General features: G+C 40.8%; 1 protein-coding gene and 1 long non-coding RNA gene across 4 annotated transcripts; one reads left to right on the forward strand and one right to left on the reverse strand.

The window, feature by feature from the left end:
* Nucleotides 1-21,629: 21,629 nt before the first annotated feature.
* Casr (calcium sensing receptor) lies at nucleotides 21,630-96,300 on the reverse strand. 3 transcript variants are annotated; one of them, XM_078044129.1, is made up of 8 exons: nucleotides 95,540-96,300; nucleotides 92,693-92,728; nucleotides 46,883-47,309; nucleotides 44,060-44,366; nucleotides 39,219-40,103; nucleotides 30,658-30,888; nucleotides 25,850-25,973; nucleotides 21,630-24,243 (listed from the first exon to the last, which is right to left on the reverse strand). In XM_078044129.1, exons 3-8 carry the CDS (start codon nucleotides 47,065-47,067, stop codon nucleotides 22,712-22,714), a joined length of 3,264 nt encoding a protein of 1,087 aa, XP_077900255.1. In that variant the 5' UTR covers nucleotides 47,068-47,309; nucleotides 92,693-92,728; nucleotides 95,540-96,300; the 3' UTR covers nucleotides 21,630-22,711. The 3 variants fall into 3 exon arrangements, with proteins under 3 accessions (XP_077900255.1, XP_005327717.2, XP_077900256.1); XM_005327660.4 differs by lacking the exon at nucleotides 92,693-92,728; XM_078044130.1 differs by lacking the exons at nucleotides 92,693-92,728; nucleotides 95,540-96,300 and adding an exon at nucleotides 76,908-77,037.
* On the forward strand, nucleotides 35,790-51,625 carry LOC144376405 (uncharacterized). The gene is made up of 2 exons (XR_013436851.1): nucleotides 35,790-36,508; nucleotides 48,872-51,625. It is a non-coding gene; the product is annotated as an uncharacterized LOC144376405 (long non-coding RNA).
* Nucleotides 96,301-125,450: the final 29,150 nt, after the last annotated feature.

Raw genomic sequence — 125,450 nt, forward strand, 5'->3', positions numbered from 1 at the left:
TATTTCTATGCCTATATCTACAATATTATGTAATATGGTGCAAAATATTATCTATTAAAAACTGAATTCTATGAAGAAGAAATTTCCATCAGTATTTGATTATTCTGAAATGTAGTTCACATAAAGATAGACTGAATGCTAGCTTCTTTCTCTTAATTTGTCAATTTACAAGTAATGATAAATTATACCAAAGAGCTGTAGTAACAAATACAGCATGGTATTGGCATCAAAATAGACATGAAGGCCAATGGAACAGAATAGAAGACAGACAGACAAATCCACAAATCTATAGCCATCTGCTATTTGGCAAAGGTGCCAAAAACATATATTGAACAAAAGATAGCCTTTTAAACAAATCTTGCTGAGAAAACTGGATAGCTATATGCCATATGTAGCAAAATGAAATTAGACACCTCCCATACTATACAAAACTCAAATTGAAAGGGATCAAAAACTTAAGAATTACACCAGAAAACTTACAACTGCTAGAATAAAAGAGGGTCCACACTCCATCATATAGGTATTGGCATCAACTTATTAACAAGACGCCCAAAGCATAAGAAATAAACCAAGAATCAATAAGTGTTGGGTTGGGGATGTGGCTCAGTGGTAGCCCGCTCGCCTGGCATGCGTGCGGCCTGGACCACATACAAACAAAGATGTTGTGTCCGCTGAAAACTAAAAAATAAATATTAAAATTCTCTCTCTCTCTCTTTAAAAAAATCATATAAGCATTATAAAAAAAAAGAATCAATAAGTGGGATGCTATTAAACTAAAAAGCTTCTGTACAGGGCTGGGGTTGTGGCTCAGTGGCAGAGCGTTTGCCTTGCATGTGTGAGGCACTGGGTTCAGTTCTCAGCACCGTGTATAAATAAATGAATAAAATAAAGGTCCATTAAAAATATTAAAAAAGAGAAAGCTTCTGCACAGCAAAGGAAACAATACCAAGAAGAGAGAGCCTATAGAATGGAAGAAAATATTGGCCAGCACCCCTCTGATAGAGAATTAACATCCAGAATACACAAAGAACTCAAAAAACTTAACACCAAAAAAAAAAAAAAATCCAAGCAGTAAATAGATAAAAGAACTGAACAGAAACTTCTCAATAGGAGAGCCACAAAAGGCCAATAAATATATGAAAAAATGTTCAACATCCCTAGCAATCGGGAAACTGCAAGTCAAAACTACACCAAGATTTCATCTCACTCGAGTCAGAATGGCAATGATGAAGAATACAAACAACAATAAATGCTGGCAAGTTGGTGGGGACAAGGTACCCTTGTACATTGCTGATGGGATGTTACAGACTATACAACCACTCTGGAAAGCAGCATGGAGATTCCTCAGAAAAGTAGGGATGGAACCTCCATATGATCCAGCTATCCCACTCTTGGGTATTTCCCCCAAAGGTCTAAAATCAGCATACTACAGTGACACAGACACATGAATGTTTATAGAAGCATAATTCACAATAGCTAAGTTATGGAATCAACCAAGATGCCCATTAATAGATAAATGGATTAAGAAATTGTGGCATATCTATACAATGTAGGGCTACTCAGCCATTAAAAAGAATGAAATTGTGGTATTTGCTGGTAAATACTTGGAAATGGAGAATATCATGCTAAGTGAAATTAGCCAAACTTGGAAACTCATACGTGAAGCTAGCGTACAATAAAGGAAAGGGTGAGGGAAGGATAAGATTATATACAAAACCAGTCAATAGACAAGTGAAGGAAATCTAGTAGAGTAGGAGAAGGGGAAAGGGAGGGAGAATGAGAGGTAAAAGTGGAAGATCATGAACCAAAATTGATTTCTATGCATGTAAGAGTTTGTCAGGATGAACCCAACTACTCCCTTAATAATAAAGATAAATAGATAAATTATGACTCCCAAAGTTAATTAAAAAGAACAGATAATGAGTTGGTACCTTGAAATTTTGAATAATGTCAATTAAGACTTTCCAAATTCATTCTATAGCTAGACTGTGGAACCAACCCAGATGCCCTTCAATGGATGAATGGATTAAAAAATGTGGCATTTATACACCATGGAGTATTACGCAGCACTAAAAAATGACAAAATCATGGAATTCACAGGGAAATGGATGGCACTAGAACAGATTATGCTTAGTGAAGCTAGCCAATCCCTAAAAAACAAATTCCAAATGTCTTCTTTGATATAATGAGAGCAACTAAGAATAGAGCAGGGAGGAAGAGCAGGAAAAAAAGATTAACATTAAACAGAGACACGATGTGGGAGGGAAAGGGAGAGAAAAGGGGAATTGCATGGAAATGGAAAGAGACCCTCATTGTTATAAAAAACTACATATAAGAGGTTGTGAGGGGAATTGGAAAAAAAACAAGGAGAGAAATGAATTACAGTAGATGGGGTAGAAAGAGAAGATGGGGGGGAGGGGGGATAGTAGAGGATAGGAAAGGTAGCAGAATACAACAGTCACTAGTATGGCATTATGTAAAAATGTGGATGTGTAACCGATGTGATTCTGCAATCTGTATTTGGGGTAAAAATGGGAGTTCATAACTCACTTGAAACTAATGTTTGAAATATGATATGTCAAGAGCTTTGTAATGTTTTGAACAACCAATAAAAAAAAAAAAAGAAAGTGGAGATCAGGATTAAGATTCAGGAAGAAGCCTACCGAACAATAAGTTCTGATAAGAAGTAAAAAAAAAATTTTTTTTGGGGGGTGTGGGAGAGGTTTGGGAGGATAGCTACGAACTTGTTGATATTTATATATTTGAAATGCTTCATCTACACTTCCTGTTCTTTTATTGATGCTCATATTATCTCATCTTAGGCTTATGAGAGTCCATTCAAGGAGGGTTTATTTTATTTTATTTTAGTTGTAGATGGACATAATATCTTTATTTATTTATTTATTTTTATGTGGTGCTGAGGATTGAACCCAGGATCTCACACCTGCGAGGAAGTGCTCTACCACTGAGCTACAACCCCCAGCCCTCAAGGTGGTTTTTAGGTCTTTTTCTTTTTCTGTAGCAGGGCTTGAACCCAGGGCTTTGCACATACTAGACAAGTGCTCTGCCACTAAGCTATATTGCAGCCAGCTCTTATGCCTTTTCAATATAATTACAGTAGTCTTTGGCTCTTTGATAGTGTCTTTGCTCTTTGAAACCTGATGTCCTAGATTTAACTGTACCTATCTTACCACAGCCCTGTAATCAACCATTTCTCTAAGGAATATTGGTGACTTTTAGTGGAGAATGGCATATAAAACTATGGGCTATTTTAATGTTTTAAAAAAACTCTATAGTCCGTAGTAGTCTGGGGTTGTGGCTCAGCGGTAGTACACTTACTTGACTGATATGTGTGAAGCACTGGGTTTGATTCTCAACACCACATATAAATAAATAAATAAACAAATAAATAAATAAATAAATAAAAATAAAGGTCTATCAACAACTTAAAAAAATATTAAAATAGTCCATAGTTTGGTTTAGTTACTAATAATACATATAATATACTTGTATATATACTAGTATATACACATACTATATTAATAATAGTATATATAAATATACATATACTAATAATATATATCAATGACACACATTATTAGGGCAATGTTTTTTATATCAGTTATCCAAGACAATGTTTGACTTTTTTAATATTAGAGCTACACAATAATTTGTGGTTATTTAAAATAACATTATTCTAATTTGCCTATCATGTTTACTTGTGGGATCTATACTTACTTACCACAGGAACTATTAAGAAAAGGCCCTAGAGCCAACAAATCAAGACAAGTGGGGACTCGACTGAGTCCTGTAGGTGGTGTGAACTGGCATGGACCACCAGGGATTATGTTTCCACTTCTTGTCTATGGAGTCAGAGATAAAGGCAATGGCCTGATTTGTAGACAGGGACAGTTGTATATGCTACTCTGTAAATATCACCCACTCATTTGGAATCCACAGCCATTTTTTTTAGCCAGAGAAACAAAGAAAGGCAGCTCAGAGAGGATGCAAGAGGGGTGAGATAAATTAAAGATGTATTCATTTCCATCTTGCAGACCCAGAAGAAGGAGGGGAGTCTGAGTGAAAGAATAGATTATAGTTATTTCTCATTCTAGGTCTCTCAAGCCAAAGTTTGTAATGGGGGAAAAAGAGGGCATAAACATTAAGTTGGATTTTGAAATTTAAGTTTTAAACTAGACTGAATTTTTAATAAGTGAAAATGACTAGAAAGACATAGAGCCTCCTCAGAATGTTGTGAAGGGATGGGAAAGAGATAAACCAAACCTAATCAAAGGTAGTAGTGGGAGAAAAGCAAAACTACTTGGGTTTGTATCCTAGAATGTTCTGAATGTCTAATATATATATTTGGATACCATAATGGGAGGGTCAAAATTTTATACATCACTATAAGAAATAGAGCTTAAGGAAGGAAAAGTTAGAAGGAATTTCTCCACTTTCCTAGAGGTGGAGATAATCTTCCACACCATCTCACCCTAGGCTTTTCCTGCAATTAAGTTGTGTTCCACTGGGTGGTAGCAGATATCCTGGTATGCCATTCACCATAAGATTAAACCACAAAATATTTTGAACCCAGAGATGCTTAAGTACTGAGCCATATCCCAGCTCCCCCCTCCAACTTTTTTAAAAATTATTTTTTAATTTTTTTAGTTGTTGATAGAACTTTATTTTTATTTATTTATATGTGGTGCTGAGAATCTAACCCAGTGCCTCACAAATGCTAGGCAAGCGCTCCACCACTGAGCTACAACCCCAGCCCAAATTATTTTTTATTTTGAGACAGGGTCTCACTGTGTGGTTTAGGGTCTCACTAATCAAATCACAATTCTCACACATAAATTCAATTGTAGGTTTTTTTTTCTATTGTAGGTTTTAACTGTGTACTTTTTAAATGAAAATTAAAAACACTACTTGAGTAGTTTCATAACTTTAAATTATTAGGTACTGTTTTAATACAAATACAAATCAGTATTGGCTGATGATATATGTTTTTAAATATCTAAAAAACAGTTACATAAAAGTACCTTTTATTCCATCTCCATCTAACTCTATTCTTATCTCTGGACTAAGATGCCACCCCTTGATTCTCTCTTATATTCTCTTGTGTGATATGCAAATAGGAAATTATATAGTTCTGGGACTTCAGTCAAATTTGATAATGTGAATTTCTTAAGTTTCCTTCTACTACTGGCTATAGAGTATGGAGATTTAGGGAATAACTTCTGTGTTTGCTTCTTTTAGTTGTCCATAAGTTTCCATTTTTATTTTTGGAGTTTCACTTTTGTCTCTTCTATTGGCAAAATCAAGAAATGAAAATCTCTGACCTGCTGAGATAAAAAATTCCCCTTCCACCAAGTTAGGCTTTATTTGGAGGGCAACAATTTTCCACTGATTCATAGAATGATATCACTTTTTCCCTTGAGCTTTCTAACTGGAAACTTATTTCAACTACTTTACATGTGCTGGTACTTATATTAACACAAATTTAAGTTGCTTCAATTAGTTTTATTTATTTTATCTTACTTTTTTGCAGTGCTGGGTTAATAATTAATTTTAAAAAGAAAGTTCTATTCATGAGGCAAATTATTGAGTTTTCTGAGCAAGAGTTTAATAAGCATTTATAAATGGGTTTATTTTAAAACGAATTCCCTCAAGTTTTTAATGACAAAATTTCTAAACATTCACAAAAAATAATGTGGCAAACTTTCCGAGATCACCACTCAGATTAAACAATTATTAATGTTTTGCCACATATTTTAATATATCTATAGCTATACTTTTGTGAAACATTCAAAAGTAAGATGATGTGACCATTTACTCCTAAACTGTGTAGCATGGCATCTCCTGAAGCAGGAGGATTGCAAGGTTGAGGTCAGCCTGGGCAACTTTGCAAGATCCTGTCTCAAAAAATGAAAAGGGCTGGGGATGTAGCGAAGTGGATTTGATTCTCAGTACTGCAAATAATTATTATTAATAATAATAACAATAATAATAGTTACAAAATTATATAAACTTAGTGGCTTAAGACAAAACAAATATATTATTTTACAGTTCTGGGTCTCCCAGGGTTAAAATCAAGGTGTTCGCAGGGTTGTATTCCTTTGTGGAAACTGGGGAAAAATCGGTTCTTTGCTCTTTTTAGCTTCTAGAGGCCTCCTGTGATCCTTGATTTATGGTCACTTCCTTCATCTTCAAAACCAGAGAAACAGCAACCTCAGATCTCTGTCTGACTCTGACCTTGACTCTTCTACCTCTAGGGAGCCTTGTGATTCCATTGGACCCACTTGAATATTCCAGAATACTTTTCCTATCTCAAGGTCATCTGATTAGCAATCTTAATTCTATATGTAACCCAGTTTCCCCCTGGAACATATTTACAGGTCCTGCAGGTCAGGATGTGGGCATCTTTGGGGGCCATTATTCTGCCCACTGTAGTTAGTGACCTGACAATTTTAAGTTATTCACAAGAGTCCTTTAATACACTATAAGTGTATATATTTGCTTGTTTTGCTTTGGAATCCAGTAACAAAAGGCGATATGAACCGGGGAAGAAGTATTAAAAGGATTGAATGATAAAGTTACATTCTAATAGATGAGTGGTTGCACAATTTGGTACTGAAGGATAGGGCTAAATCCTTTCATATGACACATCTGAAGTCATGTGTTTGACTTGCTAGTTTTGTTTCAAACACTTTGTGAGGAAGTTGGCTGTTTCTTTGACCTTAGAGAATCCAAATGAGTTTAATCTTATAATCCGCTTCAACTTAACATTTTAAATTTTAGTCATCTTCTGTCATTTTGAGGAGAGTCACAAATACCTCCCTGTGGTTTATCTGCACAAACCAGATCTGAGGAGGTCCTTGCCATTGTTGTCCAGACTTGGGTGGTGTCAAGATGTAGCACTTTACTAAAAGACTGTACTAAAAGGTGAGTCTCTGCCCCATTCATCATCCACAGGCCTTTGAGTACTGACCTCTTTTCATGATATATATACATTGGTCTTCTTGAAGGAAGGTCTGGAAGGGGTTGGGGGGGATGGGGCTTGTGCTGTGGATCAAGGAAAGTGTGAAGGCATGGTCTTGAGTAATAACAGTTGTTAAAAAAAATCAGCCAAGCATCTGTGAAAGATGGAAAAGCAGACTCTGTATCCGAGTGATTAGAGAAACATTCTAGTCCTAAATTTATTTACAAAAGGCAGAGGATGTAAGGGAGGCACAATGGGGGAGGTTAATTAATTAAAAAGCTACAGGTGGAAAAGAATGAAAGACCATTTTACATTCTTTTGTTGTTGTTTGTTTTTCTTTTTAGATATACATGACAGTAGAGTGTATTTTGATATATCATACATACATGGAGTATCACTTTCCATTCTTGTGGTTGTGCACGACGCGGAGTTGCACTGGTGATACCACCATATCATTCATATATGAACCTAGGAAAGTTCTGTCAGATTCATTCCACTGTCTTTCCCATTCCCATCCTCCCTCCCTTCTCTTCATTTCCCTTTGTCTGATCCACTCACCTTCTATTCTTCCCTCCACCCCTTATTTTGTGTCAGCAGCCACAGGACATTCTTGAATGTATGTTCACACCTTAACTGAAACCTGCTCACAGTCCCCTCTGTGCCACAGTCTCTGATTTACAATCCTGACTGACCTTTGTGGACTGCCCTCCAATCCTAAAAATGTTTGTGCAAAAAGAAAGTCTGCACAAGTGCCTGGTGACTATGCAAGACACGATTTATCGGGGAAAGAGTACAAGATTAGCGACAGCTCCAAGAAGAGTTCAGTGGCCACCGGCTGAACAGACAGCACCTCAGGCCCTCATGGTGCTTTGCCAAGCGGTGCCTCCTCTTCTTGGCATGTGGTCCAGTGGTCGCTGGCTGGACGAATGGCATGTATCTTTCCACAGTGCCTCTGTTCCATGCCAGTTGCCACTGAGCAATGACATCATCAGCATTAGCTTGCTTAGTTTTCTTATATGACCTGCATCCCAAGGAGCAATTGTCCTGTTGAAGCCAGATCTTAAATGAAAGAAAATATCTCTCTACAGATAATCCTAACTGGCCCTACTGCCCAGTGTGTATGAGAGAGAGAGAGAGTCAGGATCCTTCAAGATAATATGCATCTGGACATTCTGACCCAGGCTTGCTGTTATTGATCCTTCCTAAGTTGGTGAGGTTTTGGGGAGCAGTAAGGGACATTCAGTGTTATACTGTACCTCTTTTCTTTAAGGATGATAGGATCCATATAAACAACTTACGCTTTCTTTCCCCAAAATTTCATTTTAAAATATTTTCCCAGCTGCTACCTAATCCTTTCTGGTTAGCATCTTTAATGGCTCAATAAAACCCTTTTACTTCTGAGATCTCTTCATCTTAAAAGTTTTGGTGATAGGTATGGGGGCCATTGCAAAGGGATCTTGCCATTCAGACTCAACCCCAACAAAAACAAGTGGATTTTTTTAAAATCAAGGATCCGGGTGGGCACCAGTGGGTGGAAAATGACAAGAGGACACTTCAGATGGGAAAACTGACCTGCTGGGACTAATGCTGCAGGCTACGGTGATAAGATATTAAAGGTGGCTAGATGGCAGGGTGGGGAATTTTCTCTAAACTGACCTGGTAAGATTCTTGCTCAAACTGGATGCAACAAGGCTGGAGGTTGAGACAGGGGTCAAGCAGAGAACTTAGAGGAACCCGACAAAATTGGATCAAAGGAGAGTCTTTGTTATAGTAATCACCCAAACCTGAGAACTCAGGAAGCTCTTGGGCATGACAGCTGGGTTGAATCCCCAGTTAAGCGGTTGTATCAGAGGAGGTAAACTGAGTGTATTTGTGAATCCACATTGTGTCATTTAGTCTACCTAGTGGCCATTGCTGTCTGGGAAAGACAGAGCCCTCCAACAATGGGAATTTATTCTTTTGGGTGCTCTTAGATCCTGTTCAAGAGACTTTCTAGAGGGCAAACAGAAACTTAGATATATAGCAGGATACTTAGGATGTTAAATAAACATTACAGAAGGCCATTATTTTGGACTAAGCAATAGGTTCAAACAGATCAGAGTAGAAATCAGAATGGATACATCCATGCTTGAGTTTGTTTTTTACCACCCAAACTAAGTTATCTGACTTCCAGAGAGAGAGAGAGAGAGAGAGAGAGAGAGAGAGAGAGAGAGAGAGAGAGAGAACAGCTAAATTTCCAAATAGGGCAGTTTGAACTAGTATGGTAATGAAGTTTCCCTGCCTTAATCTTTAAACAAAAAAGGTAACCTCGAGTAACCTGATGTTAACCAAGCAAGTTATTTTTCTATTGTTCATCTCCTCGTCCTTTATTTACTTTGTTTTTTTTTGGTACCAAAGATTAAACCCAGGTATGCTCTATCACTGTGCTACATCCCCCATCCCTTTTATGTATGTGTGTGTGTGTGTGTATACACACATACATATATATATATGTATATTTTTTTCTTTTTTTTAAATTTTGAGAACAAGGTCTCATGGTAACAGTGGTTCACTTGATGCTCTGACTATATCCCTTGTTGCTTTAAAACTTAACATTTTTTTCCCAACCTTCTTCTCCCTGACCTTCTCTTTCCTGATCTCTCCTCCCTAATCTCATTTTCTCTGAATCACCTCTTTAAAAAAAAAAACCTGCTCCCCATTATGGGCAGAATCACAGCCTTGGGGACAGAAATCCCCTGCGTTTCTCCTTTGCTAGCAAAGCAATAAACCTTCTTTTTCCTTTTTCTCAAAACTGTGTCCTCATTATTGGATTGGCATGGGGACAAGGACTGAGCTTTCAGCAGCAAATTGCTTTTGGTAACATCACTAATTTGCCCAGGCCGGTCTCAAATTTGTTATCCTCCTGCCTTAATCTCCTGAGTCGCTAGAATTTATAGGCCTGTGCCACCATGCTGGGCAAGGAAAGTAACTTTTAAAATTATTATTATTATTATTTTGGCAGTGCTGGGCCCTGGTCCATCCAGGGCCTCCTGTATACTAGGCAAGTGGTCTACCAAGGTAAGTAATTTTAAAAGGTTCAATCTGTTTTTCTTTGTGTTTTGCTTTTTTTTTTTTTTTTTTTTTTAATTTAAGCTGTTGGGTTGAACACTACCCAGTGCCTAGGAAAGCTTGCAGTGAGATAAGAAGGTCTCTAAAAGAATGTGGTAAGGAGGGAAAAGGAGAGGGGAGCTGGCCACCCTCCTTATCTTCAGTCCTTGGGAGAGGATCTGAAGAGAGTGACCCTGGTTGTAAAGTAAAGGAATGTTCTCATAAAACATCTGAGGAAACTGACCTATGGGGTGGGCATGCGCCCTGTCCTTTCTATTCCCCCTCCTTTTAGGCATGGGCAGCCCTCCATGGTATCCGCTTCCACCGCTGAGTCCAAAAACTCTCTGTGAAGTCCTTCTTTCTTTTGGGATGGGTGAACAGTATGCAGGGGCGTTTACAGCCCCCGGGTTGAACAAAGTCTTTCCCTCTCTACAAAATCCACCTCTTCGGCTGGGCCCATTGGATCACTTATTATTTCTTCTAAAATATTTTTAGAATTAGTTGTAGATGGACAAGATATCTTTATTCATTTTTTTTTTTAATGTGGTGCTGAGAATCAAACCCAGTGCCTCATTCATTCTCGGCAAGTGCTCTACCACTGAACCACAACCCCAGCCTCTTGACCACTTCTTCTATTCTGTGGGATGAAGCATTGCCTGAGTTTTGAGCTATGACATTAAGCCAATTAAGATCTTTGAATTAAGCTGCTGTAATTTTGTCCTTTGACCAGGGTATTGTGAGGAGGGCCTGTCACTTCTACACTGAACTCAATGGGTTCCCCCTTGGTGGGTGCAAAGCTGATAAGCACAGCCAGGAGATAAGAGAGTGAAGGAAGGTTTGCCACTTGCAGCAAATGAGGAGTGCATGGGAATAATTCTTGAAGTAGTGTCTCCCCAAACAGCAACAGCCAGGGGATTTTATTTCCTTTTTGCTGTGCTGAGCATTGAATCCAGGTCCTCCTGCATGCTAGGCAAGCGCTCCACCTCTGAGCTACATCTCCAGCTGCACGTATACAATATGGGAAAGACTTGTCACCACATGTAGAGATGAGCACTTTCCTGAACACGCTCAGGAAGAGGTCATACATTGCATGTTAAAAAAAAAAAAGGCAGCTAGAACACCTGAGGGCAGAGAATTATTACAATAAGCCAAGTTTACTCACCTAAAAGAGTGAGTCAGAGTGACTCAGTGACTTTGGCTGGTTCTGCCATAACTTTAACTTTCTCTGGAGGGCTTTATCTAAAAAAAAGAGACCCCCCCCTCCAAAAAAAAATCTTTGAAGGAATGTGAATAGTTATTTAAAGGTTGGGCAACAGCCCTCCTGACAAAGCAGAGTTGATTGTCCCTAAAGGTTCCTAGCAGCCAACAGTTCCATTAAGGCAGGAGAGAGGTCCCCAGTAATGGAGGAGTCTCCTCCACAAGAGAGTCCCACACTGCAAATTGGTGCCACCCATCTTAAAAACAGTATGGAGATTCCTTAGAAAACTTGGAACGGAACCACCATCTGACCCAGCTATCCCACTCCTCCATCTATACGCAAAGGACTTAAAATCAGCATACTATAGTAACACAGCCACATCAGTGTTCATAGCAGTTCAATTCACAGTAGCTAAATTGGAAGCAACCTAGATGCCCTACAATAGATGAATGGATAAAGAAACTGTGGTATATGTACACAATGGAATATTACTCAGCATTAAAAGAGAATAAAATTATGGCATTTGCAGGTAAATAAATGGATGGAGTTGGAGAATATCATGCTAAGTGAAGTAAGCCAGTCCCCCCAAACCAAAGGCAGAATGGATGCTGATCCATAATTGGGGGGGGAACATGGGAGAAATGGAAGAACTTTGATTGGGCAAAGGGGAGGGAGGGGTGAGGAGGAGGGTGCATGGGGCAGGAAAGATGATGGAATGAGATGGACTTCATTACCCTAGGTACATGTGTGACTGCACATATGGTGTGATGCTACATTATGTACAACAGAGAAGTGAAAAATTATGCTGTAATTGTATACAGTGAATCAAATGCATTCTGCTGTCTTATATATCTAATTAAAATAAATAAATAAATAAATTTTAAAAACATTCCCACAGCAAGAGCATTCACTATAATTCCTGGTAGGCACTAGTCAATATAAAATTTTTCTGCCCAACATAGTTTTCTTCCTCCCTGATCCTCAACCTTGGAAAGATGAACCATATGTGTAGGGAGGAAAGGGCATAGAGAAAATATCTTCAATAGGGAAATAGTTCCCTGACTACACAGACTTGTCCCTCTGCCTAAATTAAACCAAGTTAGAGTTCTGGTCATTAAACCCAAGTCCCCACACATGCTAAACACAAGCTCTACCACTGACTCCCACCTTCAGCCTGGACCTGATACCGGTCTGTTGGAGATCAGAAAGGTCCTTGTTCCCCAGTGTTGAAGATTCAACACCAGAGAAATGCTGAGGCAAATGTGGAAAGCAAGTTTTATTAAAGAAAAAGACAAAGACAGACTTCTCTGAAGAGGAGGGGCCCTAGAGTTGGGTGTTCATGGGAGGGGGGTGCATCTTGCTCTTTTATAGACCTCAGAACCACCTCTTTTTAATTATTTTCTCTCTTTGTTCCCTGCATACATGACCAAGAGCAGGGACAGGGAAGTTAATTGTTAGCAACTCTGAGTGCCCAGGAGCACAATCGTAAATGTTAACAATCCATTGTTCTCTCTTTGATAACCAGTCCTCATTTTCTCTTGACCCCCATCATTCAATACCTACAGGAATTGCCTGACCTTTGCCCCTGCCTCAGTTTGCTGAGGAATGTGACATAACCTGTCCACTTAGGCCAGGAAGGGCTGCAGGCAGATTGCTTTTTGGCAAAGAAAGCACGTGGAGGGTGGTCAGCCCAGTGGGCCCATTTTTTAGAATTATTCTCTTAACCTCATGTTCCCACCTTTCTCATCTATCTCTCCCTTCACAGACCTTTCAATTGTTGATTAGGAGCTTGTGTCACCTAAAAGTTATGAGAAAGGTCTGATACTCAAGGTTTTCCCTTAATGGCAGGAGACCCATCTTCACTAAAACTTAGACAGAGCGTAGAAGACAAATATGAAGCCACTTTAGGATTATATTCCATGGAACTTTTTGCTCAGTATGATGGTTACTGTTGTGACGGTCCAGGATGGAGATGTCTGGTGTCTTCATGGATGGTGGGAGAGGGAGGTGAATGAGATGGTTTTACTTCTGGTAGACTTGTTTTATTTTTATTTACAGCATCTGCATAACACAGTAATTTTTAAAGTTATTCTTTGAATATTTTACCTTAATCACAATCACAAATACCAAATACTTGGTATTTTGCCAGGTTGTGGGAAAATGGAGCAGTATTCTCCATTACCTATCTGATCCAGAATTTTTCTGGATTTAGCTCTAGAACCACCCACAAGTGACTTCTCATCTCCTGTTCACTGTAACTTGCTTTTATTAGTCCTTAAACAGCACTGAAAATATGTCAGCTAGGCTTGTTTTTTTTTTTTTTTAAATTCTCCCTCCCACCTTTGCTCTCTTGTTTCCTTCTTTTGTTTGATGAAGTTATATTTCTTGACCAAAGAAAGAAACCAATGCACGACCAGCTCTACTTCCTCCCTCATATTCCTCCTCTCTTGTTTTTTTAATACAGGTTCATTTTCTGTGGACATCATTTTCTGTGTCCTGTCTTCCTCTTTTACGTTATTTCTAAAACTTGATGACATGTTTTGACATAATCCATATGTTTGCGGGTCTTGTGTCTGTGGTTCTTCCACAGCGGGATTATAACTTAATTTCCTTAGCTGTTGCCTGGGTATTGACCTCTGGCTTGTTTCTGGTTTTCTTCCCAGGATCTCAGCGGTTGTCAGTGCTGCCCCAGGCAGGCCTCCCCATAGCAAGGACCAGACAGGTCCTCTTGTATGTGTGTATTGTAGGTATCAATCATCTACTTACAGGGGCTCTTTACCACTGAGCTATATCCCCAGCCCTTTTTTCTCACTAAGTAGCCCAAGCTTGCCTCAAACTTGTGATTCTCCTGCCTCAATCTCCTGGGTCACTGAGATTAGAGGCATGCTACCATGCTGGGTTTATGGCAGGTCCTCTTTTAGCCTTATGTTGGAACTAATTATTTTTCCCTCCCTGTTGTGTTATTTTCTTGGGAAAGTATATACAACGGAGAAATTACTGCTACCAAAGCTAGTAAGAATCTTTTAAGGACTGACTATTTTGCCAGAGGACAATCTAAACAAATCAAACCAGGCAACAGTTGGTTCATCTAAGGATAAGATCAAAATCAGATCAAACCTCATAACTGGATTTATCCAACTCCAGAAAGGCCATACAGATATGTTTTAAAGAATCACTTTTTAAATTTGGTAGTAAAGGTTTTAATTTAATCAATGTTTTTATTGATGCTGGAGATTGAACCCAGGGCCTTGGCACATACTAAGCATATAGTCGACCACTGAGTTATACACGCAGCCAATTTGATTTTAAGTGTTTTTTTTCCAACTAAAATTTTAGCTGCTTGACAGGCTTTCAGATTCTTTTTTCCTATGACCATTTGACTGACTGATTTCTCTCATAATAGAACCAAATTGAGGAAATTCTTTTTTTGTGACTTTTGGACTGGTGAATTTTTTTAAGCCTTTGACTGCTTTTAATATTAAATTTTTATTACACACACACACACACACACACACACACACACACACACACACACACAAAACCTCCAAAAAAGTAGAAGAAATAGAAAAGTGAAGTCTCAGCTGGGTGCAATGGCACATGCCTGTAATCCCAGTGACTAGGGAGGCTGAGGCAGGAGGATAGAAAGTTCAAGGCCCTAAGCAACTTGGGGAGACGTCTCAAAATAAAAAAATAAAAAGGGCAGGGGATGTGGCTTAGTGGTTATTATTGGGTCAAGTCCCCAATACCAAAAAAGAAAAAAAAAAAGTGAAGTGTGAAGCTTCCTGCACCCATTCCAGATTCCCCAGCTTCAACAGACGCATCTTCCCACTCTTCCTGTCTTCTTCTGCACACTTATTTCCCCCTCACTCTTGTATTTTAAAACAAATCACAGGCATCTGTGATCTCACCCATAAATACTTGAGTGAGCATCGTGTTGTGTTAGATCCCCGCAGCACAAATGTCAAGGCAAATGGGATAAAATGTCAACTAGTAAGCGAATCTGGGTGGAGTGGGACAGGTGCTCTATTTGTACTACTTTTACTTGGCAAAAATGTTTTTTATAAATTTGAAATTATTTCTAAATAAAAACTATAACACAAAGAATGAATGAAAAAAATGGCCATAATATCATCACAGAGAACAGATTTTTTTTCATTTTACTGTAAATCATGATTGTGGAAATTATTGTAGTTTTTTTTTGTTTTATTAATTAATTTTTTAAAATCTTTGTTTTTCTTTGGCAGAAAGAAATTAATGGGAAAAAAACAGAAAAATATTAAAGAGAAAATTAAAAAATCATGCAAAATTCTAACACCCAGATATAATCATTATTGAAGGATTATGTATTATTCCCCTAGTTATTAAATACACACACACACATACACACACACACACACACACACACACACCACTAGAAAGCCAAATAATATGAATGGGCTTATTACACAACACTGGTCTCAGCTCCCCTCCTGGCCTCCGCTGCGTGCTCTGTGTTATCTGCTGGCAGGTTCTTATGGTGAAATGCCAATGCAGCTATCTTTCTTTCAGAATCTTTTTGGTCTATCACTGCTGTTAAGATGAAAGGGAATCATATTTCAGTTGTTTTTTCCCTCTGGAGAGTGTGCTTTTCCTTTAGTGTATGATCTTGAAAATATTTGGTTCTGGGTAGTGGATGACAGATTGGCCCATTCATCACCGACTCTGACCTTCTACTGTGTCCTCCATGAGAGAGGCTGCAAAGCAAGAGCTACGTTTCCAGACTCGCTGGTGGCTGACGTCTGCATGTGACTAGTGTGGGACTCAGAAAGTGGGTGTGAGTGGGGCCCGAGCACATGGCAGATGGGTGTGGTTCCTCTGGCTGCAGTTCTAGGATGCCTCTCTGGTCTCAGATGTGGCATGGAAGGCAGGAGAGGCAGCAAGATCTTTGCCCAAACAGGGCCATGGTGATTGTAGGTATGAATTGTTCCCAGTTGTGTGGCATCCAAACTTGGATCACTGGGCCTAAAACTATAAAAGCTTCCTAATATCCTAGAACAAATCCTTTTATGCTCATGCTGATTAGAGTGGATTCTACTGTCACCAATGAAGAAACCTAATAGAAAAAAAAATCATTGAATCCATGGTATTTCCTGAGTATTCAAAAGCAAGCCCTCTAAACTTTGGTCATCTGTAGTTTCAATGATTACCCATATTTTGCCAATATTGTTGAAGGTGATAGTTTTACATCAATTCGTTTTTTTCCACAAGCCACCATAGCTGATATTTATAGTAGGAAATATTCTATCTATGTGACATAGGAAACTGAGACAAAGAATGATTAAGTGTCTCACTCATACATTGCTGGTGGGACTGCAAATTGGTACAATTTGGAATAGAACCACCCTTTGACCCAGCAATCCCACTCCTCAGTTTATACCCAAAGGACTTAAAATCAGCACACTACAGTGACGCAGCCACCTCAATGATTATAGCAGCTCAATTCACAAAAACTAAACTATAGAACCAACCTAGGTGTCCTTCAGTAGACGAATGGATAAAGAATATGTGGTATATATATTCAATGGAGTATTACTCAGCTTTAAAGAAGAATGAAATTATGGTATTTGCCAGTAAATGGGGATGGAGTTGGAGAATATCATGCTAAGCAAAATAAGTCAATCCCCAAAAAACAAAGGCCGAATGTTTTCTCTAATATGCAGATACTAATTCACAACAAGGCGTGGGGCACTAGAGAAGAATAGCATTATCTAAGATTAGGTAGAGGGAAGTGAAGGGAGGGGAGTGGAGGTGATGTGGGGATAGGAAAGATAGTAGAATGTAACAGGCACAATTATTGAGGATCAGACAAGATGACTTTCAGTCTTAGGGGAGAATCAGTGTTTTTGCTTTTTCCAGTTTCCAGAAGTCATCTGCATATCTTGGTTTCTGTTCCCTTTCACATACAAAATCAACAGTGGTCGATGGAGTCATTTCCACACCCTATCACCCGGACACACATTCTTCTGCAAGCCTCTTCCACACATAAGAATTCCTATGATTACATGGGGTCCACCTGGAAAATTCAGGCGAATGTTCCTATCTCAAAGCTGCTAGCACTCTTAATTCAATTAGCAACTTGAATTTATCCATTCCTTAGGATAATACTAGGTTCTGGAATTTAGAATGTGGGTATCTTCCCCCCTCCCTCAGTACTGGGGATTGAACCCAGGGAACTTACCACTGAGCTACAAACCCAGCCTTTGAAATTTTTTTTCTTTATTTCGAAACAAGGTCTCACTAAGTTTCCCAGACTATCTCCTGTCTCAGCTTCCTGGGTAGCTGACTGATATCCCAAGCCTGTGCCACCCTGCCTATCTGGAATGTAGTCATCTTTGAGTGATCATTATTCTGCCTGCCACAAAAATGTACATAGGTTTAGAGATACATAGCCTGCTTCTCATTTGGTGCCCTGGAGGCTTAGCACACAAGAATTCTTCACACCATCATGGGCGGTGAGAGCTCTCTGTGGTTCTCTAGCCCCAGGATGGACGTGGGTATAACTGAGAGAACTAGCAGGCCTGAGAAAGGCCCACCAGTTGAGAAACAATTTTTTTTTTTTTTTTAATGACTGAGAATCAACTCTGTGATTGGGGACTAGATGGGGATTTGTGTGTCCCTAAGGGGTTCAAGTGCTGGGAGCTTGGTTCCTAACGTGGCAGTGCTGAGTGTTGTTGTGGAAGTTTTAAGAGTTGGAGCTTAGTGGAGCTTTTAGAAGGGATTAGGGTAGCTCTCATGGAACTCTGAGCGTTCAAGAGAGTGAGTTGGTTAAAGAGTGAGCTCTTAGTGTTAAGTCATTTGCTTGTTGACTTGTTCTTCTTTTAAGGAATGAACTCTGTGCAATGAACCTTCCTAGACGAACTCTAGATAGGACAGAGGGGTTGGAGAGAAGGGGAGGGGTTATTAATGATGGTGGAATGTGATGATCATTGCTATCCAAAGTACATGTATGAAGACATGAATTGGTGTGAATACACTATGTATACAACCAGAGATATGAAAAATTGTGCTCTATATATGTAATAAGAATTGTGATGCATTCTGCTGTTATATATGAATTTAAAAAATTACATAAAAAAGAATAATCTCTTTGGCTTCCTGTTTTGAGATGTGATCTTCCTCCCACATATACTCCTGCTGTGACACCACCTGCCATTAGGTTCTTTCCAGACGCCAAGCCAATGGGACCTACCTGATCTTGGAACTTGGAACTAGGAGCTAAAAAAATCCGTTTTTTTTTCTATAAAGTGAAACTGCCTTGGGTATTCTATTATAGTAAGAGAAAATGGATGAATACAGACATCTCAGAGGAAGCCAGCATGGAGGCATAATTACTGAGGGCCAGACAAGATGGCTATCAGCCATGTCAACAGGAGATGCTGGTGATGGAAGAACATTAACCCTTCACATGACAAACTCCTGCCTCAAAGGCAGAAGAAAACCTTTGAATTTACTCCCCAATTTTTAAAGTGATTTAGAAAACTCTGAAGTTATTGAAACCCCCCCCCCCAATATGACTAAGATCAAATTTCTGTCACCAGGCTGAATGAGAATCTGAGATAGAAACTAGTTTGTTATAGAAAAATCATGAAAATTCATATATCATACTTCCGATTTGATGCTCCATATACACTGGGACAATGATGCTGTGTCGACCTTTCTGACAGAATACTGGACAGATTACTTTATTTGCAAGCACTTGGCAAACTGAAGGCTTAACGGAACTGTTATGTGTTCTCCTGGCTGAGCTTCAGTCACCTTTTTTTTTTCTTAATTTATTTTTTAGTTTTAGGTGGACACAATATCTTTTTATTTTATTTTTATGTGGTGCTGAGGACCAAACCCAGTGCCTTGAGCATGCCAGGTGAGCGCGCTATCACTTGAGCCCCAGCCCCAGCCCAGCTTCAGCCACCTTTGCACGAGGAAGAAGAAGAGGAGGAGGGGGAGGAGGAGGAGGAGTAGCAGCAGCAGTAGTAGTAGTGGTAGTTGTTGTTGTTTTTGTTTTTACCTAGGTGAGGAGAACAATGAAATCAAATCCAGGAAGTATGAGATGTGACATTCTGTTGAGATTGTTTCCACATAGTTGTTGTGATACATTTTTAAAAAGTCATTAAGCTTTTAGGTTAGTTTTTAAAAAAATTTTAATTTTTGTTTTTTTTTTTTAGATGTTGCCCATACTGCTCTCTAACTTCTGAACTCAAGTAATCCTCTCTTTTCTGCTGTCCAGGTGCTGAGATAATAGGCATATGCCACTGTACTTCTTTTATTTTCTATTTTTTTAAAGACCAGGTAAAATGTTAAAGATAAATCCTCAGTCAGTTCTGTTCCTTGCTCAGAGGCTCACCAGAAGTGAGGTAGCAGCTGGGCAGCAGAGACAGGGCTGATTCTCTTTCTGGGTGGAATCCGTTGGGAGGTGGCTACCTTCAGTGTCTCCGTTCGGCTCTCTATGGTGTCCTCTCTGGTTTTTCGTTATAAGCATAATGACCATGATGTCAAAAGTTACCTTAAAAATCACTGACAGGAATCCCTTTGGAAAAAAGCAGTCAGAGGAAGAAGTCATGAAGAACTGTAAAGTTAGAGGCTGCAGACAGATTTAATTGCTTTATGGTTTGGTCTTGTAATAATGAAGTATTCAGAAGGATCTGAGAGACTGACAATTGGTGAGAGCCTTTATTTGATGCTGGAGGTGTGGGCTCTGGCACCACGGAGCATTGGGCCTTCTGACTGGCTATCTGGCTTCCTCAACGTGAGCCAAATTAGTAGGCCTGTCCCATTGGCCTGGGCCCCAGAATTTATTATGGACTTTTTTTTTCTTTTTTTTTTATATTATGGACTTTATTATGGAGAAAATTATTGTGGTCAGTGGGTTAGTCATTAAAATATGAATGGTTACTAAAAATTTTGCTTTGTATTTTGTGTCAGTCAACTTTCTGTCCCTGTACCAAAATGCCTGAGATAATGAACTTGTAAAGAAAAAAGATTTCTTTTATTCCAGGCCATGTTCAGACAGACCCATCATTTTTAGGCCTCTGGCAATGGTGGGGAGTGTGTGGCAGAACAAACTGCAGGTCTGATCGCCAGGAAGCAAGAGCCAAAGAGGAAGGGGACAATCCCCTTCAAGGGATTGTCACCCCTGATGACCTAAGTACGTCTCACTAGTCCCCACCTCCTAAAGGTTCCATAACCTTCCATAGTGCCACCTTGGGGATCAAGTCTTTAACATGTGGACCTCTGGAAGACATCCATGATCTACAGCAGAGTTTAGGTAAATGAAAGAATAGTAATCGTGACATTAGTATTTGTATTAATAACATTTATCGTGTACTTACGATGTGTCAGGTACCATGCTTAACTTACATAGTAAGGAAAGAGTTCTGAGAGAAAAGGATGATTATTACCTGCATTTTGGAGTCAAAGAAGCTAGGGCTCAGAGAGGTTGTGGTTCCCTGCCTAAGGTCACCCAGCTTATCAGTGACCAAGCCTGGGCTTACACCTCATCTCTGACACTGTAGTCTGAGTGCTCAGGGCTGTGGGGAGCCTCAAATGAATTATGGATTTCTCTGAACCATCCCTAGGCAGAACTCCTGGTGGAAATACACCAATGGAGACTGCTCAGTTGCTGGCGGCACTCTGTTTAAAGAGGCTTCTGTGCCTCACAACATTTATTGGTTCAATAGCCTTGGGTTCAAACGTCAGCTGCCCAGAGGTAGAAGAGATATGGGCGCAAGCTGATAAGCTTTTAATAGGGTGGTTCCTGTTCGAAAGCTTGTTTTTGTTTATCTTGAAGAAGCTTTCTCACAATACATCCTTTTGATGTTTACACCTGTGACAAACACGTGGAGCCTGCTCTGGTGTCAGTCCGGCCTCATGAGGGCTGGCTTGTCTACTGGGTCCTGCTTTCTCTATATTTGTGTGTTCCTTTGTCTTTATTTCCAATCCCCTCATCACCCCAAGTTTAGGGGAAACTGAATAAATACTTTGATAGGGCCATCTATTTCCTTTCATTCCGTTGCTGGAGGGAACTCTGTCTTGGCCTTGGGGTGATGCGTCTATTGTCCTCAAGGGAAAGGAGTGTGGGGTGGGACTCACCTGGAACCACCCTCTGGCCCCAGCAACTGGCAGGGAGGCGACGAACCACCTGGAGCTCATCCTCCACCAGGTCAGGCATGGATCTGGCTTCAGAAAGCCATTAGGGCAGAGTTAGAGGGAGTTTCTGGACTCCTGAGGCCCTGAAGGGTCTCACATAGGGCTCTGCTCATGGGGGTGAGGGTGGTGGGATGGGAAAGGAAAATGGAGCTCAATAACACTGCCGTGTAGAAACCAGACTGCAACAATTTTTTCAGTTTATATTGTCCACGGACCATTACAACAGAAGCATTTTTGTAAGGATAAAGCTAGATACAACAATATTAATAACAGATACATACAGCTCATTGACTTTACACAGTCCCTTCCCAACAATCGGAGGTGATTCTTGTGATCCTGGAATATAAATGTGACATCACTATCATGTTCTGGAAAAAAAAACCCAGACATATTGCTACAGAAGGGATGCAGATTTTCTAGATGTCACCCAAGAGCAGCAGCAGGTAGGAGACCAAGGCCAAGGAACTCACATCTTATGGTTTTCATAAATAAGAGGGGGCACATCCCTCTGAGGTTTTTGAACATTTTAAATTCTTTCCATTGTCAAGGTGTCGGGCAGTTCTGGCGACATGATGTCTTTCAGACTCTTAACTCCAGTTGGCAAACTGGACGTCCTGTCAGTCTGCATACTTTTCTTCCTCTGGACCATGATTCAGGTCATGGCTGTCCATGATTTACAGGGCAGGCATTTCTACACACACACACACACACACACACACACACACACCACTTTTCTTTTCTTTTAATATTTATTTTTTAGTTGTATTTGGACACAATATCTTTAGTTAATTAATTAATTTTTATGTGGTGCTGAGGATGGAACCTGGGGCCTCGCCTGTTCTAGGCCAGCGCTCCACCGCTGAGCCACCACCCCATCCCCCCACTTTTCTTTTCTTTTAAAGAAGGTGTAGGTGGGCAGCTTAAAGCCTTGGTTTCATCTCTGAGCTGTTGGGTGAGATATAGCAGTGAAAGAGACTTCAGATGGGAATGACAGCAAATCTGACCATGACATAACATTCTGACAAACACCATCACAGAATACATGGCCCTTCCTTCCTTCCTTTCTTTCTTTTTAAATTGTTTTTTAATTGTAAAGGGATCAATAGCCCATTGACTGCCATTTAAAGCAGGGCGACTAAGTTGGGGCGTTTGATGCGTCTATTGTCCCATTTTCCTCAAAGGAAAGGAGTGTGCGGTGATTCCTCATCCCTGCGATTCCAAGAAACCTCTCTCTATTCTTCCTGGCCAGTTCTTCTTCCTTTCTAGGAATGCAGTATGTTTTCCGTGACCGTGCTGCCTCCCCCGCTGATGACGAAGCTCCGTGAACTGGACACAACAAGTGCTGGGGACATCTCTTCCGGATCCTCCATCTCTGGCTGGTGGGCCCCGGCCATGGGCCCCTGCAGGCCTGTTTCCTGGGTGGTCAGCTCTGAGTCTGTCTCCCCACACTGCAGCGGGAGCAGTGCCTGGTGTCTGGTCAGGGCATCGCTGCTTCTCTGGGCCTCCAGGGAGTTTTGATGCGTGGAATTCCTGTGAGCCATGGCGTTCTTCTGAGGTTCGTCAAAGCTCAGGGAGAAGGTGACGGTGCCACTGCCGAAGATGACCTTCTGCTTGCATCTGGGCTGCTGCTGCGATTGCTGCTGCTGTGGCTGGAGGGTCAAGGGCTGCTGCTGCTGCTGCTGCTGCTGCTGCTGCTGCTCTTGCTGGGTCAGGGCCAGCGGCTGCTGCTGCTGCTTCTGCCTCTCGGGCTGCGGGAAGGGGTCTTCGCTGTTGCTCTTGCTGCTGATGGAGGAGGAGGGGAGGGATCCCGTAGAGCCCCCGAGGCTGTTGGACCGCTTTCGGGAGACATTGCTGCGGCGCAACGTGGCCCGGGCTGCCACCTTGAAAGCGTGCGCAGCGGTGCTGCAGCGCACCTCCTCGATGGTGTTCCGCGAGGGCTTGAAGAGGATGATGTAGACCTTGTTGAAGAAGATGCAGGCCAGCAAGCCGAAGCTGGCCGCCAGGATGGCGATCACCTCCACGGCAGAGACAAACTTGCCGTAGGTGCTGGCATAGGCTGGAATGAAGGAGATCCAGACGATGAAGAAGATGAGCATGCTGAAGGTAATGAACTTGGCCTCGTTGAAGTTCTCCGGCAGCTTCCGGGACTTGAATGCGAAGAAGAAGCAGATGGCAGCCAGGAGACAGGTGTAGCCAATCAGGAAGCCCAGCGCCATGAGCGAGCCCTCGTGGCACGTGATGAAGATGATCTCATCCTCCAGCTCGTGGTTGCGGTAGCTGGAGGGGGGCGCCGTGTAGAGCCAGATCGCACAGATGACGATCTGCATGAAGGTGCAGAGGAAAACCAGCAGGAACTGCAGGTTGAGCCCCCACCACTTGCGGTGGAAGCTGGTGGGGATCTTGGCTTCAAACACCAGGAGGACGCGGTTGGTTTTCACCAGGATGCACGAGATGCAGAGCACGAAGCTGATGCCAAAAGCCGGCTGGCGCAGGCGGCACGTCCAGTCCTGGGGCTCTCCGATGAAGAACAGGGAGCTGGAGAAGCAGCAGAGCAGGGAGAAGAGGAGGAGGTAGGAGAGCTCTCGGTTGGTGGCCTTCACGATGGGCGTGTTGCGGAACTTGATGAAGACACCCAGCACGAAGGCTGTCAGGAAAATGCCCAGCACCGCAAAGAGGGTGAGCGCGATCCCAAAGGGCTCGGTCCAAGACAGAAACTCAATCTCCTTGGCGATGCAGGAAGTGTGGTTCTCGTTGGACCAGAAGTCATCCGGGCACTTGATACAGGCACTGGCATCTGTAAAATGTCCCAGTGGGCGGTTAGCTACCGTGTGGCATAGACCAACATCTGTGAGTGTGTATATGTGGCGGTGAGAGCACACAGGTTGTTTGATTTGGTCACTGTATACTTTCTTTATTGATAAAATCATTGTGATTTTTACACTATCAAAAACTATGTACTAGCCAGGCACAGTGGCCCATGGCTGTAATCCCAGAGACTGGGGAGGCAGAGGCAGGAGGATTGCAAGTTTTAGGTTAGCCTCAGAAACTTAGCAAGACCCTGTTTCAAAATAAAAAAATAAAAATAAAAAGGACTGAGGATGTAACTCAGTGGTAAATTTTAATCGCCAGTACTAACCAATCAGCCACAAAAATCCTAAAGCAGAACAAAAAACTATGAACCTTTGACTGCTCTGTTAGTTGTTTTGCTTTTCCTTTGTGTGTGTGTGTGCGTGGGGGGGGGGGCACTTGTTTCTTTTCATGCTATCTGCTGATGGTTTGGAGTAGAGATGGCCCTGCATGCCAAAGGTCTAGCATGGTCCATCAGCTGTGCACAATACAACTCAATTTAGCATGATTTGTTTATTTTTAAAATAAATTTTATTGTGCACACTTGAGGTATGAAACACAATGTTGTGGGATATGTACAGACTGTAAAATGGTGACTATGATAAAGTAGATTAACACATCTATGAACTCACATTCATCTTGGTTTATTTTGCATATGTGTATGGACTCTTCAGACATGCCAGAGAAAAAATTCTTTTAGATCAGGGCAGAGCATTCTATGAATATGGCCTGTGTTTCCCTCTCTCTATCCACATCCATGGATTTCCAATGAGGGAGGCTGCAGATTTACTCAAGCAACAGAGATTTGCTAAATCTTGATATGTGTCAGGTAGTGTGCAGTTTGGGGCAGTGAAAGGGAGCACGGATTTTTTAGTTAGAGATCTGGATGGGATCCTGGCCAGGCCATTTACCAGCTCATCAACCTCTCTGAGCCTCAGTTTCTTCATCTGTACTATGAAACCAATGATAAGCACATTTTTTTGTGTGTGTTGAGAATTGAATAATAACAGTAATAACAGTGTAGTTAATATTTATAAAGTGCTTTTAATATACTAATCAAAGATGTATTTAGCAAACATTTATCTAGAACTTGCATGTGCCTGACCAATATTAATCTGTTTAATTCTCAAGACTCTATAAGACAGGCTTAATTGTTACCCCCACTTTAAGAGAACTTGAGGCACAGGAAAAACATAAAGAAGACAAATACAGCACCAGGCACCAGTGGCAACTTGTCATGGCCAATTAACTCTGGAGCCTGGAGCAGATGGTGCTTTCTATTTCAAGGTACTGAATTCCAAGAAAAGGGAAGAATGTTGGAGTGCAGTTTCAAAGTGAGTGAAAGACATGTCACAGAAGTATTTGACAGTTCCTATGGAATTAAAAGGACATCTGAGGTTCCTTTTCTCCTCTCCCCTCTGCCAAGCACAGTGCAACACTGAAAAACTGTACTAAGCACCATCTCTACCCTGCCCTTCCATGGGCTTTGCTGACTCCAGGCCCCTGAAGTGGATGGAGCCCTTCACAGTCTCCACGAGGGGCTGTGCCTTTACCTGTCTCATCGCTGTACTCTCCGTCCGCACACTCCACACACTCAAAGCAGCAGGTGGGCTCCCCCTCAATGATCCCTTTCCTGGTCCCTGCCAGGCAGTCTCTGCTGCAGTTGGAGAAGGGCACCTGGAGGGTAGAGAGCACAAACTGAGTGGCTATAGCAGTGGGGTCAGGGGGTCAGTCCCACAGCTTCTTGGACACATGCAAGGGGGGAGGAGTTTGGGCACAAGGACCAGTGTAGCAGACTTCTGGCCCTTTCCAGGCAGAGGTAGGTCCAGTGGTCCTTGGTCTTGTTAGCTGTGAAAGGGAGTGATTCCTTTTTCTTCTCCAGGGTTGTAAAAGCTTGAGACAAACTAAAAGATACAGGGATAGTGACTTACACACAGAGGCTTAGTCACAAGGTTGAGGGATACAGAGACAAGGGGAAATTTGTTTGAAAGTGAGACTCTGAACTTTGCAGAGTCTTACAATTCTGCTTCTTTCCAGGGTGATTTCTGAGATCTTTGCTATAGTTCAGTGCAGCAATCAGGACAGGTAAGGAAGAATCCAAAGTAAGTGGACCAGAGAGCTGTCTCAGGCAACTAACTAATCAACAGAAAGCTGCAGGGCTCCATTACTTTCAGATAATGGTGATGGATTTTGTTTTATTATTATATTTTCTTAATGGACTTAAGGTACACAGTATCTGATTAGTGAATCATGATCCTTGCTTTCTTCCATCATGACTGGTTTATGTTTGGCTTACTTTTAGTTAGGCATTTTTAATGTCTACTGTCCAAAGCAAAATCCAGAAAGGGGACAATAACCTACATCCAACTCTGCTTCTCTCTGCCCTTTGCTCCTGCGTCTGCTGTACATTAATTCCCCAGAGGACATCAGCATCCTGTGTCCATTACAGGCAAACAAAAAATCAAACTTGTAAGGAAGAGATCAATCTAATTTTATACAAACTATCAGAGAATGAAAAAAAATAAAGGAACGTTTTCTAATTTATTCTTGTAAAGCAAATATAATAATCCTGGAAACAAAACCAGATAAGAACAGTAGGAAAAAAAATTGTAGGTGCCTCTCACACATTGATTATTTTAGATTGTCTTTGGAAGCAGACTGTGAGTTGAGGATTTGTGTACAAGTGATTTATAAACAGAAGTCCTTCCACTGGAAACAGGCAAGAATGCAGGATGTAGGATGTAGAAGGGGTGGAGGATGAGCCAAGTCCCTCAGAAGGTAGCTTGTGCTCTAAGAGGGGTCCCTGGATAGTGGGCTCTGCCTCAGATGGTCCTGACCTGAAGAGGGGCTAGGGGGCTTCATACTTCCACACTATGGACTGGCTTAGGTTCATTGTAGGGAACTGTAAATTCTCAAGACTTTTCTGCTGCTCTGAGTCTGTGGGCAAAGTTGCTCCATTAACCTGCAGCAGAGTCTGCTGAAAAAGAGTCGTGCATTCAGGTTATGGGAATTAAAAGCCTTCAGGATTTTTGGTGCACACAAATGTAAGCAATCCTTTATTTTGTTAATGTAATAAGCTACAGTTATGAAATTTGTAGTATTTGGCTAACATTATATTCCTGTACATTCCATTGCCAACTCTACTGGATCATTATGTATTATATATTTCGTGCACTGCTGCTCTAAGTTTGCTGAGATTTTATTTACGATATGAGCATTTATAGTTAATAAGATTGCATCTTATTTAACAAGATTGGCCTATCATTGTCCTTGCTTATACTGTTCTTGTCGGTTTGGGGCCTTGAGATAATATCAGCCTCATGAAATGAGTTTAGTAGCTTTCTGTTTTGATTTATGTTAGACTGTGAGTTCCAAAATTTCCAAATAATAAAATGACTCCATAAAGTTGAAGTGCATTTCTCTCTTACATAAGTGTCTAGGGTTGTGGTCCAGAGTAACAGGGCACTCACAGTGTTGGAGACCCAGACTCTTTCTGCCTTGTTTTTCTGTTACCCTAGGCATTTGCCTCGTGTTCCTTGATGGTGGCAGGGTGTAAGATGGTTCTAGGAGGCAAGATAGAGGAAAGGATGCAGAAGACAGCAAAGGACACTTGCAAGCAGTTTCTCAAAGAAGATTCCCAGAAGCCAAGGCACAACACTGCCACTTAGATCTTATTCCACAGCCACACTTAGAAAAAAAGGAAGCTGGAAAATACCATCTTTATTCTGGGCAGTCATGAGTCCCAGAGTTCTATGATTAAAGAAAGAGGGAAGTGCAGAAATCAGGGGCCCCTAGCAGCCTTTTTAGCCATGCCTCTTTTCCCTTCTTCATGTGGTTAATGAACAGTCTGAAGGTCACATTGTGACCCTATTGGAAAGCTGAATTCATACCCAGGTCAGTTGTCAAAGTCTACACCTTTCGCCATAATAAACCCTGTTTTATACTAGTTAAGGATTAGAAGAATGTGGCCTCTGAGTCCTCTTATTTCATCCTACAACATCTGTCAGTCAAAGAGAAATCTTATCACCATCAGAGTAGGCGGAAGTGGCCACTGGAAAGATCCATTGTTCAAAAAGCCATCCAGGATCTCTAGGTCTCCCCAAAGACTTATTAAAGATACCTGTCCAATTCTGGCCAAGAAAGCTCATCTGACCTCCAAGTCCCGAATGAAGATGTCTATTTTAATTCTTATTTGTTGCAGCAAAGCAAGGGAAGAATAATTGACAGAAGAGTGTAGAGGACAGAGCACCTAGGCCCTAGGGTCTAGTTCTGGTCCTTATACCCTCCAGTGGGCCTGGGAAGTCACCTTTGCATAACTGAACCTCAGTGTCATCAACTTCAAATTGAAGGATTGGAGATAGGGGTCTTTAAAGACTTAACTCTACAGTTCTACATTTGTAAATAAATTGAGAGCATTTTTTTAAAGATATGATACTAGAGGGCTGGAGCACTGGAGGAGTAGCTCAGTGGTAGCAATGATTAGCATGGCTGAGGCCCTGGATTTGACCCCTAGCACTACAAACAGACAAAACAAAACAAAACAAAACAAAAACCAAAGGAAGAAATGATAATGCTAAATAAATATGACTTTGTATGTATATAGCATAATTCAGTTTAAACTCTGCTTCTACATCATTGGTCCCTTGATCTCATTTGATCTCAATAACAAATTTGTAAGCTATATAAGGAAGTTATTAATATGTAATTTATAGTTAAATATACATAGCATTTTTTGGTCATTCCCACCAAAATTTTCAGAAAAGAGAGAGTAGATTAGACTCTAAGATTTGATGGGTGCATGTTATATGTTAGCTTTGAGGTATTGTTTCTATTAGAGTTACTTTATAATTCTAGCAATTATTCAGGAACATAAATGACTGAATGTGTGAGGATTCCCTGTGTTATTCATTCACTAATGTTTAAGCCCATGACACACATAGTTTGGTCAGGAACATTAAGATTATAGAGAACTATATAGGAAATAGCTTTCATGCAAGAAGGGAAATGAGACAGGCACCAATTAGAGATAATCAATTACATGCATTAATGGGGATGAAAGAATAACCCAACAGGGTGAACAGGTAATGGTACAATAAGTTTAGACTTCAGTCAGTTGAAATGTGTGACAATGTAGACAAGGGTATAATTAGCGGGCAGAAGATTATAACCTCTGGAACCCTAAATCCCCATCTGGAAAAGGTCAAGACGTGTTTGTAATTGATATCCACCCTCTCGAGTAGAAACTAATGAAGACCTTCACACTGTGGGTGGGATTCACTGTCTATAGGACACTGTCACACGTGAACCCCTCCTATGCATTGGGAAATAGTGAAATTGCAGCATCTCATCAGACACCTGTCAACCTAAGAAGCATCTGGCAACGAGATGAAGTTGAGTCTTTGGTCATATTGTAAGAAGTGATCCAAGGATGGCAGCAAAAAGGTAAATGCAAAAAGAAACACAGTGGCTCTCAGCCAGGTGTCCTAGGAGAGTTAAAGAGGGTGCCCGCCCAGGGTCTGGTTCCTGCAGAGAAGCTGGTTCTTAGCATCCTGCTACATTCTAGGGCTACAGCCAGCAAACAAGGGTCACCACTTCAGCACATCACACTTACGGTTATTGATCAGGCTTCTAGATGCAGAGACAGGCAGGACAGGGAGGCCTGACTATAGTCACAGGCATCCTTCTCTTTGTCACAGGTCTCTTATAGTAGGATAATAAATGGTTATTTTGACTTATGGGTCAGTACCAAGCTATATGGAGGACAGAAAACCACCACCTCTGTGTGAACTGTCAATAGTGATAACAGCAAAGGCCTCATCCTGAAGCATCCAGCTCTGTCCTGGGCTTGACTGTCTCAGTGGCAGATGCTGGTAGTTAGGGTAGGAGGTAAATCTTTGCTACATGCAAGATTGTCCCACTCATGCTGAAGAGCATCCAAGTGCTGAAGGCCTTTCATACTTCCTGGTCATTGTGACAGTCTAAAAAGCAACCCTTTCCACTCTCAGACTTATCTCCCCTACCCAGGGTAAGTAGGATTTCCCCTTTGATCCCAGTTGAGAGCCACTGACTTGAAAGATGTTTACGTTTGCTTACATATTTTGCTTAAGTTGGGGAAAGTTTTAGGCAGGGAGACTTTATTACTATCCAGGGAGTCATATCTCTACAAAGTAAAATTATTTGAATATAGTAAGAAGACACAGGACTCAGGTTCTAAGGCTTCTCCTGGAGTTCACAGGAGCCCTAGACACGTGGAGTTAGTGAGTTACAGAAAGGGCTCAATTCTGGAAGTCCAGGGGTGAAGCCCAAGGACAGTTTCCTGCCCACAGTGGTGGCCCCTGGTGTTCTGATGGACAGCACGCACCTCCCTGGAGAACCCACTCCACAGAATCTTCTCTTCGTTGATGAAGAGTCTTTCTCCCTTCTTGGCGTAGACATTATAATACCCAACTTCCTTAAACACGATGGAGCCATCCTCTGGGGAGAGGTGCCAGTTGATGATGGAATAGTTCCCTACCAGGTCACCACACTCGTCGAAAGTCACCTGCTCCCCCATGTTGTTGGTAAAGTTCAGATGCCGTAGGTGCTTCAGGACCTAAGGAATAACAGAGCTGAATGAATATGAGCCTCAAGGGTGCCACATCTGTTTATGTAAGTTGTGTACTCAAGAAGGACAGTAAACTATGTCATTCCAACAAAATGGAATGGACATGACTTAAGGAAGAGTCCTTAATTTTTCTAATGTTCCTTGAGGTACCTGTACATGCCAGCAGCAGTCATGGGCAGAAAACTCTCCCCCTCCCTCCCTTCCTCCATTCCTACCAACCTACCTTCCTACCTACCTACCTACCAGGACTTGAATTCAGAGGTACTTAACCACTGAGTCACATCCCCAGCCTTTTATTTTATTTTTAAATTTTGAGACAGGGTCTTGCTTAGTTGCTTAGGATTGCACTAAGTTGCTGAGGCTGGCTTTGAACTTGTGATCTTTCTGCCTTAGCTGCCCTAACCACTTGGATTATAGGTGAGCACCACTGCACCCAGCAAGAAACACCTTCTTGAAGATCAGAAGGAGAAAAGGATACATCTCACCTGGCCTATCTCAAAGGACTTATCTCAAAGCTTCTGAAGGTGCACCGTCACCCTGAGGTACCCTGGGAGGGGCAGGATTTGTAGCCAGAGGCCCTTCCTTGCGTCACCTGAGATGAGCACTGGGAAAGGAGAGGAGGGATGCCTAAGGGCTCCAACTCTGTGCACCCTCTTTTGCTATGGTCTTGTTTCTGTGGAAGAGTCTTGCTGCTCAAAGTCACAGAGTGGGTGGAAGAAAGCAAGAAATGAGGCTGTAGGGGGGGAGCCCTGGCCATCACTATTGACCATCATGGCAGATACCAGAATTTATATACTTTTAAAAAATGGGTTACAAAGCCTTTGCAGAAAAAGTCATCATAATGATTATTAACATATGCTAATCATTTTAAATACTTGACATTTTACTCTATTTGAGGCATGATTCTAAGTAATTTGTATTTTTTATTTAATATACTTTTCACAACAAATACTAAGATTATCCTCCCTTTATCCACTGGAAAACTGAGGCACAGAAAATTTAAGTAGTTGTCCAAGATCACAAGCCTGTGTTCTCAATTGCTCTACTGTATAGTAGCGTTAATGGGCTCCTGGCCCTGTCCTGCTGTGGCTGTGATATAGGTCAGGAGGAGGCAGTGGGCACCAAGTTGCCTATCTTTCCTGCAAATCCTGACCTGTGTCACTGTGGTATGAAGTCAGTGGAAGACAAGGTCTAGGCCATGATGTAGGGGTGCTCACTTCTGCTGCACCTCAGGAGTCTATCATTCTCCCACTCTAAGCCCATTTCCTCAGCTGTGTAATGAGACCCAGCCCAGCACCTGTTATTCACAGTTACCGGATGGGTGTGACAAACCATGACAAACCTAGCTACCCAGCCAGAGCCTCAGGAACACCCTGCATGTGCCACTCCACTCCAGAGACGACACTGCTTCTTCTTCTTCTTCTTCTTTTTTTTTAAAGATTTTTTTTATTTGTAGATGGGCACAATATTTATTTATTTTTATGCGGTGCTGAGGATCGAACCCAGGGCCTCGCACGTGCTAGATGAGTGCTCTACCTCTGAGCCACAACCCCAGCCCGACGCTGCTTCTTAACAGTTTATTTCTATGTTGACTTTATTTTTAACTAAACGTTTCTTTGTATACGGAAGGTTAGAGAAAAGGAGTCATCTGAATTTGTACATCAGCAGCTCAAAGAAGTGTTTGGGGGCAGAGTCGGTGGGAGGAGCCTGTGTGCTCCAGGCACAGCCCTGGCCACCTCACTGCACTGCGGTTTCTGGTTTCTTCAGTGTCCACACTGCCCCCCTGGCTGTCCTGACTTTTGTTCCAGGTCTGTTGGGAGGGGACTTTCTCACTCCTTGTCCCCTTGTTTCTGCATCTAGAGCTACAGAGCCATTCTCAGAAAAGATGGAAGATGAATCCCACAAAGGTCTTATTATTCATGTTCTCCCTCTGGTCATCAGTCACACTCTGCCTTCATTTTTACTGAGTCCTTAAAGCACTCTGCAGAGAGCAGGAGTCCCACACATGCCCCTCCATCTCCCCCTTCCTTTTCCTCCTTGCACTTTGATTGAGCTGACCTCCTCCCGAACTTGTGTGTATATCCCTTTCTCTCCTCCTACATGTCTATGTCTGGCCACATCCTTCCTCCCTTCAGGGGAACATGTGGCTCTCTGCTCTTTAACGCTGTTCCCTCCTGCAACTCTCAGAACCTCACTCCTTCCACCTACTCTGGGTCCTTTCTGATAGGGCCCATCCATTCTTCTCCAAGCCATAATAACGCTCTCTCATTTCCTGATGGGGACCTTCCACGACTCAGATGAAATATGCTTTAAAGTTTTCCAGGTGGTCCCCCAGCCCTCCACACTTGGGTCTCATATACCTTTGATGTCTTTATGCTCATCGTGCATTTCCACTGTCCCTTCCACATGCCATGCTAACTCTGTCTTCACTCTGATGTGTGTGATGGGAGGGAGAAGAGTGGAGAGGCAGGGAACTACCTCTTGTTTACACATCCCATGTGCCAGCACTGGACTAATGCTTTATATACACTCTCTCCCTTATTCTTCACAATTCAATAGGCACCAGCTTCAGAGATGATGAGACTGAGGCAAAGAAAGCTCAAGAAACTTGCTGAAGTCATGCAGCTAGTAAGGCTAGAGCTGGGATTTAGATTTAGCTGGGATTTCTACCTTCACTAGAAATTGCTCAGTGTCCATGACAAAGATTTGTCAGAGGTCAGTAATATTTTCCCATTAACATTTTAAAAAGCATCACTCCTACTTGACGGAACAGACATATATGTAAGGGTTTATTTTAGGTTTTAACTTCATAGGATTAAGGAATACCTATAAATCTGGTAAAGTGTTCTTAAGGAGTGTGAATGTGTTTCTAGAGGAGGTTTGTGGGTGAGTCTGAATAGACAAGGTGGGAGAATCCACCCTCTTAAGAGTGAGTGGGCACCATACAATCTGTGGGGTCACAGGGGAACAAACACGGAAGGTAAGTTGGTGTTTCTCCCCAAGAGATCACATACACTCACCTCCTGCCTTGGAGTTCCAGGCTCTCTGACCTCTGGACCCCAGGATTTACACCCCAGCAGCGACTTTTCCATATTCTCAGGCTTTCTGCTTCAAGCTGAGAGGGACACCCTCAGCTTCCCTGGTTCTGAGGCTTGAAGTACTGGACTGAACCATGCTCCCAGCATCCCAGGGTCCTCAGCCTACAAACTACCTGCCATAGGATTCCTCAGCTGCCATGATTACATGAGCTTGTTCCTAAAAAGTTCCCTCTCATATATTTATACATATATCCTGTTGGTTCTGTTTCTCTGGAGAACTCCCTCTAATACAATATATACTAGTAAAAGCTTGAGTAGTTAGCATAGATTTCTTTCTTCCTGTTCAGGTTTCTTGGTTCTTAACATGCCAGGCAACAGGTTGCCTCTCTCGTTTTTACTGTCTACTAGTCTCTCTGATGGAACTCTCCAGACATTGGGGTAGGTGAGGGGAGGGGAGCTGGAACCATATTATTTCATAATTAGACAATTATCTATTACATTGGTCATATTAGACAGATGACTCAAAAAAACCTCTGGTTATAAGCTTTCTGTATTTCTTTTGGCTGAGAATGGATTGCCACTATATTTCTAACTTGAAAGAAGAAACCAATTAAAATCATTTTCTTAAAGATTCCAAGTTTGCACGAAGAAACCCATTGTACATACAAGACTGGACTTGTATACCACAGGGTTTCAACTTGACTGACTGCAGCCATCTTGTGTCATAACTGCCATGATTGTTCCTAAGAAACCCTGATCTGTTTTCCCCACATAGTTTCCCAGCCTATTATAAGCAGACAAACCATTAGAGTGGTATGAAGAGCTTTAAAACCTGGACCTTGGCACTGTCAATGCCAGGAATGTGTTTAATGTCTTTGACATTAGCTCGAGATAAACCAGGTACATTCCAGCTTGAATGAGGTCACTTTTGTCCTGACCATTGTATAAATGCCCTCCTCTGGATCCAAATTGTAGGGACCCACTGGTCTCACTACCATCTAAGACTATGCTTCTGTCAGAAACTCCCCAGTAAAATGCACTCTGTGCAATCTTGGATCTGCCTGTCTCTTTCTTCAGTTCTACCACACATTTAAACCAGTTCTTAAAAACTAGGACCAGCGTTTTCTATTTCTGGATACTGTTGGAATCAATCAACCAAATATTTATACAATATCCACTGTGTGTTCTGAACCATGCCGCAGAAATAGAATACATTGTCATCCAGTCCTCAGCAAGTTCATATGTGGATTAAGGTGATAAAAGAAGATAAATGTTTAATGAAACAGCAAGATAAAACATGGTTAAGGGCTAAGTACAGAGAAAGTCAGAGAGAATAGAGATTCAACAGAGCTGAAATGGCCAACATGGACTTGAAGCATGGTAGGGATTTGCACTGGCAAAGGTAGGGGGAAGTAGGGTGTTAAAAACAGGGGAACAAGTGTAGGCAAAGGTATCATTTCAGGAATAAACATGACATGTAATGGCGGCAGCAGAGACCAGTTTCTCTAAAACTGCATATGTGGTGGAGAATAAGGGGAAATATAGTAGAGAAGTAAAGAGAGGCCAAGGCAAAAAGTCTAGATTTCACGTCAAAATAGCATGGGGTCAGAGAATAAGAAGTGTTGATGAGAACATCTAGAAGCAGTCTAGAAACTGCTGGTGGGGATTTAAACATGTAGCCACTTTGGAAAAATGTCTTGCAGTTTCTCAAAAACTAGAATACAGAGTTACTATTCAACTCAATTTCACCCTTATGAATGTACTAAGCAGAACTCAAAATATATGTCCATACAAACACTTGTACACCAATGTTCATGGCAACATTATTTATAATAACCCAAAGTGAAACAATCCATATGTCTACCAATTGGATGAATGACATTAAATGGGATACTATTTGGCATGCATCCAAAGTACAGATGCATGCTACAATATTGATGAGCCTTCAAAATACAGTATTAGGCTACAGGAGTCACAAAAGACCATAGGTTGTACCATTTCATTTATGTAAAGTGTTCAGAGATGTCCATTAGGTGGATTAGTGATTATTTAGAGAAGGAAGTATGGGAGGGGACACTAGGGAGTGATAAAGGTCTGAGGTTTCTTTATGATGTGATTCTAAAGGGGGCTGTAGTCATGGTTGCACAACTCTATGAATATGTAAAAACATGGAATTTAATAATTTAAATGAGTAAATTATATGGCATCTAAATTATATTTCAATAAAGCTGTTTTTTTAAAAGGAGGTATGGAAAGGTAATTTAGAAAATTGAAATATGACTTCTTTGGGGGAGCTCATATTCAGCAGTAGGCAGGGACTGATAACAAGGTTGACTCTCGGATGCTTGCCACTGAGAGGTGACCAAGGACACATGGCAAGTCTAGTTTTAGAGTGCAGCAGGGAGATAAAGGACAGGCAGAAGCCAAAAGGTAGAAATGCAGACATCTCATCCAGAAAAGGAAGCCCCCTGGGACTTGTGTGACTGGATCTGGCTTTGCATAATGTTTTGCATTTTCTTCCTTATTGCAGATCCTAACCTGAAGTATTGCAGTGTTCATCCTCATAGCAGGTATGTAAATGAAATCACACGACTATAAAATAGGTGGTAGTCAAAATTTATGCCTCATCCATTGGAAACCAATGATTTGTTTATTAAGTCCTGTCCTTACGTCATTCCTATAAGTATCTTTAATATTTTTTTGATATGTTGACTTTCAAGCTTTGTATTTAAGCACTTTATTTACTACTGCATAATATTTTGCCTTTAATTCACATAACAGGGAAGATGGAGAGGAAAATCATTTTATCCTTAAGAACAATGATAGAGACTCTTTAAATTGGTCATTACTGACCCAAGAAAAAAAATCAATGTAAATTAAAAAATAAGTTAGATATCCCCCTCAGAAGAACCATTCTTTTGCTTTTGCAACTTTAGAAGAAGGAACTGATAGTTCTATTAAAAAAGAAACATAAATGTTTACCTGAGATCATAATTCAAAATAATATACTTCAAAGTTATTTGATTTGTGGGATAATATGGGAAAAAAATGAATAAATGAAGGAAGAGAAAGGAAACAAAAGACCAAAAGGCTCATAACCAACCTAAATACCGAGAAAGACACAGATCTGAAAGAAGAGGGAATACACCAGGCATGCACACGACTAGAAGGTCACATCCTCTTTTATGTGGTCATATTCCCATCTTGTGGCCTCTGAGGGTATTTCCTCTAAAGGATTTCAAAGTGGAACTGTATGTCTCATGAGCATAAATGAGATCACCTTTTTGCACACACTCTAAGCATCAACTGAACGTAGCCAAAGACAGGAGACTAGAAATCCACCACTGGAGAAGTCTAAGCTGGGCATGAAAACAGAACAAAATGATGAATAAAGAATGACCAGAGAGTATAGGTGTGGGAGTCTGATTTGAAAAGATTTCCAGAAAAATTAAAAAAAAGTTTGTGGTGGACAACGCTGGTGGAGACAGAAAGTGATGAGCCTCCAGGTGTGCCTGTGATTTAAGCAAAGATGCTATGCCAAAAACCAATGAGAAGATGTGTCCAAAATGGATAAATAGTTTGTAGGGAGATGCCAGGCAGGTTGGCTGCTGAGGGAAGATTTGAGAGAAGGCAGGTGCAGGATTAGAGGCTGAGATATTTAGGTTAGATTGTGCAGGTGACAGGTTTCCATCAAGATCTTAATGATGACAGTGTACTGCTGGTGCATCTGATGAACAGAGACATGGCTGAGGTCTTAAAATCTGGAATGCTCACCTGACAGCTTGGGTTATTGCGGCTCAAAGGAGACCTACAGCAAGCACACAGGATCCTGGGACCAATGCCCGGATATTATTCTTCCCTAGAGCTCTGATCCCATTTTTCTATTCATCTCTTCTTCTGTGTGAATTGTATCAGAGCATGTCTGAGCCAGAACACATGTTTATCTGGACAAGGATCAGGTGAGTTGTCTGTTTTGGCATTTAAGTTTCATCTGCATTGCTTCTATTTCCTCTTCCTTTTGGTAACAGCATCCGAATTTCCTTTTTGGGATCCACTCTGCCCTTACTCTTGCTCAGTCTCTGTAGTTTGAGAAGACTCAGCATCAGGAATAGATTTGTGTCCCAGGAGTGGTTAGTCAACATGATTTCTGGGGCTTTCAAAGGACGTGCTGGGAAGTAAGGAGATCCTTAGTGGCAAGGGGTTTTAGCTCAGAGCTGCTGCAGAGGCTGAAAACAGCTAGCTCTGGAGACAAAGGAACAAAGGGATGGAGATGAAGCAGTTAGCAGTACCTGCCTGGAATGCTTCTGAGATTTTCAGCAACAGGAACCCCTACACTTCCTCTTTTTTTTTTTTTCCTGTGTGTGTGTGTATGTTTTGCTCAAGCCTGTTTGGTCTGGTTTTCTATTACAACTGAAAGTTCTAATCTTGACTATAGTCAAACGCCCTTGTTTTTTGTTTTCTTTTTCTTTTTTTGTTTTCTCCTAGGCCCAAGTTCTGGCCTTGCCCATCTGAATCTTCTTATCTGGGAGAAGAGTCATTGAAAGGCCATCCCCCCCTGGAAGCCTCCTTTCCCTTCCATTCCACCCTGCTCTCTCAGTCTTTCCAAGAGCTGGGATCGTCCTTGTATGGGACATGGAAATGAAGAATGGAAAGACAATAGTATTCACCAGCCAGAGATTGTCACTTTACCCCTCCTACTTTCAATGCCACGCCTTAGCATCCTGGTTCTGAAAGTCATTTTAATCTTTGACCTTCATTTGAGCTCCTGTATCTACTGGAGTAGAAGTTCAGAGCAGAGAAGGAAATTTTGAGGTTAAAAACTTTGGCCAGCAATGATGTTTGAGGGAGATTTTTCTAGTCATATCTGAGCACATAAAGCTCATTTTATAGCTCTTACAATATGTAATGTAGCAGGATGTAATAGGCATTCAGCGAACCCTGGTAAAGGAGCAGAATCTTTAATTTAGGCATTACAAAAAAAACACTCCACACAGTACTAAATCTGGTTGAAAACTTTTAGGGGCCATACTTTAGGCATTCTGTATCAATGGACTAATGAAGAGTTGAAGTCATGGCTTCAAACAGTTAACCAAGTTAATCACTATCAATTTTGCAAAAGTCAGTTGCTCAGATATCTAAAAAGACACTTTGAATCCAAAGCACCCTCCAGTAGCCTCATTTAGATATTGCATTTTTTGAAGTAACTCTTGTCTTTCTTGTCTGGATCAGCACGGTTCTGCTTTATTATACAGCAAACTTCTCTCTGAATGAAGGACTTACCTGCCAAGCCTCAACCTTCTTGATGTCTGCACAGGAACCATTGGTAAAGAGCCCTCTCCCTGGTAAGCAGGTGTATATATCTTGCAGGGCATGAGCAATGGAGTAGACGGCTAAATACACATTGTAGGATATTCGAAGGTGTGTGTAATCCATGTAAGGCGTCTCCACACTGCTGATGTTCTCATCCCCTGTGCAGAGGGGTCGGAAAGCAGTAGAGCTGTTGCTTAACCTGCTGCCACCCTCCTCATGACCTCTCAGGAAGGTGTCCATGGGTAAAGGTCCTTTAGCACCTTCTTGGAGGTGGCAGTTAAATGTTTCTTCCCAAAACTCCTTGGCAAAACCATTGTGGACAGACTTCCTGGGATGGACCTTCTGCAGGAATTCCCGGAACCCTGGGATCTGCCCAGCCTTCAGAGCGAACCCGATGGTGCCTCCCACCACGTGGAAGTACTCGGGCATGGCGATCAAGGAGGAGCTGGCCCAGGCTTCGCTGGCCAGCCAGATCCTGCCTGTGATGTTGCGCCGCACGATCTCCTTGATGAGGGGCTCCAGGTCTGGGCCGCTGGAGAAGACGACAATGACCTTGGCTGTGGAATTCTGGATCACCTCCACCACCTGCTGGATCTCTTCCTCATCAGAGTACTGGGAGATGAGCTCGCTGAAGTCAATGCAGATGTCCCTCTCCTCAGCTTCTTCTCGGAACTTCTCGATCCCTGGCCGGCCATAGTCATCATCAGCTGCGATCGTGCCCACCCAGTTCCAGCGGAAATACTCGATTATGTCTGCCATGGCGGTGGCCTGGTGTTCATCATTGGGGATGGTCCGGAGGAAGGACTTGAACTGATTCTTGTTGCTGAGGAGTCTGCTGGAGGAGGCGTAGCTGACCTGGAAAAGAACCAAGAACTCAGAATGAGTGAGGGAGTGGGTTGAGGTGCTAGCTGAGCCAAAAGGCTGTCTCGGGGGGTTGTTTTTTGAGTACACCTTAATCTTGCTATTCACTGTGGACAGGATAAAAGGGTGAGAAAAACCAGAATCCGTTCCACTCCAGTGTGATCACCCAAGCACCTGTGAGTCCATCCAGGAGCTTCCTGATTCCTAGTGGGTGATTCTTCACAGTGCTACCTTCAAAAATAGGTCCAGTCATAGAATCAATCTAACAATAATAAGGATACACTTTTCTTTTTTTCTTTTTTTTGCAGGGGGATGGGTAGTGGGGGTTGAACTCAGGGGTGATTTACTACCACTCTACCATCCCCAGTCATTTTTATTCATTAATCTTTGTTTTGAGACAGGGTCTTGATGAAGTTGCTAAGACTGGCCTCTAACTTGCAACTCTCCAGCCTCAGACTCCGGAGTTGCTGGGGTAATAAGAGTGTGCTACAACAGCCAGCCCGTGCCAATATTTTCAAAGAGAGTCTCTCTGCACTATTTCATATTTCTTCTAACCTCCTCTCTGTGTTCCTCCCTGGTTATAACATACCCACGTACCCACATCTTCTGATCTGAACACTATAGCTTCCTCCCACTGTGAGGACTACTTTGTCCACAACCCACCTCTGGAAGAATCAGGTTTTCTATGGGTTATAAGTGAAGGCTCTTTAGAGTAGCTCTAGGTGGTTCCTTTTTTCCATTCTGCCCAATTTTCCTCTTCCTATCCTCCAGCTATTTCCCCTCCTCCCTCCTCTTACTCCCTGCCCCAAGTATTTTAGATAAAAGTAACCACAACTGCAACAATAATTTCTAAAAACTATTTGTTTTTTAGGTTTGATTAATTAGGCTAATTAAGCTTAGTCCCCATGTATCACAGTAACAGTGATGAGCACCCTTAAGTGGCATCAGGAGAGCCTCTTTCCCTCTCCTAGTTATCACTGGTTCCATTGCCTTCCAGGGCCCTTTCGTTCGCTCCGTTGCAGGTGATGGGGAAGCCCACTGGCAGGCTTCTGATGTGAGTCTCCACAACCGATAGAGGCTGGAAAGGGCCCTGGAGAACCTCCCCACTCTCTAACATAGAAGAAGTTCTGCATCTGAACATGGGCATACACCACCAAGGAGTTCAGAAAGTCTTGCCTTTGATGTGAAGAGATGACGAAGTGTCCAAGTACTGTTAGCCAGCACAGGGCTCCCCAGCTTCCCCCCACCCCCATATCATAGCATAGAAGGTAAGATAAATGGAAGAATCCCAGACTTCCCCTAGCCACCCCAAAGTTTGAGAAGGGCCACATCTTTGACAAGCAGGCTTAAGCCCACATGCGGCACTCTGTCATTAAGGCACACCAGTTAGGGAGCAACATGTCATTGGCCCATTTCTTCTGAACAATAAAACATTTTTATCCTTAATGAAATTTCTTCTAGGGGATGAGACAGTGTTAATATCTCTTGCTCTCTGGTTTTATAGGGAGTTTTAAAACTTCCTACTTAACAAGTCGAGAAAGACTTTTAAATATTTCCCATCAATTAAAACAATTATTTTCTATGTTAAATGTTTTATATAAAAATTTCTAATATGTTTCTTTTTTAAATCAATAAATAGTTTTGATTTGACTTTGAAAACATAAAAAGGGTTGATCTAAGAAAGAACCAGACCAACTTTCCTAAAGGGCAAGTATGATTTTTCTGATAAGAGCTTTGAATTCAGAAACTATAATGTGAAATCAATATTTTTTTTTCTTTTGTCAGAATAAGCCCCTCCTATGGTACCACAGAAATTCACGAGGTAGGTGATTTAGATGGCATTGTTTTCGAGAGCTCTGTTTGCAGACTCAAATGACAGGCTTCTAAATTTAGTTTGCAAATCTCAAACTTACCACTTTGTAAGTTCATCCATTATTGCTTGCCTCTTGATTTTCTTTTGGAAAATGGACCCAAAAGGGTATTCAAAGGATACAAATTAAAAATCAAAATATTCCTCAAGGATGTGTTCTCTTTGAGAAAGTATTTATAATATTTGACTTTGCTATTCCCCCACAAGGGGAAAAAAAAACCCTTAAAAACACATAGAACTTTTCTCCCAAGAGGGAATTTCATGAATGATTCAAAAAAACTGTTGCAACCATAATCTCTTCTAGCTGTTCTGCTTGCTCCATCCACTTGGTGGCGTGACAGGCATAAGAAATACTGCGGGGCGCCTGACCCCACTCTGCTACAGAGGTTCCTGGCCCCACTGTAGACTGGAATCAGCTGGGAGCTTTGGAAGCTCCAGGTGTCAGGTTGTGTTTCAGCTCAATTAAACCACATCTAGGGGTGGACCCAGCCAAGCAACTCCAAGTCACAGACATGGCAGAGAACCCCCTTGGTAGAAAACCTTATACTGGTTTGATTGATAACAAATACAAATTTCTCAGTTCTCTTATAATTCAAATCCAACTTCTCCTTATCTTTCATTTAAACAAAGTGGAATCAGAGCCCTTCCCTTCAAGTTCTTTCTTTATTTGATGGCAGTTACATCTTGTTCTGGGTGACAACTTACTTAACCATGTGTTTAAATTAATGCTGAATATTGTGTCAATAGTATTAATGCTGAATATTTATGCCCAACACATTTGTGGACTTTGTCAGACCATTTTGGCACAACAAAGTTACAAAGCCAGGGCTTCCCCTTGGGGAACACCTTTAATTCCCTGAAGTAAGGATTTGGTAAATATGACAAGGCTTTCTGTCATGTCACATGCATATAAAGGTATAATAGCTATCGTCACAGAAGCAGAGTCCTCCAGCAGAGAAATATGAATTTATCAAAGGTACATTTAAAATACAAATTTTAAATATTAAACACTGGAAAGATAAATTTAAAGTGTGATTTATAATTTGATGTAAAATTTCATATGAAGGGTATATCATAATTGAAGTGATTTTTACAAACATTTAGGCTGTTTCCAACTTTTCATTATTTTAAAGTGATGTCATAGATCTATAGAGAGGTTTGCTCTATAGTTTTATGGAGAGGGAATCAGGTAATAAGATGACATTTAGAGTTTGCTGTTACTTTTTTGAGGGTGGACAATGTAACTTTGAAGAAATGTTTATTAACATTTGTTTATTAATGTTAATAAACAAATGTTTATTAACATATGAACTGTTGGTATTCAAAAATGTAACCATATGGGGGCTGAGGATGTGGCTCAGTGGTAGAGCTCTTGCCTAGCATGTGTGAGACACTGGGTTCCATTCTCAGCACCACATATAAATAGATAAACAAAATAAAGCTATTTAAAAAAATGCAACCATGTATCCACCGAGGCTGAATTCCTGCAGGGAATTGCACAGGGACTAGCAGTTGTTCATATAAGATCCATAAATATCTGTTGAATGATTAGAATGGCCTCCATATCTGACATGTGCAAAACAACGATTAAATTTCTGTTTTGTGATAAAATATGCTATGCTTCCCTCTGAATGAAACTTTCAACCAAAGAGAAGTAGAGACTTGGAGGGAACAGGACCAGGGACAGATGTTTTAGGTTTGAAAGTTGAGATATACATTGTATAGACTTGTTCCTTTTAGTAGAAAAGAACAGAAGAAAGGTCATATACTAAAAAAAAATGGACTTGAAAACAAATAATTGAACACTGGAAAAAAAAAACCCTAAAATTGTATACTTACAAAGTACATTTAAAATAATTTTGGAAGAGTAGTGAAGGTTGACATTAGGGTCTCTAAAGTCCCCAGTGGTCATGATACAGCACCCTGAATGATTGCAGATTTTTTTTTTTTTTTTTTGGTCAGTGTTAAGCTAGTCTCTGGTAGGAAAATAGCTAACTGTATAGACACTGTCAGAGCATCTCCTCTCTACTCCTGCTTCTCTTGCCTCTGCCCCTAGTTCCATCTAAGAAGGTGTCAGTACCTGGGGAATGTAGAAGAGCCCCAGCAGATTGGCCACCGCTGTGGAGACGCCTGAGCCAGTTGCTCCCACCACAGCAATAGTCGAAGGGATGTGCTCTGAGCAGTTGCAGAACTCATCGAGGTTCAAAGAATCAATTTTGTTCTGGGCGACAAAACTCAGGGTGGCCTCTAAGGCCTTAGAAACAGTATTGCAAGTGTCGAATATCCTGTAACCCAGAGTCATGTTGGGAAGAAGGGCCGGGCTGCTGTTGATCTCCTCTATGGCAAATATCATAGCTTGTAACCAGCGAAACCCACGGAAATTGTACCTGGAAGAAAGAAATGGAAGAAAATGAGAGGATTTCTGTCCACCTGTGTTAGCATAAGGACTGGGCAGAGCTGGGTTTGAATCATGGCTCTGTTAGGCTTTGGTATTGTGCTCTTTGAGACTCAAGGTCCTCTCTGTAAAATGGGGAAGACACTTGTCCCTTGGTGGTTGTGAAGATGATGATGTGAGATAATTTGGTAAAATTCTCAGAATGGCATTCCCAAAGAGTTAGGAGAAATAATGATAGAAATTGTATTAGTAGTCCATTGAACAATTCATATCTGCTTCCTCTAGCAAAGAATTTGTAATAGTTAATGTGAGGTATGTTGATAAAAGTAAATACATAGACTTGGTCAGGGTGTGGTGGCACACACCTGTGATCCTAGTTGTTGGGAGGCTGAGACAGGAGAATTATGAGCTTGAGGCCAGCCTCAGCAACTTAGAGAAAACTGTCTCAAAATAGCATTAAATAAAGGGCTAGGTTGGGGTGGGTAGCTAACTAAAAGTGCTTACCTAGCATGCATGAGGCTCTAGAATTGCTGAGAGAGAGAGAGAGAGAGAGAGAGAGAGAGAGAGAGAGAGAGAGAGAGAGAGAGAGAGAAGAAAGTAACACATAGATTTAAAAAGATAAAGGACCAGGGAAAATATAAATAGATTAGAATATTAATATGTGGGAACCTAAAAATAAGCTCAGTTTTGCAGAGTCACCAATTTAGACCGTGCTGTTCTTGGAGATCAAAGGGCAAGGAGAGATGATGGTACTTTTGTAAACAAACAGCTAACATATAAAGGCTATAGAGAAACAGTGATCCTTCTGGGTGGTGAATGAAGAGCTTTAATATTATGCACTTTTGACTTATATTATACTTTCTATTAAAAAATGTGTGTGCGCTACTTTTCAAAGAAGATTATTTTAAGTAAAAATTAAGCGTAACAAAGAGAAATAGGGTTGGTGACACAGCTTTCACTGTCCCTGGACTAGGTTCAGAGTTAGGGCTGATTAATGTGCAGACACAGTGCACCAAGTTCAAAGAAAAAGCCTCAGAACACGGCAGCTTCTCCCTTTATATAGTGGGTTTCATGACTCAACTCAGTGACTGGAGAAATCTAATCCACAGTAGCCCACTTTAGCATTCAGGCTCCCAAAGTTCATGGTCTGACTTTTAACGTGACATTTTCTCTTTGTCCCTTTCTTTATGTTTCCTTCATTTATTTGTTCAATTAATTTGTTTTAAATCTGCCAAATTATTAAGAGATAGTAAAAAATTTTTGTTATAGAAAAACAGTGCTTTTATTAATATACTTTAAAAATATATGACTTCAGGGCAAGCTTCTTGCTTGATCTTAGGTCTATCCATTAGTGGCAAATGGACCATCTGTCCACATGGGTCATGTAACAGAAACAATCAACATCAGTGAAATTCTGCATTCAATTTTTCTGCATTTATAACAAAAATGTGAAAACATTCTTTAATATACTAGTTCTCATTAGAGCATGAACAAAAATCCAGTTTTGCTGGTTTTCATTTTAATTTTCCAGCTATCAGGAAGATCAGGAGAAGGGCTGAATCCCTTCCAGAAGTTGCAGTCTCAGAGAGGAAGTGCTGCTGTCTCCGAGAAGCTGGGTCAAATCTTGGAGCAAGGTCATGGGGCCTGATGGACTAATTAAGGAGGCGATACATGTAGTCGCATTTACTCTGCAGAGTCAGACCCTACTGCTAAGAGTTGCCTACTGCTGAATAACATGTTCCAGAATGGTCAGGATAAATTAGGGAGTATCAGATGGAGGGAACTGGAATGATGAGGGGTCTAGAAATTATGTCACAGGAGAAGAATGAACAAACTGAGGGTATTTGATCTGGATAAGAAAAGATTTGATGGGACATATTTGCTGTCTTCAAATGGCAGGGAGTCTGCAGAGAGTTGGATGTATTCTGCGCTGCTCCATCTGAGGTAGCAGGAGTAGGGTGTGGGCCAAGAGTGGGTGGGATGGGGGTGGAGGTGGAGTTTGTCTGCTAATGAGAAAGACTTTCTAGTAGGACTTGTTCCAAAATGCATTTTGCAGGTGCCTGGGCCTTGCTGAGTACTGAAGTTTATTTCAACTCTGAATTCCTTTATGAAAATAATAACAACAACAAAAAGAGCCGAGGCAGACCACACTCAGGTGTCACTGACCAACTGGGGCATGTAAGGTCAGTGGGGAATTTAGGTCTTCCATTAAGCGACACTGTCGTCAAGTGGCGTCACCAGGTGAACCTTATGACCTAGTTACCAAATGACTAGGCTTTAACAGGCCATCGATTTTTCTACTCAATATACTTGACATTTTTATCTTTAGCAAAAAAAAAAAAAAATCTTTAGAGATTAAAAAGGGAGAGGCCAATAGGCTTTCGAAAGATAACCAATCACCCTATTGGAAAATAGAGACTCAAGTTTCAGAAAGTTATTCTGAGTCTAGTGCAGCTCAGTTCTTCTCCAACCTCCCAGAAAGGGACCCAGATTTGTCTCCTTGCTTACCTGATGCATTCCACGGACTCTGGCCTTGATTTCAGATCTTGATCTTTGGCTGCTACTCCAAAATGAATAGGGAAGAGTCCCCCGAGGATAATGTCCCCTTTCTTCTGGGCTCGCTGGTCGGGCCCATAGGCAGAGGAGTACCAGGCCAATGCCAAGAGGACCAAACAGCAGCTATGTGGCACCATGACTCTGCCTTCTCTCCAGGGGCGAGACAATGGTGCTGGTAGTCTGGGTCCCTTGGTGAGAACTTCCCTTTGGTGCAGTTTACACCCTGCGGTGGAGACACATGCCTACAGAACCATTAGTAACACAATGGAAGCCATGGTGTCGCCATCTCCAATTCTGCCTTCTTCTTTGTGGATGTGTAAGGTGGGTGGTCCTTGTGTCTCAAGAAGCCGCATCCTGTAGAGACTGTCTGGGGTGGTTTCTAAAAGAACAGAGACACAGAATGGATTCAACTAAACTTAAATCCCATCTTCTTATGATGGTGTCAGAGGTGGCTCAGAATTTCCATTTAGAGGGACTCAGAGGTAGCAGATTGAGAAGCCATGGTATAGAGTCACATTTTTATAGCACTTCATGTAAGATATGAAAAATTTTAATGGGCCATATTGTAGGACTGGGTTCAGTTATGAGAGGCTCCATTTTAAAGAGCCCTGTGATAAGCTAAGGTCTCTCTCCATGGAGGTTGCTGCTGGGTTGTCATCCATTCATCTCCTGCATAAATAATGCATGGGGTTGGCAGCAGCTCCCTGGATCATAATATTAATGATATTTTATTCATACACATGTTCTCATAGGAAATCCTGAACAAATCATATTTAAGTTTAAATCTGACTTTGAACCAGACAGAAATGTCAGAAAAGACTGTTTAGTTATTATGATAGCTCCCCTACCCCTTTTTGGTGCAGGTCTCTGGTTCCAGTTTGTAATGTGATACTCTGTAAGCCTTTAAAAAAAAAGTTATTATGAAGGACACAGATAAATCATGGGTTTCACAAAGCTGAACTGTTGGATCAAAGGAAAAGACTTTCTGCTATGGCATGATTAGCTTAATATGCATTCTTTGTTGCACCCTGTCTCACCCACCTGTGGCTCAATTACCGATTTCATGTTGATATTGGCTAAATGTAGAGACTTTCCTGCTGTTCAGGGCCAAAGCACTGAGCTGTCTACTGGACACCTTTACTTGGATGTCCCAAAGTGCTTCATCCTAAACTCACCTCCCTCTCAGATTCCTTCCTCCTTTATTGTTTTCCATTATACAGAATTACGTGCCGTCCACAAAGACACAAAATTAGAAGCCATTCATGGCCTCTTTTCTCATCATCACCCTTCATGTTCAAACAACTACCAACTATATTTTTCTTCCTAAATCTCCCTGGAATCTCCGCCCACTCTTCTTTCTGATTGTATGTGAAATCTATCAACATTTTTTACCTGAATGTTTGCAACTATATATATATTTTTTTGTAGTGCTGGGGATTGAACCCAGGGCCTTGTGCATGCAAGGCAAGCACTCTATCAACTGAGCTATATCCCCAGCCCTTAGAAACTATTGTTAACTGGCCTTCCCATCTTTGGTTTTATCCTTTGAAATCCACTTTTGTAAATCTCTGGATTTGGTAGAACAAGTGGTTTGGACACAGGTTCTGAAGTTAAACCTGGCTTTGACTCATAGTTCTACTACTTCCTAGCACAACAGAGGTTACAAGTCATGTAACCTCTGTAATTTCAATTAAATAATGTGCAAAGAGCCAATTGCTCAGTGTAACCAGTTAATTCATCACAGAAAATGGTAGCTGTGATGAATCCCTTTCCAGCCTCTCTTTCTGGCTTTCCCTTTGAACTTCATGTTCAGTTTTACTGAGCTTCCTTTGTTCTTCAAGGCCACTTGGCTTTTGAAATACCCAGACCTCCTACATGCTGTTCCCCTCCTTGGTCCCTTTGGTTCAAACTTTCCTTGTGTAACATCTGCTTATCTTTCAGATTTCAAGTGTTCACGAGTATGAGGCATGACATGGTAAACTGTGAGGCCTTTGTGTGAAGGAGAAAGGAGCCCCTCTGGGGCAGGCATGGCCTTGCATCAAGGTACACAGATGGGGGACTGGAGCAGAGACTGGATCTCAGCCCGCATTGACCTAACCTCAGTTGTGCAGTGAGTAATTTCAGGACTCCTTCAAGAGGCCTTCCCTGAACCACCAGGCTAGGAAGGCACACCTGTGAGAACACACCCTCTTACAACTTGGATCTTGGAGCTCCCCTCTTGGGAGAGCCATCATTCTTTATTATAGTTACATGTGGAAATGTCCAATTCTGAGCCCAAGCTCTTCACCATTGTCATCAGGTGCCTCTTGTCCCATAGGAATCTCTACTGGCCATTCGAGCTGAGGGCACCTGGCCTCACATGGAAGGAGCACCCTGCAGACACTCAGCTTCCATGGAATTGACCTTAGTCATGCCTCATGACCATCCCAGTTTTCAGACTCCCGTCCTGCTTTTAGATTTTTGGGCTTCATTTCTTAGACCTTGGTCGTATGTTCACACATACATTCAATGAGAACATGTGCTGAGGTCTGGGTATATAAAGGTGAAAAACACATGCATGTTTCTGTCCTTTAAGAGCTCCCGGTCCAGTGGGTAAGAGTGCTGGTGCAGAATATGAGAATTTGCATCAATACTCAGAAGTAAAATATAAAATCTTAACTTTGCTTCCTCTAAATTCAATTTTGTCCCCCATGACTGTCTGAAATAGTAAATGTTTAATAAATATTCGTCAGATGAATGTTTAGAAAAATAAGATACTTTTCTTTCTCCTTCTTTCCTTCCTTCCTTCCTTCCTTCCTTCCTTCCTTCCTTTCTTTATTAATTTTTTGATATCAGAGATTGAAGCCAGGGGTGCTTAACCACTGAGACATATCCCCAGCCCCTTTGTTTTTATTTTTTATTTTGTGACCTGGTCTCACTAAGTCCTTAGCGCATTGGTAAGTTACTGAGGTTGGCTTTGAACTTGTGATCCTCCTGCCTCAGCCTCTGGAGCTGCTGGAATGATAGGTGTGAGCCATCGTACCTGCTAAAAGAAGGGACTTTAGAGAGAGACAAAAACTGGCATTTATTTCTATTTTACATGCCAACATACATTCAACTGCACGACAATTTGGCATGTCCACTTTCTAGGTGGGGGACTAGATACTCTATATCTTCAGTTTATTCAAGTGAAAAATGCTGTTATTTGAATTAAGAATTCGTTAAGAGTTCACTGCTATACTGAATTAGGCAGGAGAGGGGACACTATAACTGGCTGGGTAAGTCACTAAGAATTTTTAGATTTTTTTCTGTGAAAGATTAACTACTTGGAGAAGTTTATTAACTTCATTAGCCTACTCAAAAGAAAATTCATGGTCAGAAGTAAAAGATGAAGGAGAGATTTCAGGTCAATTTGTAGCAGTTAACTTCACCAGTCTAATGTAGTCTCCATACCTCTCTTTATAGTCCTATTACCAGGGTCTAAATTGCTTTCAGTGTGGAGAATCACTCTGGATCCTTCATCTTCTGTTATGGTTTGGATAGGAAGTGCCCACCATAAACTTTGTAATTAGATTATGACGCTGTAACCTAATCAGAGGACTACTTCATTTGAGGGATTAATAATTTGAATGGGCTACTGTACTGGGTGATAGCTATAGGCTGGTAGGGAGTGGCAGGAAGAAGTAGGTGGGGGGCCTGGGGGCGGGCCTTTGGGGTGGGGCACCCTGTTTGTTCTCTGCTTCTGGGCTCCCGTGAGAGGAGCAGCTTTCCTCCTTCATGCCCTTTCCACCATGATGTTCTACTTCACCTCGGGCCCAGAGCCCGCTAGCCCTGGACTGAACCTTGGAACCCGTGAGCCCAGATCAACTCTTCCTCTTTATATCATTCCTGCCAGGCATGTTGGTCACAGTGATGCAAAACGGATGAACACATCTTCCTTTCCTCCAACGTCCGTCTCCCTGTCCTGTGATTCTGCCATGGCTCTCTGCTCGGCTCTCTGCTCGGCTTTCTTCCCATTGCCAGGGCCTCTGTCCCGGCTGCCACACATCCTACCTGCCCTGTTGCAACAGCTTTCTTTCCTCTCTAGCTCACTCGACATCAATAATCAGGGAAGGACCCAGTAGCTTAACCACTGAAGCTCATGGCTGTGTCTTCAGCTTGTAGTAGTTAGAATACAAGAATCATCACTAGTAACACTTGAATTTCCACATCTGTGGTACGGACTTCTAATTGGACTCCTTGTGTCTGCCTTCCTTTTATGATACAGTAAAAGAATTTTTAGCTGGACAAAGTGGCTGTCCAAAACACAGACTGCTATCCCAACTTCCTTTATGATCACGTGGGGTCCTGTGTCTAAGCGTTGGCCAATGGAATGTAAGCTGAAGTGTCCAGTGACAGTTTCTGGGAATCTAGCTGAAGAGAGTCGGTGTGCATTGTCATTTCAGTCCCCTTCCTTCATTCTGCTGCATGGAGGTGGATTTGACAACAAGCCCATCTGGAGCCATGAGCCCCATTCTAGGGGATGATGGTGTCAGGAGCAGAGGATCTCCTGGAGCAGGACCTCATTATTGGATTACTCCTGCAATTTCACATGATAGAGAAAAATACTTTTTTTTTTTTTTTAAAAATCCACTGTTGTGATATATTTTTTTTCTTACTGAAGTCATCTCTAACAGAATCTATCTGGGTTGCAAGTAAACTTATTTCTTCTCTTTACTGTAATTTTATTCCATTTAAATCATCATATCATGTTTGTCCTCCTGCAAAAATGTGTTAAATACTAGGCTGATGCCAATATTTGTTCTTTCTCTCAATGACCAATGCATCAAGGAAGAAGAAATGGCCTGTGGACTGCCTGGTTTTATGTTTAGAAGGTCCTTGCCATCACGAGGAGTGTTCCAGTACTGATAGGTGATTGCTCATTAAGTTTCTCATCCAAGACACACAGAACTGAAGACAGGGCAGATTGTTCTACGGGTTCCATGGGTCCTGAGTTTATAAATTCATGCAGTTATTGATCTACTCAAAAACCATTTCCTGGGCTCTCAATATACTAGACATGAGGGAGGGCACGACACTAGGGAAAGAAAGTTGAACTTCTTTCCTTGAAGGTACTGATGGTTTTAAAGTAGACCAAAAAGGCATTATAATGACAGGAATGTAGATGCTAGTGAGAGGCAGGAACTAAGTGTTGAGGGAGCACAGAGGATGGAGTGGTGTTGTCTGGTGATGGCCAGCAGACAGAATTAAGTCAGGGTGGTATCTGGTAGCTTCCTGAGGGCAGGGCCTGTCTCTTCCTCACCATGGTAAGAGAGCACTGCACCTGGGATTTAATAGATATTTCACAAATACTTGTTGAATGAATGAATGAGGTGTGACCAGTACAGGCCAGGGACTGGTTGGGCAACTTCAGGACAAAACAGGGGAGGGGTTCATCCTACGAGACTTAAGGTCCTGACAGGCAGAAGCTTCATCATGATCACAGTTGTGCCCCAGCATCAAACAATAAACCTGGTACTGCAGAGATGCTTTAAAAATGTCTATTGAGGGGATGGGGCTGGGACTCAGTGGTAGAGTCCTTGCCTAGCACATGTGAGGCACTGGGTTTGATCCTTAGCACCACATAAAAATAAATAAATAAAAATAAAGGCAGGTTGCCCATCTACAACTATAAAAAATAAAACAAAATGTCGATTGAACTTGTCTTTGGCCCCAAAGTAGGTATGTGGCTCACCCAAGTTTTATAGCCAATGACAAGTTAGTGGAGGATAGAGAGGAAAGGGTAGTGGTCAATGTTGCTACAGTTCAATTTACACCTAAGTAAAAACCACCCCCACTCTTGCCCCTTGGTTTCAGCATTTCTGGGAATTGCATAACTCTGAGCAGAATGATTGTGCCCACATTTCAAACTGAGAAAATGGAGGCATGGATCTTCTAAAAACAAAAGCGCTCTGTAAACTTAAGGTATGCCAAGTTCAAAAGCTACAATTTCTCAATTCCTAGATTACATATAATTCCTGGATTACATACAAATAATTCTAGGTTGTCTAGGGAAAAAAAATGGTTCTGAAGCCAGATTCTATTTCCAAGAGAGATTGTTTATCTTTGTAGGCTGAGTACACTGATTTGTCTTTGGTTTATTGTACCATAATCTTTGCCTTCTATTGTCACATTGACCATAAAAAATGCCAGTAATCGTATCACAGAAAGGTGAAATGTGTATGTTTTAATGATGTTGAACAAGGAAAAATACCTGAGAAAGTTCAACTCATAATCAAAGAACCCGTGTTCTTGGCTCTGGTTACGTTTTTCTTTACCTCTTGCCAAGGACAGGTCGTGACATGGGTTTCTATCTCACCTGGTGTACATTTGCCTAAGGATTGGGGAGGGCCACCTGGTCTGCCACCTTCTGCGTGACCTTCTCCAGTTCTATGTCAGACTTCATTGCTTCAGCGTGAAGGCAAGACACGTCTGATGTTGAGATGAGGGCCCTCTTTCAGCACTGGGTGGACAAACTGCCTCGTCACACTCGGCTGCCTCCCTCAAGCCCAGCTTGTCAGCTGGCCAGCTGCTCAGGTTCTGACCCGCCATCTCCCTGACAACAGGTGTGACTTTTGGAGAGTCCATGCCTCATTTAGCCTTGGTAATGGCTTAATTGAGTCGGAAAAATGCAAGGACAGGAACGTGATAAAAACCAGCTGAGCTGGGTTCCTGTTAGTCAATGGAAAAAGCTATCAGGGAAAGGAGGACAAAGGATGAACGAGAGAGTGGGGAGGGAGAGCTCAGGGCACCAGCAAAGTGGGGAGAAGGACGCGCAGACAAAGCAAAGAAAGGAGAGAACCAGGAGAGGAGGCTGACACTCACTAATGCTCATCCTGAACTCCCTGGTGACATGAATCCTGCCCAGAGCCTGGCACGTGGAGGGGCTGCAGAGGGGTGTGGACTGATGCCTCTGTGGTCAGTGCCCACTACCTGCCTAGCGGGGTGAGAGGAGTTCACCAGGCTCTCTCAAGGAGACAGGGAGGAGGAAAAAGACAGATGGGAGTTGAGGGGGGTGAAAATTCAAGGCCAAAACCTCCTTGTCTCCTTGTCTCCTTGGAAATGCTCCTTGTCTGCTCCAGAATCTTGAGCTGCAAATGCACACGGACTTGGGGCTTGGGCAAGGCCAATGTCAGGAGCTTCATGTCAGGACAGTTGCTGGGGACACAGACCACAAGTTAAGAAATTTCTTAACCTGACATGTTTCCTTCAGGTCTTAAGAAAGGACAGTTACTTGATGTGTGCACATCCATGGGGTTTGTGACATGGTTCATTGGAAAAACAGAGTTTTTTTTTTTTTTTTTTTAAATCAAGTCATGTTTCTATCAAGAAAAATGCGTGAGCTTCAAGTCCTACATGAAGGACATGTTTCTTTGCAATGATGTCCTGGTATTGCCTTTCAAAAATCACAAGGAACTTGACCACTCACTGTGGCATTTTTCAGGCTGGTGTCCCGAGAGGTACCACTGCGAATTGTTCTAGGGTAAAATAAGTTTGGGAACTGATGTGTGTTCTGTGCCACAGGGCACATTTGCCTCCTGAAGGCTCTGAGAAGTCCAGTGTAAAGAAAACTGCTTTTTTTTTTTTTTTCCCAGCAGGGACACACATGCACCTCCCCCCAGGACACTAATAATTCTGTGAAACACAGGCTTGGAAGGCAGCACTGCCCTCACGGGACACATCAAATCCTTAACCTGAGACTCTTAGCGTCTTTGTCCTGTATGATCTTTGAATGGGGAGATATTTCTGCCCTCAGTGGGCATAACTTGTTTTTTGAACTTGCAGCTATGAAATTTCAAGGGTAGTATTGGGAAGAAGGAAGGACTGAGACGGGGGTGGGTGAGGGCTGACACAAATCTCAAGTCAACCTCTAGTCTTCTGGCATATATGCCTCCTCACTTACGATCCCCCAAAATGCTTATGTGGAGCCTAACAGACTTGGGCATCAAATCTTTCTCCACCCATGTGTGGCCCCCTGGCCTTGCTTAGTGTCATGGTATGAGGCACTGGGGACACGTAGTGGTGTTCTTATAAGCTGGCTCTCCAAAGGGGGTGATGGGAAGGCCCTGACTTGTAGTGCTGCTTGGGATTCCCCACAGAGGTCAACTTTCAGACAAGGATTCAGTGTGTTCAGGGTGGTATGACCATAGACTTGCCACGTCAATTCCAAACTACCCAGGGCTTAACCAACAATTTGCAAAAATCCTGGCTATTTAACCGCTGTCTCTCAAGAGCCAGTAGAAGGCTTGTTCTAGCACATGACTGGGTGCACATCTTCCAGCACATGGAAATACTAGTTTGTTTTTTGAAAAACTGGCCCAAATTACTTAATAGGCATTAACTTCTATCTCCCCATTGCCCTCTTTGCTTTGATTATCATAAAGCTGCAAATCAAATTTGCAAATCAAAATCTAGCTAAAATAGAAACCCAAAGCTGTATTTCAGTGTTACTCGTGGCTTTATTTTTTCTTCCTGCTCTTCTTTTACCCCAATTTCCTCTCCACATTAAATGTTTCCTTTTTATAAACAGTGATATGAATATAAATACAAAAACAAATCGCTTCACAAATGTAGAGTTCTTGCTGGAGGCAATGAGAAGTGTCCCCGGGCAAACTTCCTGTGTCATTAACAGGAAGAGGTCTGGGAAAGCTGTTCCTGTCTCATTAGCTAGTGGGTTGATTTGAGCACACCAGGATATTAATATAGAATATAAAAATTTTAGAGGTGGAGGGGACCTGGGAGATGTGTCTGGTTTACCTCAAAACCTTCTGACACATGCATGTCTGATCATGATGGCTGTGATTTGATCTTGAAGAGAAGTTGGAATTCACAACTCCCTGAAAAAGCTGCATGAGGTTTACTGATCAAAGAGAAGACATTTTATATTTAGTAAATGGGCACCTCCACCTCCACCCGAGTTGTCAGTGCACAGAGTGTCTTAAAAATACCATTTTAGATTTTCAGAGGCCTGAACTTTCAATTATAGCATAAAATCCATCTGGGCTGGGAAACCTTTTCATTTTAATTGGACCACAGGTGCACCAGATTCCATTAATCATAATCCTTGGCTGATGACACATTCTCATCCTTGGTCCATACCTGGCTCACTTTTATTTCTTTATTAAGCTACTTTTAATAATGAATCTACTATCTAAAACAAAGAACATCAGCGATAACCTATCTGAAGTTTCATTTTTTTTACATTTTGTTTTCCTGCCTCTTCCCACCAAAGAAGCCATCATCCAGAACCACATGTTCATCCTTGCTTCACCCCATCCAATGCTTAAAAAAAACAAAACAAAAACCTGTAAACCATAATAGAGAAAGCCTGAAAGGATATACAACAAAATGTTAAAGGCAATTATATTTCAGTGATGAAATTTTGGACTTCTTTCTAGTTTTGTTGTTTGTGTTTGAAACTTTTTTTAAAAAAAACCTTCATGTATTACTTTCCCCCGCCCCCCTTTTGCAGTGCTGAGGATTGAACCCATGACCTTGTGCATGCTGAGTATACATTCTATCACTGAGCCACACCCCTGGGTTGTATTACTTTTTAAATCAGAAAATATGTTAAACAGTAAACATGAAAAACTCTGCAAAAAGTATTTTACCACTTCCTCATATGGTATACCCTTTGAAATAAATTTTGAAAAATATGCTTGTGGACACTCCTTCACATCTCCCTTCTGTTCTGTTTGTCTTTACTCCCTTTCTCTTTCTCTTTTATCTTTCTCTCGATGGCAAAAGAAACTTTTAATTGAGATATAACATATACCAGACGTGCACAAATCAGAAGTGAATTTCACAATGTAAAACATCCATGTAACCAGCATGCAAATTAAGAAATTGAACCAGACCCTGGAGGCCCTACCTATACCTCCCCCTGTCATTACCTTCCCTAAGGGGACAGGGGACTGACCACTACCACCACAGATTCGCCTCTCCTGTTCTCGAACTTTATATAAGTGGAAGTGTGTGTTATATATTCTTTACCTCATACATGCTGGGCAAGCCCTCTACAACTGAGCTATATCCTCAGCCCTGTATTGGTCTTTTGTCCAATACAGTAGGTTTGAAGGATTTAATTATATTATTATGTGTAATCAGTCTGTTGTTTTTCACTATTGTATAATACAGTCATACCCCATTTAACAATGTGGCATTACATGATTGTGAACATTATGGAATGTTCTTACCAAACCTAGATGGAGCAGGTGGATCACTTGATGTGGCCTCTTGATGTATGTATATATGAGGCTGCTGCTCACATAACAGGCCAGGTGTTTTGCTATCAAAGTTTTTTTTTAATTAAAAAAATTTTTAAATTCATGACAGCAGTGGAAAGCATTACAATTCTCATTACACATATAGGGCATGATTTTTCATATCTCTGTATACAAAAAAAGTTTTATAAGTAGAAGGAAGACACTCTAAAATAACAATAAGGGCTGAGGATGTGGCTCAGTGGTAAACTGCCCCTGGGTTAAGTCCTTTATACCCAAAATAAATACATAAATAAAAATAAAATAACAATTTAAAAAAACCCAGCACGGTAAAGATCCAAAACAGTATCATCAAGTACTACCCTCTGTGCATAACTGTCTATGCTATGTTTTTAGACAACTGGCAGCAAGCAGGTTTGTTACATCAACACTGCCAAAACACATGGAAACACACTGCAGTAGGATGTCATGACTGTGACAGCGTTCGTTAGGGGACAGGAAGTTTTCAGCCCCATTATAACCTTAAGGGGCCACTGTCACCTTTGCAATCCAGCACTGACTGAAACATTCTTGTGGTGCGTGACTGCATTTTATATGATTATGTTACAAATTATCCATTCTCTTTTTAATGAACAGTTTGGGATTTTAATCAATAGTACTGCTATGAATATGCTAGAACATTCTTGAACATGTCTTTTGGTGAATATGTGTGGTATATTTAACTAGAAGCAGAGTTGCTGGATCCTAAAGTATCTCCAGCTTTAGCAGAAACTGTACTATGGTGGGAAAATAAATTAGTACAAATAAAGTAGTACAAACCAAAGGGTTTATACTTATTTATTTTCCCACCATAGTACGGTAGAGTTCCCTAGTCTATTCCTTGCCCACATTTGGTATTCTCAGGCTTTTTCAATATGATTGCCTTTTGCTTTACTTTTATACGGTTATATTATATTTATCTGCATTCCTAAAAAGTATTTGAACATTTTGAGTTGTTTTGAACTTTATAAAAATATATCATACTGTATGTAATCTTCTGAGACTTAAATTTTCACTAATTATTATAAAGCTCTATGTTGCTATGTTATTTTAATTCCTGATTTTTTTCTGCTGCATAAATATTCCACTATTTGAATCACAATTTAATCATTCACAATCCCATTAATGGGCATTTGGGATTTTTCAAGAGTTTGGCCATTCTTTCAAGAGTAAAGCCCTTCAAGTTTGGTTCACAAATGTGAACGGATCATAGAAAACATTTAAAATGGATAACTGCTATTAACTTCTTTCAGATTTCTAAGGCTCAACATGACATAACCCCTGTGCTAATCTCCCCATTTTACATATTTTCCTTTCAGTTGAAAAAAAATCATGTCTATTTTTAAATTAAGGCTATTTCCTCTTGCTTAGTTTACCACTTTAATGAAGGCCCAGATACAGAAAATTCTCATTTCATGTAAAGGTATGATTGAATCGCCCTCACTTTTTCTGGGCTTAACAACCCAAGCCTCCTTAAAATCTTTCCACTTAGAGTTATTTTGTATTTTTCTAGAGATATCTGTCAACATACCATAGACCTTTTCTAACTTCATCATTATTTATTTTTTAGAGTATGCTAACAAACATTAATGCCATGCTTTGAACCTGGCCTGAGATGGAGAGGAATTGTATCCCCACCTTTATGTGAGACTCTCAGGACGTGCTTGTTGGTTTTTCTCCATTGCAGCATGCTTGGCTAACTCACATCCACATTCAAGTGAGCTAGATCCTCCTTGTTGTTCTACTATACATTTGCTTGGGCAGTTTTTTTCAGAATTGATATTAGTATTTTTTAAATCCCCAAATACATTCCATTGCAGTTGTTCTGAATTTTATTTTTGAAAAACTATATGCTCCTGTCAAATTCATTTTGAATTTTGTTCCCATTTTTGAAGGAACATGTCTCCCTGTCCAAAAATGTCAGGGGGAAGTTTTATAGATTTAATAGCCAGCCTCTCCAGCTTTGCCCAGGATCATCACAAACCATCATTAAAAGACACAAATCCTAGAACAGGTCCCGTTCAGTTACCTCTCTGCAAACACTCTCTATTGCTAATGACACCTAAAGCTGTCCGGAGGAAGACTGTTCCAGATAAACCTTCCCCAAATAAAGTCCATTTAGAATTCTGTAAGCTACCTTAGAAGCTGGCTAATCCAGAAAATCCTCACTCATGGTGAAACCCATCCCATAGATTTCCTCTAACTGGTAATCCTCAAGTAGAAACTTACTGTTAAAGAGCCTCCTGTCAGGCACCAGCCTGGGTGCAGGCCAGTGAGTCTTAAAATGTGGTCCCTGGACCAGTAGCAGATTACTTGGAAATTCATTACAAATGTAGATTCCCAGGTATAATCCTGACCTCCTGAATCAGAAACTCTGGGAGAGGGGCCCATCCACCTGTGGATTTTTTCTTGTTTTGTACTTGACAACTTTTTAATGCATTCATGCAATAGTGCATTGGAAAACCACTGGGCCTCTACAAAATACCTTTCCATTTTTAAGCAAATGAATGTGGTTTTTTTTTCCACTTACACAAGCTTAGGCTTTTTAATATTTCCACAAGATAACTATCTTAACTAAACTATGAGCTCACTCTAGAGTGTGCTATGGTGATGGGCTTAGGAGACAGTTAAAAACTGAAGAGATTCTAACTTTAGTTTTCCTTACACCGACACACCCAGCATCAACTAATTTGAAAGGTCAATAAACAGCATTCAGAATGTGGCTGAATTTATGTCAACTCCACTGGAAATGTTATAGCTTTAAATGTTATAGTCACAAAACACATATTGTGACTTAGACTTAACTGGGAATTTCCTTCGTCCCTCTCTTCCCATGGTGTGGGAAACTTTAGACATCAGCAAGAAATAGGAGCCATTGCTAAAGCAGATTTTTTAAGACAACGAAGGATAAAACTGACAAATGTCCATGATAAATTATCAGTAACAGAAATGCTATGGATTTAAGTGGTTCTGAAGTTAGAAACTCTAGGAGACGGGGCCCGAAACCTGTGTTTGAACAAGCTTTCTGATGAATCTGATGTACATTAAAGTTGGAAAATTATTGCTGGACTATATTTCACCTGCGTCAGTTCTGGGTCATATTCTGTTCTAGGTTCTGGAAAAAAATCTAAGAATTATTTTCAAAATTAATCTATTTCTTCCAACACTATAACTTTCCCCCCAGCCTAACGTAGCAAAGCAAAAATGCATTTTTGAATAGACACATCACAGTTCCTGTGAAAGTCAATTTATTCTTTAGTTCCCTGAAGTCTTTCTCATGTAAAAATTGCCAACATCTTATGAAATTAGTATTCTAGGAAGCACAGTTCAGAAATCATTGCTCTACAGCTCGGGTACTTTTCTGAGTCTGTAATCAGTGTACCTTTTCTGTGAACTAGACAAGACGGTATTACCCACAGAGACCGCTTCTCACCCTCTCTTCCAGTCCCAAAGAGGGGACTTACATATCTCGTTATCATTCTCCTCTACCCTTACCCAGAAGACTCCTGCCAGCTCTACTTTAGACTTAAATCTTTCATTGCTAAATTCCTTTCTCAAATTTGCAAACTGAGTACATATTCTTCACCACGAATCCGTCGGTCCCAGATGATAGGGTCCAGCGGGGACCCTGTTTACATGTGGCCGTTAGAAGTCACCTTCGCCAATACCCTGTCCAGCTATCCCTGCTGCTTTTCTGGTCCCCTGGGATCCCTTCCTTGCTTTCTTCTTTTCTTTCCTTCTATTAGTGCACTATAGTTATGCATAATATTGGGATTCATTTTGACATAATTATACAAGCATGGAATTTGATTTGCTCCAATTCAATCCCTATTACTTCTCCTTTCTCTTTATTCTACCCATCTTTCTTTTATTTATTTATAGTTTTGTAAAATCAGTGCATTATGGCTATAGATAAAGAAGAAATTCATAGATGCCCATAGGATAGTTGGGTCAGTTTCATTTCACCAGTCTTCTCTTTTCCTATCCCTCCTTTTCCCTCCTCAATCCCCTTCCTCTCTTCCACTGATCTCTCTTCTATTTTCATGGGATTCTTCTCCATCCCTCCTGTGACTCCCCCCCCCCCATTTTGTTCTAACTTTTGCAAATGAGGGAAAACATTCAACCCTTGACCTTTCCTAGCTTATTTCACTTAGCATGATGTTGTCTAGTTTCCTGAAACCCCTTTCTAGCGTCTCTGAAGGGGCGATTCTTCAGCAGCTGGAATGGTCTTGGGCTTTCTGTAATCTGCACTTATCCAGAGTATCTTCTTGCCTTCTCCTTGCTCCTGATGAGCTGGTCAGGGGAGGAATAGAGGACAAGGGTCAGTCTGCTATTCAGAGGCCTCACAGAGATCACCTTCCACTTTGATTCTATTCCTCTTTTGAATTAAAATTCTATACTCTCATTTTTGCTTTCTTTACTCTTTATTTCCTCTTTTTCTTTCATCTTCCAGAAGTTTCCAAACTGATTTTTAAGCCTTATTCCAATCCCTCTAATGAGAAATAAAGTCCTTTGAAAGTCAAGGGTAAAGGTTAATATTTCCCTTATTCTTTCCCCCACCCCCTGTCTACTGGGAATTGAACACAGGGGTGCTTCCACTAAGCTACATCTTCAGTAACTTTTTAGTTTTTATTTTGAGACAGGGTCTCATTAAATTGCTTAGGGCCTCACTAAGTTGCTGAGGCTGGCCTCGAACTTGTGATCCTCCTGTTTCAGCCTCTTGAGTCACTGGGATTACAGGCATGTGTCACCATGCCTAGTTCTTATTCTTATTTTGTTGTGCCCCTGTGTTGGATTTGTTAGATCAGGGCTCATTGTGTTGAAATAAAGGCATGCCTACTCACTTGCCTAGGATGTCTGGTTGCTTTTGTGTCACAGGAGTAGATCTGAGTAATTAAGACAAAGACTGGCTCACAAAGTCTAAGATATTTACTATTGGTCCCTTGACAGAAAATGAAGAAGACATTCACTGTTGGCCCCTGCATTAAATCTAGCACAAAGAAATCTGTACTTTTGCCCTCAACTGGACTCTAAGAGGTTAAATGAGGGGCTTGGTATGAGTTAAAGGGTGCTTGATTTCACCAGCTTTCTCAAAGAGAATAAGACACCAATAGTCTGTCTGTGGCCAGAGACAGAGGTCATATTTTTTCTCTGGTTGTCACCTGACTCACGAGGCCTCAGGAGTCTGGTTTGTTTACCATTTGCTCATGACAACAGAAGAGAATGGTTTGTGTGGTGGGGACTCCCCCCACCCCCACCCCCCGAAATGCTTTCAGCGAAGAGTGGGAAGTCCGGGCTGCGAATCTGAATCACCAGCACTTTTTGCACCTTTGACACTGTGGAATGGGTCAGTTCCACGGGACGCTGGTTGCTTTCTAGTGAAATGACTTGAGGGGAGGATATGTTAGGTGTGGCTTGGTTGGGAAACAAGACCCATCACTACCTCTCAAGCAGCCCTGGCAGATCTGGGTGGGGCTGTGGCCACACAAAGCAGCTGCCCAGAGCTGCCAGAGAGGGAAGAAAGGCTCCCTCTGGAGATGTGCTAATTCTGCTCCCTCTGAGTGGTGGGTGGCAGAAAATTTCCCTGTGAAGTTGCCCTCTGCATTTCTCTTCCTCATTTTCTTCTCTTCCACTTCACCGCTCCACTGCCCAATACCCTGAGGCTCAGGCAGGGAACTTGTGGAGGGAATTGAGGAGAATATCAGAGAGAAGGGGGCTGGTGTCCAAGCCCTCCAGCCAAAGCCAGGACAGGGCTGGACTTGAAGACGCTGTTCTTTGTGCTGTCAGAAGCTGCGGCAATTGTACCTAAATGCATATTGTCTGATGGGAACCAGGACGGGCGTGAGGCTGCAGCCGTCGTTGTAAAGGAGCAGCAGTCACTCCTCTGAACCAGGATAGGGAGCCGTATGATCATTTCTATGGCTTGGTGAATCCTGTCTGGGTTCAGGCATAGTGGTGGAGGGGCCGCATTTTTGTCTTCATCACAGTCACAGAGTGGCCTTGCCTGATGTTGACGTTCTGTGAAACTGTTGATGTTTGACAACACCAAGGCCAAGCTGATGGCCCCTCCCACACCCCTGCCAACCAGTTCATCAGGGGCCTCTTTTCTCTTTATCAGTGACCATTTCACTTTCTTTGAAGTCCAAAATCACAGGAGAGCAGAGTAGGCAGGGACTCTTGAAAGCATCTAGTGCAGGCCTTTCAGGTTTAAGTCAAGGAAAGGGAAATTCAGAGATGTTACCTGCCTTGCCAATGTCACACAGCCAGTTAGTGTCACAGCTGCTGACTCCTGGAGCCCCGTAATACTGGCTTGGTCTCTTTCCAGCCTTCTCTCTACACTGCTTTTCCTCTCTCTGCTTCCAGACACTTCCCTTCCGTTCCTCCACTGGCCCTGGTTCTTTATTTTCTGGACCTTTCACAGGCTGTTTCCTCTGTCTGGATGGTCTTGACCCCTCTGACCTGCATCTCCTGCTTGACTCATCCCTCCTCATCCCCAGGGACTGGCTCAAACACCACTTCTCAACGAAGCCCCTCCTGACTCAGAATGCTCTGTGCCTCTACCTGGCGCTCCCTTGACTGCCTCTTAGACTCCACGCAGCCTGGGACCTGGTCTGTCTCATTCACTGCTATATTATACTTATGATGCAGCAGATGCCTAATAATTCATGGTTGCTTTACTCAAGCCTGTTGGAGGCCCCATGACCAGCATGCTTTTTATAGTTCAATTATAAAAAAAAGATTCTGAAATCTTTTCTCGGGGTCTAATATAAACTTAGGTTCTGGTTGCAAGTAAAGAATACAACAGGCTAAAGTAAAAGTGCTGAGGTGTTGCAAGCAGGTGGGGGATGAATTTGAAGATCCTGTCCCAATGGCATCCTTCTTGTGATTGCTATCTGGACATGCGGGCATGCTGGAAAGACCAGGAGCCCCTCACATCCCTGAACACACAGGGGTCTTGTTCAGAGGTAGTAGCAGCCTGAAATTGCTATGCTCCAGCCTGCCAGTATTTTAGGGTAGACCACACAGCGTGAAAAGTCCTATAGAGATGAGACCGTTCGGGGAATTGAGGGTGGGCATAATGGGTGTCCTCAGTACTAATGAAAACTCGAGCCTGTTCTTTCCAGAAGAATACATATATGCATAAAATTTTATCCATTTCAGGTGTTTTATTGTACTGACTGAAAAAAGCAAGGTTAAATGACTTGACCAAAGTAGGAATAGAAGTCAAATTTCCTTATCCCTCACTGAGCATCGTTTCTCCACACCAGTGTTTATTTCATTGTTAGAGGAACAGGGCACAGACTGGATAGATCCAGATTCAAATCTCTGTTTTGACAACTCTTAGTGGTAACTCGGGGGAAAACTGTTTAATCTCTGCTGCTCATCTGTAACAGGAATAACTATGGAAGGGCTTCTGAAAGGATTATATTAAAATAATATCAGTGATATTCACTAGGGCCTAGCACCTGATACATGTTCAGTAAACACTAGTTCTTCAGATGAGGCACCCTTTATTAAATGAATTGAGGAGGAGTGACTTGTTCCCTCCCCAGTGGTCCTAGCATGCTAGTGGTTCAGTTCACCCACAGCCTGGCTACCTTCAAACAAGTCTGTGAGGACCAGACAGGTCTGGGGCAGAAAACCAGACAAGCCACCTGGCAGCTGGATGAGAGAAATGGAGCCTTCAGAGATGCAGACGCATTCTGTCCAGCCTGAGTGGGATTAGAGAGGTGACACCCACCTACAATGAAATCATGATCCTGACATTTTCTCTAAAGTGAACTGTAGGCCTGCTAATGTCACTCAGGAAGTTGTAAATGATCTGAACTAGTAAGGAAGGTGTATGGTAAGATCTCACTGGAAGAAATGTGCAAATTCCCCATCCTTTAAGCATAAAGCCAAAAAATTGGCCGAGGCAACAGCTTGAAAACGAGTTTGTGAGGAATCCAAGAGTAAAGAAAACCCTTTAACTGAAGAATCCTAGAGGAGGGGACAGGATTGCAAGGAGTGGGAGAGGGTGACTGCAGTCTGGCTCTGCCTCTCTCCCTTGGGACCAGCTGCTGCCCTTCTCTTGACTTTGGTCATCCTACTGGATGACCCAGTTGGGCAGCACTGGCGCGGTAGGTCTCTGGAAGCCCCTTCAATGTAGGTGAAGCCTCATTAGAAAGATAGGCTTAGAAGTGGAGAGTATCCCTGTCCCCTCTCCTCGCTTTGTTTGGGGGACAGGGTCTCCCTCTTCCCACCCACCCCCTTGGGCTCGAGCCTGCCTGTGGCCGGGGATTGCTCAGAGAGAGGAGCCGCTGCAGGCCAGTTCCTTTCTCCACGGTCAGCAACCCCGTGGGGCCGCTGCCGCTCAGCCCTCCGCGCCCGCCCGCATCGCTGCGGGGCCAGCGGTGCTGGAGCAGAAAGATCGCGGCTCGATTTGCAGCCCCAGCCCGGGGGCCGTGGCGTCAGCAGGGAGGACAGGTTGTTTTGATTGGTAACGCGCTGCGCTAAGGGACTGGCCTTCTCTGGTTCCTGGCTCAGGCTCCCATGGCGGGTGGGCACAGGATTTTCGCTTTACAGATTCACAAGGGCGATTCCAGAACGCCTCGGCTGGGCTTGGAGGACCAGTCCCATGTCCTGGATTCCTTAAGATGTGATTGCCTTAAGACCAGAGAGGCATTTCTGTGCCTCTCTGAACACCTTCATGATAAATCTCCAATTTTACTAACGGGTAACTGAGACTCAGAGACATGAGACTTGACTTACTCAGATCGCAGGACCAGAGACCAGCAGCCATGAGTGGGGCGTGACTGTGCACTCTGGTTCATAGATGTCATGGTGAGGAAAGGAAGCCTTCTTATTTCTAATTTTTAACGTGCAAACTTAACATAAAAAGTAGACCACGATGGAAAGATCCCCCCCATCCCCCCACTCCCCTCCCCAACATTAAGATGTGTCCGAATGACACAGATTTTTAATTTTGGGAAGGATATTAGAAGTCTTTTAGCTCACTTCATTTTATAGCAACTTGAAGGACACAAGGATAGATTCTGGTGGGCCCTGCTCACTCCCATAGCTGTTATTAAGTAAACAAAGAAATTCACCTGAAAAGAAATGCAAATGAACCCCACCATGGGTAGGAAAGTAGGAAATTTTGCTACTAGTGTTTGCAGATTTTGAGGGTGGGTGAATGCAGTTGGGAAGACTTACAGAAGTGTTAAAAATGTGATTTTAATTTAAGACTGTTTACAATAAAACACACATTTAGTGTAGGGTATCCATGTTGTGGAGATTATTAAATTTTAAGCCCAAACTGGGAGTATTTCAACCTTGAAGAGACTTCACTGCATGTAGGCAAGGATGTAAACTGTTGTAACCCTAAGAATCAGTGTTAGTTTGGATTATAATAAGACGTTAAACATGTGACTGAGACGTTCAGAAAGGATAGGACATCTGAAGACCAAGGTGATGGGATGGACAGAAGGAAAGCACAGGCAGAGGGGCTGGTCAGGTGTCACGGTGGGGAGGAGAGGGTGGTGAATGTTCATGAGGGGCAGTGCAGTGGTGATTCTGGGCCCCTGTCAGGCAGGTTTCCCTCTCATCATGGTAGCTGTGAGCATGGGTCAGTTCAGCTCTGGCAGCCCAGATAAGGGGGCAAGGTTTACCTCACAGCGTTGTGGTACTAACATATGTAAAAGTGTGTGGCACAATGGTCCCCAATAGACAAATGCAGCGCCTGTCCTGTCCTCCCCAGCCCCTTGCTCTTCCAATTAACCAGTCCTTCATTCCCTTCTCTTTTGAGGGTCTCAATTCCAGCCAGAGACAGGTGGGTCTATCTAAGTGAAGCGTAAGAGGTGTGATCTCATTTAAGAAGCCCAGATTTTCTCTGCACCTGGCAACACTATTTCTAACATCAGATAGTGCAACTCCACGTTCAACATGGGAGGATGGGTATGCAAAGATGGTGCAGTCTCAGAGCAGAATACTATGCAGACTTCAAGAACAAGTCATCAAACTACCTAAAGATGGGAAACAATAGTTACGACATGCTGTTAAATAAATTAAAGAACAAAGAGAACAGTATGGACTGTGAAACCCATTTGCTTTTGAAAATGTGAACAGATACAGAAGAAATAATGTAGCATTATTAACACCCCCTGGGACTGAGGCTGTGAAGAGATGACTATGTTAAGCCTGTGATGCACAAAGAATATTACTGACACTCGAGGATTAAGTGGCTTGCCCAGCATTAAAAAATATACAGGGTTATATTATACTGGCAAAACCTCTGCTGGAACTGGTTCTCAGATTCCCAGGCTCAGTGTTTTTCCACTGGGCCATTCTAATCCACTTCTGCAAATAGCGGGATACACATCCCAGGAAAGGGGTGTGGTTTTGAAGTAGCCATACTGTCACAATCATTTCGTCCTTTAGATGCCCTTCGTTTGTTTTGTTTTTGCTTTCGGAAACAATGCAGAGAAATATTTCCCCCTTCCTAAATCTTCTTTGGGAAAAGTGGCATGGGCAAGATGCTGGTCCTTTATCCTGTATATGCAGGATATTAAGAACTGGTTAGAACAATTATCTAGCAGATGAGAAAATCAAGAGTCAGAGACAATTATCTTTACCTACAGCTGGACTCTCCCAAGGGTAGAGAACTTCTTCTAGTCCCAGTGATCTCATTTTGTAGAATCTACTCCAAAATAATGATATTGTCTTTTAAAACATATATATTTAGTTGTAGTTGCACACATCACCTTTATTTTATTTATCTACCTCTATGTGGTGCTGAGGATCAAACCCAGTGCCTCACACGTGCTAGGCAAGTGTTCTACCACTGAGCCACAACCCCAGCCCTGGTATCGTCTTTTAAAGGCAATTTCAGAGAAAGCCTGACCTCAGGGTTGGTGATGTAGCTTAGTGGAGTGGAGTGCTTGCCTAGCATGTACCAGTTCATGGGCTCAGTAATTCTCAATACTGCAAAAACAAAATGAAACACCCAAGTCCCCCAAAATAAGCAAACAAAAACAATCAACTAACCAAACAAACCAACCCCATCCCAGACCTGGGAGAAAGCAGCCAGCCAGCATTCCCTTTCTGCTATGATTCTAAATAAATGCACTGGAGCAGGAAGGAGGAATTTGAATAAATGTGGATTCAGGTGTTGGTGTGGAGACCATGCTCACTTAATGGATACAAAAGGAAGTGGGAGAAGATGAAAGTTAATGGATAAATAAGTGGGGGTTAGTGTCAGGTGAAAGGTATTTTATATTTGCCACTGTTATTTGTTACATCCTCTCAACAAACTCCACAGATATTATCCCTATTCCCTGGATGAACTCTGTGAGAATCAGAGAGGTGAGGAGACTTGGGCAAGCCACACTAATAAATGATGGAGAAAGAATTTAAACCTACATTGCACTGTTCCCAGGAGATGTGGCAGGTGGACTGGAGATTTTTGTTGTTAATTTTTATTATTACTGTCTTTCTAGTGGCTACAGATCATAAAGATTCTATATCTTTAGTAAACGAAGAGTCGATGAATTTGGGTTTCAAGTTTCAAGAATTTAGAACTTTCTCTGAACCTCCGTAGGTCCTCACTCTGCCGCACTGTGGACCCTCCAGGCACAGGTTCACTAAGGGTGGTGATAGTCCGGAGTCATGATTGTGGGGAGACTGGGCCCTAAGATGGCAGCAGGAAGAGTAAAGATTAATGGATCTCCAAGGAGGGGAGGAAGGGGATAGGAAAACAGATGACAGACTTAAAGTACCATTTACCAAAGGGTTGCTGGTCAAATTGCACATGGAAACACTGGGTGAAATAAAAGTAAACATTTCTCTTTACTGCAGAACTTACCAGTCTAATGACCTAATATACATGGTAGAATCTCCAAAAAGAGGATTTAGCAAATAAAATGGAAAGTTACAAAGAAAAACAAGGTCATTCTGTTCATTTTTTTGTTCTTCTTTTCTTCTCAAAGTTCTGGAAGTTCTGCAATTCTGTGATTTATTCAGCTCATTTGTGGTTAACCATGGTCATCAGGGATGTCAGTGACTAATAGGGATGATGCTTGGTATTTCTCTAGAAATTTTCAATCTGTGTCACATTGGATTCCTAATATTTGGAAATGATATTTGTTCTACCTGGCACTCCATTGGCTCCTGGCATATCATCATAAGCTGCCAACCTCTTCTAGAGGCCACTGGGTAGAATGCAGCATTGGCTGAGGACTGAGAATGGAGGAAGAGCAGGAAGGAGTGGTCAGATGGCAGCAAGTTCTGGGAAGGAGGCACAGTGCTGCCCTTTGTGATTTACATCTGAATGACCACCATTCTGTGTCTCATTCTGTCTTGGGATCAGGTGTCTCCTTCTCACTCCTAAAATCATTTTTATTGAAGTCTAACTTACATTTAATCAGTTGCACAATTCTCTACCTCCCCCTCTCATACTGGAGATTGAACCCATCCCCAAGACTTTTTGTTTTGAAACACAGCCTCACTAAATTCTTAGGCTGACCTTGAACTTGTGATCTTCCTGCTTCAGCCTCCTGAGTTGCTGGGATTATAGGCATGCACCATCGTGCCCAGCTTAAGTGAACAATTCTTAAGAAGGCAACTCAGTGAGTTTTTACCTATGGGCAACACCACACAACCCCCACCCAGACCAAGACATAGAGCATTTCAGCATTGCAGAAGCCTCCTTCATGGCCCTCCAAGCCAACTGCTACTCTGATTTCTGTCACTTTAGATTCATTTTGCTTATTCTTTAACTTCATGGAGATACTCGTTGCTCTGCAGGTTAACCTGTCTTGATGTAGCCATTATTCACACCCTGGCTTCCACACATGCTCATTGCGGTTGACACAATGTATGTGTGTGTGTGTGTGTGTGTCTGGGTGATTGCAGGTATACTGAGCTAAAATTCAGCATTGTCCCAGAATGCTGACTGTTTCACCTTATATGCAAAGTCATGTTGAGATGGCAGAGAAAGGGACAATGGAATCAAGAAGGCCAGTAGTTTGATAGTGAGGCTACCAATAGGTCTCACAGTTGAGGTGGAATCAAGTCTGAAGGCAGGGATTCCTCATGTCTCAATCATAAAAATACCTGAAGAACACTGGGGATCATTCTGCGTGCTGTTCTACAAATAAATTTCTGAATCATCTAATCTACAGATAAATGTCTGGATCATCCACCAGACATCCCATCTCAACTGGTGTTGTAGGTGGTACATCTTCATCTCTTAACCTCTGACTGGTGCTTTTGCTACTTTAACCTCCATTGTTGACCCAACCCTACCCTGACCCATGTTTCAAACCAGTTCCCACTTCTGGCCTCAGGAAGGCAGGACTCAGAGAAACATAGCTCAACAGATCCTTCCCTTCACCGTGGGCTGATATCCACCCTGATGTGACTGTGGTCATCCCTGTCTTGGTGACCAATGGCCCTGATCCCAGTTTCACTGGGTGTTAGACCTGGGCCCCTAATTCCTGATCTGGATCTCCCTAATGTCCATGACCTGATCTCCTGGAGCTTGAAAAATTACAGCCTTGTCCTTCAGGTGACGAATCCAGGTTGTGTCTGTAGGTGAACTATACCACGCTATCAACCTCCGTGACTGAAACGTGCCACCACACACTTAAGATGATTTGGACCTTCACTGAGGTCAATTGGCTTCATGTGCAAAATGCTACTGATCCTTGGTCCCCTGTCCTTGACCCCCTACTGCACCCTCAGCCCTTAGACATGGCACCATCATCCTCCATCACTTGAGGCTCCTAGCTGCCTCCCTGCTTTCACCCTTACTCTGAAATAACCATTTTCTTGCCAGATTTTCATAGAAAATTAATCAGATCATGCTAGCTGCTGTACAAAGAAGGAAAAAATAAAACACGCTCCAAATCTGAACTGTGATCTGCCCCATGTCCAGCCCCAGCTCACATTCAGCTACCCTGGTTTCTGACCTAGTCCCGGAACACGCTGAGCTCCTTGACTGGCTGTTTCCTCTGCCTGGAATGTTCTTCCACTGGCTCTTCTGGCTTTCTCCTCCTTCAGGTCTTACCTTCAGTGTCACCCTTGCTCCAAATTACTATCTCTGCAACGCTGCCCATTTTTTTTTTCCTAGCCCTTATCTGTAGGCACACGCTCTGGATTATGTAATTCAAACATGGACTTATTTATTTGTTTACTTATTTATTATCAACTTTCCAGGTTCAAAATCCAACTGCAGCCCTCGGAGGGCAGGAACTTCTCTCTCTTGTCTGCAGCTGCCTCCTCAACACTTAGCGCGATGTCCACCATGTAGTAGGGGATCAATAAATATCTGCTGAATGAATAAATGGAATCTTCACACTTCTGTTTCTTACCTCTGACATCCAGTTGATCACTGGATCTTTAAGACCTTGTTTCTTAAATGACTCTTTTTTTCTCAAATATTTTTTAGTCATCAATGGACTTTTATTGGACTTATTTATATGCAGTGCTGAGAATCAAACCCAGTGCCTCACACATGCTAGGCAAGGGCTCTACCACTGAGCCACAACCCCAGCCCTCTTGAAGTACTCTTGATTCTTTCTACTTTTTTCCAGCTCCACCACTACCATTCTGGGTTAAACTGCCCTCATCCACCCTGCTGTGACAGCTTCTTACTTTGATTGCTGGCATTCATCTGGGCTCCCCTCCAATCCATTTTTCTCCTTTTAGTGACATAAGGTTTGAAATCTGGTTATCTTGTTCAAATCACTCCAAGGCCTCTTCTTTGCTCCAAAGGTCAAGTGCACAACCCTCATACTTGGTTTGTAAGGCTTAGTTCCTTCTAGCTTTCACCCTCATATTTTGCTCTATTATCTTTATCCTGCTTCAGCTATGACCATGTCCATTGTTCCCAACCTCCAGGCCTTTGTTCATGTTGTTCCTCCGGATGGAATCTGCTTTTCTTCACTCTTTGTTCATTCTTTGGATTTCAACTCATATGCCAATTACTTGAGAAACTCTCCTCTGAATCCTCCCTGCCTCTTCCCCTTCCATCCACACAAAATTGGGTCCCCTCAGCTACATGACCTCGTAGGATTATACTTTCCCTTCATTGCCTTCAGAACAAGTACTCGTTGAATATTCATTTCTGTAATTACTAGTAAACTGCCTGTACTAGTATGCTCATGTCTACATGAGGCATGAGGATTCTGTCTGGTTGGCTCACTGTTGTACCTGCAATATATGGCGCACTGCCTGGCACAAAGTAAGCACTCAATAAATACATGATGAATAAATGAGTACAAGTAAAATAGCAGATATTCCACCTATAATAATGGTAAAATTCCACCTATAATAAATGTGTGGATAACAGTAGCTCCTTGTTGATGAAGGATGCTTCCATGTGTCCAAAGTTCCCAATGAGGTTCTTGTAACTCATGGAGTCTATAAGTTCCAATTTTTGTGTTAATAATATAAAACAACAAAAAAATAATAGGTAAACTTTACTGCCTACTTTTTATGTGCCAGGCTGTATGAGTGCCTGAACTTTAGCCCTTTCAACCACTATTAGAATGGTACAGTGATTACTTCTCTTTTTATAGATAACTATACCTTTTAATATTTCTTCCCTTATGTATCACGGGAACTCCTGAGAAGTTCCAGATCTCAGATTCTCCTATTCTGTGAAAGATGGTTTGATAAGTTCCAAATTCCCAAAGAACTTCCAAAGAAACTGACCGTATCCTAAATATTGCAAATAGACAACCCAGACTGAAATCATTGATCACACAACCACCAGGAAGGTAGAAATCATGGTGATGGTGTTTCAGACTGTTCCACTAGCCCTTTGTGATTCCTCTTGCCCACACTTGGGTACTGGGAAAAATACAGTAAAATTGTGATCAGGTCCCAGATAAGGCATCCTTGAGAAGACAAACCAAGGGGAGCAGAAGGCAAGGGAAAAGCCAGTTAGGCTTTGACTATGTGACTGTCACAAACTGACTGTGTCTGTAGAAGGCTGCCCATCAAGAAGCAAGATTAATTTGACAAATATACTTAAATAATCAAGCCTAACATTTGTATAGGGCCTGACAGTTTGCAAAAGAGCTTTTATGTCCCTGACCTAATTTGATTCTCGTAACAGCTTATGAAAAGTGGACATTATGAACATCCCATTAAAGATGAGCAAACAGGATCAGGGACAGTAAGAGCCTGGGATTTACCATGTGGCCCAGAGTCTTCAAAGGACAGACTGGCTTAGTTCCAACAGCTATGGTCCCCAGTGCTCCCAACCCACCTCCCCACACACACGTCCTTCAGAGGAAGTCTCTCGAGGCAGTGCTCATTGGTCACTTCCAACATGGGTCTCCTCATGACAATTTCTGAGCTGTCCAAGAAAACCAATTATACCTGACTTCACACCCAAATCTTTACTCTGCTTAATCATTACCTGTTCACCAGACTGGCAACTCTGACCTACTTCAAAAAATCAAATCTCCTCTATAGGGTGGAAACATGGGCAAACCCAATGATATTCAAAAGGAAGGAATATATATAGAGAAAAGTCCTGAGTGATGTTCAGCAAATATTGATGACATGGACTTTTAGATACTTCAAAAAGTCTTTTTTAAGTTTTGCTATTTTCTGCATTATTTGAAATCTAATCAGCCACATTTCACTTTTCTGAGAAACAAAAGAAAGAGACTTCTTGAGACAAATTCTGGAAGCAGATGTGCCGAAATATTAAGAGTGGCTAATTCTGAGTTGTGGGTAGAGTTGCAGCCATTTTCTTTTTTGTTGTTGTTTTCCTTCTTTCAACTCCTTAACAATATTTTGAGCAACATGAACACACCATGGAATAAGCAAAAAAGTTTTTCCAGGGGCTTCAGTTAAAGGGAAACCATAATCATTTGGCTATGTGCACACCAGCCTGTGGGCTTAAAATAAGTCTGAAGCTTATTTTATGCCTCATTTGCTGCCCACCTGTGCAGGTGTGCCCCGGGTGCATTTCTGGAGGCAGAGGACTGTAATGAGAGCATAGCACAGCTTTCTCAAACATGTAGGCAAGGTCTCTTTGTCCATTAGCCACAGTCTGGTCTTGGGAGTCCTCCGAAGGCCCATGTGGACAAAACGTGGTATTCTTGGGGAGGTGGGGCACAGAGAAGGTCTTTAAGTCATTGAAGGGGTGCCTTTGAAGGGAACTGTGCCCTTCCTTTTGCTTTCTGGCCCTGAGATGAGTGGTTTTGCTCTAACACATGCTCCTGCTGAGATGTGCTCCTTCCTGATAGGCCTATAGCAAAGGGGCCTGTCAGTCATTGGCTGGAACCTCCAAAGCTATGAACCATATAAACCTTCTCTTTTTATAACTCTTTTGTCATGGTGACAAAAAGCTGACTGACTAATACCTCATCTGTTATTTAAGGCACAGGATGCAGCAATATCTGGAATAGTAGCAAAGGCAAGGATAAACTGACTTCTTCTACCCTCCTTCTTACCAGTTCAGCATACTTGGGTTTATGTCCTTTGAATGTGTGGCATGGATTAGTCTTTCAGTGATGCATTCCACACTCCTGAGGTTAATAAGTGACTGTGAAGAAAGAAAGTCATTTACCATGTTTTTTTTTTTTTTTTTGTGACCCTTAGTCCAGTCAATGAAAAAAAAAAAAGTATATCATGAATGTTTTAAAACAAGGAATTTGCCTTACTACCCCTTGCCCCATGTCCATCTAGGGGACATGGTCTTTACTCATTCATTTTTATTCCAAAGACTCCTTAGCAGCTACAAGAGATTTTATCTGGCTAAATTCTAGCTATTAGAACCCAGATTGTAAAGCATTACTATGTTGTTCAAATACACAGTGAATGACAGCTGAGTTCATTTGAATAATAGTAACACCATTCCCTGTGGCCAGAGCTGGGCCTCAGGCGTGTTCAGCATGTGGTGTTAGATGATCTCCATGACCTGCCCATCTCTAACCTCCTTCAGCTCCTTGAGGGTTATGGACATTCTGGAACACAACAGGATAGTGCTATTATGTCCTTATCCTCTTGTTTGATCCATCTAAGTGAGAGATTGTGCAGACATGGTACAAGGGTTCTGGGCTGGGAGCTAAGAGAACTGGATTTCCTTCCAAATATAATTGCTTGTCCCTTCCCCCCTTGTACCTTGTTAAGTTTTCCATGCTTTTAAAGAAGTTCTAAAGAAATTTTATTGTTGTTGTTCTTAGAAGCCAGCACAAATCAAAAAGACTTTAGTGATTAAAAATGGATATTCTCCATTAAAGAATCTTCAAATGGATACTGCTGGCAGAAAAAAATAAAAAAAACAGGGCCATAAAGTGTTCATCAACAAACTTAAAAGAGCAAATGACAGAATGTGGCATTGAGGTCAGAAAGATGGAGGGACAGGGAAATAGTAAATAGTAACAAAATCCAGGCACTTCCCAAAGTCACCTTGGGGTTTCCAAGAGAGAGGGTGACTCAGGGTCAAGTACTGAGGAACTAAGTGTGTTGAGATGATACACTGATATGAATCCGGAACAACTGGCAGATCATGGCCAGGAGAAACAACCATGGGGAAGAAATGAGAAACTATAGCTGGAATATTTAGGAGCCAGCTTGAGCAAGTCATCCCAGAGGGTCCTTGACTTCTCTCTGCTATGTCACTGCAATGGCAGATGAAAATGAGTAATGATTTCAGTAATTCAAATAGGTGTTTTTGACACTGGCTATCCAACTGTGCCCAAACAGTGAGAAAAATGATAGAAGGAACTGGATGGCCTGGAGGTGATCTGTAAGCCACAGAGTTCGGTGATCACTAAACATGTTCACAAGATCCAGGAGGACCAAGATCCTTGTACCCATAATTCATATGGGATATGGGCCCGATATGTTCTTCAGTCTTAGACAAGTTGGCCTATCCCTGGAGAAGGCAAACAGGTCATTGAAACTTGGAAATGAAGTCACAAAGGAGGAAGCAACTTTGGGAACCAACCTGAGGGTTTGCCTGGAGAAAAGAACTGTACTTGGGATACAACGGGGGTCTTCAGGATCCTGAAAGAGGCCTTAAGATTATTATTTTTTTAAATGTATATGGGCAAGAGGAATGGACTTACAGATATAAATTCCAGGGAGACAGATTTTGATAGGATGTAAAGAAGAATCCTCTAATCATCAAATTTGTACAACAATGCACTAGGTTTCCAACGCAGCATGAGAATATATTTCCTATTACAACCACGAGGAGTATGCCATAGTGGAAATACATAGGAGGGTGGCAAAGTGTTCAGAAAGAGGCTGGATTATCAGGTGTGAGAGGGCAGAAAGGGCACCTGGCCCTGGGTAAATGTGGACAAGAGATCTCCATGTCCTGCTAGAAGTTATGTGGTAATTTACTTTCTTGGAACATTAAGTATTTTTTTTTTAACCTTTAGTCTCACAAGAGTCAATGCATCACACAGAACAATGTAACAATTTGTTTAAAAATTGTCTGTAGCAAATATGGGGTCAAAACTCCTCACAGGGATGAAAGTCTCTTTGGATTCTATACACGTATCCAAATGAAGCTCCTTGAGTTCACCCAGAGGCAAGAACCTACACAAATCCAAGGCAAGCTTTTCTGGCTTATAGAGTAAATATGGTAAAAAAAGTTTATATGTTTTAATATAAGATAATCAATTGGATTAAGTGTCTTAATGACAAATAAGAATAAAATAAATGAAAGCCATTCCTCTGGTTACCTCTGGCAAGTCACTCCTTCTTCCATGGACTCAGCTAGACCCATGAGGATCACCTTGGTTGCTTCCAGCTCTGACGTGTTGTGCACTAGTCACCAAAGCCAAGGTAGCTTTCAGACGTGAAGTCCCAGGGAGTGAGCCAGCCCTGGGCAGGGAGGTGCTTGACTGGGAAGGAGCATGGGGAACTTAGGCCCATTAAAATTCTTCTGCGGTTTTTCATGCTGTAGATGATTTTATGACAGTCCCCTCTGCAGAGTTAGGTTTGACCTCCCGGGCTCATCTACTATTGCTCCAGCTTCTCCTCCTGCCAACTCACTGACCCTGAGCCCAAGTCAAAGCATCTCTGGCAAGCGTCGTGGTCCTTGAAGTGAATGACGTGCCTTGAAACCTTGTCTATTTAAGGTGCCTCTCTTTTCTTGTCTATTTTAATGTGAACTCAGTTTTTTCTGCTTGATAGGAAACTTGCCTTAAGTCTCTTACTTCTTGGGCCTGGGGTTTCTGGCATGCTCAACACTTTCTGCCTTAACTTGTCAGAGGCCCATCTCTTTGTGGGGCAAATCTTCACAAGGAACTGTCCCTTATATGGCTCCCTTACCATCCCCTCCCACAAGCTTCACAGGTCTTGCTGCTATCCTGCCCCTCTTTGCTCTTTGTGGGCTGCAGACTCAACGGCCCACCCAGCCTGACACATTTGCTTATTTCTTGTCCCCTTTATACTTTCTCATGTGTTCCTTCCATTGTTCCATCCTGAGTCTCCCATTGCCCCCTGTGTCTCCTTTTCCTTGGTTCTCCCATGTGAAGAGGTAGCCATGTGTCACTCTCCAAGGGCAGTACTTGTGGTCACTCTGCAGTCTTTCTCCTTCCCTCTCAGAACACTTGGATATTTTTTAAAATTAACTTTTTAATTTTTTATCATTTCTTACATACATCACTTGGATATTTTGTTTCCTTGGCTCTGAACTGACACTTTGGGGCATCAGGACAGTGGTTGTTTTTTTTTTTTTTTTCTTCTTCTTTTTTTTCCTCCCCTAAGTATGACTTCAGGACCAGCAGCAGCAGCAACATCTAGAAACTTCTTAGAAATGCAAATTTTCAGACCTTCTGACTCACAGCCTCTAGGGCAGGACCCAACAATGTGTGATTCTGATACTTGCCTGAGTTTGTGAACTATTAGTGCTGTGAGAGGTGGTTTTTCACTGGGGACTAAGAACTACCAAAATCCTGCCCATAGGTTTTCAGAGAAAAATGCATGTACTGAGAATATCAGGTGGTCCCCATACCACACTCCAGTGACTGAGGAGGACTACATGGAAGGGTTTTTTTTTTCCCTCCCCCACTGTGTTAGTGGAAAGAAACTAGATTTCAAGCATGCTATCTTTCCTCTTCTCCAAAGGTAAACCCTAGGTTCCCTCTTTCTGATCAAATATGCAATAGGCATGCTCCAAAATCCATGGCAACTCAGCATTGGAGAGAGAAGTAGAATTTGCTTTCCATATACCCCAGGCCTCCAGAGGCCAAAAGAATAGTCCTAGATCTCTGTTGCCCCCAGGGAGAAAAGTATTCTTCAAAATTCTACATGCATTCATGATAAGACCTTAGCAAACTGGGAGTTTAAAGAAACATCATTAATATAAAAATAAGTGCCTATGAAAAAAATCTATGCCAAATACCACACGTATTCATGAAATATGAAAAAAATCTTCCCTTTAAAAAACCAGGAATAAGACAACATGCCCCATCATCCCTTCTCTTTAACATCTTCCCAGAGATTTTAGCCAGTTGAGTAACCTAACAAAAGATCTTAAAGGTGTAAGGTTGAGGAGAAAAACAATTAAGTATAGACAACATGATACTCTCATAATCTACATACAAATAATTAGAATTAACTAGAGAGTTTAGGAGAGTTGCTAGATATGTGATGTGTAAAAATAATTTGTTTTTATTCTAATCATCAATAATAGAAATCTATGCTGGATAAATGACACACTGTAAAAGGGACACTTGGTAAAAGAGATGGCATCATGCACTGGTGGAAAGAAGGGGACGCTGTTTAGCAACGGTACTCATAGTGACAAAAAGTAAGTTTCTCAGGAATGAAAAGAATTGAAGATGTGCAAGAAATTTATAGAGGAAAAAAATAAAATGTTTAAAGACATTCAAGAAAGTCTAAATAAATGCAGAGGTCTCCTGTATTTATGCATGGCGGGGGAAGCTCAATATTGTTAGGAAGTCAGCTCAATATTGTTAGGAGGCATCTATGATTCACTACAGTTGAATAAAAAAAATCCCCATTGGTGTGTGTGTATGTGTGTGTGTGTGGGGGGGGGTGGTTCATGCCCACAACTTAACTAGTTGGTTTTTTTGTTTGTGGTTTTTTTTTTTTTTTTTTTTTTTTTTTGGTACTAGGGATTGAACTCAGGGGTCACTTAACCACTGAGCCCCATCCCTGCCATCCCTGGTCCTATTTTTTTTTAAATGTTTTTTCATTTTGAGACAGGAACTCTCTAAATTGCTTAGAGACTTGCTAAATTGCTGAGGCTGGCTTTGAACTTGCGATCCTCCTGCCTCAGCCTCCCCAGTTGCTGGGATTACAGGTATGTGCCACTGTGCCCAGCTTAGGTGGTTCTTAAAAGTCCTATAAGCCAAGCTTGGCAGCACATGTCTGTAGTCCCATCTACCTGGGAGGCTGAGGCAGGAGGATCACTTGAACTCATGAGTTCGAGACCAGCTTGGGCAACATAGTGGGGCCATTCAAAAAAGTTTATAAGGACCAGCAAAGGGCTGAAAATAGTGGATATTCCTGGAAAAAGAGGCTCTCCTCTACTGCCCAAACTTAGTACTCTACTGGATAATTGAGATAGTTGATAATGGCAGGGAAGACAAACAGTACAGAGCAGAGAACCCAGAGACAGACTCATGCATACATAGAAACTTGATAATGGACTGTTGAGTTGTGTGCTGCTTGGAGGAAGGGAAGCTGCTGGGTACCATCACTGGGACAGCGGGTAGGAGACACAAAAATACAAGGAACTGTATTCAGATCAGACACAAAAATCAACTGTACATACTTTGAAGATTTAACAGTGATAGGCAAAATTTCAAAACATCAAGAGGAAAATACAAAATGTCTTCCTAACTTTAAGTATAGAAAGGTTTCTTAAATTAAAAACACACAAGTTAGAAAAGAAAAAAATTATACTAAATGAAGAACTGCTGTTCACAGAAAGATCCTACCAAGTGAAGAGACAGCCAGAAACCGGAAGGGGAGAGTTGCAACAATGTAACTGAAAAAGATTAATTTCCAGAATAGATAGGTTTCCATTGAAAGACAAACAGAACCCTTCCAATGGCAAAACAATGGGCACAGGAGGTCAACAGGAATTTTTCAGAGGAAAAAAAACGAGGATTGGACAAAGAAAAGAAAAGTATACACTTATAGGCAACCCAATTAAAACCAGAACACTTTGGAAACAATTCAACTGTTGGCAAGGAACACTCTTTTACACTAATAGAGGAGGTTTAAATTGGTAAAACATGTTGGAAATCTATTTTGTATATCTGACAAACACAAAGATGTCCATACTCCATGCCACACATGTTTATTCCTAAGTATAATTTTCTAGAGATTCTTACACATGTGCCAAAGAGTCATAAACAAAAATATTCATACTATTTTTTATAACAGCAGGAAACTTTAAATACCAGTTGTTCCACTGACAGGAGAATATAAAAAAATCTTGGTACACTCATGCAGTGAAATTCTTTTTTGCAGTGAAAATGAATGAACCACAGCGATAGTCATTTAAGTAGATTAATCATACACACATATATACACACATAAACTTTAAAAGAGGTATTGAGAAGAATGCAAAGAGCATGACTCTTATTTGTACAAAATTCAAAACAATGCAAACATTAAGCAATGATTTGTTTAAAGACGCAGATGTTTCTGGTATAATGTAATACATGCATTAAAAAAACAACCTTCACATTCTGTAAAATCATGCATCAAAAGCAAAAAAGATTATCAACTCCCCCCACTCACCCCCGGAACTGGGGATTGAACCTAGGACCTCATGCATGCTAGGTAAGTGCTAAGTAACATGCACAGCCTTTTGTAAAATTTTATTTTATTTTGAGAAAAGGTCTCCCTAAATTGCCTGGACTAGCCTTGAATATGTGATCCTCTTGCCTCAGCTTCCAAAGTAGCTTGGATCATAGGTTTGCACCAGTTTGCCTGGCCTATGGACTATTTAAACAAACAAACAAAAAAAAAAAAAAAAAAGGAAAGAAAAGAAAAAATCCCATATAACTTTGTGACCAGAATATTAGTAAAGCCAATAAAAAGTCTCATAAAACATTAAGATGATTATAAGACACATTAAATTCTTAATAAATACTACTTTAAATATAAAAATTCATAGAAAAGATAAAGATAAGCTTTTTTTTGAGGTGCTAGATATTAAACCCAAGGTCTTAAAACATGCAAAACACCTACTCTACCACTGAGCTACAGCCTCAGTACCAAAGAGATTTAAGGATTAGGAAGCTATGTTAGGACAAAGTGCCTGGAAATCGGGAAGAACTGTGTAAAAAGCACTTCAGAAACACTGCAAGGCCAAAGTGAGCTAAGTTAAGAACCTATGGTGGATGGTTCAGGTATTGAACTTGGCAGCTTAGTGTACTCTGTGCCAGCTGTAGTTCCCTGGGGGTCACAGTGTTTGGGTTGGAAAATATCTTTCATAAGCAATGAAATTTCTGTGTGTATTATCACAATTCCCTTATTTACCAATAGCAGACAAGTTGATGTGAATTATAGCAAGGTAGGTTGTATCATAATGAATAGAACAACTGAACACACATACGACATAAAACTATAAAGAAAGGGAATGTGAAATACAAATTCAGAAACAGTTACTTCTTTGTAAGAAGGGAATTGATTAGAGGAACACAGGGGCTCCAAAGAATTAATTTTCGTAAGCTGGATTATAGGTTCACAGGTATCCATTTTGTTATTCTTTAAACTATGCATATATATTACATATGAGTTCTAGTATAAATGACATGTTTCAAAATAAAGAATTAAGCAAACAATGAGTATTTTCATAGCAAAATGTTAGGAAGATATGAAACGAACAATCGAGAACTGAAATTAGCTCAGTAACCTACTAAGAAATGAAACTAGATTTTTTTTGTTTGTTTAAAAACATTTGCTAAGAAAAAAATAAGAAAGCAATGTAGAAAATCAAAAAGAAGGAACAAACTATAAAATCATCCAAAAAGTCTATCACCATGAGATCTTAATTTGGTGATGATATAGACATAAACATAGATCATTTTACTTAACTGGAATTGTATTATAAATTCTGGCTTACTCCCTGATTTTTCATATAACATGTACTTATTATCATAAATACATAATAATATTTTCAAAAATATTTATTTCTTTTAGTTGTACACAATACCTTTGTTTTTATTTATTTATTTTTATGTGGTGCTGAGGATCGAACCCAGGGCCTCACATGCGCTAGGCGAGCACTCCACCACTGAACCCCAGCCCCAGTCCACATAATCATATTCAATGACTTCACTGTGGTTCTCAGTAGGTATGAATCAAAATTTACGTAGCTAATCATCCACTGTTGGGCATTTTAGATATTTTTTTCTTCTTCTTTTTTTTTACTAGTGAAATAATATTTCAATTAGCATATTTTCAGATATTTCTTTAACATTAGGATTCATTTTGAGAAGAGAAAATGTGTTATGAACTCCTTTGGAAGTGTTGGTCAGGGATAATTTGCTCTTTATAGAAATACTTGCTTTTTTCAAACCAAGTTTTTTGAAGTAGGAAGACTGCTAATGATGTTTTGTGTCAGTATTTTATCTTCAGAGGTTTAACTTCTTCTGTAATTGATTATGTTCTAAAGAAAAAGCACGAGGCTGAGGTACCACAGGATTCTCAGCAGTCTGAGTGGTGAGACTTGTTTTTAAAAGCTCTGAACAAATGCTTCAGAGAAGGCACAAATGTGGCTTGAATGTCCAGACAAAGGATTACCAACCGAAGAAGCCAACAAAGATTATAAATAGATGAGAGGAGATGTGGAAATGCAGAAATGGGGGAAGAAAAGGGGTCAATAAAGGAAGTCTGCAAAGACATGATCAGAGCCAGGACAGCAGAAAGGCTGCAAATGAATGAGGCACTTTTTAAAGTGCCCGAAGAAAGGGAGGTGCTGGGGAGAGTGTAGAGGATCATAGGAGTCAACTTGAGGCAGCTGGTGGATGACCTGGCCAGGAAGCCAAAGCACACTAGGTCAAAGAGAAAAAACTCGCACAGACCTGAATTAAGAAAAAACAAAACAAAACCCAAAATATATTGAAGAGATTGAGGAGATAGAAATCAGCGTTTGAAGAAATGGGGGGGGGGCGTTATAAATATAAAATGGGAGCACTGGTAAATAAGAACAGTGGTCACAGAGCTATAATTTAAAAACTGTGGGATGTCCTTACAGGATGAGTGAGGGTAAAGCAAGACAGCTGCCACTCTGGAGGAAAAATTAAGGGCCGCTGGGGTTCACCAAACCAGGCAGTGGGGGGAGGTGGAGAAGATACTTAGTTTAGATCAGGAAAAGAATTTGGATCCAACAAGCTCTGAATTTCCTACCTGACCCATACGAGGACTCACGATGCCGGACATGAGCTCTGTTTTGTGCAAATACTTCCAGCACGAAAGATTAGCTCCCAAGCTCAGCGTAGCTGGCAGGTGGGCAAAAAAGAACTACTGGAGTTGTTAGCATAAAACACCACCAGAGGATATGCCAACCGGGAGTTCTGAAGACCCCACCTCTAAGTGGGGGGATGTTGTCCAAGGTTGCAAGCCATCTGTTATGTGATGAAGTTCTAGGGTTCTGGCCTACTGCATGGGGACTACTACAGTTAACAAGGTGGTACTGTATATTTGAAGCTTGCTGTGAGAATAGATTTTAAATGTTCTTTCCACACATCCAAAATGGTAACTAGGTGGTGTGATGGATTTGTGTACTAACTTGACCGTAGTTAGTTGACTGATCATAATAAAGCAGGGGGCATAACATGAAGACAGTTTTTTTTTTCTTTTTAAAATATAAGAGAAAACAAAAAATAAAAAAATCTAAATTTCAATTAAAAAGTAATGATTACATAGCAAGAAAAAGAAAAGGAAAAAAATTAGTCTTATTTCAAACCTTGCATCTTACAACTCTTCATATTTTAAATGTATAATATATATTTGTATTTCCAGACCTATAACATTTCTCTTTGAATGTGTTTTATAAGTATCTGTTTTTACAAAAAAAATAGATTTAGGCTGAAACCTTATGTTACTTACTATGCCTAAACACATTCCTATACCATTGAATATTGTTTTTCTACACAATTTATAATGACTGATTGCTTGGCACTTAACTGGTTCCCATGTATCATAATTTATTGAGCCAATTCCCTTTTGTTGGACATGAAACCTGCTTCAAATTTTTCCTATTATGAATATTGCTGTTCTGAAGTTCCTTAGAGTAAAATCTTTGCACATATTAATGATAATTTTCTTCATACTCAGACATGGGAATTGTTAGATTAAAGGATAGGAACATTTTAAAAGCTTTTCATAGGTATTGTTAAAATTTCCCAACAAAAAAGTTCATTTATTTTTTTTTCAAAAAAGTTTATTAATTTATACTTTCAGAGCAGACTGTAAATGAACTTATGGAAAATTTATGTTTTTTAAAGAAGGGGAAAAAAATCCCAGAAATTCAATTTTGATTGTGGGCTTTGGAATTACACGAACTGAATGTGAACAAAGACTATTCTACTTACCGGTCAAGAGACCTCAGACAAGTTACTTAACATCAGTAAACCTCAGTTTCCCCAAGTTCATTGGGATGATGTCTACCTAAAGCTTTTGGTAGGATTAAACAAAACAATGTATAAAAATACTTAGCACCATGTCTGGCATATTGCAAGCACTAAATATAGAGTAAATTCTTCACAATTATTATCCTCCCTAGGAGTCTACTATGAAATCTATCAAGAACAGCACATGAAATTAGGCACCAAAGAGGAGGAATTCAGACCACAGGAGACACTGAAGGAAAGCATCAAGACCACCACACTGCTGCTTCATAAATTTGGATCAGAAAAAAAAGGCCTTCTGAACAAGAGAACTCATGACTCTAATGCTGTCACAGTGGGGGGTCAGTGTAGCAGGGTTCCACAAGGTGCTCTAACCAACACAACCAGCACTATGTGGACCGGCAGGAAAGGAAATCTTGCCCTTGCTCCGAGGCCCAGCTGCTCTGTAGACTGTTACAGGGAAACTATGACAAGTTTGGGGAAAATTACAAAAAGGAATGGCATGAGCCCTGCGATATGTAAGTTGGGTGCTGTCATCATGAGTTGAAAACACCACCCAAGCAATAATAGGCATGATGATTTCAAGAAGGAGGAAGGGAGAAAGGGAGGGAAGGGAGACGGGGAGGGCAAAGAGGAAGATGAAGGAAGAGAAGAATGAGAAGAAGGAAGAAACCACCCAAGTGCACAGACCAAATGAGGGAGTCTACCACGCTGGCCCAAATAGACGTCCAGAGGAGGAAGTAGCTTCACAGATGTGCAAGCTGGGCCACGGACAGGCAGGAACTCCAGGCCTATGTGTGGATGATGACAAGAATGTAGAGTGAAACTGAGAAACATCATAATGATTTAAAATTAGCATACTATAGTCACTTCCATGTTTACAGCAGCTCAATGCACAATAGCTAAGCTATGGAACCAACCCAGGTGCCCTTCCACAGAAGAATGGATAAGGAAAATGTGGCACATATACACAATGGAATATTACTTAGCCATAAAGAAGAATGAAATGATGGCATTTGCCAGTAAATGGATGGAACTGGAGACTTTATCACGCTAAATGAAATAAGCCAATTCCCCCCAAATTGAAGGCTGAATGTTCTCTTTGATATGCATGCTAAATCACAATAAGGGGGAGGGAGAGAGGAATAGAAGTACTTTGGATTAGACAAAGGGAATGAAGGGAAGGGAGGCGGGATGAGATAGGAAAGACAGGAGAATGAATTCGACATAACTTTCCTGTGGTCATACATGAATACACAGCCAGTGTAACTCCACATCATGTACAAGAATGGAAAATTATACTCTATGTATGTATAATATGTCAAAATACATTCTACTAACATGTATAACAAAAAGAACAAATATAAAATTAAAAAATTGATTTGAGTATACACAGAAGGAGGGAAGAGGGTTCTAGAAAACCCTCAAGAAGAACAAAGGTTCACAAGACATGGCTGGGACCTCTGGGCCAAGAGCAGGGGCTCATGAAAAAGCTTCTTTTCTTGGTTTTGTGGACCAACAAGGCAAACACTAACACACCACCCATGGCTGGAATGCAGGGAAGGAAGGGGTTGAGAAGAGTCAGAGACGGCTTATGCTCTGCTCTCTTGTTGGTGTGACCTGACTATACCAAGGTGGGATGGGACAAAGTGATAGGGGTGGTGGAATAGGAGGTAACCACTCTTCCAAGGGAGACTCAGTGATGCATGAGATGAATCCTGCCTCCCAGGAGCTCCAAATCCAGTTAGGAAGACAGAATCCCTTGTTAAAGCAAGCACACGATAAATGGCCAAGTAGGAGCAGTAGGCACCGCTGGGTGTGGCCTGTGAGCAGGTGGGAGCTGGAAAAGCCTCCTGGTCCAGAAGGTCTGGACTGGCCTCAGAGAGCGGAGGTTCCAGACTGTGTGAACTTGGCAGAACTGGTGACAGGTACTGCCACGTGAAACAGGACACTGAAATGGATAGAGCCTGGCCTTGGGGCCAAGAAGACTCATTTCCACCACTTGCAAACTGGGAGGTCCAGGATCTCAGGCTCATCTCTTCACCCTCCCTTCAGGGCTCTTTGGAGGAAAAAAAAAATAGGAATATAGTAACCGTACTGGCACATGATAAGTGCTCAGAAATTGATGGATAATTTTATTATAACACTATTCCTAGAAATGAGAAGATAGGAGAATGGTAACATAAAACACAACCTGAAAACTTCCAGGAATAAAAGGGTTGAAATTAACAAGGGACCATATTAAGAGTGATTAAAAATTAAAGAAGGGGTATATGGAGCAGGGCTGCTCAAGGCGGGTGCATGGACCAGCACTGCCAGCATCACCTGGGAGTTGTAGCAACCAGAGACATTTGGCCCTATACCAGTCCTTCTTAATCAGAGTTTCTGGGGATGGAGCTCAGCAACCTAGCTATTATAATAATCCCCCTTAATGTTTGGAAGCCCTACGCTTCCAAAGGAAGAGGATTTGAAAACATTTCTTGGCCAAGAGATTAACTGAAAATACACACTGCTCTCCAGTTACTGTGACCTCAAAGATTAATCTTTTCTCATGTGCAAGAAGATTATTTAGAATTTATAGAGAGAAACTTGGGGGTTCTTAAGGAAAGCAAAACTACAGAAAACAATTAAGATGCTAGGAGCTCAATCTAGCCACTCTAAGTGGATAAATAGATTTGTGTTGGTACTATCATGTTTTGGGGCTAATTAAGTCACACAAAAAATCCCTCTAAGTTTTAGAGCTTTGAATATTTTGGAACTGTAGACCTGTATTAATTCATTTAACTCACATTAAAACCCTGTGTGATAGAAACTATTATCATCTGCAATATATGAGGAAAGTGGGGCATGGAGAGATTTCCATACTGGAGGAAGGATTTGAACCCAGGCGACGAGACTCAGATTACATGATTTTAGCTGTTGGTCTATGCTGCCTCATATCCACCATAATATGTTTACCCATTCCCTTATTATTGGGCACATAGGTCATTTCTAGTGTTTCATTTTCAAATACACACCATGAAGAGAACCTTTGGACATGAGTCTTAAACCAAATTTATGTGACTTCTTTATTATATGTTCCCAGAAATGGAATTCCTTGGTCAAAAGTTGTGAATAGTTTTAGGGCAATTGTTTTCTAGATAATCTGCTATAAGGGTAAGTGTTTTGTCCTACTCCACTAGCTCTGTATTTACAATCTTAGTATTCTCGGTAAGTAAACTGATATGAGCTTATAAAGTTGCTTATGCTTCTTTCATTCAAATAAAGTTAGCACATTTTTGCGATTCCCCACTTGTGTTTTTCCCACTTGTGTTTTTTGAAAACTGCTATGTCCTTTATTCACTTTTTAAAAACCAAGGTCTTAATGTTCTTCTTACTAAATCCTACAAGCTCTTTCATATTGAAAATTATAACCTTTTGGCATGTTTGGTGCACATTAAGTTTTTTAGTTTATTTTCTTTTTAATTTAATTTGATTCAATATATATATAACTATTTAAAATGTTTATGTAATAAAATTGATTGATATTTTCCTCCATAGTTCTCTGCTGCTTTAACACTTAGAACTTCCTCATTCTCTTATCTACTGCTCTTCCTTCCAAAAGATAGAAACTTTCCAAATAAGTTACAACCTGACTGGGTATATTTACAGTAGGAAGTTCACTTCTTCAGAGAGCTGAATAGGCCTCATTCTTGAAGGTGGATATCCTTGGAGTTCCATGCCGCCAGATGCAGGAAGAGCAGAAGGCTGAGAGCTAACCGAGTCAGCCTCATTGAACAGGCTGGTCTTTTACAGCCAGGGTGTCTTGAGCAAGCCACCCACCTCCAGTGCCCAGTGGCCTAACTTGTAAAATGAAGATGGTAATGCCCGTCCTGATCATCTCTCTTATTTAATTCCTGCTTGGTTCTGAAGATAAAAGGAGTAAGAGGGTGCTTTATCACTCACCGACAGTCCACATTTGAGATTTGCTAGATTCTGGGGCTTCAACATTGAATAAGACATGCTTTTTGTGCATTAGCTTATGTAGGTCTTTTTTTTAAAAAAAAATCTTTGAAATATATTTTCTATATTTCCTATAAATATATTTTCTATAAACATATTTAAATATTACTTACTAATATATTTCCTAAATAAATATATTTCCTACAAACGTGATTACAGTTAAAAATAAGTCATTCTTAAAATAAAAAAAAAAAAACAAGGGCTGGGGCTGGGGCTCAGCAGTAGTGCACTTGCCTAGCATGTGTGAGGCACTGGGTTCGATTCGCAGCACCATATAAAATAAATAAAGGACTATCAACAACTAAAAAAAAATTTTAAAAAGGCAAAACAATAAAAGGTTATAATTGCCAAAGATTTTGTATATATTCTATGTTTTTAAAAATATTTTTTAGTTGTAAAAGGATCTTTAATTTTATTTATTTATTTATATGTGGTGAGGATCAAACCCAGGGCCTCTCACATGCCAGGCAAGTGCTCTACCACTGAGCCACAATTCTAGCCTCACAATTCTATGTTTTTGAAAAATAGTTTTTCAGGAAAGTAAATTTAATTTGAGAACTTCCTACTACCACATCATATCAGATTATTAACTATTTCAATTAAAAAGTGCAAAGAGATCAGAATATACAGCATAAATTCTGAGATCGCTTCTCCTACATGTATCTGTCATGATAACTTTGGTGGTCAGCATTATGCATTGATATTTGTATATCAAGAGTGTAAGGGTAGACAGTGCTCATATCAATCTTTTAATAATCAACAGTATAGTTAATATTAATAAGCTTAGTTTGTCAATAAGGAATATGGGGCATAGAAAGGTTAAACAACTTGCCCAAGGTCACATAGCTAGTAAGCTGTGAAGCTGAGATACAAGCCCAGGTTATCTAATTCCAGAGCCCAGGTTTTTTTTTTTATTTTTATTATTATTTTTTTTAACCACTATACTGCGGTGTCTCTCAAAAGATGGGAAAATTTTTGCTGATGATTGCAAAGGGCATAAGCTTTTACTTAAAATATTTTCATTTTTAAGAGTGTAGAAAGAGACCACTTGGCCTCCTCATTCCCTTTTTCTCCAAATCCTTCAACCCAAAAAAAAAACCGCACAGAAGGGATCCTGTGGGTAGGGCCTCTGGGTATTTGCATAAACAGACCCAGATGCCCACCTGAAAGAACTAAGGCTCTTATGGATGGGGGTGGTGGTGTCTGATGCTATGATGCAGAACCTAGGTATGAGGGTCCTTCTTGTCCCACCCCAGCTTGTCTCTGAACAGCTGGACCCCAGCCTCCTCCACTTTCTCCCCTCCCTCTCCCATAGTGCACGGTGCCAACCTGATGTCAGACGTGCAGAAAGAGTTCCACTTTAAAGTAAAGACCAAAGGCTTATGTCAAGTCATGCAATATTTATAAAGACTATATGAAGACTAAGATAATTCTTTCAACCATCAACTTCTATTAAGAGGAGGAAAACAGAACGTTTCTCCTAAGGACAAACAGTTCACAGTGATTGGGGTGAATAATTACCCTCTCTTTGAGTCTGCCTATTTCTGTCACAATGAAAAAAAAAGATCATTAGGGACTCTACTACCATAAAATATGGGAGAAAGAAATGAAATGACTCCATTCTTTGTAGTAATTTTGCTTGAGTGCATGAAAAACTTGTTGACAGAAGAGTGACAGTTTCCTCTCTGCGGGCATCGTTTTACCTTTGCTCCATCATCTCTGATAAGCATTCACTGAGGGTGGAGGAAAACAGGTTTCCAGGGGGAAAAATCAATTACAGTTGAGAAATACATAAAAGCAAATTAATTCAGGTTACTTAACCTAAGAAATCTTTACTCTTCGTGCTTTTTCAGTGTACGGAAAGACCTTGGGGACCAGTTAAGCACTTAGCCATGCTCCAGGCCTTGTGTTAAGCATTTTTCCATGTATTGCTCATTTAATTCCCACAACCATCCTTTGAAGGAGACATGACAATAGTTTTACAGTATCAAAGAGCTGTCTACCGGTACAAGTTAAGGCTCGGATAGGTTAATGTCTTACTCAAGGTCACAGAGACATAAAGCACACTTTTAACCAAATCAGACTGTCCATGGCAGAGGCTGACCTTCATTTTTCTCATTTTGCTTTTATCCACTGCACTCATTTGGTTTTGCCTGCTTAAAATGTCTGCTCATTTCTGTAATTTCAAATTGTTCAAGGAACTGAATCCAAAAACACATATCATCAGCACTTTCCAGTGTCTACCTTTGATGGAAGCAGGTATAAATCTCCCAGCAACTTTTCAAAAATGCCATCACAGATCTGGAATGATTTCTGCCTTCTGAGTAGATAGTGTGGTTATCAAGTGCGCACTACATTATGATATAGGGACCACCTAAGCCCTCTAATTCCCAATGATTTCAATAAGTTCACGGAAGCATCCTAGCTGGTGCTTACTGGACTGTGCAAGGACACTTGAGAAAGAAAGGAAAAAAGTAGGTGAGGCTAATGTGAGGAGAGAGTTGCACTGGGCGTGAGTGAGGGTTATACATGACCCTTCACGGAAGGGACAAAGGGGTGAAGTCTAGTATTCATTCACTCGGATCTGGATCCTATGTTATATTCTGACACAGAAGTTGTCAAAGGATCTTCTGAATCAGAAAGACAGTTTTTTGAGTACTAATAAAGAAATCCAGGTTAATATCTAGCTTCATTTTTTTTTTCTTTTTAAATCCCAAGATTATTTGAATGACAGAGTTCAAGGAGGACAGACCAGAATCCCAGGCCTCCTCCTCCTCCTCACAGACTACATGCAATGAGCAGCTGAGTTCCATGGTCCAGTCTATGCTGAAGAAACATTGAGCATTTTTTCTCCATGGCCACTGCTAATGCCATCCTGGTTCAGGCCATCATCACCTCAGTCTGGCTGGTTATACATTTATGAGGTTACTCTGCTTTAGATGTACCCCCTTCCTCCTGCAGGCAGATGATTGCCCTCTGTCATTCCTATAAGGAAAACCAACCAGCAGCTCCTTTGCCCTTGGATCAATAATGAAAATAACAGCCAACAATCACTGGGTGCAGTCTGTGTTGGGTACTGTGCGTCCTGAGTCAATCTTTGCAATGATCCTATGAGGGGAATTTATACCTTTGTGACAATTACTAACAGAAGCTACATTGCTTGACTGAGGTCTCTTAGCTAGAAAGTGGCAGAACTTAAAACCTGGGTCTCTATGACACTACAGTGTACACTGTAACCATCTTGCTAGCCTGTCCACCTTTCTAGTCTCATGGCTCCATGAATCTCTCTTTACTTCTTGAACCACTTGCAAGTCTTAGAACTTGATGTGCTGTTTCATGCCTCTGGGGTTGGTTTGTTTTTGTACACAAACCTCTTTTCCCTAATGCCCTCTTCTCTTTATCTACCTGCTGGAATGTCTCATCCTCCAATATTCAATTCAAGTGTTACCACCACTTTTAACCATTTCCTGACCTCCTTCTTTGGTTGGTAGAATTGACCATTCTTCTCCCTATGATGCTTCCATTAAAGCACTCGCAGTACTTGCTAGCCTTACATGGATGGTACAACTCTCTCTTAGACTTTGAAGAACTCCTTAAATGCTGGGGCTGTGTCTCCCTAATCCATTTTATCCACAGTATCTAACACAGTTCTGGGCACAGAGTTTTACCACAAATATTGTTGAATGAATGAAAGTATTTGTTTGAACATGAAACACATTGCTTGGTTAGAGCATCCCATGCACCAGATTTATATCTTCACTTACAGCATTAATGCAATTGGTACTATGTATCTTTGTCCTTATTAAAGAACCGTCTATGAGGCTTTGAGGAGGTCCTGTAGATTCAGGGTAACTAAAAATTTTGACAGGGCTGGGATTGTGGCTTAGTGGTGGAGCGCTTACCTTGCACATATGAGGCACTGGATTTGATCCTCAGCACTACATAAAAATAAATAAAGTATTATGTCCATCTGCAATTAAAAATATATTTTTTTAAAAATTTGACACCCTTCACATTCCCCTGCCAAAGATATTCAAGGGCTGAGAATGTAGCTCAGTGGTAGAATGAGTGCTTTGCATGTCTAATATCCTGGGTTCAATCCCCAGCACTGGGGGAAAAATTGACATCCTCTCAATTAGAATGGAGATAGAGATAGAGGGAAGATGTTACAGTCCACTTGCCACAACTGTTTATCACCTGGGAAGCTATTCAATGATAACACTGATCTGTCACTGACTAAGTCAAGTTTGGCATCAGGAGTATCTACATATTCCTATTGTCAGTGGCGGTCTGGATGATTAGCTCTCAACCTTCAATGTGCATATTTTATTGTACATAATAAAACAAAATTATAAGAATTAAGTTAATCTAAACTTTTAATTCAAAAGCAAGTATACAACAATGAAGAGCCACGACAACTGTCTGACAACACTCGTGGGCTGTGACATCAAAGTCTTCTTTCCAAGTGTGCCAGAAATGCCAACTCTGCACACACGCACATGTAGTGTGGTAAATGCTATATGGCAGCCAGTCTTCTTGATGACTAGCAGCTAAACGCAATGCCTACCTGAACTTGCCTAACCTCAAGACCAAATATATCTCGGTCATTCCCAACCACCCTTGAACCTCAGGCCACGGAAGACCTACTTGAGAAATCCTTCCCCAATCTCAAGTTGGATTTATATATATCCTCAAAGAACTTTGTTTCTTTCCTTTGCAGACTTTATCTTAGTTGTAATGATTAGTTAATACTTAAGTGATTGAACTAATAGGTGCCTCTCTAAAGCATCTAGGAGGCCAGGCATCTGACCTGGTTTTACTCACTTTTGTTCCTGGTAACTGGCACATGGCAAGGTACTCTATACACATTTTGGAGGAATGATGATGTTTCACTTCTTGTCCAACCACTGTCCTGTTCACTTAAGAATTATACCCAACTCCTTGTCAGTCTTGAACCTGCACTTATCCCATTCCTCTTCATTATGCCCCTATCCCATCACAAAGATGAGTCTTGACTTTCTAATCCTTTCCTCCCCATTTACAAAGTCTTCTTGAAAAGGACAGCTTCTAACCAGCCTGAACTTTCTGACGTTCATGACCTCCAGTTCAAGGTGGTGCCAATGGAAAAAAGGGAACAAAATTAAGGGAAATATGACAGTGCAGCATTGAGGCTGTTTTAAACAGTCTACACAGCTCTGAAAGAACCTGTCAATTTAGTAAAAACAATTTCAACCACTCTGTTTTATCATATAGACAAAAGGAGTGGATTTGTTGATTTTTTTTTTTTTTTTTTTTTTTACACTTTAAGATGTTTTGGCCCAGCATAGAAAAAGTCTTGGAAAAGAGTTTATTGTGGTGATCTCAATGGCAAGAAGTAAACTACATGTGTGGTCTTTTAGCAAAGTTATGCGGGGGCTGTTCCTAAATAACAGGGTCCTCCTCCAGTATTCTTCTCCACTGGGGGGTCTTGGTCTGCTCCTCCTTGACTACTTCTCAGTTCCCCTCCAACTCCTGCATCTTCCCCTCCCCCTTCTCTACCACAAAGCTATGTCCCTGAGCTCCCTCCCTGGGTAGCCTTCAGAGGCTACTATAAAACCTTCATCCTCCCAGGGTCCTACAAAGGGAAAATTCAAGGCACACCACTCTGGGGTGGAGAGGGGAAAGGCAATGGGAAGGTATATTAATGGCAAAGTGCTGCTTTGAGGAATAGGCACCCGTGTGGGGTTAAATTCTGGAGCATTTCAGGAATGATTCCTCATTAATTCCCCTCAGTACTGAAATCTGCTTCAACTGCACTTGGAAAGTCCAGTGTAAGGGAAAGAACAGGTGGGTACCGAACTTGTCATGGAGTTCTCCTCAACGTGCCTTTCTTCAAATTGCTGGAAGGATGAAGGCAACTAAGTGAGCTGTCTTGTCATTAGCAGACTCCCTACCCTGAAGACTACCTCTCTGAAAGACACTGGAGAGTGCAGAGGTGTTCTAAGGAGGAATACTGGGGATTGAAGAATGTGGGCAGTGGCCGTGACATATTTTCTTCATTAGGCAGGAGGTGAATAAAGAATCAGAAGGAAGGGACAGAAGGAACAGAGCAGGACAGCATATGGGTAAAGAAGGGAGGCATACATACAGGCCAATCCATGCTAGTACAGGTATTGTCCCTAGATGGTGAATCCTAAATTATTTGATTTTAAATACGTACATATATTGCAACTGAAAACTACAATCTGGTATTTTCTTTTTTTCCTCCTCCTCAATGAATATGGACTGACACCTTAACTTGGTGCCACTGAGGCAAGGTCTCCAAGGCATCTGGTGGCTTGGACCAGGATTCCTGCGAAAGAACTCATGGCCCAGGCAGATGGGTGCGGATGCTGTGGCCCTCCCTTCCCTACACACATATGAACTCCAGAAAGCAACTTATCCCCTCGTTAACACACGGAAAGTTTTAAGGCAGAGGCACGACACAAAACTAAGAGCTGCGCCTTAGTGCACACTCCCATTCATTTGCGAAGACAACCCCACAGCCCTTCTGGGGGGTCACTAAAGAGTCCCGCACAGGAAACCTTGCTCCTGTAACCTGACCCTGGTTTCCCCCCACACCCAGCACCCAATGCCCCCAGGTCCAAGATGCTTGGATGGGCGACTCTTGTTTAGTCTCTCAGCCTCGTAGCCCCCAGACTCCGTCAGAGTCCCTCCCTTACTGGGGGTGCTTTCCGTCACTCAGCCCTCCTTGTGTCCCCGGGTCCTACCTGGCGCCGCTGCTGGGGCTCCTTCGCACAGGGGCAGCTCTGGTCTCTCGGCTGCAGGTCTCCACGAGGATCAGCTCAGGGTGGCGCGAAGGTCCTGGTCCCCAAGCCAAGGTCGCAGTCTTGGAGGGGCGCGCCACGACCTGGAACTCTTGGTGCGCGCTCTCGGGCCGGGCTACAGGAGCCCCCGCAGACCCTCTGGGCGGCCGCAGCGCCGGGGCCTCGGAGCTCCGCCCCTCTCGCGCTCCCGCCCGCCTGCTCCCTCGGGGTCCGGGACTGCCGATCCCAGCTCGCTCCGAGCCCACTCGCCGGCTGCTCTCTATCACCTGCCACCGACAGCCCGGACTCCCTTGCCGGCTCCTTGGCCAAATGGAACTGAGCCGACTTCTCCCGAGCCAGGAGCTGTGGGGACGCTTCCCTCCCCCTAGGCCACCTGTCGGGTCTGGTCCCCAAGGGACCGCGGGCCTGGTACTCAAGTCCTCTTCTGTGTCTTCAGTGCCGCGTGGGGGGGGGGGTTCCTGGCCCTCAGATAGCAGATACCGCCCCTGTGAGGGACAAAGCTTAAGATTTGGGGGGCTTGCAACGCCACCAAGGTCCTACATGCCAAGGGTGGGATACATTTTTTTTTTCCTGATAAAAGGTCAGACAGTCACAATATAATACATTTAAATCCCGTGCCCAAACTCATACTCATTCTGCAAGACACAGGTCCAGGGTTGCCTGGGCCAGCTGCTCACCAACAGCTTCTGCGCAAATGGATGCGCACCCCTGGATGCCTGGCCTGGCCGCTGCGCCCCTTGAGCGGTTCCCCTCCCCACTACTCTACCCAACAGTCTGCTCCTGGAAAACCCGCACCGGCCTAGCTCATCCCTGTCTCCATCACCTGGCACCGGGCCTGCCACCCATCACAACACTGAAATATTTTCTAAATAAGTAGAAAATTAATTTCTTTGGTAGAAAACCAGTCTTTGTTATTTCCCCTCGAAGCTAATCTCCATCCCCTTTAATGTAAGCAGTAATTCCACCGTTGGAGAGCAAAGTAACAGGTGCAAATGCCTGTGGCAGGATCATTTATGACTGAAAATAATATTAAAGGCCACAAAAAGCAAAGAGAACAAACTGTCACCAGTAAGAAATTGGTTAAATAAATGGCAGCGTGACTTACTAGGATATTATACAATCATTAAAACAGTAAACATCAAGGCAGAAGTGTCTCAGATCCTTTTTAGAATAAGGAGGTAGCATTTATTTATTTCTTCAGCAAAAAAAGCTGGGAGGGGAACAAGAAATAACATTATAAAAGTGTTTACAAAATAATAGTAAGAAAAAAGTAGAAAACTGAATCATTACCATGCTTTAAGTTAAAATACTCATTCCTTCTCTGTAAAATGAAGATAAATACCTATCTTAAGAGGTTCTTGGTATATTGAACGAGATATTTTTTAAAAGTACCTGATATATGGTGGATACTCAGCAAGAAATTCCCATTTCCTTCAGAAACATCTTCATTGTTGCCCAGTTCTGCCCATTTGGCTTATTTTCCCTCAAATGCTGGGTAGGAGAAGGAGCTGAGAAAATGTTCAAACCCTGGAGTAATGTGAAGGGAGGAATCTAGCTAATAAGAGTAAATGCAAGTCCTCCCTGGGCTCCCCCCACACAACACATGTTTGCAATGGGGTATTTGGTTCAGTGGCAGCAAGGATCAAAAAGCTTGGAGATTTAGTTGGCTACAAGCATAACCTTGTCAGTGCCCAAGGGCTGAATTAATTCAACTCCAAACCCTAAAGATCCCACATCTAGGCTGAAAAATAATACTCTTTTTAACAGTCAGTTTACACCTAGGTATAATATTCAAATCTGGGCACTGTCTTTTAAAAGAGTGTCACTCTGAAGAGATTTGTTACTTCTATTTTAAAATGAAGAAATGAAAGCACACAGAGTTTACAGTGTCAAGGGCCATGCAGCTAGGAGTCACAGAGCCAAGGGTGCAATTGCAGCCAGCACATGTCCAGGGGCCTGGTCACTTTGCCAGCATGTTCCAGTGTGTACATCTTCCACAGGAGATGGTTTTGAGTGGCACACAGACAATTACATTTAGTAACAATGGATTGCAAGATGAAAAAAAGTTGTGTCCTTTCCAATTCTCTTGTTCTTTTGGCTTGTACTGAGGAAGAAGTATAATTTTTGTGGTATTTATTTTTACATCTCTATAACTTTTGCTGATTTCCTTTCTTGTTTGCTTTTTATGGTGCTGAGGATAGAGCCCAGGGCCTCACACAAGCTGGACAAGCACTCTACCCTTGAGCTACACCCCAGTCTTTAATCTCTTATTTCAACAGAGCTTGCTTCTCTTTCGGGGCCTTTGCTAGGCAACAATTCTTAAGTAGAATTTAATGTCATCATTTTCTCTTCCATCTCCTCTTCCCTATGCTGTTAATTTCTAGATATAGGTTTTCCATTTAAAAGGCAATGGAGCTTCCATTTAATGCATATGTACTTAGTAGGGGGAAATGGGTAGTTTAAAGGGAAGATACTAAGGAACTAATAGGACCAGTGATATTTGAAATTTGGAAAATTCTGTTTTACAGTCCCATATGACCAGGTGGTATGGTGAGGAAGTGTCAGTCCAAAATGAAGGTCAAATTTCTAATAATCAGAGCTGTGTGGAAGATGGTGTAGGTCCACAGTGTGTGTGTGTGTGTGTGTGTGTGTAGTGGGGGTTAATCATATTCCCTTCACTCAAGGGCTTGAAGCAGAGGTTAGAATGCTTGCTGCTCAGAAATAATGCCATGGGAACTCCAGTGTGATAGGCTAGAAGTTTTAAAGTTCCTGCCAACCAGGAGAATCTAATTCTTGACAGCAGAGCTTCCCAATAGCCTGACTTCTGGAAAGACAGATTTTGGAGTAAATTACATTTATCACTTTGAGGACAATTCTTGAAGGTGAGTTCCAAGCAGTCTTTGAACGACAACAGCATCTATATGACAACTGTACAATTCAACAGAGTACAAGAAGATCAAGATATACCCATACACAAACATACCTATGTATTGACTTCACCCCTCAGTTCCTGGCTCATAACTCCTTCCCCAAGATGGGTTATAAAATCCTAATCTTCCCCTGCCTTTGGCTAACCACAAAAAAATTCTCTAACTTCCCCCATTTCATAGGGTCCTGCCCCATCCCCTCTAGGAAGCACCACTGAAAAATCTAAGTAGACAGGCCTTGCTGGGTTTCCCTGCCCATTCTATTAGCAATCACTCCTGAGCAAGGAAGTCCATAAGTACCTCCAAAGTGTGGGGTTTAGAAGGCTTCCAGAGAGATGAAGATGTGGAAGTTCCTAGAGGCTGGCATGTCCAGGGAGGCATGGAAGCTCTGCAGCCCTTTCCCCATCCCTCACCCTATGCCTCTCTTTATCAGAAGTCTTTGCCATTTCCTTTATAGTAAACTGGCAAATGTAATTGTTTCCTGAGTTCTGTGAACCCGAGGAGGGGGTTGTGGGTACCCTGATTTATAGTCAGTCAATCAGAAGCACAAGTAAAACAACCAGGGGTGTGCAGTTGGCATGTAAAGTCGGGTGGGGAGGCTCTGGGCATGTTGGAGCATACTGATAATCCTGGCTAATGGGAGGCTGAGGCAGGAGGATCACAAGTTTGAGGCCAGTCTCAGGAACTTAGCAAGACCCCATCAGAAAGAGAGGGAGGGAGGGAAGGGGAATTGGATGAGCATTCTTGGGGGCTGGCTCCTCCATCTGTGGGGCCTGCTGCTATCTCAAAGTAGGTAGTGCCAGAATTTAATTGAGTTAGAGGACACCCAGCTGCTGCCTGCTGCAGAATTGCTTGCTTGCTGGTGGGGAGAAGACCCTTTGGGGAGCGGGGCAGTCAGAGAAATTTTCTGTGTTGAGTGTGAGGACAGAGAAAAAAATAGTCACTGTTTTTCTGTTTTCCTAGAAACACAGACCTGCTGAGAACAGAAAGCCTCCTGGGAGCTTAGTTGGCAGATAAAATAGAGAAAGAAGGCTCTTCAGACAGCCCTGTGGCAGGACTCATGGCTGCCACTGGAGTTAACTGCATGGAGGGAAGCTTCTTCAGGGCAGACAGCTCTTTGGGTTAGAAAGTTCTTTCCTCAGGCATCCCTTTGCCACTCCCCAGCCCCATCACATCGGACCCATCTGCAGACTTCTGGCCTCATTTTCAAAACACATCCAGAGCCAGCCTCTCTCCCACCTCCACCACTGCAGGCCCATCCAAGCCAGCGCCATCTCTGTCTTAGCAAACCTCCCAGCTGCTCTCCCTTTGCCTCCCTACAGGCTCTTCTTCCCTAAGCAACTGGAATAATACATTTCAAACCTAGCTTGCATTCGATCTTTCTCTGCTTAAACCCTATCATGTCTCTTATGGCTTCCATCTCACTCAGAGTAAGATCCCATAAGATCCATGGTCCATTAAGGCCAGCAGCAGGTGGCCCCCACTTTCTCTGATCTCCTCTCCCAAATCTTCCTGGCTGCACATAGTGGTTTCCTGCTGATTTCTGAGCGTGCCCAGTGCATCCTGCCCTGGAGTCCTTGCCTTGCCTCATCTCACAGTCAGCAACCCTCTTCCCCCTCACTTCTTCACTCAAGTGTCGCGTCTCCAGAGAGGCATCCCTCTGGGATTCCTGTCCTCTAGTGACGTAGCTTTTCTTTCACCCAATTCTATCAAAATTTCCTTCCCCTGGTTTGCTAGTTTTGTTGTTTTTGTTTTAAGGGTGTTGTAAATTTTACTGATGGTTTGAGACCAATAAATTTGGGCTGTGGATGGGGTCACAGAGCGGTTAGGGAAAATCACAGCACAGCAAACAACTTAGAAGTGAATTATTAGACATTCTCTTTTTAAAACACACAGGGAACTCAGCTACTGTGAGCTTATCGTTGGCTGCCTTTCCTCTGGGTTCCTAGTCTCCTGTCATTACTTCAGGGTTTTCCTGCCCTCTCACAGGTACCCCCTAACTGCTCTCAGATTTCGATAAGTAACTCACATAGGTGCCTATTTTTTTTTGTTTTGTTTTAATTAATCAATTTTATTGAAATCAACATACATTTAGAAATCTTGAACAATACTATGGAAACCCTCTTTATATTCTTTTTCATTCTGTAAGACCCCCAGAGAGTAACCATTATCCTAACTCACAACAACACAAATTATTTATGTTAAAGAAACTATTTATTAAATACTATTTTGGTGTCTAGCTTCTTTGACTCAACAATGTTTATGAGATCCAACTACATCATACGGTAGATTTCCCTTTTCTATGTTGTATAATATTCTATTACATGACAATATCACAATCTATTGATCCATTTTAATATTGATAGACATTCATGTTGCTTTTGGTTTTGAGTCATTGTGAATAATTTTCTGTATAATAATCTTGTTATGTTCCTTGGTGTATATGTCCTTAAGTTTCTGTTTGGTAAGATGTAGGAGTAGAATTACTGGAATATGGCCAAAGAATTTTCCAGAGTGGTCCTATCAATTTATATTTATACCAGCAGAAAATGAGAGTTTTTATTTATCCATCTCTTCACCTAGACTAAATCTTAATCTTCTTAAGATTATTTATTATTCTGATGGGTATGAAGTGGTATCTTATTGCAGTTTTAATTTGCATTTCCCTATTGACCAGTGAAATTGAGGATTTTTATGTTTATTGTCTACTTGGATAGTCTCTTTTTCTAAAAAAATTTTTTAATTGTAGTTGGACACAATATCTTTATTTATTTATTTATTTTTTTGTGGTGCTCAGGATCAAACCCAGCACCTCGAACGTGCTAGGCGAGCTCTCTACCACCGAACCCCAGCCCCAGCCCCAATAGTCTCTTTAATGAAGTGCCTGTCCACGTCTGTCTTCCTTTCCCACTCTGTAAACAATTAGATGATTTCTTCTTTTCTTATCAATATGTAAGTGTTCTTTCTAGGTGAAGGATCCTTGTCAACTATAAGTATTGCAAATATCTTTTCCAATTCTTTGTTTACCATTTGCTATCTTAATAGTGACTTTTCATAAGTAGAAGACCCATTTTTAATTTTTACATACATCTTTAGAATAAGCTTGTCAATAGTGTGTGCGTGCACACACACACACACACACACACACATACATGCATCACTTTCTAAATCTTAGGACAATCTGTAGATAAATTTAGGAGAAACAGACAGCCTTGTAAGCATTAGATCTTCATTTCTATAAACATAATATAATCTTCTATTTGAGTATTCTCTAATTTCTCTCACTAGTGACTTTCTATTTTTCTCTTTACAAGTCTCGTTCATATTTTGCTAGATTTATTCTTAGGTATTTAGTGCTTGTGGATGCAATTATATTTGGCATCCTATAAAATTTTATTGTTAATTGATCATTGCTTGTGCCTTGGTGTATTTTTCTTCTTGGGAGATATTATCACAGTACTGTTTGATGGACAAGAAAGAGCTGACGTAGTTGATTCTAAAGATTAAGGATGTCCATATTCTCCAAAATCCATTTATAGATTCAATGTATTTCTCCCCAAAGTTAGTGGTGTGTGTGTGTGTGTGTGTGTGTGTGTGTGTGTGTGTGTGTGTGTTCGGCGTGCGTGGGTGCGTACAATCTGATTCTAAAGAAACATATGAAGATACAAAGGGCCTAGGGAAGCCCAGATAATCCTAAAGAAGAATAAAGTTAGAGAATTTTTTTTTATATATCAAGAATTTACTTGATATATTTATGTGTTGTTGTTTGTCTGTCTTGCAAGAATGTAAACTCTGAGAAGTTTTCGTCCCCTTGGTCACTTCTTTATCTCCAATGCCCCAAACAGTTCCTGGAACATAATAGGCACCATGCATATTTATGGATTTGAATGGACTTATATTGAGCTGAAATCTACTTCTTGCAAATCCCACTTCCTCCCTTGTAAACAATACAGCATCAGTCTCCTTCTTGGTGCCTGAGGTGGCTCTGGAGTTTCCTCCCTCCCCAAAGCCAAGAGCTCCAGTTTCTCATGAGGCAGGATTCACAAAGTGGCTGCCCAGGGTTCTCTACTCACAAGCACTTCTTATTCCTCAGCTCACTTTGCAGCTTCTGTCCCAGCTTAATTCAGTCTGTTTTTCTTTTCTGTTGCTGTTTCTGAGGCAACTTGTCTGCTTTCTCTCCCTCTCCACCCTCCCTGCCCGCCCCCCTTCTTTCTCTATTTATCACCCCTCCTCTCAGACTTGGCTGGTTCTGGATTCATAAATTATTGCTTGCTTTCTGTTCTAAGAACCAGAATTTCTGAGTTTCTCTAAGTCTCTGATAGCCTAATATTGTCTCTCCATGCCTACCCTCTGTCTCCCACCTGAATAACTTCTCTCCTGCTATGGAGGAGGTGGGATCTGTGACCACCTCCTCTGCCGCCATCTTGGTCTCCTCAAGAAGACTCTTGATTAGAGTCTCTTGCTGCCTGCTTTCTCTGCGTAGGGCTATGGATTGCCAATGTTCTCTTTCAATTCGAGTTCCAAGAACCAATTTGAACAATACATATATCAAAATCAGAATATTACCCTCCTGAACTGGCTTGCTTTTATTTGCTATGTTACAACATCAGTGCACAGTAAGATTGTGACCAGACAAAATCCCCAAACATTTTTTTTAATGCAAATCTCTCAAAGTCATGCTTTTTTTCCCCCTCTTGTATCTCAAAAAATAAAATCTAAACATTTAGCATAAGTGCCAAACTTTTTCCAGAGGTGATTATCCTCTGATGCTAATAAAGCTTAAGCTTCAGGGTGCTTCAGTTGTCGGTGCCTTTTTTTTTTTTTTTTTTTTTTTTTTTTTTTTTTTTTTTAAAGAGAGAGTGAGAGAGGAGAGAGAGAGAGAGAATTTTTAATATTTATTTTTCAGTTCTCGGCGGACACAACATCTTTGTTGGTATGTGGTGCTGAGGATCGAACCCGGGTCGCACGCATGCCAGGCGAGCGCGCTACCGCTTGAGCCACATCCCCAGCCCCATGTCGGTGCCTTTCAACGTTGGGAGATGCTGAGAGGTGTAGGTGCTTTAGGTGGGGAGGAGAAGGCAGACGATAATCATGAAATATTTTAAAGTAAGCTTCTCTGAATAAAGGACCTAAATTCAAGACCCTGGTAAATTCTTTCTCATGCTAAAATTCACCTTTGTACTTTTGATGTTTTTTTTTTTTGACATTCATAATATTGTATTCTTTTTGTTTAAAGAAGACCCTTAACATTCTATAAGTTTCAGGCCCCCACAAAGCTTGGCTCTGCTCCTGCTGAATTTTAGCCTAGCATTCCAGTTCACTGAGTTCATTTTAATTCTCAGTCACACCATAAATTAACTCCTGTGTGTCTAAGAAAATGTGATGGGCAGATCCTTTTTTTTTATGTTATTCAACTAACCTAAAATCTATAAACTAAAGACCAGGCCCTGTATCTTTTTACTCAAGAATCCTTCTAGGTAAACACCCATCTCCTCACCAATTCTCTTTAGATATACCTAGTCAACCAGCTGCAAAAATCACTAACCATAGTATTCACTGATTCTCATTTAATCATCCAAGTAACATTCCTATCATAAGAGACTTGCTTACCCAAGGAACTTAATTTATACAACACCCTTCATTACGTACCCAGTAATTCTGGGAGGAAAGAAAGAAAAGAAAAGAAAGGACAATCGTTTGGTTCAACCTCAGTATAGTTTTTCATCCTAAATACTTTTTGAAAATTGTTCAATTTAGCCAGGTGTGGTGGTGCACTCCTGTTATCCCAGAGGCTCGGGAGGCTGAGGTAGGAGGATTGTGAGTTCAAAGCCAGCCTCAGCAAAAGTGAGGTACTAAGCAACTCAGTGAGACCCTGTCTCTAAATAAAATACAAAAAAGGGCTTGGGGATGTGATTCAGTGGTCTAGTGCCCTTAAATTTAATCCCCCCCTCAATGTTAGAAAAATTTTAATTGAAATCAATACTAATCTTATTTGGGGTGTGTGTGTGTGTGTGTGTGTATGTATGTTTGTTCTGAATCCATTCATTGGCCCTCATTTGAGAGTAGGTATTTGTCTTCTTTATCCATTCTTCACTGTTTCTTAGTGTTACTTACAGGGAATATCAGATCATATTCTTCTTTAGAATGAAATTCCCTGAGATTCTTTATTATTTCTCCATACGCCTTCAGACTTTCTGTTTGATGTCAACACTACCCTTTTCTATTGAAAAGAACATTTTACTTAAGTGAGAAGATAGAGGTTAAGAAAGATCTAAAATAGTTTTGCCTTTGCTGTCACGGGTAAACAACTGCCTAGGCATTTGAGTAGAAGAAATTCAGTTTTCCTCTCTTTGCCTCAACCCAACAGAGATTCCGCCCTCACGCTTACTAGCTAGGGTTGTTCTGTAGCTAAACTCTTTCACTTTGAGCTCTATTGTCCTCTTTCCATTCCTTCCCTTAGTCTCTCCTGACTTAGCATCGATAGCCTGTTAGAAATCAGTTTTGAAGGAATTATTTCTTTCCTTTTCCATAGGAAAAAGAATCTCACTGGGGTGGGAAAGGGATGACTATATGCATGAAAATATGAGAGAAAATACACGATGGAGTCCTGTATTTAGCTGAACTGGTAAAATTTTAGTACAGACAAAAGTCACTCTTAACAGAGTGAACAAAGAAAACCTGATCAAGCAACAGAACCCAGGAAATAGAAAAACAAGACCAAACAATCAAATATAGTAAATGGAGAACATAAAAGAATATGACTGGGATAGAGCCAACATGTCACCAATCATAATAAATAATTAAAAGGGAGGAAATATCAAATGTGAAGAAATTATCTATCTATCTATCTATCTATCTATCTATCTATCTATCTATCTATCTCTTTCTCTCTCTTTCTCTATATATTTTTTAAAGACCCACCAAAAATAAAGTGACATAGGAGATTTAATATCAGGGGAATAAAATATATACTTGATAAATACTTAGAAAAAAAATATGTGTTAATAATAGACAAAGCTGAATTCAAGTCTAAAAGTATCATATGGAAAAAAATAAATATTTTACCTGAATAGAAGGCACAATACATCAAGAACACGTGACAGCCACCAACTCTGTGTACAACATGTTAACTGTAAAGTAGGCCTTGGGGGAAGTTTTACAAACTCATGTGTGTAAAAATGAAAATGCGACTACAGAACTTTTTCTATAAGTGAATTTAATTTCTCTTTCAGGGCCTCATGCTGCATGGTGGTAGGATGTAATCTCATTCAGTTCAGGTAAATCTCAGTTAGCTCTGATTTTCCACATTCGGGTTATACTGCCTGAAGTTGAATTTGTGCTCCAACACAAATCAATAAATAAAATAAGAACACTCTTAAAAGAATAATGGACAAGATATACAAACAGGCAATTCATAGATGAAAACTACACATAGCTAACAATATGAAAAAACTTTTGGCTTCTCTAGCAATTGTGGAAAATGTAAAATAAAATAATCATAAGACTTTTTGGACATCAGATTGACAAAAAAATCATTTTACATATGATAATACAGTTGAGACAGTGTGGAGAAATAAATACTTTCAGGTATGTTTGATGAAGTTTTCATGGTAATAGCTAGATAGAAAGCAATTTGACAGTATCTGCTAAAAGCTCAAATATACATACTTTAACTTAGTGATGTAGTAATTTCACCATAAGAGTGTAACCTCTAAAAACCTTCAGTCATAGAAGTCAAATTATCACTGTTTGAAAATTATCTGATCAAATTTAGAAGATCCAAAAAGCTCCATCAAAGACTGCTAGAGCTAACAAACAAATTCAGAAAAATAAGTTACAAAAGCAACATGCAAAAATCAATAGCTTTCCTATACACCAATGATGAATCTATTGAGAAAGAAATCAGGAAAACCATCCCATTCACAATAGCCAACAAAACAAAGCAAAACCCTAGGAATAAACCTAATCAAGGAGGTGAATGACCTCTACAATTAAAACTTCAACACAACATTGAAGAAAGAAATTGAAGAAGACACAAGAAGATGGAAAGACCCCTCATGTTCATGGGTAGGCAGAATTAATATTAAAATGGCCATAATACCAACAGCAATGATTCAATGCAATCCCCATCAAAATACCAATGCCATTCCTCACAGAACTAGATAAAATAGTACCAAAATTCATTTGGAAGGATAACAGATCCAGAAAAACCAAAACAATTCTAAGCCAAAAAAGCAATTGCTGGGGGCATCACAATATTGGACTTCAAATTATACTACAGAGTTATAGTGATGAATACTGCAAGGTACTACCATAAAGCAGACAAGTAGACCAATGGTATAGAATAGAAGACACAGGACAAACCCACACAGATCTTGACAAAGGTGCCACCAGCATACATCGGAGAAAAGCCTTTTTAAACAAATGGTGCTGATAAAATTGATCGTAGAGATGTAGAAGAATGAGATAAGATTCTTATCTCTCATCCTGCACAAAAGTGAACTCAAAATAGATCAAAGACCTATGAATTAGATCAGAAACTATGCAACTCCTAGAATAAAACATAGAGTCAATGCTCCGAAATACAGGCGTAAGGCAACAACTTTCTTAGTAAGACCTCTAAGGCTTAGATAACAATGCCAAAAGTTAATAAATGGACTGGCATCAAATTAAAAAGCTTCTGCAAAGCAAAAGAAACAATTAAGAATGTGAGGAGAGAACCTAAAAATGGGAGAAAGCCTTCCCTAGCTACTCCTATGACGGATAAATCATATCTGGAATATATAAAAACTAAAAAAAAAAATCTTAACACACATGCAAAAGAAACCCAATTGACAAATGGGCAAGTGAATTAAATAGACAGTTTTCAAAAGAATACAAATGGTTAAAAATATATGAAAAAATGTTCAATATTTTTAGCAATTAGGAAAATGCAAACCAAAACTACATTAAGATTTTATCTTACTCCAATTAGAATGGCAGTCATCAAGAATACAAATAATAATAAATCTGGAGAAGATGTGGAGAAAAAGGAACACTTTTACACTGTTGGTGGAATTATAAATTAGTGCAACCACTATGGAAATCAGTGTGGATGTTCCTCAAAATATCAGGAGTGTAACCACTCTACTACCCAGCTATACCACTCATGAGTATTTATCCTGAAGACTTAAAGTCATCATACCATTGTGAAACATGCATACCCATGTTTATAGTAGCACAATTCATAATAGCCAAACTATGGAACCAGTGTAAGTGTCCATCAACACATGAATGAATAAAGAAAATGTGCTCTATATACACAATGGAGTTTTAGAATATGAAAGACATGGAGTGAATCTGACACAACTTTCCCATGTACCTATATGAATACACCACCATGAATCTCCACAACATGTACAACCACAAGACTGGGATCCCAATTAGAATAAGATATACTCCCACTTGAATCAAACTGTGAAAGATGATGTATTAAGAACTGTGTAATGTTTTGAACGACCAACAATAAAAAAAAATAAAAAAAAGAATAAGATATACTCCATGTTTGTATAAATATGTCAGAACGTACTCTACTTTCATGTATCTCTAAAAAGAACAAATAAAGAAAAGAATAAAATTATGTCATTTGCAGGAAAATGGCTGGCACTTGAGAACATTATGTTAAGCAAAACAGGCGAAACTCAGAAAGTTAAGGGTCATATGTTTTCTTTCCTACATGGAAGCTAGAGAGGAAAAAGGAAAAGGAAATTGGCAGGGGGGGAGGTGAGTGGTAGTGGAGTAGAGTAGAGGAAGGGGACAGGGGTCGGGGAGGAGGGGAGGGTAAGGGGAAATACTGGCCCATGATCTTGGTCAAACTCTATTGTCATATTGTGTGCATGTACAAATATATAACAACAGATCTCATCATTATGTGCAACTATAATGCACCAGTAAAAAAATACAGGGGAAAACCCCTTTAGTCCTAAGAACATCTCCCTCCAGAGAATAAGTGGTATTTAATAGGGAACTTTCTTTGTGCATAGAAACTGGGGTTCTCATCAGGATTACTGGAAGTAGAAACCATTTCATCAATATTTATCAAAAGTTCAAAAACTCCATACTTTCTAACCTGGTAAATTCCATTATTGGTGATTTTTTTCTTTTTAAATTTGTTTTTATTTTTAAATTTTTATTTGCTCTGATTAATTATACATGACAGTAGAATGCATTTTGACACATTATATATATTTATTTATTTTTAATTTTTAAGTCTGTCTTTTTTTTTCTTTTTTCTTTTTTTATTATTAGTTGTTCAAAACATTACAAAGCTCTTGACATATCATATCATACATTTGATTCAAGTGGATTATGAACTCCCGTTTTTACCCCATATACAGATTGCAGAATCACATCGGTTACACATCCACGTTTTAACATATTGCCATACTAGTGTCTGTTGTATTCTGCTGCCCTTCCTATCCTCTATTATCCCCCCTCTCCTCCCATCTTCTCTCTCTGCCCCATCTACTGTAATTCATTTCTCTCTCTCTTTTTTTCCCTTTCCCCTCACATCCTCTTATATGTAATTTTGTATAACAATGCGGGTCTCCTTCCATTACCATGCAATTTCCCTTCTCTCTCCCTTTTCCTCCCACCTCTCATCCCTGTTTAGTGGTAATCTTCCTCTCCTGCTCTTCCTCTCTGCTCTGTTCTTAGTTGCCCTCCTTATATCAAAGAAGACATTTGGCATTTGTTTTTTAGGGATTGGCTAGCTTCACTTAGCATAATCTGCTCTAATGCCATCCATTTCCCTGCAAATGCCATGAGTTTGTCATTTTTTAGTGCTGAGTAATACTCCATTGTTTTTAAATGCCACTTTTTTTTATACATTCATCTATTGAAGGGCATCTAGGTTGGTTCCACAGTCTAGCCATTGTGAATTGTGCTGCTATGAACATCGATGTAGCTGTATCCCTATAGTATGCTCTTTTAAGGTCTTCAGGGAATAGTCCAAGAAGGACAATAGCTGGGTCAAATGGTGGTTCCATTCCCAGCTTTCCCAAGAATCTCCATAGTGCTTTCCAAATTGGCCACACCAATTTGCAGTCATGTCATCCACAAATAGTGATAATTTAAGTTCTTCTTTTCCTATCTTTATGCCTTTAATTTCTTTTGTCTGTCTAATTGCTCTGGCCAGTGTTTCGAGAACTGTGTTGAACAGAAGTGGTGAGAGAGGGCATCCCTGTCTTGTTCCAGATTTTAGAGGGAATGGCTTCAATTTTTCTCTGTTCAGAATGATGCTAGCCTGCGGCTTAGCATATATAGCTTTTACAATGTTGAGGTAAGTTCCTGTTATCCCTAGTTTTTCTAGTGTTTTGAACATAAAGGGATGCTGTACTTTGTCGAATGCTTTTTCTGCATCTATCGAGATGATCATATGGTTCTTATCTTTAAGTCTATTGATTTCCGTATATTGAACCAGCCTTGCATCCCAGGGATGAATCCTACTTGATCATGGTGCACAATTTTTTTGATATGCTTTTGTATTCGATTCACCAGGATTTTATTGAGGATTTTTGCATCTAAGTTCATTAGACATATTGGTCTGTGGTTCTCTTTCTTTGAAGTGTCTTTGTCTGGTTTCGGAATCAGGGTGATGTTGGCCTCATAGAATGAATTTGGAAGAGCTCCCTCTTTTTCTATTTCCTGAAATAACTTGAAAAGTATTGGTATTAATTCTTCTTTAAAGGTTTTGTAAAACTCCGCTGTATACCCATCTGGTCCTGGGCTTTTCTTAGTTGGTAGTCTTTTGATGGCTTCTTATATTTCCTCCATTGATATTCGTCTGTTTAAATTGTGTGTATCCTCCTGACTCAATCTGGGCAAATCATATGACTTAAGAAATTTATTGATGTCTTCACTATCTTCTATTTTATTGGAATATAGGGTTTCAAAACAATTTCTAATTGTCTTCTGTATTTCTGTAGCATCTGTTGTGATATTGCCTTTTTCATCCCGTATGTTAGTAATTTCAGTTCTCTCTCTACTTCTCTTCGTTAGCATGGCTAAGGGCCTGTCGATCTTATTTATTTTTTTAAAGAACCAACTTTTAGTTTTGTCAATTTTTCAATAGTTTCTTTTGTTTCAATTTCGTTGATTTCTGCTCTGATTTTAATTATTTCTTGCCTTCTGCTACATTTGCTGTTGTTTTTCTCTTCCTTTTCTATGGTTTTGAGATGAAGTGTGAGCTCATTTATTTGTTGTTTTTTTCTTTTTTTGAGGAATGAACTCCAGGCAATGAATTTCCCTCTTAAAACTGCTTTCATTGTGTCCCATAGATTCCAATATGTTGTGTCTGTATTTTCATTTATTTCTAAGAATTTTTTGATTTCCTCCTTTATGTCTTCTGTATCCCATTGATCATTCAGTAACATATTGTTCATTTTCCAAGTGATGTAGGATTTTTTCTTCCTTCTTTTATCATTGATTTCCAGTTTTATTCCAATGATCAGATAAGATGCATGGTATTATCTCCACACTTTCATATTTACTAAGGGTTGCCCTATGGCATAATATATGGTCTATCTTTGAGAAGGATCCATGTGCTGCTGAGAAGAATGTATATCCACTTGATGATGGTTGGTATTCTATATATATCAGTTAAGTCTAGGTTATTGATTGTTTTATTGAGTTCTATAGTTTCTTTATTCAGCTTTTGTCTAGAGGATCTGTCTAATGGTGAGAGCGGTGTGTTGAAGTCACCCATAATTATTGTGTTGTGGTCTATTTGATTCTTGAACTTGAGGAGAGTTTGTTTTATGAACATTGCAGCACCATTATTTGGTGCATAAATATTGATAATTGTTATGTTTTGATGGTGAATGGTTCCTTTTAACAGTATATAATGTCCTTCCTTATGCCTTTTGATTAACTTAGTCTTGAAGTCGATTTTATTTAATATGAGGATGGCCACCCCTGTTTGCTTCCAAGGACCGCATGCATGGTATGATTTTTCCCAACCTTTCACCTTCAGCCTGTGTATGTCTTTTCCAATCAGATGTGACTTCTGAAGGCAGCATATTGTTTGATCTGTTTTTTCAATCCAGGTTATCAGCCTATGTCACTTTATTGGTGAGTTTAAGCCATTAACGTTTAGGGTTACTATTGATATATGGTTTGTACTTCCAATCATGTTTGATTATTTATCTTTTTTTTTTAAATTTCTCCATGATTAGCTCCCCCCCCCCACTCTCACTTTACTGAGGTACTTCCCACTGTTGTTTTTGGTTGTTGTTTTTCACTTCTTCCTCATTGGCACATTATATATAAATGGAGTATAACTTCCCATTCTTCTAGTTGTACATGATGTAGAATCACAATGGTCATGTATTCATATGCACATAGGGTAATAATGTCCGATTCATTCTACCTACCTCCAAACCCCCTCCTTTCCCTTCACCCTCCTCTGCCTAACCCAAAGTACCTCTATTTTTCCCTAGCTGCTCCTTCCCTTATTATGAATTAGAATCTGCATATCAGAGAAAACACTGGCCCTTAGTTCTCTGGGATTGCCTTATTTTACTTCACATGATATTCTCCAATTCCACCCATTTACCAGCAAATGCCATAATTTCATTCTTCTTTAAGGTTGAGTAATATTCAATTGTGTATATATATATATATATATATATATCACAATTTCTTTATCCATTCATCTGTTGAAGGGCATCTCAGTTAGTTTCATAATTTAATTATTGTGAATTGAGCTGCTATAAACATTCATGTGGCAGCATCACTATAGTGTGCCGACTTTAAGTACTTTGGGTATAAACCAAGGAATGGGAGCTGGGTCAAATGGTGATTCTGTTCCAAGTTTTCTGAGGAATTGTTATACTGTTTTCCACAGTGATTGCACCAATTCACAGTCCCACCACCATTGCTGGTAACTTATTATGAGGAAATAATCCTAACTATGATTGAAAAAAAAAAAAAAACTTCTTGCTTTTTTTTTTAATTAGTTGCTCATGAAACCTTCTTGCTTAAAGATGTTCATAGCATCATTATCCTTAATAGTTAAAGTTTGGGATTTATTTAAAAGTCCAATAGAATGTTAAATTAATCATGGCAAATTGTCTCTGTGGACTATTGTGACACCATTGAAAAGGATATTTATGAAAATAATGAATTATTTAACATAGAAAGTGCTTCTGAGATTGTAATTTGCAAAAGAAGCCAGGGTACAAGATTATATAGGAAGTATTGCTGTGAATGTATTGAGCAAATATTCATTGAACGCAAATATCTACCACCTGGAAAGCCACTTTCCATAGACCGCCCCAAGGCTGTCTGCCCACATCTGCCTGCTCAGAGGGATTTCTCTGGTGACCGCTCTCTCTGGGTTTGCCTACCCTGCAGGAAGCCTTGGTCCTGGCTTCCACTATTTCTTTGATCACCTTCAGCTGTTGTGCTTTCTCTCTTGTGTCTCATTTCACACAGGCACCAGCCTTCCTCCTCTATTCCCCAAGGTTTCAGGAATACAAGGTGATTGTATGTGCAGCACTTAGGGAAGTTTAGGTCAAGACTCGCTGTTGGTGGTCCCATAAATTATAATGGAACTGAGAAAAATCACATCACCTAGTATTTTACTATACCTATTCTATGTTCAGAAATGTTTATATACACAAATGTCTACAGTAAGTAGGTGATTGCCTACAATATTCAGTGCAGTAATATACTGTATAGGTTCACAGCTTAGGAACAGTAGACTCTTCCATATAGCCTGGGTGTGTAGTGGGCAACACCATCAGTGTTGAGTACTGTATGCTCTATGATGTTTGCACAGTGACAAAACCACCTAGGTGCATTTCTCAGTCCGTATTCCTGTTGTTAAACAATGCATGACTCTACTAGACTCTTACTGAGCACTTAGGAATGTGAGGAGGAGGGCAGGGAGTGGATGGAGGTTTGAAAATAACTATGAAAAAGAGGATCAAAATGTATGTACATCCCTCTTGCTGACTAGTTGTCCTCTCCCTTCCGTGGGATTTTGGTGCAACTGCCAAAATGGTGATGTGGTTTTTTTTTTTCCCCTCTCAGTGAAAAAAAGTGATAGGCCATCTCTAAACTGAGGAAATATGGGTAGTTTGATTCACTCGTGCCCACAGTGGTTGACAGGGCTTCCAGGGGCACTGTACTCTGGCTTGGGCCAGAAAGGTCTGGGCTCTCTGCTGTGGCCAGGTGGGCCTCCAGGCAGCCATCTTGGTGAGAGGTACCTTCTGTGACTAAATGGGGCTCCCTGCTGAGCCCATTTCCACAGGCAAGACAGGAAATCAAATTCTTCAGCCCTAACCTCCTGCCGTCCCAGAACCACATTAGTCAAAATAAAACAAAATTATGTCTTCCTGCAAATGGTGCTGCCCTCATATCCACGTGGTGAAAAAAGATGAGTCGTATGACTCTGTGCCCTGGCCAGCCATGCCCACAGGCTCAAGGACAGGGCAGGAAATGACCCTGAGCTGCCCACCACAGTTTGCTGCTGGTGAGGAAAGCGAACAGTGTCTTCAGGATATTTAAAGAAACAATCTTATTAACTCCTGTTAATAAGCACGACTTCCTTATTCATCAGGATGATGAAGTCTGGGATTAGAGGGCTTTGTCTTCAGCTTTCAGGATATAAACTATTATTATTATTGTTTTTCATCTTACCCCACAGCTGTGAAATCAGGATTAACTTTTTTATTATCATAGTATTAACCTTAACAGTGATGTAAAAAGCTCATATCTGGGTGGATTTCTTTCTTTCTGGCCTTAATTCCTTGGTTTGTAAAGTTGTTGATGGCTGATTACTAAGAAAACTAAAATTATATGTTTCAAACTTCCTTTCTAAATAGTTGCTTAGGTAGTTTTTGTTTTTGTTTTTTTTTAAAAGAGAGAGGGGGAGGAAGAGGGAGAGAGAGAGAGAGAGAGAGATAATTTTAATATTTATTTTTTAGTTATTGGTGGACACAACATCTTTGTTTTGTATGTGGTGCTGAGGATCGAACCCGGGCCGCACGCATGACAGTCAAGCGCACAACCGCTTGAGCCACATCCCTAGCCCTGCTTATGTAGTTTTGAGGAAAAAAAATATTGACTTAATTTTTCTTTTTAGTAGAAAGCCAGTTTCCTTGGATTTTAGATGATCTGTGGATTGAGTGTATCATAAATTTTGTTTTCTAGAATGAACTTTACCCTTGCAGGTAGAGAAACCTGCAGAATGTCCTTCTTCCCAGAGAATCCCTTTTCATTCCCTGTCACACTCTGAGTGCATTTCATTGTGAGTTCCTTTCTATCCCAGCAGAGTTCACCAGCAGAGCTAAAGTGACCACTGTCCACTCAGGGTAGCAGTCAGACATAGTGGCCCAGAGTTCACCAGCAGAGCTAAAGTGACCACTGTCCACTCAGGGTAGCAGTCAGACATGGTAGCCCTCAGAGCAGGCCCCATGCTGTCATCTGACACAGCTCCTTGGCATTTTGCATTTTGGGGAGGAGAAACAGAGGATGGAATAGAAATGATAGTTTTGTTGGGAGAGTCAAGATTTGAGACTCTGAGTTGTGGGATGGAGCTCTGCTTGGGAAAGAGAGCTCTGGGTTTGGAGGTAGGACCTGGCACCAGGTCAGTGCCTTGCTGGATAAAGCTAATGCCATGCAACCTTATAAGTTGGGCAGGTGGTACAGGCTCTGTGGTTGGCTTGAATTTTCCTTTTAGTTAAACTTGACCAAGAAAAGTTCATAAGCATTCTCGGAATTTTTAAATAACAAATATCCAAATTACAAGGTCTGGGGTTGTGACTCAGAGGTAGAGCACGTGCGAGGCACTAGGTTCCATCCTCAGCATCACATAAAAATAAACAAACAAATATCCAACTACAAACCAAAAAAATATATAGTAAAAAAAAAAAATCCAAATGGCTGTTTGCCTTGGAAGGTGGAAGATAAATAGGGCCAGTTTAATGGAGAGACTCCTTTCTTTTCTATGCTTGGAGGCCTCAGTTGGACTTGGCTTTTTAAATGTATTTTAACCCAGGGTTAGTGTTTGCAAAACACATCCCAGCCCTCTGAGAGAATCTGTGGGCCACAGTGACCAGCCACCCATTTCTCTGAAAGTTGAGAGCACCCTCACTACTTTAACCAAACAATGAAACATTTAGGGACCACTTAACTTTTGTGCTAAGCAATAAGCTGGGTGCCAAAAATAATAAATCATAAAATTATAATGCCTATCATATAATAATCATTCTTACTCTAGAAAACTTATTATTATTTGCAGAGTACACAGGAGGAAACTGAGACAGAATGAGTGACCCTAAACAACCTGCCCACAATCACTCAGCTGGTGGAGCAGAGATTTGACTATAGATGCCAGGCCCCTCATGGGAGAAAGACAGTGGGAAGCCCTCTCTTGCCATTTTAGGGTTTCTTTTAAAATCATGAACCTTGAGGGTATGCTGGCTTATTTATCAGATGATGGTGAGAGGGGAAATGTGGATTCATTGATTCAGTATTCTCTCTTTTTTTTTCATATATCTGGGTTTGGTTTTGTGAGAAGATCTGTATTATTACCTGAGGCCCTTTCTCAAGGGATAGGAGGTGTTGTTCCAAACAGTACTCAAAATGTACTCTTATTTACTTCACTATCTGTTTGTTCATCTAAGCACAGAATATTTTATCTGAATCAGGTTCATCTGACAACTCCAGAGTGATTTTTCCACCCCTACGTGCTCCAAATCCCTTACGTTAGGAGTTTTATTTTTCCTGTCACCCGTTGGTTGGCTCAGTTTTCTCAGAACTTCATTTCTCAGAGCAAGAGTGACTCACATCATGCTAAGTCAGCAGGCCACCCCAGGGACAAGGAATGTGGGCAAATCCGGATCTGTCCCTGTTGGAGAAGATGGCTCCGAGAAGAAAGGTGTCAAGACCAATGTGTTGGTGGTCAAGGTGTGAAAGACACAGGGATCAGACAGAATACAGTGTGAGGAAAGCTGTCCCCAGAGGTGAGCTAGGCGGCACCTACTCTCTCTCACAGCTCCCTGCCCCTCTTCTCCCCTACTTACTAATGTGCAATGGGCATTCACATTTACTTACTTGTTCAATATATTTTTGTTCCACTAGAATCCATAAAGGGTCTCGCCTCCTTTATCCACTGCTGTATATCAGGGCTGAGTACTGTGCCAGGCCCTGGGGAAGTACTCAATAAGAATTAATTGAATAAATTAATGAACGGAAACCGTTTATTCCTGTGAAGAACCAGGGATTATGTCCCACAGGACATGTCCTGAATACTGTAGGGTGGATGGTAATGAGAAGGAGGGGAGAGAGAATCAATAAGGAACTTATAGGCAGCTTCTGACTTCTGTGCAAAAAAAGTTGTGTATTCTCTAGACAGATACTTTTCCAATAAGATACTAAAAGGAAATAAAGGCAAAGACTGATGATAATTTGACTACATTGAAAGGAAAAACCTTAGTATGTTACATGGTGCCACAAATTTAAATGACAAAACAAAATAATTAAAATATGTATAAGAGGCAACTGATTTGTGTCATATATGTATAAAATGATTCTTACATGTTAGTAAGTGAAAGAAAAAGGAATTATTAAGAGAACTCGGTGGGAGAGGTAACATCAATGTTCACTGAAAATGAATTTTAAAAGCTCCACTGATCATCAGGGAACTGCAGATTCAAGCAAGAAGATGGTATTTTCATCCTTGGGTTATAAAAATATTAAAAGATGGATAATGTCCAGCATTGCTGAGGACCAGAGAAAACAGATATGATCATGAAGTGTAAATTGGTGCAACAACTTTGGAGGGTGCTATAGTTTGAATCTGAAGTGTCCCCCGAATGCCCATGTTGGGTTATTGGAACCTTTAAGAAGTATGTAGTGGGTGGTCTTCTGACCTTTAGGAGAATGCCCTTGAAGGAGACAGTGGGAGCCTGGCCCCTCTTATTCCTATGTTTTCTGCTTCTGGCCAAGAGATGAGCAACTCTGCCCCACTACACTCTCCCTGCCATGATGTGCTGCCTCACCACAGGCCCAAAGCAATAGGACCAATCAACCATGGAGTGAAACCTCTGAAAACATCAATCTTTCCTCTTTATAGGTTGATTATTTCAGGCATTTTGTTACATTAATGGAAAGTTGACTAACACAGAGGAAAATTTGGCAGTGCCCATAAAAAAGTTAAAATTCCACCTGATAATTCTACTTCTCAAAACCTAAGGATATAACCAAAAAACGAACAAATTTTTTTAAAAATTTAAAAAACCTAATGGTAGAGAAACGCTTGTTTGTGGGCCAAAAAAGCATATATGAGGATTGTCACTAAAAATGTTTGTATTAGTAAACTAACTAGTATTCATCAATGGGGGAAGAAAGTAGAATGAAGTGGATTTATAGGTATTGACATGGCTAGAAATCCAGAATACACTGTTGAGAGGGGGGAAAAGCAAATAGAAATGCTGTGCGTTTTTATGTAGAATATTTGTACAAAAACCACTATACCCACACTATATACTTTGCATATATACCTACGTGCAAATGCAAGAAATAATGAACTAGTACACCCACTAAATTGCCAACTGCAAATATGACTGGAAACACGACAGGGATTGAGGGTAATGGTTGTCAAAGAGGACTTTTGATTTCTCTGTAATGTTTCATCTTTTTTTCAAGAAAACTTTCATGCATTATTTATAGCATTAAATGATTTTAAAAATACATAGCTCTCTGCCACAAGCACTCTATTGGCCCGGGTCCATGTGGAGGCGAGATATCCACATCTGGAAGTGTGGGTTTTGACCAGAGTCCTCAACTTTTTAAGAGGATGGTAACTTTAGCTCCTTTGTTTGGTTGAGTATCCAAATGTATTCCAAATTTATGATAAAATAGAACCATGAGTTCTCCATGAATCATGATTGAAAGTTTGATTTTGAGAGATAATGTTCTCTGAACACTGCACAGAAGACATGCCAACTATTCTCCAGATAGTATCATATCCTTGGTTCTAGTTTGACGATCAGAGACCTTAATTTCTGGATCACATTATTTTCACCTATATAAAATTGCTTCAGTTTGTGTCATTGTTTTCTATTAAGGTCATAAAATTCATGATTATATTTACTACTGAGATTATTGATGAAACTACCTGATAATACCTCATGATATTTCCTTTTCAAAATCTTAGGAAACTTTTTTTTTGTGTGTGTGTGTGTGTCATGGTTTATAGACACAGACAATTCTTTACCTGGTCATGTTTTTTACTTCTTTTACCAGCTTTGAAACTCAGGTTCAAATTGCAGCCTTCCTCTAGCACCTACGTTTTTTTTTTTTTCATTTGCATGAACATTGTGGATTTTTATTTTGATTCCATTTTATTTTGCCTGCTTAAATTTTCCTTTTATTTCTTTATCTATACTAATACTAAAAGATTTTGTACAATATTTCAAGACATATTTTTATAAGCCACCAAATATTTTTGTAATTCAAAAAATAAGTTAAAACATAAAAATGAATAAAATAAAATCTACCTCTTCTATTGGAACCACAAGAATCATGTAAAAATTGCCATGCAGCCATTAGATAAATGAACAATAGAAACCAATATGACAAAATTATTTCACAGATCTCACCATTTCATTTTCGTCTGCAAATAGTGGGTATGGGTTTTGGTGTCTGCTGGAAATAATCTAAATTCAATAAGTGATGTCCTTCCTCAGAAACAGCTTCAAGGAAAAAAAGGGGTTCAATCCCTGGAGAAGTAAGATAGTAAGTGCAGTGGGTTAAATGGTGGCCCCCCAAAACATATGCGCAAGTCCTAACCCCAAGAACATGTGAATGTAATAGTTGGAAAAGAGCTTTTGCAAAATACAATGGAGAGATTAAATCTTTAGGAGGTGGGATCATTTTGGATTTTCTGCGGTGAGCCTTAATTCTCATGGCCAATGTCGCGACAAGTGATAGGGGGAAGATAGCCACAGAGGAGAAGGCCATGTGAAGACGGAGGGAGAAATTGGATCAACACAGCCATATGCAAAGAGATATCTGGGCCCACCAAGATCTAGGTGAGACGAGGAAGGACTGTCCTCTAGAACCCTAGGGGAAGTGTGGCCCTGCTGACTCAGACTTACAGCCTTCAGAACTGAGAGAGTCGTTTTCCATGCACTAAGCTACCACTTCTGTGAAAATTAATACAGTAAGTGATATAGGAAACGTGGCATTTCTACATATTCTGAAGGGTTAAACTAACTCTTCAGATTTAAATAATATGGGCTTTTTGTCTTTTAATATTTTAATATGGGCTGATTTGTCTTTTTCCTCAGGAGTCCTGAAGATTTTTCTTGCATGTATAAAGAAATAAACTGAGTCTTTTAGGAAGTTTCCCGGCAAGCTAAAGATAATATTGGGTCTTATGAACTCAGATGTTGTGTGCCCTATCAAAAATTGTCACAGAAATCTTGCTTTTTGAGAAATACACAGGCTGACAGATAAGAATATATGGCTTATTCAGATTAGTGAAATCATAACAGACATAAATAGAAGGTAAAACAATAACATGATCAAAATATGCACTTGAAGATTTTGCCTTTGGGAAAAGGAGGACCAGAAATGATCTCTCTCAAGTGAATTTTCAGCTTGAGTTCATGTCCCTTAGATCACCTCTGGCCATGAACTTGAATAAAGTTATTTTCAATAAAAAAATCCTTTATAGAGAAAGAGATTTCCATTTTAAGTCATAAGTAGTTCTACAAATTCAAGAACAACAAGCATTACAAAGTCAAAACCATGTCCCAAAACAAACAAGGCATATAGAAATCAATGCACAGAGATTTTGGATATTGACATTATCTTTCCTGGTGATAAAATAACTACGTTTGTAAACATCTTGCTACAGCGGAATGCTTTCTCTTCACTCCCAAGTTCACGTGATCACATCTTGTGGGAGTCTTTAGGAGATGATTAATCCTGAGGGAAGCAGACGCATGAATGGGATTGGGGCTCATCAATAGATGAATGGATAAAGAAAGCGTGGTATAAGCGTGGTATACACACAGAATGGAGTTTGACTCAGCCCTAAAGTTCTGCTGTCATGCACAACGATTAGAACAAATTAAAAGACAAAAGAGTGAAATTATGTCTTACTGGTTTATGAATGGAACTGGACAACATCATGCTAAGCAAAATAAGCAGACTCAGCCCAGAGTCAAATGTTTTCTCTCTCATGTGGAAGCTAGAATGAAAAAAGGAATAAAAAAGGGTCTCACAAAAATAGAAGGGAGAGCAGTAGAGTAGAAACAGGGGACCCCAGGTGAGGGAAGAGGGGAGGCAAAGGGGAAGACGTGGGGAATGAAGTTGATCAGAGATGTTAAGTGCATGTTGGGCTACATCACAATTCATTTCAATTTTACATATAGCTGTATTGTGCCAATTAAACTAACTGACAACTAAAGGGGAGATCAATAGAGCAGAGGAAGGGGATGGGGGAGGGAGAGGTAGAAGGAAGGGGACATTACTGGGCACTGAAATGGAGAAAACTATGTTATACGTATTTATGAATGTGTCAAAATAAACTAAAAAGGGGGGCTATCAGAGAATCCCTTTGTCCCTTGCACCACATGAGGACATATTGAGAAGATGACCACCTGTGGTCGAGGAAGCAGGTCCTGTTCATATATTGAATCTGCTAGCATCTCAATCTTGGATTTCCCAGCTTCAGAACAGTGAGAAATATTTTTTTTTGTTTAAAAATCACCTAGTTTATGGTATTTTGTTACAGTAGATTAAACAGACTTAAGAAACATTTACAGAAAACTAAAAATATTTGAAAAGAACTAATAGAACTTATACTAATGAAAAACTAATGATTAAAATAGAAACCTCAGTGGAAATGTTTAATAGAAAATTAGATGTAGACAAATATAATGAATTAAAAGATGGGACAGAAAAAAGTTGAAAGAAAAATTCTGGGGAGTATAGATAAAAAATTAAGAGAAAAGGAGGATAGCACTTGGAAGTTCTAAATAATTTAATCAGAGTTGCAGTAGGAAAGAAAATAATATAGAAAGAGATGTTAGCTGGTTGTTCACTGAAAATGGAAAAAGACATCCAAACACTGACTCAAGAGTCTTAAAGAATGTAAAGGGAATATAGAGTAATGGATATAAAAACAAATCCATACCTAGAAACAGCAAAATGAAACTTCAGAATTCTAAGGACAAAGAAAGGATTTTAAAAGAAGTCAGAGGTAAAAAAAAGACAGTTTGCTTCAAAGAAGTAACAACTTATCAGTTTACTTCTAAACATAACACAGAATGATAAAAGGCAATAGAATAATCTTTAATACACTGAGAAAATAATTGTCAACATGAAATTTTATATTGATGAAGAATATGGATAAACAAACAAAAATAGAGAGAGGTTTTCCAATAGCAGACCTTCGCCAAGAGAAATTCTTTTTTTTTCCATTTTTTTTATTGATTGTTCAAAACATTACAGAGCTCATGATATATCATCTTTCATACATTTGACTCAATTGGGTTTTGAACTCCCCAAATACATAATGCAGACTCACTTCTGTTACATACTCACATTTTTACATAATGGCATATTAGTGACTGTTGTATTCTGCTACCTTTCCTATCCCCTACTATCCCCCCTCCCCTCCCCTCCCCTCCCATCTTCCCTCTCTACCTCCTCTGCTGTTGTTCAATTCTCTCTAATGAATGTGTTTCAGATATAAATGATCTCAGAGGTAAAGACTGCATTGTGAAAAGAAAAAATAGTCAAAGTTTTAAGTATATGTGTAAATCTAAAGGAAAATTGACTATATAAAACAATAGCAATGTGTCATGGTGACAAAAATATGTGTAAATTGTTAGAGGTTTAAATGGTATTGAAATGTTCTGTAGGTCTTGTATTACCCAAGAAGTGACATGAAATATCTCAAAATATCACATCAGGTGCCAAGAACCAAATCTATCAGCAGAGGAGCATGATCACCACAGTGAAAATTTTAGCACTTTATTGAAAGACATTAAAGAAGACTTACCTGATTGGAGAGTTCTACCACACTTATAGGATGGAAGACATGACAGTGTAAAAAGGTGCCAATTCGGTAAAATCAATAATAGATTTAACACAACAGCAGCCAAATTTCAGAAAGATCTATTTGTGGAATTTGTTATGCTGATTATAAATATATGTGAAAGTACTGATGGCTAAGAACGGCTGAGGTACAAAGTGAGAAGAGTTGCTCAACTAGAATTTAAGACGTTTTAATAAGTCCTAGATGGTGTAGTTTGGGCATAAGAATAGAAAGTAGGGGCTGGGGTTGTGGCTCAGTGGTAGAGCACCCGCCTAGCATGTGCAAGGCCCTGAGTTCAATCCTCAGCACCACATAAAAATAAATAAATAATATAAAGGTATTGTGTCTAACTACAACTAAAAAAAAAAAAATTAAAAAAAAAGAATAGAAAGTAGACAAATGGACAAAATGAACAGCCCCTGAATAGATCTCTGCATGTTATGGTTTGAATTGTAAATGTCCCCAAAGTTTCATTTGCCTTTAAGAAGTGGGACCTAGTAGAAGGAATTTAAGGTCATTGGGTGTGTGCCCTTGAAGGGGATATTGGGACTCTGGTCCCACCTCTTCCTTTCTTGCTTCCCTGCTATAAGAGGTGAGCATTTCCCTCTACCACACACTCACTGCCATAATATACTACTAAAAGGCGACATGACCAAGTGACCATGAACTGACATTGTAAGTGAAAATAAATCTCTTCTCCTTTAAGTTGATTTTCTCAGGTAATGGAAATCTGATTAACATGATGTGTATATGGACATGTGATGTATGATAGAAAAAGCATGTGGGCGGGGGCTGGGATTGTGACTCAGCAGTAGAGCGCTTGCCTAGCATGGGCAAGGCCCTGGGTTCAATCCTCGGCACCACATAAAAATAAAATAAAGATTGTGTCCAACTACAACTAAAATATAAATATTTTAAAAAAGAAAGAAAAAGCATGTCGGTGCAGTACAGGAAGGATGACAGGAGTTTATAAACAGTGCTTGGGAAATTGGGTATATGTATCGAAAAATAAAACTCCTTGGGACTTTTACATTATACCATACACAATAGGTGGCAGTTACATATGAAAGGAAAAAACAAAGATATTTTAGAGGATAATATAGGAGATTATCTTTGAGTTCCGGGTGTAGCAACTGGTTTCTTCAACAAAACATTAGAAGCACTGATTGTCAATGAAAAGATTGATACTTTTGAATACATTAAAAGAAGAATTTCTGTTAACCTGATGACACAATGAATAAAAAATATAAGAAGACACGCTGTAGAGTGGGAGAGGATATGTGTAACACACAATTGACCAAAAACTTAGTAATCAGAATGTATAAAAACCTATGAACCCAAAAGAAAAAGAGACAATCAAAAAACAAATAAATGAAAAACCCAAACCAAACTAAAACACAAAGCAAAAAATGAAAAACGGAGCAAAGACTTGACAGGTGTTTTATAATTGAGAAAAATCTATTCAGCCAATAGGCCTATGAAAGGACGGAATTAGGGAAATTAAAATTAAAACTACAAAAGAAATACTATCATGCAACCATCAGCTTGGCAAAAATTACTCTGACAATGCCCAGAGTTCATTAAGTTCATTTCCATATAAGGATATGGAAATTGTCATACGTGGTGGTGGAAATTTAAATTGTCATCAACACTTTGGAAAATACTTTGGCTTTATCTAATAGGACGGAAGGCCTTTGAATTTTTGGGATTGGCTTACTTCACTTACTTACTTCACTTAGTAATTATATTCTCCAGCTTCATCCAATTATCTGCAAATATCATGAGAGTCTTGCCCCCACCCATGTCACCTCTGAATGTGACACTGGAGAAGGGATGGCACCACCCTCCCCTCCCGAGATAATGCAGCTCACCATCCTGTCCCTTTCTAAACTTTCACCCAGAATGGTGGATGGTGGCAGCAGTTTCTGGGTGGGGCATGGAGAAGGAGGCCCTGGATGACAGGGCTGGGGAGTGGTTGGCTGAAAACCAATCCCAGGAGGTGGGATTCTAGAGACTCCAGGCCCCCAGCATATATTGCATTGTTCCCGAAGACTTCCTCTATAGAACACAAAGTCAAAGATAAAATTATGAAACCAAGAACAGGCCCTTCTGAGTGTGGGGCCCTACGTGACTGTCCTGATGGAGTGCCCCATGAAGCTGGCTTCATATGGGATATTCGTAGAATGGAAATGACATGGAGTAGTGAAAAAGGAAGATCCTGTAGGCACATACAACAGTCTTGTGAATCTCACAAACATGATCTTGAGTGAAGAAAAGTAGTTACAGAAGAAAGCATAGTATTCTTTTGTTTATATAAAATTGAGAAACTGGGACAAATTATATTGTTCAGGGTGCACACATAGGCTGTTAAACAAATCAGACAAGAAAAGGATTATCACAAAGACAGGGGTAAGGTTAGCTCTCAGGGGAATGATGGATTTGTTACCTTTCTTTTCCAATCTTGATCCTTTATGATTATATATATATATATTAAATAGGGCTCTGATGGCTGTCCATGTTGCCCCTAGAAATACCATATTCTACAAGACTTCTCTATGCATTTCTGCAGGTTGGGGCTCCTGGCTGCTGTTCCAACTTGCTGCCCATCACACTAATTATAAGCAACATATTTGATGCTTAGGTGCTTCCCCTGGTCGCTGATGTTCCAGGGTCTTGCCATCCCTATTAATACTTTAAAGTGCACTTCCATAACAGCACCTTCTGCCTTTATTCTGCTTAGAGAGAGCGCATATTTACTAAACTTCCAGCAATGCTTGTTTCCCTCTACTAGCACATTTCTTTCTTTTTTAAATTTTTTTTTTGG

The sequence above is a fragment of the Ictidomys tridecemlineatus genome, chromosome 3 (assembly GCF_052094955.1).
Source record: "Ictidomys tridecemlineatus isolate mIctTri1 chromosome 3, mIctTri1.hap1, whole genome shotgun sequence".
NCBI lineage: Eukaryota > Metazoa > Chordata > Mammalia > Rodentia > Sciuridae > Ictidomys > Ictidomys tridecemlineatus.

Excerpts from the sequence above, each read along its gene's own strand:
- Casr (XM_005327660.4), bottom strand. The coding sequence starts at position 47,067 with ATGGTGCCACATAGCTGCTGTTTGGTCCTCTTGGCATTGGCCTGGTAC. Across the intron at positions 25,974-30,657 it reads GGAGTGGGTTCTCCAGGGAG|GTGCCCTTCTCCAACTGCAG; the intron begins GTGCGTGCTGTC and ends TCTACCCTCCAG. Across the intron at positions 24,244-25,849 it reads AGAGTACAGCGATGAGACAG|ATGCCAGTGCCTGTATCAAG; the intron begins GTAAAGGCACAG and ends GACATTTTACAG.